The sequence below is a fragment of the Haliotis asinina genome, chromosome 3 (assembly GCF_037392515.1).
Source record: "Haliotis asinina isolate JCU_RB_2024 chromosome 3, JCU_Hal_asi_v2, whole genome shotgun sequence".
Lineage (NCBI taxonomy): Eukaryota > Metazoa > Mollusca > Gastropoda > Lepetellida > Haliotidae > Haliotis > Haliotis asinina.
The window spans coordinates 28,191,650-28,335,828 of NC_090282.1; the positions used below are offsets into that span (position 1 = coordinate 28,191,650).

Here is a 144,179-nt window from a genome sequence, read left to right on the forward strand (position 1 = left end):
AGATAATGAAAATGTTTATTGTGGAGTGCAAGCTTGTACGGTACATAGTGCAAGATGGAACAGTACTGTCACTTCCACACATCTGTAGCATACTGTATGTATCTGTATCAAAATTCACACGCTTTTGATTGATATACGTCTGACGCTTGATTAAAGGATCATCCAAATTTGCCCATTAATACTGATCAACTGAAAGCAAGATACTAATAAACTAAATCTGCCCCAAAATACTGACGTTCAGATCAACAAAACATAACTTACTTAGGTTTGATTACACAGTGCCATTTAGAAAGCTGTCAAATGTAACGGGATTCGAACCCACACCCTCAGAGTCAGGCACCTAATCGCGAGCACACAAAGTCAGCCGCCACTACAAACCCGAAGGCAATTTTAAAAATGAACTGTTTCCATGTAATTCTATACAGTCTACTTGTTATTATGATTATTGTAAGTATGCAATCGACGGGTTTCCAACTGAAATTGGATCTCACTGTGTCCATCTTGACATATTTCTCTCCCACGTTTAATGGTTAAGGTTAGCTAAGCCCGAGACCAGGAAGTATTTTTGTAAAGCGTATACCTGCCTACCATTTAATGGCTTCTGAATATCCACTGTCATATCATTCCTGCGCCACTGACTTAAACGATCATACAGTCTTTTTTATTACAGTTGATATTTGAAGTTTTTGCTTACTGAATATGTTTTTGCTTTACATTTCTATCAACTTAGAACACACCGTGTCAAGTTCTTTTAATCACACAAAATCACACAAAATAACTAGTCTCATCGTTTGAAGGCAGTAACCTATAATAACAAAGACATGAAGTAGATCTATAAAAGATGATGTTTCTTCACGTGGACAGGGTACTTTACATGAACACGAAAGGAGATAACAGTTCCTTGACTATAGACACAACGAGGACACATTTTTATTTTATCTTACCTCACACATTAATGTCACTTTCTGATTGGCTAAGCGCTATTCTATTATTTTCTATGTACCCCGCTTACAGGCGATGTATTATTTTCAATATACTCCGCTGGGAATTCCGAACTCTTCTGGTGCTTCATGGTAGTACTTCATTGTCTCGAATAACATTGAATCACGCATGAAGCACGGAAATTACCGATGTTTTGCGATTGAAAATCGATGGAACGGAGATACTCTGAATCTGATTACCTTGTGTCGTCCGTAAAATGGCGATTCGCCTCGCATTCAACTGAAGTGCTTCAAACAGTTCGAAATTAAAACTCAGGTGTTAGGCAGTATACATTCGTTGTTCACTGGTCCCTCGGTGGCCATGGGCTCATGTACCCTCGAGGTTTGTTTATGTTCCTCGAGGGCTTGACCAGTGAACAACTTATAGACGTGTATGTGATATCTTATGTCAAATCCAATTTCAAAAGGGAAGATTCAGGATCCTCACTGAGAGACAATGGGTTCAGCAACGAGTACTCCTATGGTAATACCAGCTGACTGAGAGGAAGTGTGGTAATTGCTCTGACACCAAACATCCCGACCATGCATATATTCAGTGTACCGATGGTTACCCACGTGAACCTCACAGACAACAGAACCACAGGTTAAGCCATATGGTATATATAGTTTAAGATGGGAAAAGGAAATACACAGCCTATTAACCTCGTCACACACTTGAGAAATATGTTATTGTTTTCTGGAAACACATTAAGGGTCTAATCTGTAAAACATGCATTGGCTACCAGTTTTGTTCATTCACATAAAAGTAACACTGTGTGCAGAAGGGTTGTGTCTGTTTCTCTGTCTGGGGATTTGAACAGACTTGTTCACACATAATGTATGTAAAAATGGGTTGATGATGATGTGTATGACGGGATAGATGTATGTGTATATGAGGGTGTGCGTGCGTGGGTGGTGGTGGTTGGATGGGGATTCAGTCGGGGTAACATGGAAACTGCTATAGATGTTAGGAATACATATACTAACAATGCGAGCCTAATCATTTGTTAACAATAACAATAATAATTCACACAAAAAGCTAATGTAGAACTAGATTCAGGAATATGTACATGAGCACATCCTGTGTCCATATTTACACCTATGTCGTCACTGAGCAATTATATGTGAAGTCATGCACGTAAATGGTTTGTCATAGACACTGACAGTAAAACAGAATTATACTCATCACTGGTTTCCAGTGAATAAATATGGGTATCCTGCATTGCCAGGTTGGGGCAACGTTGTCAGTATAAACAAACTTCTTCGCTTCACATTGAAAGAACACTTTGGCATGAGGTATGAGTGAGGCGTCCTCACAACGGAATGCCTCCCAAGCTTATACCTTTCACAGTCTATATTATGTATCCTTGAGGCGAGTCCCTCTTACCGTACATTCTGAATTGTGAATAACGCGAGTCTATTATGTTAAATGAATTGCAAAAACTGGTGCACATGCATTTTTTTAAAGATTCACCGTTTGGGATCTGGATAAGAGTGTCAATTACAATTTATCATACTCATTGTCATTACACACGTCTGTCACGGAACAACTCCAAAGTGTCATCACCAACATCACAACACCACATCTTTTATGACATTGAACAAAATAATTTTATTCAAACAATATTGAATAACCATACACATCCCTATAACCACGAACATATTTCTCATCACACTCTCCGTACACTCTCTGCAAGCTTCCTACAATGAACGCAACTCGCGCACACATTCCCCAGACTCTTATATACGCACTCCAATGCCGCATACTAACTACTTTGTTTAATCCCACTTGTTAACTATCAACACCACGCATTTCATATGCCCAACTAACCAACTATCTTTCACACTGAACCAAGTATCTTGTATACTAAAGTGAACAATTATCACATATACAAACATAAACTGCTTCTTGCACAGTAAAGTATACAATTATTCTTCCCCTGTCAAATACATGTTCGTAGTGTTCACGTAATGACAACAGATGAAATAGTTGACAAGGTTTGCACAACCTTCTTCGCAGAATTTATCTGTGTCACTAGATGAATTAGCTAACCGATTACAATGCTCAGTTTCCGGTGGTTTTGACATTGTCCAGTCATGTCGTACACATGACAGTCACACCCGAGTAATTAAGATGCGTCGTCATCTAGGCTCTGGCTCCTTTCCAGTTCTGATACACTCCATACCGTGTACATCTGGGTACACAACTTGGGCGGCGCGTCGCCATGCCGTCCTGAAGCCCTCTTCCGAAGTCACCGTCACACGCCCACCATCGGCTATATCAGCTCGCTACTGACACTCATCCCAGCGTTTCACAAACATGCCCGTCATTAGGCGTTTTGCTGTAACATTGGGAGTGAACAATAAATATACTGCACTACCTTTCACCACCTTAAAATAAATCTAGTGGTAACGCTCCCAAACGTACCAGTACATGTACATGTGTGCCTATGGTTAAATTACCTACTTGTCAATTACAACCAATTTCTCAACACACAAACAAAATAACTTATAAACACAAGGGATTATCGAACTCTGCCCTTAAAGTTGCGTTTCAACACACTTCCAAACAATTTCCATCAATACTCGTCTACGCCAGGTATATTCTACATTCGCATAAAAAATATTCACAAAATTCAGACTCATACTCACATTCACTGCAACAGAATGACAGAAATTAAACATTCCGACCACATGAGAAAATCTCGAAACCACTACTACTAATATTGCGCCCATGTGGCCATGCTATTTCACCAAAATAGAATCAACAACAATATTAATTCTAACGATAACAAAATATCAATACTCACGTCCAAACAACCAAATGCAATCAGAAAACCCACAGCAAAAGTCCCCTGCCTACGCTTTCTCAATTCGCTGAGCACCCAAATCAGCGTGATGTAAACTTATGTACGACCAGCGCTCGTGCTGCACACCTTTCCCGCTCACAAGCCCATGCTCATACACACCCGTTCGCTCACTCGCGTCTAAACTCCGGGTTCTGTTAATGTCTTGTGGAGTGTTGGTCACAAGAAATGGCAAGCTACAACAATAAAGACTAAAACAACAATCTTTTAAAACAGTACACTATGTACAATTATTGTTAGTATAAGAACATGCATGATGGACATTATTACCCCGGATAACATTTATTTAACAGTAATCTGGGAATAGAGCAACACTGGGACAACTTTCCACACACACACACACACACACACACACACACACAGAGAGAGAGAGAGAGAGAGAGAGAGAGGGGGAGAGATATGTAGCTGTTTAGATGTTAGGTAAGATGCTATTGGTTCCCTGAGAATAGCATATGGCAATATACACACATAAATCGACAGGTGGATGATTCTTCCAGACATCAGATGAGGCGTTGACTGTTAACAAATACTACAATCCGTCGCTTGAACTAGGTAAGTGCGTGTAAACAGGTAGTACTATATAGTTCAATATTGTCATGGCAGTAGCTCAGCGGTCTCCATGCCATTTAATAGGAAATGTGCATAGAGCGAAGATGGCATTGTCAAATAATCAGAGTAAAGAGGCGGGGGCTATGAAACAAAGACCATTTCATACATATTTTATCACGCTAAAATTGATATGAACTAACTAGAATAGTCAGTCTAAAGATATACAAAATTGTCATGATTATGTATCACTTAGATCAGGGATGTTTCTGTCGTAATTGTTGCTATTGACTATAAGAGCTACTCCTGTATATTATACACACATAACTGTATTCTTGAAGTGCGTACCTGGCATATGCGGTATATTCTGTGGTAAACAGACTATTGATCTCTTCTGATGGAAAGCTATCCCGATGATGCGCCATTCCCAGAATACTGTTAAATAAATGTCGCTAGAGCAACCGAAGATGCTGTCCTCAAATATTGTCAGCAAAAACGGATTTTCAAGATTTCATTAATCCACAATTTTAAAAATTCATTCCAAATTTAAATTGAGCTATCAACTTCAGGGAGCACACAGTGACATGTCTCATCGTTTTGCAACCACCGCAACCAAAGTCTTCGCCAGTGAAGCACTATACCCGCGACACAATGTAACTTGGCAGGAATGAACCTCCCCAGACACCCGGTATCACATGCAGCAAAATAAACATAATAATGTAGTATTAAACAGACATAGTTGTGTTCATGCTTGAATTATAAGTCTTACTGGTATGGGGTTTTCTGTACTTGCAATAGACATTTCATACAAAGCCGAAAAATATCATACGTTTTGATTTGTTCATTTAGACGGATTTTTAGGTTCAAAAGCAATTTGACTTTCTTCTGTGAGCTCTGTCTTGCACGAAAGGTGTTTGGTATTAAAGAATATGTTTGGATATGGTTTATATTCCCTGAAGATGAATTGTGTGTGGGGTGAAAATATGGAGAAAATGTTCTATTTCTTGTCATTAATTGGAAACATTATCCATACAAAATGACGGCCTGAATTATCGCGAAATAACGGAAAATATATCATCCATTGTGATGGGTAGTCAAGTTTGAAAGATAGGATGTAATATGTTTCAGAACAGAGACTAATAAGTGATATGAGTCCATTTCTGGACACATGGCTAACTTTAGTATAGTTTGGTTTGTTGTTTAATGCCACAATCAGAAATAAACTGACGGGCAAAAAAAACTATACCAACACAAACTTTGTCTCTGGGAAAATATAACACGAAGAAATGTCAAAAGTAATGTAATTCATTGTGCAACCACTCATTTGTCAATGGATATTCATAAAATTTACAACATAATTGGTTGACATTAGAAATGTACAGATGTTTAAATGAAGGAGGTATGATTTGTAAATTTGCAGTTTGTTAAGAGGCTTATTGGAGTTGAAATGATCATATCAGATCAGAGGAGTCATTATCAGACACAATTCAATGTCAGTGAACGAATTCGTCTGTCTAGGCGATCCATCAAGTGTTCTATCGGTAAGAGGTCTGGGGATCGAACTGGCCATGGCAGAGCATTGACATTATTATGCTGGAGAAAGTCCTGTATAATCCTGGTAGTGTGGAGCCTGGCGTTATCTTGCTGAAACATCACACGCCGATGTTGCTGTAGGAATGGCAGCACTACGGGACGCAAAACGTGATCAATGTAACGCTGGGCTGTTTAGTATGCATCGAAAACTACCAGCTGTGTCGTCAAATCTCTGCATATGCCGCCATGACACTGTCTCCACCAAAAGGAATCGTCTCTTGAATTTGAATGCAGCAGGGTGCTGTTCTCTCAACTCTAAGACGGTAGACTCGAACCCGACCATAGCACGGTATAACGAAAACTGTTTTCGTCGGTAAACAGAATGTTTTTGTCAATTCCGATTCTGCCAATACTGCACAGTGCCGGCCCACCTCAGTCTGTCACGTCGATGACGTGGGGTCAAGGTCATCCCACGGAATGATCGACAAGCACCAATACCATAATGTCTCAATCGTCTGGTAACAGTTCTTCGACTGACCACATGATTCCACGATGTTGCTGCTGATGACGTCACAGTTATAAAGTGATTACGGAGATGCTATAAACGCAGGTACCGGTCGCCATTGTCGGTCGTAACTCATGGTCTGCCACTCCTTGGCCTGTCAGCAGTGCTACCTGTTTTCCTCAGTCTTGTCTGCAGCCTTGCTATTGTTGTCCGAGTGCAACCAAAGATTCGTGCCACATGAGCATGCCTGGCCTCCAGTTGGAGCATACCAATCGCCCTCTCGCGTTGTTCTGCAGGTAATCTCGGCATCGTGTATTTGCTAGGATAAAAAAATTAAAAGCATTGTTTTTGAGAGGATCCCTGACTGAAAAAAGTACTATGATGTACTGTACTGTAAAGAATTTCGAGTCTGGAATCATCTCAGATTTTGATATATTTAAAAAATACTCGAGGACACGAGGGAATGTGGTTGCAACGTCTGCAAGGAACTGTTTGGTAGAGGGATATTTAGTTTAGGGAATCTCTTAACATCAGTACAGAATTGTTCGTTTACATGTTGAATATTATATCTCAAGTTCAAACATGGATCATTTAGTTAATACATGTATAGTGAGATGATATTGTAGCACCACGAATTATAATAACAATAGAACTGTTATAAACTGTATCAACTGAAATGGTGACTGGTGAACGTGTGACTTGCATTTGCACGTGTTTGTGACGGTTGGTATTGGTCACACATTGTATAACAGGTTTGGATGGGACATATAAAACAATGATTAGACTAAGTGCTCTTCGTGGTTTGACGTAGAATGTTAGAATCTACATAAATTTAATTATCCCATAAATATACATGAACTTGCTCCAATAAAGGAATATGTCATTTATAGAAACAAATGGTCGGTTACACCAATCGATACCAAATGAATATATGTGTCATATTAACATATAAAATACATGCAGTGTCATATCGGTAGCAGATAAATGCATTATTTTTTCAAATTGTTAAATGAATTCTTTAATTCGCTTCGCTACCCTATCAAAGATCGGCTGTCATTAACCATACGTGCTAGTCTTGTCTTACATGTAGTACTAGCGTTTGGGTAGCATGGGCTTACTTTTATGTCACTGATATTGACCACAATTTCGAGCACCCACAAAGGGGCAGAATAGCACAGACACGTCCAACTGTTATTGACTGTACTGATGAAAAGCACATACTTCCACAGCCTTTGACCGAGGCTACGATGACGAATAGATTTTGAATAGGCACCAGACACTGATATCTTCGACAACGAGCCAGAAGTTCGATTGTGGCCAGATATTGACCCTTGACCTGGCCAAATCGTGACAAATCTTTATATCAAGGAAGTTGTTGCACAGATGCAGTGTTTCAGTACCGAGATTTACTATCGTTAGAAGAATTCAAGAACTATGTTTTACTAAAGGAATGTAAGTCAGGGTCCAAGCTCTACACAACGCATAACGTTGCCGGATAGAAGTGACAAAACTTAAAAGCTTGTATTTCAGTGATATACGTTATGTGTTATGAGACTCCTTTGATATACTGACCTAAGTCTGCAACTGAAGGCGACTCAAACTCTTCCACTAACATTTGAAATCGCTGTCAACAACAGGCTCGATAGTACAATTCTGGTTTAGTGTTTGAGGTTTTGGTTAACGCCTCACATAGCAACATTGCGGCTGTTTGTGAAAATGACACAGCTTGTTTTAATGAATCATTATAAAAATGTGATGATACGTCAGGAGTTTCCGAAAAGGTGAGCGAATCCAGCCCCTGCGGTTGCATCCATAATAAACAAAATCTCTGCAAGAACAGGGAAGTATGCCATGGAGCTTGGCTGATATTTATACAAAATTGTGTGTGCATGTATTGTGATTTGTGAGATCAGATTGTAAGGCCAATACATTCCCCAAAAGAAAAGGAAATCCAACCACGCGGGAGCGTGGCAGCCAGTCTAACCAACAGTAAATGAATGTGCGACATGAATGGTTGGACATGAAAAAGATGGGTTTTCATATCTCCACCATCACAACTGTACATCAAGTGAAAAGTGGAAACCTGCCACTACTGACAGGCGATCAACGCGACTGCAGGGGTCAACACGTGAACTACCCAGATCCGGTCATCAAGTGTCACAACTACAGCGCAGATTAGGTTGAAAGGGGTCCGTCATTAATGTGATAAACTAAACACGGCAACCTCTATAGCTACAGCAATACCTGGATTACATAGGCTTTCAACCCAGACGGTATGGAACCGTCAGTGCGTCGCAGCTATTCGCCCCAGACGACCAGATGGAGACGTCATACTGTCTGATCAACATCGGCGGCAACGACGTCACTGGTGTCAAGGACACAGTGTATAACCACAACAGCAATGGAGACGTGTTTGGTTTAGTGAAGAATCACGTGTTTTGCCTCGGAACGTACCTCCAACAGTTGATCTGATTTGATTCATGGGACGGTAGACAGTTCTGCGCTCTCATGGGGGCCGTACAATATAACGAGGACAGAAAACCGTCCTCCTGACAATCGCAAATTAATTTGCATAGACAGATATACAATTGGAGGAACACACTTGATTCTCGTGGGGGATGCCTACTTCTTATCTCAATGTTTTATCCCCAGATTTTACAGAGATGTTACCAATAAGGAATGACAGCGTGGCGCATATTTCGCTTTAAATGACACAGGCTTCTATTTCCGAGAAACCGTCCTGAACCTCGAAGAGGTATACCTTTGTTCACTACGTTTATTAACAAATGCCCCATGGATCAAGAAATGATTTTTTTCCTCAGGTTAATCTTGAAGGATATTGGTGGACAACGGCGTACACCAAACTACTGTTTTGAAAAAGGTTGTTTAGAAATGTTTTAATGCATTAATGCTTGGCGCATATCTGCGAGTTAGACACTCACATTAAGGTTAGCTTATCAGTCAGTACCAGATAAGAAAAGATTAGTGTCCAGGAAATAAGTGACCTCAATGTATTAATGGGCTTGACTGGCACATTAACTATGCCAAGGTGACTTGCTTACACAGTCAGTGATTTTTCCACAGAAATGACCACTTGCTGTGACAGGATCTCAGTAGCCAGAGACTCCTAGAGAAATTAAAAGGACATGCATCAAACTAACTGTCACATCATGAACGTACACAAACCGGGACATAACAGCTTTGATGTTACTGTGATTTAGAGAAGGATACTGAATGGACATCATCCGGTATAATATCCTTCAAGTGGAAGGTACGTGTTCATGTTATCTGATCATGTTACGATATAGTATGCTCCATAACTTAAGGGCAGCCTCTGCCACGTCACTTGTAACAACACCGTTTTCAATTCTGTGCATATCAAGAACTGTAATTGCTATACGAGAGAAAACAGCGAAGTGAAACAGGTTTTATACCTGTGCGCTTGTGGTAAAGGCTGCGAGCAGGGTCATGGATTTTACAACATGATCACATCACCAATATAGAAAAACTGTTTGCTCGTCATGTTAATGGTACATAACCGGCGAAGGATTGACGCAACAACCTTGAAAAAACTTCTTTAAGTGCCATTTTAGAAGTTGGTGTGATGAGGATGAAGACTTTTATGAATAGACAACTTCTTTCTTGCAGTGGATTACGTCGCCTATTCTTTCTTGCAGAGGATTACGTCACATCTACTGCAGGAAAGAAGTTGTCTGTCCATGAAAGCTTTAATCCTCAACCTTGAAAACGTTCAGCTGAGTAGGTTGATAACACATTTTATTTTTTGAATTTAAGTAATGTCAAATTTATGGTATGGAAAGGTACAACCCTTTCTTGATGTTGATAAAATTCATGAAACGTTTTGGAAATCAAAATAGGGTCATACGACTCAGCCGAACACTGAAGATAGTTGCGAGTTAGATGTTTGGAACACGTTCTATCAAGCTTGTTTGCCATGTAATAGTATCATTGCTTATCGGTTGCTAGTATGGCGCCAACATTCAAAGTTAGCTTCTTAGCATGCATACCACTTCGAGTTTAGCAGGATTGAGGTTTGGGAGAAATTGTTAGGTTTGTGATGTCAACAACTTGCATTTTGGGTTGCAATACGTCTTGACATTATAAAATGTACAGAGTGACTCAGTTAATCACGAAATGGAGGGAAGAGAAACATTATATATAAGCTCACAATCAATATTTTGCAGTGTTACAATTCTCACTTCTTTTTGTGATTCTATGTTTGAATAAATGTTCGAAGAGAATTAACATCACATTTGAGGGATCGTGATTTCTATGTTGGTATCCGAAGAACAATATTTGGTTTGGTTAGTTGTATTCTGATATCTGTTTCTGTATAAATCCATATTCCTGTTCCTGTCAGATCGGGGAACACCCTCCAACATTCGGAAGACATTCGTTTCTGCAACAACTGCGAGTATTTTATCAGTAATTCCAATTTTTAAGCCTTATACATACAACGTGGTACAAGATTTAAAACTGAAACCATTGTGAAGTATCACACATTGTAAAGGTACATGTTAGAGCTCAGAGTAGAGCTGCTTGATAGAGTTGAGAACGTCCATGCTTTTTGGACAGACAGTTTTCTTTTATAAACTAGTATTTTGATTGTAAAGTATGAGAAGCTTGTGCTTGATGTCAGCATGTGTTTCACACAATTAAGCTGTAAGCCACAGACTTCCACAAGGATTTCTCAATTCCTCTGGAAATGTTGACACGATCTAACACCGTACTAGTATGTGACTTAAACATTCATTTTGGAAAGGAAAAGCTGTCTGATTCAACGAGAGTGAGAAGCGTATGGAAGGCTAACAGTTTTAGTCAGATCATACAAGAACGAACTCACTGATCAGGAAATACACTTCACTTCACTTGTAGAAGATCAGACCTATCTACACCTATCCAGGAATGCAAGTTCGAGACAAGCTCCAGAATATCCCGATACAAGATAAACTTCGGACCTAGTATACATCTCGTTCAAAGAAAATGTGGAGTTCAGAGCTAAATGCTCGAAACAAGGTCACAGTCGCCAATACTTTTGCTGTGCTATTCGTTTGGTGTAGTTGATTGGACAAAACAAGACATCCAGAGTCTTGACGGCCTGACCAGAAGGATCATGTCTGATAACAGAGCCCACCACCCTCGTTCCTCTCTTAACCGCTTACACATGCCAATTAATTTTGGAGATTGTGGTTTGATTAATGTTAGGGCTCTTCAGGATAGAAATTTTTATTAGTGTATCTTTGTTCATACTTATTTATCGGATGATTCTCTTGTGGTGCATGTCAAGACTCACGATGAAATCAATTTTATCGTGCCAAGGTTGTTGGACTTTGTCAGAAATTTGAAGTTGATTTTGTTGATGGGGATGTACTGCTGGACGGTAGGGCGATGGGAGCAATCCAGGTGAAGTTCTTTACCAAGTCTGCCCAGATTTGGTCCTTTGTGGAGAAGCGTTCTGAGTAGCCATTGTATCGTGTGTACATGCAGTGTGTGGAGCAGCACAGCAATCCAACCGACTCCTTTGTCTGGATGAAGTCGACTGGTCTCAAATGTGAAACAGAGGCTTCCCTTCTTGCTGCCCAGGACCTGTCACTGCCCACTCGCAATCGCAACAATGTGATTCTTAATCAAAATGTGAACATGAAATGTTGATTATGCAATGACGTTACAGAGACTGTCCAAAAGCTAGCCAGTGGATGCTTGGCACAAACAGCATATCTTAAAAGACATGATGGCATGGCTCGCTGCTTTTACTATTGTTCCTGTCATGTCTGTGGCTTTGACCCCGAGGTCCATCCATGGTACGACCCTGAATATGTCCAGGGCGTCCTGGAAAATGATGCTTTTAAACTTCTCTGGAATAGGCCAATATACAGCCTGAAACGAATTCCAGCCAACAAACCCGATCTTGTCCATTTTGATAAAGCCAATGAAATTGTTTATATCATTGAAATTTTCTGTGCCTTTTGACAGCAATGTGATTGGCAAGATTCAGGAAAAGCTTGATAAATATGCGGACCTCGCCCCTGGATATTCTACTACGTGTCATCACTGTGCTTGTCAACAGTTTTAAAAACAGGCGTCTTCAAAGTTGCCGTCAACAGACCTTGATTTAAAGAGCCCAATATGGACTGTAATGCTTTAAACAACCACAGGCCAGTGTCCAACTTGTCGTACACATCCAAAATTTTTGAACGAGCTGCGGACAATAGACTCATGGAATGTCTCCCAGCCTATCAGAAATATCAGTCAGCATATCACCCAATGCACAGCACCACGGGTATACGACCAAAGGTTCTCTGATAATGTTTCATCGCTAATCTCATTTGATCTATCAGCTGCGTTTGACACTGTGAATCCAGACAAACTCATAAGTAGACTACATGGCCAGTTCCACATTGCCAAGACACCACTATCATAGATCACATCCTATCTTCACACCTGAGCACAAGTAGTCATGATAAATGATAGTGTCAGTTTGGACTATGGGGTCACTCAAGGGTCCTTTGTTTTCTGTTTTGTACAGTCTTGGGCACATCATAGACCAACAAGGATTGTATCACCATGAGGGACAGTTTCAAAACCCAACATCTGTTGACTTACCTTACCCATAGAACCCTCTGCACTCAACATGTAAAAACATGGATGTGAAACTATGATTTAAAGCTGAATGACGAAAAGACTTAGGCCATACCCACTGGTACAAAAAAGCGTCTTCACAAGCTGGATTGCAATGAGATAACTTTAATCGACTCTAACATTAAGATTTCCGTTATTGTGAAGAGTCTTCTTGACTTCTGTGTGGAGGAGCACGTGGACTACATATGTAAAAGTAACTACTTCCAGCATACCACACTGAACTCGTCTCATATCACAAGGCCCCTAGAAACCTCAGATCAGACCACAACATCTCTTGTCGGTTCCCAGTACTAAACTGAATCCGCTTTCCGTATATCAGTCTCAGTACTTTGGACCACCCTCCTTACGGCCATAAAGAATTTATTTTCAATTATTATTGATTGTGGAATACTGTTTGTGCCCAGAGGGGTTAAGTCACAGGTAGAGCAGATGGACATCAGTGTGTTACGTGTTCTATGCTTATCTCTTAAGGTCAAATCTCTCATTTCATCTTGTTCATGACTATTATTAATTTTATCCTAAGTATCTCAGATGAGCTCTGGTCTGTTCAGTTTCTATTCAGAACAGTTTCGTCTTTGATCAAGTGTTCTACCTAATCCTTATGTCATTTGGTTTACATTTGACCTTAATCCAGATAATCTATCAGATAAGCTTAACGCGTAATCCACGTTCTGAATCATCTAAAGGGCAAGCTGTATCGCCTGCACAGAGGTTTAAGTGATCGTGTCTCTGTTATCGATGCATATTTCTTTGATGTTAAGCTTATTTCTCATCATAATGGCAAGTATTTCCGCCCATAGTATGGATAGCTAAGGGGAGAGAGGGTCGCCCTGACAACAACCTTTCCAAGCCATATAAACCTCCCTTTAATGGAAAACATCACTGTTTCAGTTTCCTCTTCAAAATGAACTTGGTCATCGTACAATCCGGAAGTAAAAAAACTGGTGTTTTGTGCAGTTTCAGCACGTATGATGCTAGAAATACATAATTGCAGCTGATCATTTCCTACACAGAATTCTGTGTTGTCATGACCGGAATAAGTCTCAAGAACACACGGCAGCCCCTGGCTACACCGGTGTTAACTGATATGTCTAAATGTCTAGGTCCTTTCATTACGCACAGTGTCGTTGTTAACCGTGAAACCTCTTCGTGTCTCCGGCGTGGCACAGGTTGCTGGGTCTTTTCAGAAACACCATGTTAGAAGCACACTGTGTGTCTTTCAGAATTACATTTGCAATTGATTTAGAACCTCACAGAGGAAATTCATCTCTTTGCATCTATGAGTACTGTTATAGTTATGAATTGTGCCTACTTTCATTTTTCAGAACGAAATCTGTGCGTCAGAATAACTCGGCATGAAGCAGGTTACACTTTAAAAGTATGCTCTTTTAAATTAAATTATATATATATTACTGAACATTACGGACCGTGGATCGTAAAAACTGTAACATGACAAAATATTTCTTGACATGTACTTTGAAAGTGCAGAAGCTTTGTACTTTTCATTAAGCTGTTCCATTTGAAAAGGAAAACAATATGAAAAAAAACAGCCGAGTAACTAATCGGGGAAGTCTCCACGTTTTGGCCACATTTCCAGGTGCCACCTGCCCATTCTTCTGTCACTGTATCAAGTTTGTTTACCTGACACTGTCACGTACACACCTGCCTCTTGAACTAAAGGCTTCAATGTTCGTGTGTATGTTACATCAAACATCCAGAGACAAAGTTTTGCTCATGTGTTATGTGAAGTGTAATTTAAAGATGGTGAGTACTGGGAGAAGAACATCAAGATGGTCTAACAGTACATGTGTAGGCACAGGGTCAAGAGCGCAAGATGGATGTGGGGTTTGATCTCCTGATCCTCACAGAAAAGTCTGAAATGTGTGAGCATCTGATCGTCATTACCACTGGAGTCTCGATAGTTTTGGGAAACTTCAGTATCTTGTCTGGAGTCACTCTCGCCAAAATGCGACATGTTACCAGATCCTGCTATTGAATCATTGATAGATTTTGGCTACTTTATTTGTGAAATGATTCTGGAAGACGTCTGGCAGCTTATCAGGAGGACGAGATGAGAGGTCTCAATCAAGAAGGCGGAACATAAGCCGATGGACTGACCAGGAATCAGACATTTATTCCTGGATTCTGCTGTTCAGGGATGCTTGCTTGGCACGCCTTATATCCATGGTGACCCTGTTCCTTGCTGCACAGAAGATCTGCCTGTGTACCTCCAGGTGAGATGATCTCCAGGCACGACATCTGCTGCGTTTAGCCTCTAGCACATCTCACGTCATAGCCCATGGTGTCAGAGGCATGTTCGTTACTCATCAGCTGTTTTTCAGGGACGCGTGTTTGTCCAGTGCACTCAGTAGTGTAGAGTTGAACAATTCTGACGTCACAAGAATGCTATTTGATAGGTCAACACTGCAGTCAATGCATTTGTGTCAATAGCCTTTAAGTTCCGACACTGCTTGACTTTCTTCGGGTGCAGGGTTCTATTTTCATCAAGACAGAAACTGATCCGATAATGGTCTGATATTTGATGGTCGGTCACACTACGATCACACACACAGCATGTATCCTTCATTGCTACAACCCAGTCAGGGGTATGTCCACTCTTGTTGATAGCGTCAGGAACTAGCTGGTCACGGTGCATGGACTCGAGGAGACCTTTCAAATTATCACACTGAGTACTTGCTTTGCTTTGGAAATCAATTATTAACATCACCAAACATGATGGATCAGGAACGTGTTGACATTTCATCATAAAATTGTTTGAGAGAAAGTATGGTACGCGTTGATGGGATGGCCCATATAAAGCAACAATGTTCATTGTTTCTGCCAGCAGTCAACAGACAATCTAAAGTTTCAAAACATGAAAACATTTAATCACCATCCAATATCTTCCCGCTGAGATGAGATGGCCACACCCCAACCCCGGGATGGGCGGGGCTTATATTTAAACACACACCCTAGCGGTGTCACTGACGCTATTTTCGAATCATACCCTAAGGGTTGAAGTCACGTCTCAGCATTAATGTCTCTGTTATTCAACAGGTCCAGTATTTCGCCGCATTTAGCATAGGCTCAGCGAAAGTTCAGTAAACGCATTGTGATTTTAGAAGGTACCTTGTAGAGTTGGATAAGGATGAGTATATGTACATGTATATGTATATGTATATGTATATGTATGTGTTTATGTGTGTGTGTATATATATATACATACGTTGACCAGAGAAGTTCATTAGTGCATTTCCAAATCATTTGTAAGAATGTACCGTAAATACTGAACGATATTTGCAAGACTCGTAGATTTATGAAGATTCTATGCATTAAGTGATTGAAATATTGCAGCTTTTCAATTCCATGTTGTATATGTGTGTTGGGGGTTTGCTGTGAGTGCACTAACACGACACTGGATTACAACGTATACGACGATACTGGAACCGCTATAGACATACGTCCTATTCCGGATATAACCAAGCCTTGCCCTACTGAATACCGTCTGCTAAACTGAGTCTTCTCCATGAACGGCTATCGGCACCGTTAAGTAGGCATTTTGAGATCGCTTCAGTAACTTACAGATGATCCGTATCATGTTCAAACACACTGCACTCTTTTACCCCGTCTTCACGCGTTTCTCGAAGTATACTGTGCGATTGGGTTTAAGGAAGAAGTCTGAAGAACGTGATAGGCATATTGATGTAAATGCCACGTTAAGGTAATGCTTGTCGCATATTTTTAAATTATTTCTCTGTGATAAATACACTTGTGAAGTATTTTAAATACAGATTATTACAACACCATTACTCATAACATATCATATAATTACAATCTAAATACTTTGTCTGCTGGTGAGTCGCACCAATGAGAAAACGATATTAGATTTTTCATGTTGTTTTCAAGACATTATACGACCTTCAACGTCACGTTGTTAGTGTATGCTCAGAACAGATGAGGCATTGCCATGCTGCATACGCCTTCATGTTTCAGAGTCACGATTCAAGGAGGTATTCCGCAGGTCTTCGTCTTTCGGCATACCCATGTGATTAATGAACACATGCCTAACCAATGTTTGCATATATCCGAAGGGCAATAGACGTCATAATTTGTTCTAAGGTTTGCATTTAAAAGCAGTCATATGATGCGTCACATTTGTTTCTAAATATATTAACATTTTTCAGGTTATTTTTCAACTTAATAGTATAAATAAGTACATTTGCGTACCATGTTTATAATTAACCGTATAACTTTGTGCTGTATTTGGCTCCATGTTTCGGAGCCACGATACAATGATGTATTCGGCAGTCCTGCGTCTTTCTTCATGCCCACGTGCTTGATGAACACGTTTAACCAATATTTGCATATACCCGAAGGGCAGAAGACTTTTACTGTGAAAAAACATAAACAAGCAGTGACATCAACATCTTTCCATTGTTTCGGCGAATAATGAATACTGGTCAAATAACAGTTATTAGGTCATCGTATTTCAAACCGAGTGCACCAATGTAAATCGCTCGACAACATGTTGTTATGTGACGCTGTTATTGCCGATTACCCTATAGTAAATGATGCTGCCCACCTTGGAATGCATCGCGGTGTTCTTGGTGACGTGCCAGATATCGCAGCAACAAAAACACCGAACGTATAAAATAGGCCATTTACTCAGTAAAGCGACGTTTAATCAGATAAATGTAAATTTAATGGCATACACATTAGAATTGTAATCATAGTCCATAGAAAATTCTGCAAGATTGGATTTGAAATGCCTTCATTCATGAACCATATCAATATCGGGAAGTGCGACAGGTGTTTGGCCTTACATTGGCACGATCCTGATAGCACTTTCCGTCGACCATAAACATCACGTAAAGTGCAAACCTGTTGTTTAACCTTTAGGAGACCATATTCTCAATGTGACACACAAAATGGCAGGTTGTAATTTAGTGAGGAAAAGTCAGTGTCAACATGCTACCATTGAACGTACAGTCCAGGTTCTGTGATACAAACCGATTCGAAAATATAACCATGGCTGCCCGTTACTATTAAAATTACAGCCTAAATATTCTATACCTTGAGTCTGATCAATTTTTGTCATAAGATCAGAAAACAAGGATGCATAAAGTGTCATAATTAGCATTATTAATTTAGTGAAAAATGTCTAAACCTCAAAGAAAATGGGATGTGAAATGATTAAGGATTTGAAATGCATGTCATACTGCGAGCGATTTTGGCATGATAGTAATTTGTAACGTTGCACCATGTCAGATGCAGCAACACGTGAGAACCAAGCATTGTAGCTCCCTTCTGTAACATACATCGTGCCCGGACGCGTCAGTCAGTAGTGTTCGGGTGTTATTCAATGGCGTTCCTTTTCTATGTTTATGAGTATATCACATGTCGTCCGTATAAGTTACATGGTCAAATTGTAGTTTAGTTTTGCCTGCCCATGGTACAGACTTTCTCATTTCTGGAAAAAAACGTGCCATTTTCTCCATAGAGTATTGTTTGGTCTGTCTTTCGTTGCTTGAACTTGTGCTTTTTGCAACTTTATAAGGGGCAGAGTTCCTTCTGGTGTTCAGTTTAAGAACAAACGCACAGTCCATCCCTGTTATTGCCTGACTCATGCGACCCTTTCCCATCAATGCTAGACCATTCGTGAAATACATAAATTATGAATAAATTACACAACCTACAAGCGCCTCAAAAACCCTGTCACACCCCTCAACTGGATAAAGACCCACATGATCGTTCTTCAGGACGATGTTCTGCACGTATTCACGGTAAGAAGATTTATTTGTCGCCATATAAATAACAGAAGTGCCAAAAATGCCAGCAAGCTTTCAAATACGTCAAGGTGAACACAGTTAACGCACATGTTCGAACTTACTTTTACTCTCAGTTAACACAGGCCTTCCATCCAGCCTAACCACTTGACCGTCACAATCCATGCTGCATTTACAGTTACATCCACAGCCTAACCCGTTACGTATTAACAGCTGGTGCAGGCCACAAAGCAACGGAATGTATTAAATGCAATTGCCGAATAGCACTGTATCTGTTCTGTGCTCAGAAGTGTAGAATATATAAACTCCACGTGTGAGTGACAGGTCTTCTCACACAGCGTAATGGAAATATGAAGTCATCGGTAACATGGCGACAAACTCGGTCAGAAACTGTCAGTATGTATCACCATGATGTCTCTGACGAGAGACTGTAGTCAGTTCACGCACTTGTTTACATGTAGAATTCAATTTCGTTTGACAGGGAGACACTGTTCATTCTTCTTTTATGTTTTGATATATGGGCATGCTCCCTGCAGTCCTCCGTGTGGGGTCAAGCTGGGCGTGATCAGGTCACCAGAGCAAACGAGAGCCTTCTGATTCGAAACTTGACATTTAATATGAATCGATTTTACACGCGCTTCAGGTGGATGAAAAGACTATCGATTATATCAAGTAACTATTAAACTTGATTACAATCAGCTTTTGATGAAGACATTTTTTTGTATCAATTCATTTATGCTGGTTTTCCTTGCGAAATTTTTGTATCATGTCATCTTGTCTGCAACCACCACATGGCCGTGACTGCAACAGGTACGTGCAAGACAAGCCAGCACTTGATAGATTGTGAACTGTCAGGCAAAAAGAAATTATTTACTTGAAAATTTGATATTACCAGAAATGCAAATGTTATCAAAGGTATAACAGAAGAAGAACAGACACTGGAACACATTAGTATTAATTTCCAAAACACAACTATGATACCTTTATAAAACTTTGTTATAACCATTTCTTATGTGTATGTGGGAAACATTAATCATTTATATCCACCTTCAAACATGGGTGTATGCTTTCATTCTCAGGTGGTTCATGAGCAAACCACACACAGGGATACATCACTTGATGCTCATATTTATGGTCATTCTACAGTTGAAGTGTAACTACTTAAATGTAGCTCAACTGCCATTCTGAAAATATGCCAGGACTTTTACCACAGAGGGTAACTACGTTTTCAAAGCTTGCTTGTGTTCTATGACGAATTTTGTATTGAACAAGTGTATTTTAAGTTAGACCAACACATTTTAGCTCCCTTTAGTTCTGTGGTCCTTATTTTTTAATCAAAGTTTTTATTGTTAAAAAGTATCATGATGAAAACATTTTTTTCAGAGCCGTAAAAGTTTCAGTTGCGTTTTATGGCAGATAGGATTATCATGATGTAGAAATGACGAATCGACTATACAAATGATGACAGCTTGATGAATGAATCGTGTTTAATGTTTGCGACATAGCATGTGTGATGAGTGCAAAAACAAGCCACAAAACATGATGGATGCCCGTGATGAAGTATGTGTTCCAAGGGTATGTTTTTACAGTAGTCTTTATTGTTCTTTAAACACGTCTCTCTTCACATTTCCCATTAAGTAGCTCCAATTTCCATCTTCCATTTCAAAAACCCCATATTTGATAAATTTAGCCTGCTTGTTCTGCATTAAGCATTTATCATGATGCAAATACTGTTATCAAACTGAACATTATTTAAACTGTTCATCGAGGTATGCAGCAAGACCTTGTTTCGTTGATTGTAACCACAAAGGGTTCGAATCAGGCCTCACGAGGCAGATTTCAAACCGTCCAGTGGCGGAGGTACGACGGTATTACAGGAACCTCTGTGACAAGGATAATGATTATGATTATGGAGTTACAGACTGAAGGCACTGAAAAGAAATATTGCTCGCTTAATGGTGAATGTGGCATGGGGAGTTGAATACAGTGGAAGCTGTCCAAAACGGTCTGTGTCCATTCCGGAAAGCTGTCGACACCGGCATAACATCTCAGTCCCATTTGTAGCGTTTACATTTATCATCAGCTCTCCAATCCGGCACGCTGTCTAAAGTGGAAAATTTCTTCAGTCCCGATGGTAAAGACAGTTTCCACTGCATGTGGCATGGCGAGTTGAGTTCCTGCTGCTCGTCTCACTAGTAGTTACACCAAAATCTCCTGGGAGTGAGCATGGCTGTACGCCGCTTTCAAAACTATTCAAGCTATATCACAGATTGTTTTGTTCCTGGTTAGGGAATCGAACGCGGCTCTTCGACAAGACGAGAGAACGCTTTCATCATTAGACTACGTCATCGCCTCGAAAGGTCCAAGAAATCCGATTCCTGATCGGTGCTTGATGTGGCTCGCGAGAGATAAACCAGTCTACCCCAGGATCTTAAAACGTATTGTTGATAATGCAATCGAAAGAATAGGTTTCGACAGAAGGACAACTTGTCAGTGAACCATTCACATAACAGTAATTGCTAGTTTGTCTGTTCCGCCCAGTGGAATCTGTTTGTGCAGGTAATAGAGACTGGTTTTTCTCTGGCGGCGATGACGTTTTTAATTGTAAGAGCTATTAGTCACTCCATTCTCATGGGTGACTGGACACATAAAAAGACGATTGTCTGAGGCGACATCAATATAACCCAACATAACTGACATTTCTGTGACAATCTCCATTGTTCGGTTTTCTCCTTGAATTGCCGTTTAACATGTTTTGGTTGACATTTTATAGTCAGTGAAACGTTGCGATGTACATAACATACGGACGAGAGTATGACATACTTCCGGTAACTGCACGCATTTTGTGCTGTGTAAGCAGCACTTTTGTCAGGTCATCCAGCATAGCATGTTCTTAAAACATCCTTGTTTCAACCATTGTCCTGGCACAATGCAGCTGGTCAGTAGGATATTTTACTTTATGGAGACAAACAGCCTTTCACGAGAGCCAAGACTTCCTTGCTGAAAACACATAAGTGTACTCAACTATTCAGGTATTGTTATATACTTTGTCACTTTCCCCACTGAAGAGAAGAAACCACGAAGCGATGTGTAAACACTTTGAAAAGAGGATGTAACTGACAGGGGTATTTAAACTATTGAGTAGCGAAGGACTAAATCACCTACAGAGCAGGAAGAGATTTGCTTTGGGTGGCGTGTCCTTCACCTCCAAGGAACACAACTTTATCAAACGTGGAAGGGCGTTGCGAGTTGCAGCTGGTGCGTAGATATAGATTCGCTAGAGTTCACAGCTCAGGATGCTTTTTGGCTTTCGTACACGAGTGCGTCTGGTTTACTTGTAGGGTGTTATAGTAAAGCAGACTATAAATGCTTAAAGGAGTGTATGAGCGGCTGTGTGGATGTTGTACGAATTTAGCATGGAATTATATCCTGCAAAATGGCGTCGACAACCTGGTGTAATTGTGGGTTTCTGTAGCCCATGGGTGTTAGAAAGCAGTGTTAATGCACCGGACGTGTGGTAGAGAGGTAGGATTTATGTTGATGTACATGCTGTTGTTGAGTCGACCTGCGACCTAGTTGTATGCTTCTCGCCAGATGCCATATCTAGGACTGGATTGAGGCGAAAGTTTGTTTATCACGAGAACATGGTGTGGATGAAATGAAGGTGTCAGGGGGTGTTGAGGCCATGGTGTCAACCTTTATGCTGTAGTTGTAGGCATGGTGTCAGTGGCTAGGATGTGGCTATGGCCACGGTGTGAATGGTTAGGATGTGGTTGTGGCCATGGTCTTCATGGTTTGGATGTGGCTGTGGTCATGCTGTCAGTGGCTAGGATGCGATTGTGGCCATGGTGTCAGTGGTTAGGATGTGGTGATGACCATGGTGTCAGTGGTTAGGATTCGGTGAGGCCATGGTGTCAGTGGTTATGATGTGGTTGTGGCTATGGTGGCACGGTTAAGATGTGGTTGTCGCCATGGTTTGGATGAAGTGATGTGGCAACGGATTAGGATGTGTTTGAGGTCATGACGTTGTTGCTGTTGGGGCGATGATATGGTTGCCATACGGTTGAGCGATGTTGTGGTTGTCATGCACTTGAGATGATAGGGTTGTTGCCATGCGGTTGAGATGATGATGTGGTTGTCATGCGGTTTAGGAGATGTTGTGATTGTCATGCTCTTGAGACGATAGAGTGGTTGCCATGCTCTTGAGACGGTAGTGTGGTTGTCGTGCGGTTTAGACGATGCTGCGATTGCCATGCAGTTTAGGAGATGTTGTGGTTGCCATGCCATTGAGGCGATGATGTGGTTGTCATGTGGTTGAGACGATAGAGTGGTTGTTATGTGGTTTAGACGATGCAGCGGTTGTGATGCGGTTTAGGCGATGGTGTGGATGCCATGCCACTGAGGCGATGATGTGGTTGCCATGCGGTTGAAACGACAAATGACAATGTTTTTGTCATGCGGTTGAGGTTATGATGGATTTTCACGCAGTTGAGGCGATGATGTGTTTGTTATGCGGTTGAAGAAATGATGTGGTTGACATGCGATTTAGACTATGCTCCGGTTGACATGTGTTGGAGTCGATGATATGGTTGCCATGGGGTTGAGACGATAGAGTGGTTGTAGTGCGGTTGAGGCGATGATGTGCATGACGTGTAACGTTGTTGAGACTACGGTGTCACGTTGATGATGTTGTGGTTTGGTTGTCATACAGTTTACAGGCATGGTTGCACAGTGGTGGAGGTATGGTTGCGAAAGACTGGCTGCGGTATATTTTGGGAACAATGATGTTCTAATGTAGCAAAATGAAAGGCTTCATTCTTGAAGCGTCATTGATAAGTTACATGATTAAACATACATCAATTCACACAGAGAATTTACACAAAGAATATTCAAGCTTCCCATTGAAATACCCTTTCTACTAAGATGGCAGTATCGAATATTTGCGATGCGGTCCGAAATCAATAATGATTTAATCTGGTGTGTGTGATCTCTCTTACGTATCATCTGGGCTATATCCCCGTCCCCTGCCGTGTCTATCCAGCACTCTGCAAACAAGTAGAAGATGCGATGTGCCAACGCCTATTGAACAGTACGAGTGATCAGGTGGCCTTCCAGCCTCATTGACTGAGCCAGTGCTGCTCAAGCTGAATCGACTTTACCATCGGTCCGTGAAGCAACCACACAGCCACAGCAGTAGAACTGTGTGAGAGCGAGCGCACGGACTAACGCGAGCGCTGCTCCTCCAGCTCGGCCGCTACACAACTTTCTTGCAACTTGTAGGAGTTGTATCAACTTTCTGATTTGAAACGTTCCTGATATTCGGAGGATTACCTGTTTACGGCTACTAAATTAACTTTGCTGCCGATCAATATTAACTGGAAGAAAACCAAATTGGGATTATTTGGAAGCTATTTTCTTGAAGCGCTCTAGTTACGCAAGTGGATTCGACTACCACAGAAGGATTATATAGTTATATCGGATGTATAAACCTGAAGTTCTTTTCTGTGCAAAGTGGTTTCAGAGAAAGGTGAACTTGGCTAACCAGAAGGTAAACTAAACTCGTAGTTTCCAACTGACTGACATAATAATAATTATATCAAATAAGAAGGTTTTCACGTTTCCATGAATTCTATTTGCGTAATAACATATTTAAACGATTGCAAGAAAGGTAGTTTATGCATCAACATATATCTGATTTCATATACAGGAATGGTCTTTCCTATTGCCTCTGTAATAATAGCATATATCTGTACAAGCGCACAGAACGGAATCATTTCCATAAGTTTAAGAATTCCAAAGTTAATTGAGCAAGTTGTAATTAAAGTTGTCATTTATATTGATGCACTTGGAGGAACTCGAGTGGGCAAGTGTTTTGACTGGTGACGTTGTGAAAACCTTTGTGAAAACAGATTTGCAGATATGTCACCAATACACAAACACACCGACACCCTGGCGTACTCTCAGTGTGTTGTGTACCGTACCGGACATAAGAAGCTTCCGCAATTTATTCACTCCTTCATGTTGTTTTTCACTGAATTATTAAGCAGTTGAACCGTAATCTAGAGGAATATTAAATGCTAGACCCACAACATTAAAAAGGCTAAATGTTCTCAGTCACGTTTAGCCTGACTGACTTGCCTGAGACGAGACACATTCCGATGCAATAGACAGTGTGGCTCTTGCGTATGCAGATTCGCCAAAGCTAAACTATGAGACACTGTAACATGGATAGTATGGCGATTATGTGTTCATATATAAATGAACGTACGTAAGGAAGTACCATAAAAATTCATTTAAGATCTATAACACGGATAACTTGGCGATATATATATTACACGATGCAGCGGTTCATATATATCGCCAAGTTATCCGTGTTATATATATATGTATGTATATGTGTCATAGCAGCACATATGGGGGCTTTCAATCGGAGGGTATGTATGTACGTGTGACGGATATCTACACTGTGGGTACTGTCGCTGCATTTAGGATCTCTCATTCAGGTAGCGCCAGGCTTAATGGTACGCGAGGGTATAAACAGATTGCGTGTTTCGTTGAAATATAGTTACATGTATCTTCAGTCATGGCCTTCATGGCCTTTGAAGTACTTTCAGGTTAAGGTGATGTGCGGTGTAATTGTAAGTTTACTTTCAGTGTTGTTGTCTTACACTGTGGCGTGTACGTATTTAAGCGCGCGTGTGTGTGTATTTGTGCCCGTGTGTGTTTGAGTGTGTGCATGAGTGTGTGTGTGCATGATTATAAGGTGGTAGCCCGTTGTAGCCCTAGTCCCCTCATACTCAGAATACTGACTTCGAGTTGAATCCTGTCCCCTTCATTAGTATAATGACAGAGTAACAGGCACCATATGTTAACGTCTTTTGATATAACCTGCTCTCCGGCCTGAAAATTTATAAGGTTGCACGCTCAATGGGAAACAGAAAAGATTGTACATTCCTATGAATGGGTGTATATTGTGAAAAAACACTCCACTATGCTGAAAGCCATGCTGAAATGGTGACATGCTTGGCGGGATGATTTGACGACAAACTGTAATCTCATCACGTTTATCAGTGGGTCAACCCAGTGTGTTAACGATGTCATAAATGTTCACTAAAGATTAATCAAAGACCATTTCGACCTTTCTCCCAACCCTGGGGGCACTTTGTTCCAGTTTCCCTCTAGCAGTACGGCCCTGTCCATAACGTTATAATGGAAACGGCCAAGCTTTGATTGGTGTGGAAGTTGGAACTACTCTGTCCCTCTTGAAGGCATCCGCGAATGGAAAGGTGACTCATTTATTTCTTTGATAGAGTTCAGATCTAATGGGTTCCTGTCACCCTTCTACTTCTAGTCGTTGAATGTTAGTTGCAAGATATGATGTTGGACACCTACTTCATGACCTCACAACCTTTGAAAATAATATTATAATGTCATGCAACATGCTTAATATCAAAGCTTTCCTATTATTGAAAAACATATGTTTGGTTTCATTGAAAGTGAATCAGTTTAATCTTTCGAACATACATGAAATGGCGGTATATAGTGCTAGAGTGATTAAATGCATGGCATGCATACTCGTTGGTCTTCAAGGCATATGCGTTTTATTATATATGTATTAGTTTTTTCCGTGTTATCCTAATCAAAGCTAATGAGTTAAATTCCTGTGTGCAGTGTTGGTGTAAGAGTAAAGCAAGCAAACCTTCTTAGTATTCCCTGTATGTGTTTCATGTCTTTCGAGATGTCTGCGATAGTGTCTGGATATTTCAGGCATCCGACCCGAGGTATTTGTTCATCAGGTCCCGAAAACAGCAAAGCATTGTGTGCGTTACTCCATCTGAATCTAGAAAATTTATAGATTTACAGTGTACAGCAAGTTAAGACCACAGAGGATATGCTTGACAGAAAATGTGTTCATTCGTATAAAACATGCTTGTTCAGTAGGTCTTCCAGATGGTAGTAATTGGCACCTTCATGCCCATAAAAGATAACCAGCTAGTTGGGTCCTGTCAAATGGACTGTACATTATCATGGCTGTCGCAATCATGAACCAATCTGTAAACACAGACGTCCGCTATCTGACATAATGATAGAAACGCAATTTCATTTGTATAAATTAGTTACCATGTGGTCCAAAGTGAAGGTAATGAAAACAGACTACACTTGTGCAATGTTTAATGTATAATACCGACGCATAATGGAATTAGTACAAACTACTGCACAACATTCAACAAATACACGACTTGGTTACTCTTTAATCTCTTTATATTTACCTCTCCCCATTTCATGTCTGGTATGTCATTACGGGAAATAAATAGGCTACAACAGGTTCTCAACTTTTGCCAGCTCGGTGACATCTGTAAGGATAGGTATATGATATATACACAAATCCATTGTACCTTAATTCTAGGTTTCATGCATTGTCTGAAATATACAGGTAAAACACGTTGTCTTGATTTATCATAAGGGAAAGCCAGAAAATGTAATATATGATGATAATCAGTTTGATGACAATCATCAAAGGGATTTAACGGGGCATCCATACAATATTAAGCGTGTTTGCTGTCAGTCACAATCAATCAAATCACCCTTAAACGGAGCTGCTTTTGGATAATGCTGGGCGTTTAAAACGTTGGGTTACTTTTGTCTTTTTTAACATATTCAGACAATGTAGCCTAGTTTGATACAAACGAAGATGTAACAATATGCCAGGGTCAAAATACCTCAGTCTGTTAATTCAGCAGCAGGATGAGATGTTAGGATGGCTTAAATGTCTTAATGGCTTAAATGTCTTGCGCCTCAAGGGCAGCTTCGGTTGTACATGGAGTACACACTTTGTGTATGGAAGTTGATAAATATAAGTACACAGGTCATTAACTATATTAGTATTTGGCACGCTGTCTAAGCCCAATAGACTACCCTCGTGACCTGTGTTCGACCTTACTCATTTGAAATAACCTGTTGTGAAATATTTATATGTGATAAATTTAGACCCAACCCTCAGATCTGTTCTCGTGTACCCCAAGGGCTAAGCGGAACAGAGAACAGAATTAATTGTGACGCTATACTAAGTGAAAATGTTGCCAACGTGACGTCACCAAATGCGTACAGACGCGTCAACCGTCTTGTATAAGATTGAACTGGTAACTAGATGCTTTAAGTTTGTCCTTTTGACCTACGAATGCCTGGAACGATTCCACGAATGGAACTCGTTTATCTCTGTGATAGAGTTCAGATCTAATGGTTTCCTGTCACCTTTCTACATGTAGGCGTTGTGGGTTTCTTTTGCGATATGATCCTGGACACCTACGTTTACGTTGTTATAGTTAGAAAACCTTTATTTATTTTCTATCTGCTGATATCAAGGCACTCTGGACATTGGGAAATAGCACGTGTGTTTTTACACCGAATCATCTGAACTGTTCGATGATATCGAATGCTGTGGCTCATATAAGATATAGAAAGTGTTGAAATGATTAAATCGATTGTTATGCATACCTGTGAGCATAATACTGAGTCTGTTAGAGTTCCAAGGAATTTAAAAACGTGACGACTGCCAAATCGCTTATCTGGATTATTTAAGGAGTTCTCCCAAGTGTTTCTTTCTTATTCTTTATAGGACATTTACATAGCGTATATTTCCATGCAACTAGTGCTTGCTCAGTGTGTATTTGTTTCCCTCGATTATTGGATGTAAATCTCAGCGTCACATGTCTTATCAATCCCAGCTCCCTTGGGAGTATACAGTTCTTGCTGCACCGCGTTTACCGTGGCTCTCTCATCCTAACGAGGTACCAAGTTCACAGCTGGGTAGTCTGGGACACATAGTGACAGAACTTTGTGCACAGTTTACTGCACATTGTTGTACCCGCAACTAGGTGTATGCACGTATGCATGTGGCCTTGATCTGGTCATATACCAACGGATTCTTTTAAGTGCACAGGGTTGTGTACTGTACACTAGGAGTTGTGACAACACGGAAAGAGGCTGTACACAAAGTTGACTCCAAGTTTTTTACACCCGGTCACAGGTAGGTTCGATCGTGTCAACGCAACCTAAGTGGATCACTAGCCTGGCGCTGTAGCAGCTAGCTCACCGCGCCCCCTGTCGAATCGTCGCACATGTACATGTTGGGGTTTAGTCAAGAATGTCTAAAATATTTTAGACTATTTTAGACTGTAAAATTATGCATTTCATATCGAGAGATAAAATAACAAACAAAGAAACGAACAAAAAAAACCCAAAACAAACATAAAAAAACAAAGCAAAACAAAAAACAAACCAAAACAAAACAAAAAACAGCTGTTTAAAAAAATCCATCGGGAGTTGGAAATTATTCAACGATTTTCCATCCAGATATTTGATTAGTTTATTCAGTCATTTAAAACATGATATCTCCTCTCTTTGACGAACCTCATCAGGGACTCACTGGCAAGATGTCATTGCCAAGTTAAAGCTCTCTTGAAGAAAACCTTCGTATAGAAAGCCGAAATACTTTTGCAGTGTTTCAGTTTCATCCAGTTACTAGGACAGGGTCTGGCTGAACCAAGACACGAAATGCCATTCAATTTTTCAGTTTAGGTTCATTCAAATGAACCATACATTGACTACTGAGAACTATAGATGCTACATGAGTGTGCTGTCAACTAGCCTGGCTTTGTCGAGCCACTTGCTTCTGTCTCAGTGCTCTGTAATTACATGGTACAATCTTATTTCCAAGGACATAACGGTTTCTAGGCAACTCTGACTTTACTCACTTTGTTAACAAGCATTTGAAACTGATAGTCCATTCTGTGTTAGGAAATGAGGTCAGATTTGGGCTAGGGCATTGAGCTTTTCTCGAGATACGAAGCAAAACACCTTAGATTCAATTTATCTGTCTTTGTATTCTTTACAGAAAAAATGCACGCACGATGTCTCGCACACATAGATCGTTCACTGATTTTAGTCTCTAGTCTCTACGACATACGATATGTTACATGATATATTCATATGTTTACATCGAAGATGAATTGCTTCACAAACCGGCTGCAAACCTAGCAGATAAATTGCTTGGGGATCTTGCATCAAATTGCTAAAAAAGAAGTGCAACTAACGTGCATGTGAACAGCTGAGTTTTGGTGTTAGGTTTTGTTAGGAATTTACCAATTTTTACCGAATTTTATCATTAACTGAACTCATGACAATAATCATTTCGACGTTTCAAATATGTTTTGCAATGCATCAGTTCATGTGCGAACAGAGCTTTGAACAAAGTTTTGAATATTTTGCAAGCTCTAGTTTAAAACAGTTAGCTGAAGTAAGTGGCTACATTTAGACTGATTCTCGATTCCATTGGAAGGAACTCATATATAGTTAGTTACCTTGAACCAGTTAGCTGGAACGTCAATTACAGGCATTTCTCGCGTTAATTACCTCCTAAAATGGGTTTATTTAGATTAGAATGTGAAATCTTACTGAATCATTGTTGCATCTTGTCAGATGAATAATAAAAAAATCTATACCAAACGTTCATTGAGGTCGAAGCAAGTACGTTATTTGGGTCGGTTTTGCCATACTCTTCAGTTCAAGTTCAACAGATAAATATCCTGCATGGGTAATGAATAAACGGTGTAATTGTTATTCTTATGTTGACGGAGGTTCTTCAGGTTCTTCAAACATAACGGTTGCCATAGTGATTAGAGAGATAGTTATCATCGTGCTCAATGTGATAATGTGTGGGCGTTTTTTTATTGCCAGGTATCCATGGCATTGCTCGGTATTTTGGCAAATATAATCTTTATTTTAGCTGACTGATATTGATAGACACTGTTATCTGTTATCATGCTTCTGAAAATAGAGCTTCGTTTATTTTATACAACTAATTTTTTATATTGCGTTAGGGCTGTTATCACCTGGTGTATTAACGAAAGAAATATGAAAACAAAAGGATAATCATCAGCTTGTTTTGAGTTGCATGTAGTAACATTACTTCCAGCAAATATGGCGTTCATGTTAAATGGGTTCACGGATCGCCACTGACGATTTGGACATGGTTCTCACAATGTGACATATTCTGTCTAGTAGACAGTGTAACAGTAATGATTATTGCCACTGTGTGATATGCTGTTACTGTAGAACTGTAACAGTAAGGATGGTTACTACAGAGGGATATACTCTGAATGGTAGAAGTGTATAGGTCAGGATGCTTGTCACAGTGTAATATGTTTTTACTATTACAGAAAGGTTGGTTGCCACACTGTGATGAGCTGTTATTTTTACAGAAAGGATGGTTGTCACAGTGTGATATGCTCTGTTTCAATAAGGATGCTTCTCTATCTCTGACAGACGTGTAACAACAGGAATGGCTCTCTGTGGCATACTCTGGTCGACGTGTAAGAACTCTAGTAGACGTGTAAGAACTCTAGCAGACGTGTAAGAACTCTAGTAGACGCGTAACAACTCTGATAGACGTGTAACAACTCTAGTAGACGCGTAACAACTCTGATAGACGTGTAACAACTCTAGTAGACGTGTAACAACTCTAGAACAACAGTTCATACAATATATTATGTTCTTCCTGTAAAATGTATACTCTGGGGACGGCTCTGTCACTGCAACCTGTTCACCATAAGCTGTAAAACTGGAATCACGTATTCAGTTTTCACGCTGTGACACCTTCAACCTAGTCAGAGAACAGTTCTTACATTTTGGCAGTATCTCTTAAACGGACAATGACAGAAACACTTCCTAAACATCCATCATACTGTAACACAACGCAAATGCAGCAGTCTTACAAAACGATGTTCAAGAAAACTAAAGGTCAATTAAACTTGCCACAACATGACATTCCACTTTAACGATATACAATTCAATATAATTGTTTAGTTAATGATTTACCATCTCTTTGATGTGCTGCTGATCAATGAAAATAGCAATTAAATTCTATAATTGATTGATTGACATCTAAAATGTTGAAATGCTTTGTTAGTTCAGTACTTGTAAATATATTTTATGAATACAATACTTAAGATTAACAGTTAAGCACACTCTTTTAAGGATACACATTTATAATTCCCCCTGTGAGTTAACGACCTTGGTCTATAACTGGATTGTTTGATATCTTGGGTGGTTATGACCATAACCTTTACAGCGTACAATTTTGTAATTTAGTGTCAGGTGTTATTGTGTTTGAATAGAAAGCTGAACAACGTAAATGGCCGGGCAAGTATCTAGCGTGACAATACAAGTGAAGTATTCCCTGAAACAAATATTGACGTAATTTATGATAAGCGGTATGTGCAAGCGCTGCTGATCATGGCCACTCATATTTGGAAATGAAACAATGTCGTCAAACTTTGGAACAGGTGGTATTTCTATAACAAGCACAGAAATGATTTATGTTGGTGATAAATCATTTCCACATTTCTAACTATACCGCACATTGCTACGGAATATGTAGGCTAGTTATAGGACGGCTAATGCGCCTTTCAAAGCTATACAGTATAAGAGTGCAACATATTTTACGTGAGCCACATTGGAAAGTACACAGGACGATAATATTTATGGATTTTTCGGGCAACGATTTTGTGGAAGCCTTTCTACCTGATGATTCAATAATCATTACTGCCACCTTATATATTTATGTTGTCACCCCGAGGCCTTCTGAAAGACTGACCACAGAAATCGAAAGGTTATTAATCATGAAATAACTTGTTCAGAGTATTGAGGATACTGCTAGGTCCAAACATATCTACAAGATTGGCAGGGTAAGTCTGATACATCAGTTGAAACACATATTGATCCAACTAGGAATATGGTGTCCATATTTGCCAATGTGCACAGACAGTGAGATTCTCTCCCTCCCCTCCCACCCCCCCCCCCCTCTCTCTCTCTCTCTTTTCTCTGTTTCAGTGTCTGAATCATTACGATCTGACGCAAATGAAACGACCATGTCCTGTTGAATTAATTCAAGATACCCATCCACGTACTCATCAAGATGTTACTACAAGTCTCACAGTCAATGACTGCTGTTTTCACAGAAAAACGTTAATGTATATCTAGAGGTTACAGGGTGAAAATCTCTAAAGCTTGTTATATACATGCCTGGTTCAAATATTCGCCAGGGTTGCGCATTCACAATTAACATATGACATGGCGAGATATGCGGAGCAGGACTACGCCTGTGCTGTATCTGGTAAATGCCATTAATCTCGAGGTCAAAGGAGAGGGAAAGAACAACCTTAGGAAGACAGCATTAGATTATAAATGGGAGTTACTATGCAAAGTGCGTGGCCGGTTAAAAAGTAGTCGGCTTATGTTAGTCGTCAGCGCATAACAGTGTGTATATTATTACATATTCTGGATTATTCTGATCTTACTTTCATACATGTTAGTGTGCTTTTTGCATGAATCATATCTATGCTACGTTCGGGACATTCAAAACGATCCTATTTCATGTGTACATTCAAAGGAATATGTAGTTCAAAAGGATTGCAGTTGGTATACATATATATATTACTTGTATATGCATACATATTACATTGTTTTCTGTGTAAAACGTATGGATGTGACGTAAAAATTCAAATTTATTTTAGTAGCCTCTGATACGGTTGTAGGTATCTCTTGAACAACCATACGTGTTGCTTCTTCAGCGTGCTTATGACGGGTGTTTGGTCAGGATGTTAAGGTTTCACTTCGTGGTCACAGCACATTAAGAAGCCCAATACGGTGTCCCTCACGGTCACATACCCTTCGCATTTCCTTGAATCTTGGTTGCCCATACTCTAGATAATGAATGACTACATTGTAAATGTTTGACTCGAGATATTTTCCATATAATTATGCGAACATCTTCGTCATCGTCTTTCAAGTTGTCTTCATCATGATTATGGCATTCTTTTATCGTAATACTAATATGCTATATGGATGTAATGAAACATCAAACAACGATATAAACTTCAGCTGAGGAAATTAAACCCTTTACGTGCAATGCAAACAAATTCATGCTGTGTATGATTACTGGCTCCCAGCGACCTTGTAAAACGTTCGGAAATGTTCAGCTTGTTCTCGAAGTCCGTTTTATCTGAAACAACATAATTCTTTTAAATGAAACATTTCTACTGTACAGTTCGTATATGTTCATTGTTCTTTGTAATCATGAAATATCTTCATCAAACATGTAATTAATAAATTAACATATAATCGATACCAAGAGTTTTGATCAAGTTGAGAGCTCTGATGCTGCATATTATTCATCCATTTTACAATACATATATTCCATGGTGAAACGTATGACTGATATAATTAACATGTTTTCCTATGTACACAGCTACAGTGGGATACTTTATGAACAACTGTGCCCTTATTGCCCCTATTGATATGCTTTGCTGCATAGCCATATGGTCCAATCCTGCTTTCAAATAGTCATTTAACCGTTGACAGATGTCTGTCAAGCGGATCCTTTGTATTAATACATAATGCTTACGAGTAATACGATCGGAGTCATTTTAATGGTAATTTGTGCCATTATTCTGCGATGACAGCTTGTTTTGACAGGCTTGTTGTGATGGTAGTTATGATAGCATATAATGGCGTATATGAGATTGAATATTGTATGGAGAAATATCATTAGCCGATATCTCAATAGAATGTCAACCTTTAGAACACTGCACAAAAACCACATCTTAGCTGGAAATACCGGATGTTGGAGGAGAAGCTAAAATAGTAATCCTTATCGTCACAGGACCATATTGTCTGAGTGAGTGAGTTTAGTCGTAGGCCGCACTCAGCAATAGTCCAGCTATATGGCGACGGTCTGTAAATAACCGAGTCTGGACCGGACAGTCCAGATCGGTCTGCGCAATTGGGAACCTATGACATGTGTCAACCAAATCAGTAACGCCCTGTTCCGTTAGTCGCCTCTTAAGACAAGCGTAGTCGCCTTTTATGGCAAGCATGGGTTGCTGAAGATGTGTCGGAGTCTGGGCAGAAGTGGTAATTATAGCAGAGAGTTTATCACTAGAAAAACTTAATATTCATATATAGTGGGCTCTATGAAGTGGGCTCTAACGTCTCGTTCAGTATTATCATACTTTCATAACAACATACAGAGAAGAAACGTATCACCCTTTGACGTCTGGAACACATGCTTGTCGTAAGAGGCGACTAACAGGATCAGGTGCTCAGACTAGTTGACTTGGATGACACATTACACCTTTCACAGTTGCATAAATCGATGCTCGTGGTGTTGATCACTTGATTGTTTGGTCCAGATTGATAGCGATAGTACTTACATAACCGACGAAATATGTTAAACAACAAATGGTGTATCATTCCTTGGATCGAATCACAAACCATGACCTCTCCAGCGACATTCTCGATCCACAAGTCCACGGAGGTCATCGGAAGGTATTAGAGCTAGAATTGCTTGAATATACGGGATGTACTACCGTGCTATCTCAAAAGTTCTGACCTTGCAGAAATATTTGAATCATTTGATCTACGTGTTCTGTATATTTGGATTTTGCTTTAGATTGATAGTTCCGTGGTTTTCATGCTGTTTCTGACTGCGTTATTCCTTCTCCATGTTCATTACGTTTAAATCTCTGCATTTATTGTAGTCAGTATATTGTCTGCATGTTGTGAAAATATATTAAGTTGGTCTTTGACGTCTAATATTGTTGTGCAACCCCAGAGCATAAGAAAAGCTAGATTTATGGATGTCAGCTTCTTTATTGTGGGTAACACAACGTTCCGGAGCGTAGGAGAGTCGGCGACATCCTGTTTTGCTCACGGAAAAGTAATCCAGTGTTTCAAGTGTTTGTAATTTGACGTCACACATAGCAATATCCAAAGGTATCCATGTTTGAACCTAGAAATACTGTGACTGACATCATACACTTAGGTTGAAGTACGTGACATACGAAGACATGTATCGGCAAGGTAACGAGAATGACCACCCAGTCCAGTATTTTTTTTCCCTCAAATGTCACAATGTTGCTGAGACAAATTGTAACCCGGATCTTCACTGATAAGAAAAAGATTCAGATGTGGCTTCTGTTTTCCCTCATGAAATAGACAAAGACTTGTCCACGGTTAAATGAGGGATCTTGATATCTTGTCATAATAAAATTAGTTTTATATCTTTAATTATAATACACAAATGAGTTGCCTTTATATGAACAACTGTGGAAAGGTTGGAAGACATCTAGGATTTGTCTGCACTGCTGGCATCTATATGAAGTGACTGCAGTATGGCAATATTTTTGTGTGAGCTGTAGGTGTAAATGTATGTCGCCGATTGCGCACGTTGTGGGAGTAGTGCAAACAAAATCAACTAAGACTCCAAACAAAAAAGCGATTAGTGATTTGTATTGTGTATTAGATTTCATCAATGCACGTTTCAAATTAACTGTTACTCTATATCAGCGGAATATACCACTGTATCAGTGTGTGCATTACTTTGTGGCAGACCAATTTTCCTCTGTGAACATGATGCTACCGGTTTTCCACAAATCAACATCCGATTCAGGCAGTTCCAATTAGAAAACGCAGACCGTTGGAGCCCGGAAGCCATTTTTATTGTGAATACATTATACAATGGAAATATACCGCAACTAGCACAGTTTACACTCCTGTTTTAGAGATTAAGTTCTATTGATGTTTTGCGCCAATATATGTGGGAAGTTCGTTAGTAAGGAACATTGCCTACACACGACCTATTTTGTATTGCTAATGATTCCTAATGGAATAACCGAGTTCAGTTATGGTCAAGCAGTTCACGTAATTGCAATACAACACCATAACATCCGTTTCTGATTTATGCATCTATTTTACGTTGTACAAATCTCATAATGACTGTGTGATGGAAATGTTTGATTTCAAGGAGAAAAACTTTCATAGCTGAAATTAGTTCAAGGATCCGGAGACGAACGTATTGCCCTGGACCAACTAAAGGCTCGGAAGCAGCGGGGTGGCTTTCCCATTTCTCATTTAGAGATGTTCATCACGAACTGTCTCTGGAAAAGTCTAACTGGAATAGTGATCAAGTAATTTGTATACCAAAACACTGGAATAAAGACCAGACATCGTATATGGCAACAACCTGGGTTTCGTATTGTGTGTACTATGTGATCGTTCAACACCGTGTAGACAAAACAGCAAAAACGTGTTGAATTAGTATCGTTTCTCTAAATGGATGAAGTAAAATTTGGGAGCAGTGAACTCAGTAGGTTTTGGATGATTTTCATCTTATATTTTTCTGTGTTGAAAATATATATTCAAAAGAAGACAGGACACCTTGTGTATTCTTGGCGCCAATCGTTTGTATATATTTGAATCTTCACGAAGTCTTCATGAAAACAATTATACGGCGAGGGTATAAATGTGTATTATATCTTCCCCCTGAGAAAAAAACCCCGTAAAAATGTTACATGGAAATTTGAATGTGAGAGAGAAACGTAAAATATAACACAGATTCTACATAATGCCTTTTCGTCACTTAAGATCCGAGCAATACGCTCAAGTTCTGAGACGTACAACAAACAATGATGATCCTCCAACACGGAAAAGAACAACAATGTTAATTTTGATTAAAAGGCGTATTCTGTGATGCATTTCTTTGTAATGCGTCAAAGTCCGTGTAATACATGAGTAAGAATTCGTCAGCTCTAGTCTCTAAGTTCCTTACGATCAAAACGCCTCCAAGCACCATACCGTGACCGAGTAGATGTGTACAAAAATGACCTCCGAAGTCAAAAACATCTTTACAGGACATGCCCGTAACAACAACAACTACAGCGCATTACTGGATATTATACCTGACAATTATTGTCAGCATCAACATTTCAGTATTGCAAAGCAAAAGTACTGTGCATTTCTGAAGTAATCTTTCTTCTAGCACTGTTTTATAGATATATATCTTGGTACGTCTTCTGGCTGCTAACGTATGCGTTTGAATTACTTTTACATGCAATTGCTTTTTTCACATTCCACCTACTGCTGAACTTAAGGGTACATTAAACTTTGCGACCAAAGGCTCTTTGCCATAACGTCTGTACGTAATTGGCAGTTCCGTGTGATTAATGATTTGGGAAAGAGATTATAAGAATTGTGACCTGTACAAGCGAACTGTGGCCTTCCGAGATAATGGTAAAACCCTCGTTATAGTTCTGGCCCTCTTAACTTTGAATACCTTATTAAATATTGACCACTAAAGTACCATTATCGGTGATTATTCCTACTTTCATGATACTGTGGAGGTATTTTACAAACACATTAATGCAATTTTGATTTTATTATTATTGTATGGTGCCTATATTTCTTTGGATTCAATTTATGTTTAATGCGATCTGGAACCAAATTAGGGGATTGTTAAACTGGGTACTTTGCTACATTTAACAAGCTAAGAGAACAATATGATCGTGAAATTTTGTAATGAATCAGTTCAGCAGTATTTGGGAAATGTGTTTTTTAGCTCAAAAGCAAAGTGTTTATACTTGTCCTTTGTAAGAGGGAGTCATGAGATTTGTACCTGTCCTTTGTAAGAGAGTGTCGTGAGATTCGTACTTGTCTTTTCTAAGAGTGTCATGAAATGTTTGTTTGAAATGCGCGATCATATACACCTCGCTGGTTTCACCAAAGTGGACCATGTTGAGGATCTGGATAACAACAGTTGAAAGCGATGTTAAATCATGTCACTACCCCAAACCCTCCTCGTGCAGAACAACATATTCCATACTTCATCCTGGTATGTTTGTAGACGTTCAAGTCGATGGATTGCAATGGCTCAGTACAGTAGTGCACTAGAAATAAGTGTTTGCTACTCTGATTTGAAACGACATCCGAACAAAACAGCGGTGCAAATTTTATGAATTATTCGTTGACAATCAGTGATGACACCAGATTTAAAAGGGTGCGCGATCATCCATGCGGTAAAGATGAAGGGAAATGATACATAATCCAGCTAAATACAAGCGATAAAATCATTTCCATAGTTGTACGAAATCTCTGAAACGAATTTATGAGTACGTATGTATCATAATCATGTGTTTGTGAATCAGTGTTTGGTAATATCTTAATGTGTGTGTGCATCTACTAGATGGGCATGGGAAAGGCAATAATTAATCATGCGTTGTCATTGGTTTGGTTGTCTGTAGTCCTGCCTACGATAATGAAGGTCTGCGTGTTTTGAAATATTCATATCTAAATAATGCATCTATTTTCATGTATTTATGTCCTGAGGAAATATCGTTAGTTACAAATTATTCTACGCATTATGTACTGTTCGAGATGGAAGACACTTAGGATATTTCCTTCAAAATTACTTCATCTTGGACAAACTATAACATCACCATATCATTAACACATCATCGGTCACAAATGGCCATTTCGATTGTCTTGTTGCTGTCGTTAGCATTGTCAGCTCCTTGCTATTAAACCTGGACCTTCGCCAACAGTACTCCTTGACCACTGTACTCCATTAGCCTCTCCCCTCTTATTCTCATGGGCTTTTCCTGTTGGCTGTGTGCAGCAATCCTACCGATAGAGAGAGTTATTGCTTATATCGAGCACACAGTGTGAATGCCTGAGTTTGGCTACATAGTGTGAGTGTGTGTGTGTGTGTGTGTGTGTGTGAGAGAGAGAGAGAGAGAGAGAGAGTGTGTGTGTGTGTGTGTGTGTGCGCGTGCCCCTAAATTTTATAAACATAAATGTGTCATGCATTTACTAATGTTTACACTGTAAGCCTTACCCTGACACGAACTGAAACATTTGTCTCCTGATATATTTCACCCAATCACAATACATGTAACACTAATTCAACAAGGCATCGCGGAATGCACTTACTCCATTATACACTTAAGTATACGCATGGCTGTCGTATCGTATGGGAAGACTATAACTTGCACGTTTGCCTAATCCAGCGTTGTTGACAGATAACTAACCATGTTTACGCTTTCCAGCATGGAAGTTCATGTACATCTGTAAACGATATGTCTGACAATACCATAAAACCTCGTGACATTCCCAAATATCTACGTTCAGCATGTGAGTGACAAGTATCGCAGAACACTCGTTCTCCGCGTTCAACGTACTAAAGGTGTATTTGTAGACCTGACCTGATTCTGTTGACCACGTTTCGAGAACGTGGTTAACGACAAGGCAGCTCTGATAATTACTCTGTTATACCTTCCACACATTGTCCTTATTATTGATTACTGTTTTGACATAGCCAATGTCATGGAAATAATCAAGACAGCTTTATTTATGTTTCTAGCGTCACAACACGTCATTCTGGATTTTTGCGTGTGATCTATGTACAGGTTCTGGAAGTTATGAGTGACAGTGATTTCACCTTGTTCCTACAATATATCAGTAATTTATCATGGGTAACAGCATTTTATGTCGAGGATAAGGAAAACTGGATTTTAAAAAGTCATACATCGTGGCATGGTTGTTTTGTGTGTTGACAAAAGATCATGTTTGGTTCGATTCTGGAACCCAGCGACCGGCGTAACACAGCCCTGGCGTAACACAGACCGGCGTAACACAGCAACTAGGCCAAAAGGAGGCCGCCTCCTTTCACCAAGATCTAAGTTGATCGTAAGTCACTAAGGTAACCTTACTCCAATGGTAAAGAATGGGAGTTAAGGTTAACCACAGTAAGCTTGTTCCGTGAAAGCAGCTCCAGGTCATCCTGTCCCTTGATCCACAAGGAGAGTCACTCATTATGATAATTAATGGCGGGTGAATCGATGTGTGTTGAAACAGCCAGTACCCTACTTCCCGGCTATGTTCTCGAGACACGTAAATTCATTTTACTTGTCCACAGAGAACAGCCTAGAATTCAACATGTTCTAGTACGTGTGATCTTTCCGTTAATAGTTAGTCAGATTACCCCGCAACAAGGTAGCAAGGCGTTACACAATTTAAAGGAACTACTTGACGTGTTAATTATTTAATTTACACTCTCTTTCATTCATGTGTGGACTGCCAACTCAAAGGTATCAAAACCCTCTCTGGAGATTGCTTCAAGCCTCGCTCCTTGTTAAACAGACCACCGTTAATGGTTATGATCATTCGAAGCATGTGTCTACCGACCTCTGTAACTGCTAACACATGTCAGCTTTCATGCGTTCATGAAGAGGATGTAGACTAACAACTATTCTCTGAAATGAACATATGTTACTATTGTAAAAACGTTCATAGTGAACAAAAATGATATAATGAAATGGAGCCGATTGAGCTGTATACAGTCTATTTCAAAAACATATATATATATATACACACTCACACACACATATATATATACGTACACATACATATACTAGTATATATATACACACATATGTATATATGCACACACACACACACACACACACACACACACACACACACACAGTTAATTATGATTAGTTGCGCCTCAACAGAAAACTCGTATTTGTGGATACACAAAGAACAATATACAGTTTGAAGGAAAACCGATCCCCAGCGGAAACCATAGCACTATGGAGTAACTACCAAATATATTCTTACAATATAATCATACAGCGACTTAGTCACTGCATCTGGTGATTCATCAATGAAATTATTTCAAATGATCATATTTGTGTTGAGAGATTTGAAGAATAATCATTTGTGCTCGAACTGTTACCGTAACATATCACTTTCTCTCTAAACCGTACACTTCGGGTTGGAATTGGCTTTCAGGAACTTATGCTAGTTGTAACATGCGACCAACGGGATCAGGTGGTCAGGCTTGCGTAGATCAATTCTTATGATGTTGGTCACTGGATTATTAAAGACGATGGAATAATGCTGAGCGTTGCGCTACAGAATAAGCACATTGAATACATCCCTATTCGTTTATTTACCGATCACTCATAGAGGATTGGTTTTGGTACTGAATAAATAATTAATAACAACGACTGGCTCAAGTTACACCGTCGGCATATTTTTCAAAGTTATCTTTGCCAGGGACATGTCTTATATTTCAATGAATATTTGCATATACCAAGTGAAAAACACACCGAGCCCAATCTGATACGTTTACCGTTAACACACTTTCAGGCGACTGCTATATAGATCCTGAATCAAATCATATCAAAGAAAACAAATACAAATATAAATTTCTGGCAGGTCTAGATTTCCACAATTCCAGGAAAATCTGAAAAGGCTCTGTGCTCCTTTACATGATATTTCATGATTATTTTTTAAGAGAGTTTGTTTCTGTGAAATGTGTTCGTTTCCAGATGTGGTGGTTTTGTTGTTGGAAACGCTGACACCTTTAGCAGTTGTTTTTGGTTTTTGCGTCCGTGGTCATGTTTCTTTTATTGGTAGAGTATTAGTGTCACGAACGCGAGGCATGCTGGAGCCAAATCCGCTCCTTGGAGACCAATTATACCGGGATGTTTTGGTCGGCGGAAAGCAATACGATACACTATGGGACAACAACTATTAATTACAATCATGTTGTAGAGATCAAAGTGAAGGTAGTATGAAATAAGCTTGAGGTACCTGAGACACGTCAAGCTTGTCGTAACACTGAAAGGTTTTTTGTGTTATCGCTGTTCCCATGTTCCACAGAACTATCCGCTAGCACCGCCTCGATTCTACATGAGTATTGTCTTGTCAGGACAAGTTATTCTCCCGTTCTTACACAAAGAGCCAGCTGGATATTGCGACTGCAGGTTACCACAGAATCCGACCTCTTTTCTCCCAAGTCGGCAAGCATACTGCTCGAGCCATCCAGAGGGCCACTTCATGGATGGATTGCGTCTCACTACGGGCACTCGTGTCTCTCTGAGGATTTAAAATTTAACAAAAAATCAGATGACCTCCGACTCGAAATGCTTCGCAGTACAATAAATCATGCTGTCTGGATTATAATTATTGATCTTTAATCTTCTTCAAGACGTGAGGACTGTGGATCTCACGTCACCAAATGCCCATGAAACTCATCCTCGAATAGTATCCGCCAACATCTCTTGTCCAGGTCGCTTGTCCTTGTGTGGCCATATTCAGAATATAATGAATAATCACATCTTCACTGTGGCTCCTGATGCGGACAAGGTAACTAGATCTAATCTGATCGGTTATGGCTTTATTCTAACGATAAATATCTAACCTGTTTATTTCTTTTTGAACCAATAGGACAACACAATTACTGGATACAGTTAGCTTATGAATATCCATTTAGAGTTCCTAATTTAGCCGCTGTGATGCCCTTCGTATTCCACAGTGATATTTGATATCAGAATTGATTTAGGAGGCATAGAAAATTATAGTAGTTTTCATGTCTGAACGGTTTTCTCATTAATATAGATTATCCATGAAGACTAGAGTCAGGGTGGGCAGTTTACACCTCAAGGGTCCCTGTGTGTTGCTTCTTCTGAGATATAGTCGACAACACTGAAACATGTTCTTCAGGTTGATTGTTATCTCTATGCGGGGCAATCAAAAAGGGTGTTTGCAATGTATACGTGTGTATTGAAGCCTGTGACTGACGCCTTGGTATTGACATAAGCGCGTAGACATCTGTAACAATTAGTCATGTGTCAAGAACAGCCAAGGTAGGTACGTTTGCCCACGTGTATTTCTTGAGGTTTCGACATCAGTTGGTTTTATCATTTCCCAGGGTGATTTGGGCACACCTGGTCTCTTGTCTTTTATTCACATATCCAAAGCCTATTTTGAGCTCGTGTATGGTTACTAATGTAAGAGTGTGTCTGTGGGTAGGTTCTCTGACCGTACGGAAACATACATTAAGAATAATCTTTAACTATAATAAAGAGTAGAAATACAGGTACAATATTGTGTGTCTAACAATCTGCATTAAAATATAAACAATGATTTAAAAGTGGTCATATATGTGCAATTCATTTTGTGCTCAAATGTCAGTATCATGCACTGTTCTTTTTTCTTTTGTGTACATTTCTAGGTACCGGACTATGATAAAGCTCTAGGTATTCTTGCAAAAGAAGACATTCCGCTTGGCGTTATTTGAATTAAAATAATTCACCCGGACTCTCATTCCTTGCCCTACTCTGCCTTGGAAAGGAAGCAATGTCTAAAAATCTAAATATATTATTTTCGATATGCGGCGTCCGGACAGGTTGCAGAGAAGCTAAACAATAGACAAGACGTACCTGATGCACAAAGGCTACTATGACACTTAAAAGAATCTGTTGTTTGTTTGTGACTGAGTAATGGTTTTACTCCGTTTGTAGCAATATGCTATTGGGGACACCAGCAATGGGTTTCACACATTGTATCCATGTGAGGAATCGGTGTCTTTCCCACCGCGCCCGTTATTTGTACCTTTGATTACTTTATTCCACTTCGACTTATCGCTGTCGATAGTATTTGAAAGACGTGAGAAAACAAAGGCAAGTAGCATACCCCTCAGAGTGCTGACCTTGGTATCTCAGAGCTGCTGTGCAATGTGTGGATCGCTTTGTGCAAACAATTATATAGTAACGTAGACAAATCCCTGCAAATTAAAAGCCGTACATGTATCACTTTCTGGCACAATACACGTAGATTCCTACTCCGACAACCCCGGCCTTCGTTACATTTTCAAAACCACAAAAGCATTTCGCTTCCTTTCTGCGATAGACAGCAGCTACAAAGTTGTAGATTGTTTCATGATATGGCATCCTCTTCTGCGCGCCACCCACCCCGCCCCAAATACACCTTTGTTCACGCCTTCGAGGTTTTCGTAAGACTTCCTTTCTTCTTGTTGTTCCCACCTCTAATTAATCCTTTACTCATTAGAAAAGACGACATTTAACGTCGAGTTGAGTTGTTCATTAAAAATAATACCAATGTATACCAAATAAATAAATAAATAAATAAATAAATAAATAAATAAATAAATAAAAAGAAAGTTTCACAATTTGATTAATACGTATTCATCATCAGTGATTCGGTTTATCAGATTCATTCTGAGCACCTCTTTAACATCTCCTGATATCACAAGAGATATAAACCAGCTGAAATACCGTGTACAGAGACGGAACAGCTGCTTTATTTCAACAATATTGGGTTAACCTCAACACGCTGGGCGTTGCTCCCTCAGCAAATAGTTAAAACCGCATCAGTTTCAAAAACATACACCTGTCCTGTGTTTACAGGTAGACCTGAATGAAAGCCGAAAAAGTCTCCAATTACAGAGTTATAGTTGAAAAGACACAGAAGGAAGCCCGTGGAAACGTGATGTTTTTGCAGTTTGGCCAGATGTTTTTTTCCCTGCATATGTTAATCTTAACTTTCTCTTGCTATCGGGCAATTTGTGAGTTATTTTCAGGCTTTGAAAAACACAGGAAGGTGATAAATAACAAATGCACATCTATGTGCCTGGAGCTAAAATCAGAGCTGTAACCGTGCGCTACACCTTTCATTTTGTCCGTGTCTTTTTCTTTACTAATGAAACAATTCAGAGATCAACTTGGTTCCAAGTTGAAAACTATGGCATGGTCTTCGGCAGACACAGTGATCCATATGGTCCTTTACACGAAACGTACACCATGTGCACATCGAAGGCGTTAATTGTGTTGGTGCCATGTATTAGATGCTTCACCATGTGCATACAGTCATTAGGTTCCATCGTAAAGTCTTCATTGTACCATTTGTCCACAGTTACCAGTTCTGAATCACGCAATGTGGAAACTGTACATGACGTTATGGGGCTGCTCCATTAGTTTATATTCCGGTGATGAAAGCATTGAGTAGTCACCTTGTGCACATGCCAAGAACATGATTTATGTCAATGTAACGCTACCCCTAGTATATTTCTACACTGTGTCACTGAGTGACTGAGTTACGATTTAAAGTCACATCGGCAATATTTCAGCCATATCGTCACTGAAACAAATTTTATATTCATGAAAAATACACATAATTTATAAATCCCTGTGAATGCAAGTATGTTAGTGACACCACTGAACACACGCTGAACAAGACACCGCTTGTCTTACTGTGGAGTACTGTGGATATATGGTAAAAGTTTCCCAAAGATTTGTAATGAAGATGTTATCAAGGATCATGCTTTTTATCTCCCACCAGACAATACAAAAGTTGAAACCACAGACTCTCAAATCTCTCTCAAATAAAAAACCCATAAAAATCGGAAAACTAACAAAAGTGTACATGTGCGTCATCGGTACGCATTTTGTTACTAAATCTAAGCAAGTTTGCAATTAATTTTTTCAGGCACTCGAAAATAGCATCAACTGTATCAACGTCCTTTATTTAATTTAAACGTTTTGTCTTTGAACTGGAAACCTGTATGGGACCCGTAGCTATGATGTCGATGTAGATGATTACGTCAGTCTGCATAACTGTATTGATTTCCGTTATAGGGAAACAATCAACGTTTCCTTAAGTTTTTATCCGCCTATCTTGCGATGGTAACCACTTTCTTCGGCTGATGTGATAAAAACCTTTTACTATTAACGTTCGTCGATTTTATGCAAACGTGCCAGGAAATCTCAAACAGTCAAGGATCATTTTTATACATTTAGTAATTTTTTGCAAGTAGCATGTCGATGCATTGTCAACAGGACTCCTGTGTAGAATTTACATCAGGTTTTCATGCAGATTTACAAGGCATGGTATTAGCAGCCTGTCGTTTATCATTTTTAGTCTGGCTTAATTGATCGGTTATTGATTTCTGTTTTCCTTACCGTATTTTGATCTTTTGGGTGGGAAGTAAAACTGATAAATCACAAGAAGTAGGTGCCTTGTTAAGGCTGTCTTGATCGTTGAGGTCGGTAGTGATTGTCGAAGATAGTCCCACTCCCCTGAAGCAAAATGCCATCGGTGAAGTCTATGGTGTTCGAGTGCCAAAGCGTTTGAAGTTTGAGGGCTACTTTATCGCCGTATATCAAGACGATAAATAGCATTACGTGAGCAAGAAACACCATCGATCAACTATTAGTACAAACCCCGTCCGCCGTTTTATTTCTGTGTTTCCCCATGGATGAAACATACAACGAACTCTTGTTGGATAATTTACACATTGTTGGAAGTTTTTTCAGCGTCCTGACTAATGAGTGTTATGTTTCACTCAAATGGGTCTTATTTCCAAATGGGTTCTCATGGAGATTCGTACATTTGCCACGCTGAGAACGACGGACTGGGTCACTAAACGCAACCTTTCAAAGACATATTTCTGTGCTCCTTCAATGGTTCATTGAAGTGTTTGTTAAGAATATCGATCACATGGTATGTTTACTTCAACGGTCATTAGTGTCTGAATAGATTTCAAACAGGGATTCTTCGTCAGTTCTGGTCCCTTCAATCAAACGTGGTACTTTATTCACCGTTTGTTTTACTCTGACACTTGGGGAACAGCTGTTTCAAAGATTAACCTACATTGCCTTTAATCATGCTTTGGACTGAATACGCTCTGATTCAAAGGATTCTTGGTTACATATAACCTAGATTTCTGTGATGAGAATATTACCACTGGCCCTTGATGATATTGCAAGACTGAGCGCACTTCCTCTGCGTAATGTAAATATAGCTCCGTCACATTGGTATACGTTATTCATGATAAGTAGAGCTGATAAATCTGTTGAGAAACATTTTGTAACTACCAGTTGCTAGGACCATCTTATAACGTGTGTCCTATCACAGAGGCAGTGGGGGTGTATGATCGATCCCAAAGATTTTACGTGTTCCTACCTTGAATCTCGGTACTATGGTGGCAAACAAGGACTGTTTGGTTCTGAACAAATTCAGAGCTTACCAACGAGCAGGCGCAAGATGTTGCGATTTAAGACTGGGTCCTAACTGCATTACCACGTTTAGTCATGTTTCTGACTGTTATCTGTGCAAACTGGAGTATCAGGGAATTTGGTCAATTAACATTCGGTGTATTTTACTCAAGTACCAACAACCATACATTCACATCTATGGTCGCGGCTGGTGACGAGACTAAAAACCCAGTTCATCTCACTTTACCTTGCAGCAACTATGTAAGAATTCCCCTAGCCCTAACTGTATCCCGCGATAATTTCTTCTTTCCTAATACATGCTGATTGCTTTCATTATAGTAAAACTTTATTTCTTCTTCAGGTGTCCTGAGATCAAGGGGGAGATAACCCCAATGTAAGTATGAGCGAGGACCCCGCTTCCGCAGACAACGATGAGGCGATGGACGGCGTGAACGCGTCATATTTATATCTGCTCCAGCACGAAGTCAACATGGCCGCCATGACGACCCGAGTACTACGAGACAACGGAAGTACAGATCCCGGAAGTGACAACATTACCCAACTCATCATGACAACGGTGGGAACGCCACCAACATTTGACGATGTTAGCATGACAAAGACAATTGTTTTTGGGGCCATGTTTGTCATGTCCCTCGTCGGAAATGTGGCCACGTTGATTCAGATGTACCGAATGAGACGACGAAAATCAACAATTAACACATTAATCGTGAACCTTGCGATTGCGGATTTATTTGTGACGTTCTTCTGTATAGCTGGGGAGGCTGTTTGGGCAGCAACCGTGCAATGGTACGCTGGCAATGTGATGTGCAAATTTGTTAAATACATGCAGGTGTTTGGACTCTACCTCTCCACCTACATAACTGTTGCCATAGGTCTTGATAGGTGTGTGGCCATCCTGGATCCCATGAGAAGGAACGGGGCTACCGTCAGAGTAAGGGTAATGATTCTTCTGGCATGGATGTTCAGTGCCTTGTTCAGCGTGCCTCAGGTAAGAGTATATTGAACGACGGAATGTTATTACACCCACGGATATTTTCACTGTTATATTTTTTTGCAAGAGCAGACGTGCACAAATGTTCCAGCATATGCATCAAACTCTAAATATTCCTCTGCTTTGTGTGCGTGTTTGTGTGGTTTCTTGTTTTGTGACTGTATGTATATACGAGAGCATGTTTGTTGACCATGTGAATGTCTTCACTACTCCAATACATACCCCCATTCGAATTTCGGTCAAAACAACCCAGCTTGTCTCCGTTTACCCAACTTGAGCTGTATCCATTTTCATTCATAATTCATTACAAATGTGTTTTAAAGAACATGTTCTTAATATTTCAAACATGAAAATATGCAGTGAATATGTGCAATTACCGACCGTTTGCACGGATGTCTGTCGATCTCTCGCTACATCAACACAGTAACCAAATAAGTATATATAACAATATAGAGCGTTGAAGAAGGAAGGACATTATATAAAGTGACAATAAAATCGAGACTTATTTACATCCATTCTGTCTCTGCATACCATACAAACAGACACCTGGTCACTCAGTCATGACATCTCGAGTGAAACTACAATCAACATTATATTGTGTTCAGTTACTCAACAATACCTTTATATGGCTCTTGAATATAATGTTGCAGTTGACTGAAACCAACTTGTACTTTCATCGTTTAAACCATTAATACATACGGGTATATTGTCTTATGACGACATGTTGTTTTGTATTAGAAAGTAAAGTTTATAAAACAATAAAAACATTGACCCAGATGTAGTCATGTCACGTCCAGTTTTCTGCGTCATGTATACAAAAAAAAATAAACCAGTTTTGCATTGTCTGCAGAAAGTACGTCAGTGCCGCTTTTATCAACGTAAACATGTTATCTAATAACAACGACGGCACTAAAAGCTAGCAGTAAACAGGGTAACAATGTTTCCTGTTATATTATCAGTGCAACGACAAGGCACGGCAAGGGATGCTTCATTTTATCAACACATCTGGTCTTAAAAGTGTTGCCTAATCACTACATTTCGTTCATGTAAACCGTTCTCAACAGTATATAATAGCTGTCTGAAGGCAGTTTGGGACTAGGTCACCTTGAGGAATATTTTGCACGCGCATGTGACAACTTACTCGGATAAACAGGAACATCAAACCCTAGTGCGCCGAAGGCACGGTTCCCTGAGACTCAATCACATTTTCTAACCGCGAAATTACCCGTCTCTGTTGTAGGTTTTCGCTGCCAATAACACGCCAGAAACATCTTGTTTGTGCTTTTTCCCCGCTGCGCTGGTGGCATTCGTCTCTCTGGAAGCCAACACGTATGCTTAAACTTGATGAGGACATTTGTAGTTTCGACACTTCTGGCATTGCAACTATTTTACATTACAGATACGGTTGGTAAATGTTTAAATGAATGTTACTCGTCCTTTGGCAGAAAGAGACTATTTGTGGCAGGCATTTCTAGTTTCTACAAACAAGACTTTAGTTCATGCCTGAAGTTCACACAAACCAGCAATGCTCGGATCTTGGTACGAGATAATGACGAAATCTTCCTTAGCTTCAGTTTGCGTACATATCTAAAATCTATGTGTTTTTCTAAACATCCCAAATTATTCCCCAGAGTCCATATTCTACAGATTGGAAAATTATTGCATCTCACTTGTCAGTCAAAGGTATCAGATCCCAAGAACTACGCCCGAGAACATCAGATTTGACGGGTTAATTTGTTAATTTTTGGGTTAATACATAGTGTCGCGTGTTTATGGTGTAATGGCCAAAGGTATCATTTTCACTCCTTTTGTATTGTCTCATCCATTGGTATCTCGTACTCTTGTGTCATTTTTGTATCAGAATTATCATTCCAAATTCGTTCCCATTCCTCCACTGAATTGTTTATGGTTTATAAAGTTTCTGTCAAAGAGAGGTAAATGTCGGAATAGTTTACATATACATCTAACGGAATTTTGTATGTGTCCCTTTCGCAAAGGGAAACCATTTACAGCGAACATGTGATCGTCCTCAAAATCCAGGGCGCCACGATTTTATTTTTGCTGTCATCTGAATTTACAGTAATTGCTAATGCTTGCTTCCTTTTAAATTCCCAAATGGTTTAACAACAGCCCCAAAATTGGATAGGAGGCTGGAAGAATAGCATGATAAGTGTAGTTATATCCAACAATGTAATTCATTAGAGACAAAATGAATTCCATATTATACATTGGATTCCCCACCGCCGAGAACCTGGCACTGCATTACAGGACGCCAGACTTGATGAATAGGGTATTTCGGGGTCTACTTTCATGACCCAAATGCGGATGCAGGAGCTTTATTGCATGATGCAGGGCATAAGTGTAGTTAAAACCTATTCAGTGCTTTTGGCTCCTGAACCATATATGATGAATGTGTCTGGACAAATGGTATTCCAGGGCCATATGTATTCTAACAGTGTTGAGACGACTTGCTCATTTCCTCTGTGACATATGCTTGAATCTATTCCCAAATTGTGAACGTAACTTTAAATATATCACGCAACTGTAATTGACTGGTAGCACAACAGTTTACCAGAACGTTGATAAACTGCGATGTTCAACTGTGAACACCCACAGGGAGGATCCGGGTGTTCAGTAACCAATACCTGTCGTAAGAGGCGACTGACGGGATCGACTGGTGAGGCACACCGACTTGGTTGATGCATGTAATCGTATCCCGGTGGGGTGGGGGTGGGGTGGGGGTGGGGTGGGGGAGGAGGAGGAAACCGCTGCCTTAATGCATTGGCTTAATGTACATAAAGATTACCATGACCGTTGAAATTAGATCTATATCTGTCACACGTGATAAGGAAGTACCCAAGGATATGCGGAATGCCTTGTCTCATTGATACAGAAGGTTTAATAGTACTTCTTTGCTACAAATAATCCCAGATAGTGGCATGTGTCTCATTAAATATAGATGGCGCGAATTTCTTTCTGAAACAAATAATAGCCACTACACATATTCATCTTTGACTTTATCATGTTAATCAGCACATCGTCAATATGAAGCAAAAATCTCAAGAAAAATGTAAATGATATGACTCTTTTTCATCAGTTAGTATATACTGACGTGAAAACGTCTAATTTTAATTTTAATATGAGGATGTTCTTAAGAAGTCCTGTCAAGGTGAGATGACTTCGTGAATTAAAGAAATCACTTCTTGTTAGAAATCTCATTAAATGCGCATTTTCACGACTGCCATTAAAGTAAGCAATGTTTTTACAGGTTCTTCGATTACATTTTGAAACACCACAAAACGGTATCAAACCGATGCAAGGAAAAGTTTCATTTTCGCCGTATGGTTAATTAAAATCTAATTTTGTTCAAGATAAAGTATTAAGGTCTCTAGCTGCAGTCTTTTTGGATGCAACTCGAAGCCCTGATGAGGAAACGACCACATCAAGAATGACAGATATTTATGGTATTTATGTTTTTCAAAGATGTTTCTAGACTTAAATTTGCACGATGATCTGTTTGCATCAGCCCACATTGAGCCATGGTATATGCCATTTGCAATAGTTAATTTAAAGTGCCAGTGTAGTTGATTTGACGTCGCATTCTATGAAGACATTCCATTCCGCCTTTTTCAGACACGTGTAGTAGTTTTAGTAACCATCGGTGACCTTGACCTTGAGGTATCTTTGAGTAGCTATTGCTAGTCGGTGTCTGCTTACTCTTTCTTCCTCAAAAAAGAACAAAGATAACGCATTTGTATCACAGTACGCAGCAGATAACATTCAGTGTCAGTACTTGTTTTTGGAAAACGTGGATGTTATTTATATTATGCATAACAACACTTGGTATCACCGTTTTCTTCATGGCAAGAACAACTGGAATATCCTAAATCAAAGCTTTGTTCGATAGAGATCCTACACCGTGAAGATCTGATGCATGCCCGATGAGATTTGAGACAATCAAACCATGAAGACAAAATGCCATTTAGAACGTCTTCAAATGCGAAACATGTAACAGTTACATTTGGAATCACTCTCTCTCAGGGCAGATTCTAGTACTTTGGGTTGAGTCCTGTCTGGGATTCGAACCCACACTCTCCAACCAGCCAGCTAATCGCCAGCACGCATAGTCAGCCGTTTAACCCACTCAGCCACTTCCACAAAAATGGAAGTCAGGCAGTTGATATTCTAGACCACCGACTTCAATCCGGTCATAAGAATATTACTTTTAATGGTGTTTGTTAATCTACAGTGATTAGGATTCGATGAGACTGTGTCCCAAACTTAGAGTGGGCGAAAGAGTGAATTTTGTTTTACGCCACACTCAGCAACATCCCAGCTATATGGCGGCGGTCTGTACATAATCGAGTCTGGATCAGACAATCCAGTGATCAACAACATGATCGATCTGAGCATTTGGGAACCGATGACGTGTCAACCAAGTCAGCGAGTCTGTCCACCCGATCCCGTTAGTCGCCTCGTACGACAAGCATAGTCGCCTCCATGGCAAGCATGTGTTGCTGAGGGCCTATTCTACCCCTGACTTTCACGGGTCCTCAACGTTAGAACTACATGATGTACAGTCATCTATTCCTATATGGTATCCAGTTGACGTTGTAACCATAAATAGACTCGTAAATGTAACATTGATGTTGATACATTCACTGGTTATACGATGTAAACTTTTCACATCAGTGCAATGGTAGTTTTATTGGATTTGAAATGGCTGTTTCGTTGCGTGTTTGCAGACTGAAGTATAGGCCCTGTCAATCTATTCCGCATTGTTCGCGACATCAAGTCGGCCCGAGATCCTCCTCAGCCCAAGGGGGTAACTTGTCATAATGTGGCGCTCATGTAGGCTACACTCGCAGAAGCGCGAACGATAAATCTAAAGCTACAAAAAACAATCACATACTTTGTCAAGAGCACGTCAAATGGTAGCCCGCCGTACGACCAGGAGACATAGTTGTATCTTTGGTTTTGTCACATCAGTCACTTCTAAATGTCATTTCGAAGGAAAGACATCTCAGTATATTGACGTTGGTACATTCTCACAGATTTTCACGTATCATGTCAAACGCTGGATGAGTTATGGAGCTACTTGACAGACTTGTGGGTGGGTGCGTTTAGCAACATTCCAGCAATATCATTGCTGAGGACACAAGAAATTGGATTGTACCCATGTTGGGAATCGAACCCTGGTCTTCCGCGCAATGAGCGAACGCCTTAACCATCGGGCTACCCCACTTGTATGCAGTTATGCTTATTATGTCTGTGCTTTTCCAGCTGAGTAATTGACAATATCGATAGTTCGCTAATATACACACTGTTGTTATGACCATGATGATGGCCAATATATATACTGCTGACTTTCAGACAAGTATATCGATGACGGTAGTGACCTCTAGACGGACGAACCACAGGGCGGATGACTAGGATGGCCATTGTCGATCTCATTGTACCGACAATTATGTTTGTTTCCTTTCTCGTTTACGGCCAGTTATATCACGCCTGTGTGCAAACATTCGAGTCTACACCAGCCAGACCACCCGATCCTGCTAGTCGCTTCTTACACGCATGGGTTGCCGAAGACCAACTGTGACCTGGATCTTCAGGGCTTCTATGATGGTCACTAAGCGGCCACTTTCATTGTTTATGTTATTCCATTTATCACATGTTCTTATATGAAACTAAGGACTGGAAAGTGAACGGGTGTTTGAGCTGAATTCAATTAATGCATTAACATTTACCATCTCTTCAATACATGTATCGCAAGTTAGGCAGCATCAATTCCGCATCATGTAAAACATACAAAAAGTGTAATACGATCTATTTTTCGGTTTAAATCATATTTTTAGCATATGGTTAAGATCTTTATCGATTCCTTCATTAACGGGATCAAAAACTTTGCTCAGTCCGTAATCTTGTACCAAACGCAATCTTTATGCGCCTCTGTGGCCATTAGGTGAAAATAAACTATCTACAAGTTCCGTTGCAGGCGTGGTAAATTTGACTTAAGTCATAGTATGGCACATTGATGCTCTTACATCAAAGCAAATGGGTATCTTGAATCAGCATCTCCCGAAGATCACTGCTTATCATCTGCAGTGTGTGGTCGATAAACCTTCTCATTAAGGAAGCTCTAAGTTTTAATCCATTAAACTGCCTTCCGATTAATGTTGCTGATGCTATATGTTATGAATACACATGGCCGCGGCTTATGCTTCTCATTGTCAGAAACTAATCCATATGTGTTGATGAGGCTTAAATAGATCAGAGTAATGGTGTGGTTTAATACTCAGCTTTAATATTACATGAGCCATTGCATGATTCGTATAGAACACCTTCCATGCTATCCATGACAACAGTTGAGTCTGTCAGTAGTCTGTCTCTTGTGGCAAGAAAAAAAAAACAGTTGTGTGATTGCCGATAGGATAACGCGCGTTTGTGTGTTGTGTCTTCTGAGTGGAAGTTGACCCATCTTTGTTTGTCCATCTAATGCTGAGCGCCAGGCAGGGTAACAATAAGTAGGAACCTTCCATATTTCTACCACTAATATCCGAGGCAACCCTCAATATATACTATCGGAGCGTAGAACTACTCCTAACAGTGCAAACATTGCGACCCATAACGACAGTAATGTGCGTGTGAGTATGTTTTACGCCGCTTTTAGCAATGTTCCAGTAATATCCCAGCGGGAGTTACTGGATATGTTCTACAAAAATAAAAATACCTTTAGCAAGAGCAAAGTCATTTGTACGATTCCGACTTTCCACGAGCATGTTTTTGTGAAAGAATTCCCCAAACGATGATAGCACGTTTCTTCGAAAGTCATATATGATATTCTACATGCAAACCCCAGTCAATTGTTTAACGGAAAAACATCCGGTAAATATTTTAGAAGTGAAAATGTGCAATAGCTTTGGACATCCAGGATTCCTGATCAATAGGCATTATTCTGTTCAATGTGGCATCTCCAAAAAGGAGTATTTCCCAAGGCGTATTTCCCAACTTCATTCATCACTGCAATAAACAGGTTGGTTGCACATTCTCAAAGCATCGGATCTTAACGCGAAATTACATCGTAATAAATTGTATACATTGTACTTATGACACAGTATCCTTAATTGCTACTTTACAAGGTTGGTGTATTTTAGACGTGTTGCTCTCAATGTTCGAGTAGGAACATGACTTGCATAATGATCCGTTTTTCAGATCTTTTTAATCATAAACAGTTTTAGACTACATTTGTTCTCGTGAGTCTGTCATTTATTTTACATGCTGGCTTTATTTGGGATGACAGCATGAAGGGACGGAAACGTGTACTACCTTCCTGAAGCCCTGTTGTAATGAGATTGTAATTATGACCTATGAGGTCAATTTCATACCAAGACACATTTTAGAAAACCGTGCACACAAATGACAGAGACTCATTCAATGTAAACGTTTCGACTGTTATGGCAAAACGTAGTGATGGATTAGTCTGTTTAAGTCACATGTCACCTTCGTAATGAAGGTAGAAATTACAATTACTTGCATATCGAATAACTGTCAGCTTTACTGAATGAAAGTAGTTTGTTTCACTAGAGCAGAGAAAGATCAACTTTGAAAGTAATTGAATCTAGCAGGTGTGAAATTGTCGTTTAGAATAATATTTTGGTGGAGTGTGCAGACACGATGTAATCAGGGAATTTTAGGCATGAGCCGAGACCGGGAACATTTATTATACATTGTGGTTGGGCTCCCTTGAGTGTGAGATCTAGTTAAAGTCGACATGGTCAGTTGTTGAAAGGAGGTGCGAAGACGAACAGAGAGCTGTCAAGAAGAGCAAAGATGAATAGAATGTGCTGGAAGAGCAGGAGGCTACTGCTGTGGTTGTCTTAACAAAGCTTACGATCATTACTCTTTTCACATTAATATATATACAGCGTAAACCTGGATTGAAATAAGCAACGATATTATTTATAACGAGTCGACATAGGGTCCCATTTAATACAGTAGTGACAGTAAGTTTCCTAACTTGTAACTGAGATAGATATATACTTAGGTGACAACGTATTTATCATAGTATGGTGTAATGTTTCGGTATAAGTTCTTACAAGCAAGAGCGAAGTACAATAGCAGACATGTGTGTACGTCAGCAGGGATTAAGTAAAAACCTCAAGTAGTTATGCATCAAAAGAATAAAACAACCAACAGTTCTCACTGGTATGTCCTAAATACAAGCATAACTGAGTGCTTGGTGGTGCTGCTGTTGTGCACTGATACTAAACCTAGATTGGCTGTGAACTCATCTGCCTGGCGGGCAGATCCGCACGAATGTAGAGATGTGGCGTCTATAGCTAGTAAAAGCACTGCGGATTTAAGGCATTTGACAACATATATATTTATACAAGTGTTAGATACATGCTAGGACGTCTTTTGAATTTACACTCATAAAAGACTTTTACACGTGTTTGATAGAATGTGGGACTGCGACCGTGATAGAGAATGAATGCAGGTTTGTGTAGGGAAACGTAGAAAAGAGTACGTTTTGGAGCGTTAGGGATAGACAGAATGATCTTGGACAGTGTAAGAGAAAGAATGCAGGCTGGGGAGGGGCAGCATCTACGATAAAAAGTTGAAATATGGAAGTGTTAGAGACGCAATGTAACGTGATCAGGAGCGCTGGCTATATGGAATAAGAGTTGGAACAGATATTTAGCGGACTGAGACACCACGGCTCCTGTGGGATGGGTATTCGATTTTCCTGGTCTAGTTCACAGGTCAGCGGTAGAAAGAATACAGGCTTGGGTTGAAGAAAGTAGAAGTTCGGCCGTGTATGCAAATTTGTGTTGGGAAGTGAAACCGAGTGAAATTTGTTCATTATGACCAGTGGCGGTTGTGCCAACGACAGAATGTTGATTTGGATTGGGTGTTGAGATGGGTTCCTATAACAGCGGGAAATTGGAGCAATTTGGCTATATGGATGACAGGATGAATAAACAAGGAGCAGGATTATGTATGCTCCGAAGAAACTGCATTTTGAAGACTCACAATAGAGCATTCCAATACGGTGAAATGTATGTCATAACTCCAACGTCGTAATTGTGAAGGGATTTTACGCCTTCCGTAAAACAGAAAATGGCCACTGCGTTATAACATTGTGTAAGCAAATCTGTGCTGACTACAGAAGATATACCACTTTACGTTGAACCCAAATAGTATCAGACATCCAAATCCCAATTTATTGGCCAACCAAGGCAAGGTATTTCAAGCATGAGGTAGTTTTTGACAGATAAATTTGCAGTAGTTTTCAAATGTATCGGCAGCCGTGAAATAAGGCCACTTTCTGGCCAAGTGTTCAGACACATTATAACCATTGACAAACAGCACACGACACGAACCACAGTAACTGGACTCCGGAGATCTCGGTAGTAACTCTGTCCACTTTATTCAAGCAAGGTTATTGCTCTGTCTGATGGAAATCAATATAATATCTCAATGTGTTTGATTCTAAAAATCCGATAGTGTTGATCAACGGAAACTCCATTTATCATCGTAAACGAATCGATGCGCAACCAAGAGGGGAATTGCCGTGGATAGAGTGAGTGAAAGAGTGTTGTTTCACGCTGCACTCAACAATATTCCAGCTATATGGCGGTGGTTTGGAAATGATCAAGTCTGGAGCTGTCATTATGCGCCTTTGTGTACTGGTCTACTAATAAAACGGAAATGTTAGACCCTGCATGTCACCCAGGGCGCTGGTTAGTTAGTTTTGAAGGGGTGGGGTGGGGGTGGGGGTAGCGTTCTTCAGAGCGATATCACACTTGAAACCGACTGAAACCGACCACATAGCATGACGTTGTTGACTTTTGTCTGTAGGTTGTGTTTCTATACTGGAATGTTCGTGTTCATTACAAGCACCCCCTCGAATGTTTCTGACTTAATGGCAAAGTGATGGACGTGTGATTTTCACACATCTTGAAACTAACAGGGATATGTAAAGATCTACATCTTAAAATACAGGGACGGTTGGTCTGCCTTTGACCTGACTGTGACATGACTTTGACCTGACTGCGACATGCATTTGACCTGTCTGTGACTTGCCTTTGACCTGTCTGTAACTTGGTTTTGACCTGTCTGTGACTCGTTTGACAGGTGCCACCAGACGTTCGGGATAGATTCACTTTTTCTACCAAAACCCATGTTGTTCACGATTGGATCAATTCATAAACTGATGACCTAGGTTAATCGGAATAGTACAATAGCTTCTGTATTTAGTAGAAATTTCGTATGATTAATATGAAAACGCTGTCAACGGTATTATTGGTGTGAATATTTACTGTTAGTATCCATATAATCGTTCGAGATATAGCAATCCCTGGACAGCGGCAATTCAAGGGACATAAAGTGTGTACTGAGATCTACCCTTTTCCTGTACATCTGCTTGTAAATCAAAACGGAATTCAAGCATACAAAAACCTAAACTTATAACCCTTTGCGGTTTTAACGCATTCCGGGACGGTGGCTCAGCCGAGTGGTTAAAGCGCTCGCTCGTTACGCCGAAGCTCCATATTGGATTCCCCACATGGGTACAATATGAAGCCCATGCCTGGTGTCCTCCGCCGTGAAATCGCTGGAATATTACTAAAATGCCATAAAACCATAATCACTCACGCAATCACTATAACACATTCTGATTTGTCAAAGTTTTGTTAAAATGCAAGGGTCGCCCTCGTGATGTGGTGAAGAGAACTTCTGGCAGGTACTGAGTCATGGAGAGGTGGGGTAGTCTGGTGGTTAAAGCGTTAGCTCGTAACGCTGAAAACCCACGTTCGATTCCCCACATGGGTACAATGTGTGAAGCCCATTTCTGGTGTCTGTGTAAAGTATTCATCTTGAGTGACCCACTGATATTTCAGTGAGCTCGCATAAAACGTTGAATCTCACCTTGAACCTTTTTTAGCTTCAGTTGGCATATTCCTGTAAAATGGCAATGGAATTGTGCATTACAGTATCTTTGTCTGATGAGTTGCCATCAAACTAAATATTCATTGTCTGTTTGAACTTTGAAAGAAGATGGAGGACTGTCCTGTTACATTACCAAAGTCTGGAGATGCATGATTTCGCAAAAACATTACTTTGAATTAATCGAAATAAAACCGAAAAATTCCATAAATCCTCTTTGAAGCTAAGTCTGTGATAACTAAACGGCGTAATTTGACGAGAAATCTTATATGTCTGATTTTTCACAGATTGGTACTTTAATCTAATACTTATGTGCTTTTCATTTGATGTTACTGATATATGGAACTGGTATGTATTTGGAAAGATAGAATGACATATCAACTCACTGAAATAAAAACAACACTAAAATTTTAATAAAGAAACGGATTTTACCCAAATTACCCGATGCCCATCGTAATAGTTTGACTGGGGTTTTTATAAAGAAATAGCGACAGTAGTTGTCACCAGAAAGACCAGGCGGGAGTTAAAAGTTTTCCGTTGCAAGGAGGCGTCCCTATGTAATTACACAGTTTTTGTAAGTCGATATGTCGCATTCAGCAATATTCCAGCTATATGGCGGCGGTCTGTAAATAATCGTGTCTGGACCAGACAATCCAGTGATCAACAGCATGAACATCGATCTGCGTAACTGGGAACCGATGACATGTGTCAACCAAGTCTGCAAGCCTGACCACCCGATCCCGTGAGTCGCCTCTTACGACAAGCATAGTCACCTTTTATGGCAAGCATGGGTTGCTGAGGGCCTATTCTGTCCCGGGGCTTTCACGGGTCACGCTATCAAATAAAACTACAAGACAGGGCTGCTGAAGTTTAGGTCACCTGATAACGTTAATGTTATCCAGCAACATCTGAATAAACCTTTGAAGTGTCCTTATGTTTGATCAAGATTTGCGAGAGAAACCCTTCTAATCAATCTTTTTCTCGTTGGTGCTTCCATCAACAAAATCATGTTTCCAAGTTCTTTGGAAGCCAAATGCAGGAATTAAAGGTGTCACATAAAAGCTTTTGAAACTTGTTTCCTTCTCTTAAGATATTTTAAATTCTAATAACTAGTATGCGTAAATCTAAACTGACGAGCAAAAGAAAGTAGACAGGCGTAATAGTTGCTGCAATCCTAAATTTGCGTTCTAACTATCAAAATTGTTGTAGAACACTGATTACAGAGAACCCAGCCATCATGTTTCATTTGCCAAAGTGCAACCAAAACATTTGTAGGTGTTTTGCACGATTGTTTGCAAAATTGTGATCATTGCCCTATGCACGAACAGGCGGTATCAAATCTGTTTGCCATGAAGACTGAACAATCACTTGACACAAATGTCACTAGAAAATGCTAAGATTGAAGTAGGTGCAACAAGAATGGGCCACAATATTATCAGTAGATATGAATGGACAAAACTGTACTGAGAATTCGGGTATTATCAGTGTGCAAAGATTGAATCAAATCACCCACAAAACATCATCCAAACAACCACAAAACAACCCAAACTACAAATCACATATTTGCATTATTGGTTGAGAAAACGGCATACAGGCGACGACGGCGATGACAGGTTGTGGCATACGCTCATTTGAACATTAGCCAGGTGAATGCATGTCACCAGTGTACGTTGATCTAGAATATCATCTATTTAGACCTCCAACATCTGTCACTAATTTCTGTGGTACTAACAACTCACTTCCTTTCATGTTCCAGGCCATCATATTCAACGTGAAAAGAGGACCATTTGTTGAAGACTTTTACCAGTGTGTAACTTTCGGATCGTATGCTGGGGAGTGGCAGAGCCAGCTGTACACCGTCGCCTCCCTACTGCTTATGTTTGTCATTCCACTTGTTACCATAGGAACGGCTTATGGATTAATTTTCTGCACAATATCCAGAAAGTCAAAAGAATTCACAGGTGCGTATGATGTGGCTTTATTGGAATACCTGACGAAATAGAATAATATTATTTAAAGGATTAAATTAGTTTTCTACTATTACCGAAAATAATAATTGATTTCTATAAATTACTTCTCCCGGGATTGGGGTTTTAGCGGATTTCGGAGAGTTTCATCATGTATAATCTGACCATCAATGTGTTCTTACATATTCGGAATTGCATCGCAGATGCATCGGACCCATAAAGCTCTTTTTACAATACGCAGTGTTGTTTCAATTCCGCGGATGAAACAAGTGAAACGAAAGTCCCGTAGATCGAGTACACAATGAGAACGACTGAGTTTGAGCTTGGCGCCAATAGTCAGCAATTTTCCAGTTATATGAAGGCGGAGTATATATATATATATATATATATTCTCTCTCTGTATGTGTATGTATTTGTGACTGGCACTATCAGCAACGGTCAGCGTAGTCGCGGTGCATTAACACGAAATCTTAATCACCAAACCTGAAACGACAAGCATAGTTTGGCGTACATCTGAGAACATCCCAAGAACAGAACTGTTGTAATCGGTTCTACTAGTCAACGTCTTGAACCTTTAAGCTAAACTTTTAAGCCCTTAAAGCAAAGGTTTAGTTGTCGAGAATCGTTATTTTTGTCTTTAGAAGTGCTACTGTACCAGCAGAGACATTTTAATTGGTGTACCGGAGAGGTTTCAATGATACCTTAGGTCGCTTTTGACTACGACAGATTGACCTGATGTTGCACAATACCAATTAGTCATTCCACAATTGTGTGGATGAGAAATAGGATAGGTCTCTAGGGCCTCTTCTATTACTACTTTCTGAAACGTAGGACACAATTTCCTAGCAAGATATTAGATTTGCGTTCCATTCAGTGAATTTATGAAATAAATATGTTTTAAAATTTGAAAGCAGAGACTGTTTCTTTGTGCTGTTAACTGAAGCAATTTGCCAGGCGTCATTCAGAAACGTTACTCAAATTGCTGAATCCGACATATATTTAAGGTAGTCCAAATAGCAAAGGCAAAGGTTCAAAGATACAAACATTTAATGTTTGGATTCGGGGTCGTGGTGTTTCCACAATTGAGGAATATTGTTAAAAATGGTCTGACATCCCAATACCTCTAAGTGACTAACATATACCTTCTTGTAGAAATACATTTAAGAATAATAAACATTTGCTCACGTTTATGTACCTATCAGTCTGATATATACCTGACATCACTTATAAAGGGTCAAATGATATATACCACATGTAAACAAAGGGTTCTCAGAAACAATAGAGCTAAGAGTGTCATCATAATGTATGTGTTTACGAAAGTGTAATATCGTGACAGTACTGGGAATCATCAGTTGTTTTGACCAAGCACCCAAGATGAAAATGATAAACATGAAGCACTCGTTCATTCAATATCGGATGTACTCTCTTCTCGCGTCCAAGACACAGATGCTTCTCTTGATCCTTATCAGGTTCATAAATAGAGCTTGCGGAATCGCATTCCATTCCTCTACTAGAGCTCTGCAGAGATCCACCGGTGCTGGATGACGTGTGCACTCACATCGACCGAGTTCATCGCTCGCACGCTCAACTGGGTTGAGGTCTGACAAGCATCTCCATCCTCTCTAGTCCCCGTTGCCTAAAGAAATTCCATGACAATCCTGGCCCTTTGAGGCAAAGCGTTGTATTTTTGCAGTATTGAAGTTCGACCACAAAAGTCATAGCTGGTAGCAATGGTTCTGCTGTAGCAGCCAGAATCCCGTCCCGATAGCGCTGCCCAGTAACATTACTGTCGACCACATGCAGTGGAGCACGTCCAGTAGGACTTATCCATCCGCGAACCATGACCGCCCATCGCCAAATCGGTTATGCATGGCCACAGTTGTATGTACAATTTGCAATCGACTGCGGCGATAAATCCTTCATGGAAGGACAAACTGATTCTGCTTTCACTTGTGAAGAACACTGGACACCATTGACGTTGATACATACTCCATCTCAAACGCGCCTAACTGTGACGTGGTGTCAGTGTTGGACGAACTGCGGGCCTCTTGCAGCGGAGTCCAGCTGTTCTTAAACGTCGCCGAACCGTGTTCCTGGATATCCTTACATTGTTAACATTGAAGTGTTCTGTCTGAAGATGTGCTACGTTGAGGGATCTGATACGTTACGCAGTGTTAATTATATTTGTATGCGCTTATCAGATGAGACTGCTAAGACTTTTGGGCGACTTGGTTGACATGCATATTCCACGGACCTTTTGGCTGGAAAGCATGTGTACATCGATACTATGTGCTTTTCCATACTGTTAATACGTTTGTGTAGCCACTTGTATATATTTCAAACATAAACCCTTCATTAATGATGCCGAGGATACATTTTTTAAATGCTAACATGTCTCTTGTTCTACGTTCGCCGCATGCGCAAATACATAACAAGAAGCAGATATTCTCGAGTTACCAGGATTGAAAGTGAATAGTTCTCCTTCATCTAGATCGCGCGTGATTTCAAGACACTGTACAAGCAGATTTCCAAGTCAACAAAAAAACTTGAACATCTCATTTTGTCTTCTTGATTACATTCTTCGTGTTTAAATCTAAAAGATGCCTTCAGAAATAAGTTTTGATGACAGGCAAATTTCTAATCTTGAAATTACATAAAGAGTTTTATTTCTAACGGATGTCGTTTAGCTATTTGGACAGGCTGTTTTATCCCACTCCAGATCGCATGAATGAGCTTTCTAAACGAATACTAAGAACAGCTATGTTTTACAGAGATACTCTTGGTTCACATTATATAACGACAGGGTTGTAGTTGATGTGGTATTTCGTCCCGCAGTCAATTGAACAGATGATGTCCTAGTCTTGTTCTGACAATTGGGGAGTCAAATGATTAAAACTGAGTCGGTATTGTAGCGGAACTGTTACACGATTCCGACAGAAAACACAAAAGTGATATGATAACAAATTCATTTGAAAAACATAAGCGTGGAAACATGATCAGAGGTTCGAACCCTAGACCATAGGTTCCTACCACGTTTAATGGATGCATACATGTAAGATCGAAATCTGTCTTCCTTTGGGACACCTTTTGTGTTTAAAGGTTTGTTCAACCTGAAAAGCCATGTTCAGTCGGTTATATTGCTACGATGTATAAATTTCTTCATTCTTTTTACCCATCGTTATTTCTGCACCGTTTCATATCACTGTTTATAGAGGTATTTATATAGCTAGGTAATTAAAACCTAGCACCTGGTCCGTGCATCAACTGCGCAGTGTTTAAAGTAACAGAGTAGACTGAGTTTCCATCCGTAACATCAATACCCGTAATTGCCCATAAAACCATGCAATACTTATATTACACCAGCGTGCACGATAAAGTTGATCATATTGGATCCGCAATGTACAACGCCATTTTAGCTCTCAGCTGCACCTACGATATGTCCCATGGGTGACTCATCGTACTATGCATGGCAATCATTTCCAAATGTCATGCAAACCTTGTACGTTTGCCTCCTGACAAAGCCATTGCATCCTTTTCTGACGAACCGTAAGATGGAAAGTAGGTAGCCAATTACCTCTTATCATTTGACAACAATAGTTTGCAAAATGCTCGTGACTGGCCTGAATCACTCTTTATTCTGGGTAATCAAATCAGGTAGGAGGAAATATGTCTTCAGAAATAAACTCCCTCTTTCTGAGCAATCGATCATCACTCGGTATCGGAATTTTCTGCTCGCTTTGTTCCTTATCATATTGTGACATTAAGAAGGGCAGGAGATATATTCAACCACAAAGTAGCAGTTTATTATTTCCTTTGATTCTTACCTTATTTAGAAAACAAAGGTTACTACATTGTGCTCAATGAAACGATGTCTGTGGTTCGTATTTAATCTGATTTTTCTATTAGTTTTCCGAGAAGAAACATATGAAGACACAAGCTGTTTGTAGCTATCAATTTTCGTTATTCACAGTATGTTCGTCTCTTCCTGTCCAAAATGTCAAAGACTCGAACCCTAACATAATTGCTTGTTTAATGAGGTAATGAGTATGGTGGTTTATAATAATGATACTGACCTTTTGGTAATGAGATGGTAGGTGTTGAAGTCATTATCAAGAAAAGACTCTTTCTTCTGGCTGATAATGCCCTCAACTTTAAGTTCTCAAATCCGTTTGTCTATGCACCATTAGGTTCATCCGGAGGTAGCATTACAGGAGAAGACACGTGGAGCCTGTGTCCAGACTATTCTCTCGTCAAACCCAGCACTTGCAATAAATATTTTCGTCAATTGTAATAGTTTGGAAATGCTTGATGGAACTAAGCGAAAAAGCGTTGAAGTTGAATGCATTTTTGTTGTATCCATTATGGGATATTTTTTCATATGTCCCATTAAACATATTTCCTATCATTTGTCGACAAATAAGGATTAACTTCAGGTTTGCACGGTTTGATTGGATGGGATTTTCGCCTCCAGCGAAACGTCAGAGAAATTAAGCCATCCGCTTCAGTGATGGTTACCGTAATTGAATTCTTGAAGCATGGCAAGGTTTATCAATTTTACTAATCCCAAGATCAGAAACACATCTGTATAATGGTATCTTTATTAATTATATTTTCGCCTTTTTCTTTGATGTTATTAATATAAAAAATATAACAGAATCCATTCTGGAACATATTTCCTTCTACCTCTGGTTCGATGTTACACGTTTATGTATGGATGAGAAGATATTGAATTTCCCTCTGTGGTGCCGTTCCTATATCTTAATTGACAATCGCTGGGCTATTGTTGGAGACGAGGAAAATTTTCAGCAGAAGAGAGCATTCATGACTGGACCAATTAATCTTCACAAGGTTCTTACAGCTGACAAAGACGCACGCCACTTGGCATCAGTGCCAACAACCCATGACCACATCCCTGACCAGCAGGGTTAGCATTGGACTTTAGCAAACCATGCTCATCCCATGAGGCGACAAACGGTATTGAGGGTTAAGGTTCGCTGACTTGTTATATCCTTTTATTCCAGTTAGGTAGACATCGCGATGCTCACTATGTCGACCACTGTACTATCTAGTCGACTACCTAGATTCGTTTGTTTACAAACCGCCGTCATAAGCAAATTGATGATCACATTAATATTTTAGCTTAGTGTTCAACGATAAACTAATGATCGATCTATCACGTTGTTACAGAAAGTTATATGTCTTAAAGCAACATACGACTCTATCCAGCCATGTTTTCCTTGAATTCGATGCCAACAAGAACGTAACGAAATGTCAACTCCGAAACAAATTTGAAAGTAACTATCATCTGAAACTTGCAAGCTGGCCACTGCAAAGGAGATGATTATACAAGAGCCGTAACAACCTTCAATATGTAACTACCAGCGGACACAGAGTGATACGTGATAACGTAAAATTGTCAGGCTGTCAAGAGGAAAGAGACATGTTCAGGAGTCCATGTGAAGAAACTAAAGATGAAGCTGGTTAAATACTGCTTATACAATCCTGACTCCACTGTAGGCGGATTACACGAAGATATCTGGTATCTTAAGCTTTCCTTGAGACCCATTGAGTACCAGTATTTGCAGTAGAACAGATATGCAATCACCAATATTTATCGTAGATGAGTATCAATAATAGACTGGGTGATTCCTCTGGGCGACCTGGCTGATTGTGTAAAATCAAACCCCGACGGTATGCAGTCTGGTCCTTAAACTCATGGAAAACAAATTCTGTGCAAGGTGTCTGTGCTATCACGTTGAGCAGAACATAATACTAAGACTAAGACGCCCCCAAATACATGCAGCAAATCGTGTAATCGCGAACTAATGTTCATAGATGTTAGATGTTAGATGACCCAAGCCAGGCAAGGAGAACTCAACCCCTCATTCCAGAATAAAAGTTCTAGTTCATACGTCATTAATATGTGTCATTTGTCTAACTTTCATCGCTCTGTATCGGTATCGTTGCACATAGTTTAAATGAGCTTTTTTGCTATTCCGTTGTACCAGTTTCTGCGGTATTGATGTAATATCGGGACAAGTGGAGCATCACTTCCTGGCTCTCATGATGAACTCAACCCCAGGCGTCAGCTTTGTGATTTCAGTAATCGCATTACAGATAAAGTTTTGAAAATGAACTTAAGAAGATTAGCAGGTTTCTTTATTTCTAATTGAGCCAGTGTTTTGTCAAGGGCCGTGCAATTTGTTGAGAGACGGAATTATGGATAAACATTTAGCAAAAAAATATTTGAGTGCTTGTAAGCTCTTCTGTATTGAAAAAGAAATATCTAATCATACCGAAACGCCACATTCGAGTTTCAGATACTGATCGTATATATATAATATATGAGGAAAGTTCACCCAAAGTAACAATCACAAAGCATGAAACCACACTGTTTACAGTATAGGATATTTATGATATAGTCTTATAGCACTATTTCATAGCTCTATAAAAAATGTGCTCTTGGAACATTCGGAATGCTACAGTAGACTTTGCCTTTCTAGTATATTTCTCATGACGGATATAGCAGTTTCACTCATATTTACGTCAGCCGTGAATACCTGCAATGTTGCTGATGCGAAAATAAAACGCAATGTTAAACTGCTCGCTAGAGTCACGGCAAATGTGAAGGTATATGTCGAACACTACACATATACCTTCAGATTTCACTAAAGGGGCAATGTGTGTATGTGTAAGAATACACATACACACATTGCTTCTTTACTGAAAAACAGGGTTAAAAGGCAATATATCTACTTTCAGAATGCTTCAGAAAATTGGGGAGCATCAGATGATGTCCTGAAAAAACAGATGTATCGCGCAATGTATAAAGGTCACGTCCTGTGGCTCTGATGTACCCATATGCATCATACATGAAGGTGATGTCCCGTGTCTCTGATGTAAACATATGTATCATGCATGAAGGTCACGTCTTCTGCCTCTGATGTACCAAAGTGAATCATGCATGAAGGTCACGTCCAATACCTCTGATGTACCCCATTATCCATTAGACATGAAGGTCACGTCCTGTGCCGCAGGTGAACCCATGTGCATCATGCATGAAGGTGATGCCCCGTGCCTCTGATGTACCCATATGCGTTATGCATAAAGGTCACGTCCTATGCCACTGACGTATTCCATTATGCATCATGCATGAAGGCCACGTCCTGTGCCTCTGATTTACTCCATTATGCATCAAGCATGAATGTCACGCCCTGTATCTCTGATATAGCTATATGCATCAGGCATGCAGGTCGCGTCTTTTGACTCAGATGTACTCCAATATGCATCATGCATGAAGGTCACGCCCTGTGCTTCTGATGTACCCATGTGCATAATACATGAAGGTCACGTCCTGTGCCCCAGATGCACCCATATGCATCATGCATGAAGGTGACGTCCCGTTCCTCTGATGTACTCCATTATGCACCATGCATGAAGGTCACGCTCCGATGTACCCATGTGCATCAGGCATCAAGGTCACGTCTTTTGCCACTGATGTACTGAGTTATGTATGAAAGTCAGCCTGTAGTCCTTTCTATCCAGCCATGCACAGTGATCCAGAATACCCATTGATCTCGTCCGAAAAGCTCATAGTCACCTTTTGTCCTAATCCTTATGTATATGCTTGGACGCACCCCTGTACCCCGTTGGTGCGAATAAGAGGTCATAGCATTACACGTAGTGTAGGTTTTCCTCGCACATCATCATGACTGAGAGCGGTAGTGTCCTCATTAAGGAAGCGGTATCAACCAGACTTTATTAAAAACGGGAATGCATCTTTCTAGACAGTATCAACAGAGGACCACGTCATCTGAGGCAGTGAAGTGTGTTCGAATCCCTGATCAGCAGTATGTTTCTAAGTGTTGCACCACGTCCGGTTCATTGGTTTCAAAGAAGTGGCAAACGTTATATATCTGCGTCACTGAATGTTGTAGCCTTAGAAACCAAAAAAATATAACAGGAACGCTCTTCAAACCGGAGTGCTCAGGCACTCATTTTCTTAATGGACCCACTCAGTAACTAATGACAGTTAACTTTGCATAGGAAGTCTCTATACATTCATCGTCACACAAATGATACTCAGACGTCTGGCCACAGGTCCATTTCTTGTACAAATCCAGCAAAGCCTATATGAGGAATAATATTGACGACAAAATCAATCTGGATTTGTGCATTCCCGTGAACAGAATAAGGCAGCTCCAGGCAAATATGCCTTTCGCAGTTAGGTGATTGATAATTTTTTTTATCATATATTCTATCAATAGCAATCCGACTCCTCAAGGTGCGAGATGTATTAGACTGAAACACCCTGAGGCATCTCGCTGGGCAGGAAAGATCGTCAGTGTGGTGTACGATCTCAATTTGTTCATTTCAATAAAATATCGTTCCCATCTTGGTTATTGGTGCCAGAGTGTTTGTGTGGTGTCTGCTTTCACAATCCATGATGTAGTGTCAATAGAACTTTGATTCAGAATTGAGAATTTTCTGAAATATGTGTTTATATCAACAGTATTGATGACATCGACTGGAAATATCACAATCTGATCTTTGCACTATTCACTGCATATCATCAAATCTTGATATTCAGTTGCTTTATTGAAACAGTGCAAGATAACGCCAGTCCGTTGAAATGCCACAGACGTCTAACATATAGTATGTGTATTAGCGTAAAAAGTACCAAACAATTACCAAATACTCCAGCAAGTGTACATGCATTTATGTTTGAATAGTCGTTGTCTGTATCGGAAATAATTCGTACATGTATTGGTAAAAGGACTTGAAATCTGTTCAAACAGAAGCGCAAGAGCGTCTTATATTTGCCAATACTTTCCTGTGGACGTTCACGAAGACTTAGTACACATGCTAAATATACAGACATATGTTCATACCGAACACGCATAAAAGCAGCTGATGCATCAACGAGAATGTACTTTTGTGTGTGTCAGTCACTCCATTTATGTGTGAGTCGAATTGGTTCATCTAGATACTGTTATATAGACTGTTATATAGACCTTGTATTAATGCCCTATTTGTTATAACCATAGTTTACGGTAGTGTAAATTCAAAACAAACCGTTACTCACTTCACCTCAGTCAAGCCACTTAAACGACCTGTACAATGGCTTGTTTGATTACAGTTGAACAGGCTACAGTAGTATATTATCAGTTAGCAATATTCCAGCAATATCACGGCTGGAGACACCAGAAGTGGTGTTAGCACTGGGGTAAGCACATATAGCACCCATCTGGAGAATCGAACCCGGGTCTTCAGCGTGACGAGCGAACGTTTTAACCTCTAACCTACCGAAACAAACAGTGAAGTGGATGATATCTCTCATAAGAAACTGTAGACGTCACGACGATGCCCCATGAATTGAGAATGTTGCATTGGGCCTTCGTAGTCGTGATACTTTCACCATTCCCTGTGGCTTAATCGGAAATGCCCCTGAATTTGGATACCGTTTTGCGTTTTGATCACCATATTTGATCGATCATTTCTTGAAAATAACATTTTGCTAAATAATATTTTTACTGGGGTTTTCAAGACTGTTGTTACTTTTATGTTATTCTATATGTAAGGAGAATGGTGGTTTATGCCTGGTACCAAATTCAAACAATTGCTGCCCGTTCAGCCTCTCGTACGGGATAAACAAATTAGGCACATGCTATATTGTTGTTTAAATATCAGTTTAAATACCTTAACTGTTACAAATTACGCCTTAAACACGCTCATGCGTAAAAAACGTTATCTGTTTGTGTCTTGTGTTTATCATCAAGGGTAGTCTATAACATTACTGGAAAAGATTTGTTTCTATGATTAATATGATACCGTCCTGCCTCTTAATAAGATTTTCTTTGAGGAATTTTAGTATGTTTATCTTCCCGATTTCATATGAAAAACGGAGATCTAAGCGGACCAAAGAGACTGACAAAGAGGCTGTGTATTATTCATTCTAGGAATAACATGATCTGATGAATTTACCTCATAATCATTTCTTGTTCAGTTTTAGATGGGATATCGTGCCTCGCCAAGAGGCGTCGTTGTGCAGATCAGTGGCAGACATACCAAGGCATCATGTGTATGTCGGGCTGCACCGGCAGCAAAGGTATATATACTGTAGAAGTAGAACAAGGCATGTAACCCGCACCAGTTGTCGTTCTTGATACCTTCAGTTGTTCTTGATACCTTCAGTTGTCGTTCTTGATCACCAGATCCGACAGTCAGACGACGTGACTGTTGTGAGGATTTTCAGTTGTGTGTTTTTATTTAAGTTTTGGTGTCATAATGCAGTTTCATTTATTTTCACGATCACTGATTCCGTTTGGAAAATTCTTTTTTTTTTGCTGTTCTGTGTTTGTGGTTGTCATAGACTAGTTAGCAAGGGTTGTGGCTTTTGTCATGGTGCTTACGCTTTTTCACATCCAAAAGTTTATTCTGTCATCGCCCTGCACACCACACCTTTCTCCTGTGATTCCTACAGGACATTATTTGATTCGACTGCCATCGCGGCCTGGTGTGGTACGTATACATGTGTAAAAGGCGTTTTCAGTTCTCTACATCCGTTTTTGTTCTTCATTGTTAATTTCAAGGGGATACCATTGGTGTGTTGTATGTATCCATTCTATATATTCAGCCCAAACATGTCATCCCTCTACAAGTTTAGCAAACCACCGAGGCGTATAGGTCTGTTATGACTGAAACACAGTGGTGGAAATAATACGAACGATCAGCCCCAAGAGTAGTCCTAGTCCTAAGGTCTAGTCCTGAGCGAAACACTTTCATGATGGGCCTAGATATATTAAGGACGATCAGCCCCAAAGAGTAACGCCTTGTCAATGGGCGTATTCGGGACAGTGTAGGTCTGAGCGTAACATCTTTCTGATGGATTTATTAGGAAGGTCAAATCCTGGGCGTAACACTTTCCCGATGGACATAGTAAGGACTATCTAGTCCTGATCTTAACATCCTACTGATGGACATACTAGGGCTAGTGCTGACTGTATCATTTTCCCAATGGAAATATTAGGGACGGTCTAGCCCCGAGCATACCACTTTCCTGAAGGACATTTTAAGGGCGAATTTGTCCTGAACGTAACATCTTTCAGATGGATATATTAGGGACGATCAAATCCTGGGCATAGCACTTTTCCGATGAAGATATTGAGGACGGTATAGTTCTAAGCGTAACACTTTCCAAGTGAAAATGTTAAAGAACGGCCTACTTCAGAACATAACAGTTTTCCGAAGGACATATTACTGGCGGTCTATTCCTGAGCGTAATACTCTCCTAATGGACATATTAGGGACAGTCTAGTCCTGGGCGTAATGCCTACCTGATGGACATATTAGGGACGATTTAGTCCTGTGCGTGACATCTTACTGATGGACATATTAGGGACGATTTAGTCCTGTGCGTGACATCTTACTGATGGACATATTAGGGACGATTTAGTCCTGTGTGTGACATCTTACTGATGGACATATTAGGGACGATTTAGTCCTGTGCGTGACATCTTACTGATGGACATATTAGGGACGATTTAGTCCTGTGCGTGACATCTTACTGATGGACATATTAGGGACAGTCTAATCCTGGGCGTAATGCCTACCTGATGGACATATTAGGGACGATTTAGTCCTGTGCGTGACATCTTACTGATGGACATATTAGGGACGATTTAGTCCTGTGCGTGACATCTTACTGATGGACATATTAGGGACGATTTAGTCCTGTGCGTGACATCTTACTGATGGACATATTAGGGACGATTTAGTCCTGTGCGTGACATCTTACTGATGGACATATTAGGGACGATTTAGTCCTGTGCGTGACATCTTACTGATGGACATATTAGGGGCAGTCTAATGTCAATGGGGTCTAGACCCGATGGGCATATGAAGAACAATTAGCTCCTAAGCGCAATACTTTCCTAGTGGACGTATTAAGGATGGTCTAGTCCTAAGCGTAACATTTCCCCGATGGATATTGTAAGGTCGGTCAGGCCCATGTCTCAAAAAAACCTTCCATGAAATGATATACTTTGTCTTGTAGCATCGTCCTGAGACAAAACTGTTAATACACGTGATATATCTTTTGGAAGGAACCTAAACGCCAGTGAAAGATGGTAAAATTCTGCTGTCTTCGACGTCAGTGCAAGTTTTATATACGGACCAAGTCTTAGAAAGTATCAGGATATTGTCATGATTATAACAACACTCTCGAGAAATGTACCTTTATCAGCGAAATGTATTCGTATCAAAGCGCCTCTCATTTTGTATTATCTTCTTCTATGGGTTTCTGTGTCGATCTGCACAAACTCAATCTTTGATTGACTGGTGAAAAGGCGTTCATGAAATCAATACAGAACGGGGGTCGTGATGAAATGTCACTTTTTTGCTGCTCCTGGAGAAAATTCTGTCAACCACGAGAATGTTATACATGCATAAATAATCCTTAGCTGCTTAAAAGGGCGAGGATGTAGCTGCTGGCTACTCAAATTATTTCAAGAGTTTGGTTACATATGCTCCAAACTCCTCGGAAATACAGAGCCGTGCCTATTAAGACGTCGGTACTGATTTAGTCGTAACGGATCAATGCTCTTCAAACGCTTTCGTTGCAAAAGTAATATTCCATTCACATTAAAAGAGAAAAGTTGTCAAAGTTCTCACGTGGTCATAGAACAGATATTTAAAGCTGTTTAAGGAAGTTCAAAAGGACTTTGTTGTCAATATTATCATAGGGAAATGGGGGACTTTCATATCTGTATGAATGAATTCCGCAGAACCAATGATTCCTTGGAAAAAGCACGTATTGTCTTATATAAAGTAAAGTGACGAGTATTCAACTCTTGCGCGTTAGTAAACGTCAGCAATCAATGAATGGGTGAATCAACCGTTGCGCCGTTTCAACAATGATATTCATAGAGGATACTAAACGACCTTCTGCGTAATACCATTTTTATTAAACGTGTTAATGATTTGGTATCAGACGAGCGAAAGCGAATTTGATACTAAATCTTTAACGAGTTTAATGAAGATGGTATTTCACGGAAGCGAGTTTAGTATTCTGTTTATTACTCGCCAACATAAATTGACAGAAACTGCGGCGAAATTGCCTACAGTGTGAGGACTCTCAGCTTTCAAGTCAAGCACGGTCTAGTAAAATCGCGACATCAACATTAGCATTGTGACGTCACAACTTTGAACCATTTTGACGTCATACGTCAAGCGGTATTACACTAGTATAATATTGAAGTGAAAATATTACACTGCAGTATCTCCAACGGGCGAGTGATAAAACACACGATTGCGCTGCATCACCCACTGATGGGATGAGGGATGTGTTCGGTCTCCTGAGTCATTGCTCATCGGTGACAGTGCTGCAATATCTTCTTCACATTACCATTAATAATATCGACCCATGAACGTATTCTTATGTGACACCATTGTGCAAATATGCGTTATTGTTATATATCAATAGCATTTACGGCTTAACGTGTAGCTGTAGCTGTAAGCTACCAATATTCTGAAAAAATACACCGTGATTGTTTGTTGCAGAATCCCACAACAGTAACTAATCCTGAACAGGTATTTAAATACCTATGGTATCAATTAGCAAGAAATCAATGTTGCAAGAATATTTGTAGCTCAAACATTGTTTACGGAGAGAGCTCTCATCGGCCAGAGGTGGAACACCATAATGTACAGTGACAGGCAAGCAATCTGTTGTGTAAACCACAAAGATGGCTCATCACCTCATGTCAATATGCAACACATAGTTGCCCATGCGTAATCAGTGAAAGAGACGCCCGCAAACACTGCCTGGTATTGGTGTTTCTGTTTCAACAGTAAAGCCTGGCTATTTGTGAAATACATAAATACACTATGTGTAATAAAACATACCATCAAAGTAATGCTCAGAGCTCATGAAACCATTCGCAACCTAGATCAAGGTAGTTGACCTTAGGATACGGACGTCTTTTCAGTTGATAGCCTCGTCTAGAGCATTGGTTTTCGCTTGAATTGGCCAACAGCTCTTGTGACCTACTGAACTGACAACTGATAGACTGGTGTAGTCTACCTCTGGCTCAGAAAGACACATCCCCATGAATGGTATTGGTTCTGCATTCACAGGGACATCGCTCTCTGGTTTAAATTAAATCAGTCACCAACACATCAAAGGACCCTCTGGCGTAACATACAATGATCAAAGTGGTATTTGTTCGAGAATGCTAAAGATGTCTCTTTAAAGAAGGCAATTCATTTAGTCAAGTAAGCCGTTACAAACAATTAAAGTCTTTAGGACAAAGTTTTTCTCTTTAAATTGTTTTCCTGCATGAAAGGTTATTGCAGTATATTTATAGTTCACGCTTTAGTTTTTTGTTCCAAGTATTTTTGGTTTTGGTCTTTAATGCAACAACTCAGTTCAAATCAAATATGCACTGGAAGAACAGCACAGGAACTCCTACTTGAGATTAAGCAACAACGTTAAATATCGCTTAGATCTTAATGTGATGTGAAGGTAGCGACATTTCCAAGCGTGGAGACAGTTTTACATTGTGTACATGAAGTAGCTGACGTAAACAGAACATACTTTCTCTTCTTACATGTTTTAAGACCGATATTTTCCATAGAAATATTCCCATCAGGAAACACTCACAGGATTCAAAACATTCACGTATAAAAAATTTATTATGGCCGTGATTTCGGACTTATATTTTTTATTTTCGAACTTACATGCGTCTTAGAAGGACAGTCTACCTGCTTGGCCTTCTTCAACAATACCATCATCAATGAGGGACACCACGTACAGTACAGTCAGTGTGAAACAGTTACTAACCCACCAGTGATGTTATTTTTGCAGAGTCTATCACATCAACGTTGTCGAACGAGTTTTCACGAGGGCCCGTGAGGAGTAATCTACTGCGCAAGGCAAAGCGGAAGTCCCTCCGGATGTCCATAGTGATAGTGTTAGCTTTCGTCGTCTGCTGGTCTCCTTATTACGTTCTCTTCATCTGTTCAACCTTCTTCTGGGAAGAATTTAACCCAAGGACAAACCTGTGGTTATTTTTCATCGGGATGACCAACTCTCTGCTCAATCCTATGATCTATGGAGCCTTCCAGCTATGCAAGGTGAACACAGCAAGGTTAGTTTGTAGAGAAGGCATTTGGAAGTTGAAAGGGCGAGTACTAACAAATATTAATCTACCATATTTGATACTAATTCTAATATACTTATCCCAGCTATCTTACAATACTTATGCGTCATATTTTCGGTGTTCTACCTTTCTATTTGAAACCTAGGAGAAATTAGTTAGACAAAACTAAAACTTCATATCTTTTCCAATCTTGTTCTAGTTTGTTAAAGAAAATCCTATGCGATAGGAATTTTTATTAAAAGACATTTTAGCGCAGAAAATCTTCTCTGTGTCCTCACTTGGGAATTAACGTTTACAAGATAAATTGTCTGGGGTCTCACCCAAATAACACGTCGTGCTTTTTCATACAATATATAAAAAATAGGTCACGCGATGCCGGTGATTTCCTATTACCCTCAACGATTTTCTCTTATATTTTATTTCCTAATGACATTTTAGAAACGATTATCATTACTTAAATTCTTTTATCCCTAACGTAATTCTATGCTTCAAGGCATTACGCGGCGATCCGAATAGGTTGTCGATTATTTCGATTCGATCTCCTACAATAAATGTATTATCAACAACAAAAGGGCGCATGAATCTAGCCCCCAAACCATTTACATGACTTTGATATTGGAAAACTATACTTTTCTTAACGTTTCAGGCTGAACGACTAAACGTGTTATTTCCCGACAGGACCAAATTCTCGGCTTAGTAAGGCTGAGTGATTTAGGACGGGTGCTAAAATTTTCAATGCTTCTGAACAATTTAAATCTGCCATTGCTCTGGCATAACATCGAGGAAGTAGAATATTGAATGTACGTGAATGTTTATGAGGTAGAATAAAATGTAAAGATTGCTACGTTACGTTGACAACTGGGACGACACAAATCCTTATGGAGACCACATCACAAAAAGTAATAATCTTTTAGGCAGTCCTGATTTCCTGACCGCTTGAGATATCACTTGAGTGAAATTCCTTCACATTGTCTAACCGATCTTTGTGACAATGTCCGTTAACCTCACATCATAATCAAACTAAATCAGTCTGAAGCTGGTGAGTTTTGTGTATAAGCATGCTGGTGATTACTGCTGGTAAACTGAACGTTGGAAGAATTGTTTTGAGTTTTCAAGATCAACAGAATCTCGCCCTCATGTCTTCTAAGGACAGTGGCCCAGCCTAATTGGTTGAAGCGTCCTATCGTCATGCAGAATACCTGGGTTGGATTTTCCAGACGTGTAGAATGTGTGAAGCCCATTTCTGGTATCGTCCGCCGTGATATTGCTGGAATATTGCTAAAAGCGGCGTCTGATATCAAAGCTACCAACGATCGGATCAGGCCCCTATTTCTCGAAACAAACTTAAGTCTGAGCTTTTACTTAGTTCAAATCTTTGCTCAAATTGAGAAAACACAGGAACATGCATTTTCCAGAATGGACGGAAATAGGCATCAAACTCAAACTTAGTAGACAATCTGAATTTGGTGAACAGATTTCTTTAGTTGCTTGGACTTTTTTGTTTGAAAAAATGCAGTTGAATTACAAATTCAGCTGCTTTAAATTGTTAAACAAACTTTGAGATTTGAGTGAAAACTTAAGTTTGTTTCGAGAAATCGGGGCCAGATCATATATACAACAGCTATGACAAACAATACCAAATAGGCAGTTTCCTGCGTGAACGTCGCGATGTCTCACAACGTCAGTATGGAATATGCTTATGGCTAAATTCGAACGTTTCGAATATTAGTCGTGAAACATGCTGTGAAAAGTTACGTTTCGAATATAAATCGTGAAAGATGCATAAACACACAAACAATGAAGGATAAAGTGTAAATAGATGACACTAGGTATTCACGAAAATAGTGTTGAACATACCGGTATGTCAAGCTCCATTTTTTCATTTAAAAAGTAAACGCTAGTGACCAAGGTGTGCAAACAATGTGTGAAAGATATAACACCGTGTATGGAGTTGTCGGGCAATGTCTTCTATTCCATAAATATTTTGATATAGACATTTAGAATTATAGCATGACGTGTCACCATAACCATGTCACCTACGGTCCTTTATTCAGAAAGTTCAAAGTCTTCATTAAAGTGACCCGTGAAGATCCGGGGTAGAATAGGCCTTCAGCAACCCATGCTTGCCATAAGAGGTGACTCTGCTTGTCGTAAGAGGCGACGAACGGGATCGGGTGGTCAGGTTCGCTGACTAGGTTGACGTCATTCCCATTTGCGCAGATCGATGTTGATGCCGTTGAAACCTAAATTCACTTACCCTTCATTAAAGTGTTCGCAAACTATGTCATTTACAACTTGCACATCTGCCAGATGTACAACCGACAAAACGTAACGGAAAGTCATGACTTGAGTTTACCTGACGTGCACATGTACAACACCAGGTGTTGCATCTGAACCCAACAGCCAATCTCAACAAACTTTCATATCGGCTCGTTGTGCATATGCACTCAAAGTCGAACATAGGTGTGCACCTGTATGGGAACAAGCACAAATGCACTTCAGTTTTGCACGCATTTATAGATTCCTCTGGAGCCATATTTCAAAGAAGAGACAATAGGGCGAAATGTGTGTACGAAAGGGGATCAGGGCCGTCATTGTACTAAGTTGTCCAAATGATCGGTATATCAAAAAAATGTTAAATGGGAAGGACTGCAAATGAGATTGAAAAACGGAACCTGGAAAACTTGTTCTCATTACATCAATTGCAAATTGCAATGGACTATCACTCACAGACACCCACAGGTTTGGATGGACTAAGCAACGAACCAGTGCTTCGCCTCCATAGCAGAAAACGCTGTTAACGGACGGTCTTCCAGGGCAACAATTCTTGACCATGATCAGCATGGGTACGGTTGTGCCATGGTATCGGCAGAATTACCTAGGCACTGATTTGACTACCGTGAATATATTTGGCAAGCCAACGACACGCACAAGAAATTGTAAGCCAAGTCGTTGTTTCATTCGACAGATGTATCAGCTGGAATTTTGGCAATCAGATCATCGTTTATCAGCTCAAAGGCATACGGATATTGGACGTCCTCCCTAAATTCCCTGCCGTGTTCCCAATGGAAAATCTGTTGAAGTTTTCTGGCCGAGAGGGTACGGCAGAAGCAATGCACACACGATCATGACCAGCTTCAGGCAAAATACTAAATGATGCAAAGGGCAACCGTACAATATCAAGGGCAACATAACAGTATATCACCCAGACACCAGATATTGATCTACACTCCTGAAATTTATACTACAGACATTAAATGTGATTACAACTTTAATGCTATTCCATTCCTTCCGTCGTGTTTTATCGGTTGTATACACCGTGTTTTTTTATCAAATATAAAAGTTTGACAGGCTGTAACCTTTTGATCTTAAGTAGGTGCGAAACGGAGTTGAAATTCCCGTCCACAGTTAGACTGACTAATCCCCATTTAATCCATATAACGCCGGTTAATACCCCGTGAAGGTTTCGAAAACAGGTTCCGCTGATGTGATGATTTGAGTATCTTGGTAACCGTTACGTGTAAACCGCTTATGGATTCCCCAGACACTAACTGTATAAGACATTTTTAAGAAGAGTTAGTATGTTCCAATAAATACCTCCCCGAAATGTCGAGAAATAATTCGATCATCACAGAACATTCTCTTTCTGGTCCAGTGCATGACTGAAAATGTGAAACTGGCATGTGTGCATTTAGAATGCCTGCGAAGAAATTGTATGTTTAAGATCACGCTAATAATAACAGTATATGGCATGTTTCTCTGAACCCACAATAGGAGCTGAAACATTTCGTCTAACAATCTCTCTTGAAACAAGCGGTACTATACACGCCGAGTATTTGTGCCCTTCAAAAGACGTTGACCCCAGGTTTACCAATTATGACACTCTTCATTATTAATGGTTCTATTGGTCTGTCGTTGGCATTCAGCAAAATATTGATGCACTAGTACAGAAAGCGATTACACGACCTTCCCGAACTTCGATTAGAAAGGTAGAATGGAAGATACATTAGCTGTAATATGATGGTGCAGAAACTATCCATCTTTCAAGCATAATTTACTTTTATCTTCGTACTAAGAGGTCTACTAACAATGTCTATGCCACCGAGCTTCCAAATGACCTGATAGTGGTTCCATTCATCTTGTTTATTTCCATTGATTTTCTCATATTTGCATTCACCCCACTGTGTAATACGTGCGACACTCACTGTCCTATATGGCATTCCCACGGCTTACTCTAGAGGTGCTTCAATCGAATCGGAATCTGTCACACCCTATGTGCTTCAGATAATGTTTCATTCTGTGTCATTCAAGAGTGAAGACCCCGCTGTTTTTGTGTCAGATCTCATTCCTCATGCTGTTGTGTTATTCATGTACATATTTTCGTATCATGGCCGCAACGCACCTTCATTTCAAATTTCAATTGTGTGGTGAATGTAAACATTTATGTATGAATATTTTCTGATTTGATTATTTTGTATACAGCATGCACGCTGTGGTCAAGGACTTATATGATTTCGCAAAATATATGTACAGCATGCAAGTAGGTTACCAGGTGAAAATATCCCGGATTTCAACTCCTCTCATGGGGTAAATGTTTAACACAGTTTTCTTTCTGTGTTTGTACACTTTTTTGGGAACCTTTTTCATTTTCATATTGGATAGTTTCATATCATTCTTTATTTCATATATTGGATTTGTATAATGGCACATTCACACTGTACGATTTAACACGAAATGTTTGCTCGTGAATGATATTTTAAAGTAAGGCTGCGTCTGAAGACAGATACATACCTGGAATTATATCTCAAACTATGTTAAATATTCCATTTATGCGTATGATTTTGAAGCAAATCCTGCTTACCATGTCACCAGTTATGGTATAACATTATTTTATGTTATTGTTAATTCATGAATCATATCTATTATATAATTACTAGTACATATATAGAACCATCGTAAACATCATGACTTCAGTTACTTGCAACTCGAATGGGATGAAACTCGTTTTCTCTCTGCCTAACAGTGACCCTGTAGTGTGAATCTGTCTCAAGAAACATGAACTGTAAATTATCATTTTTGAAAACCGAAATGTGTCTCCATCGGAACTTTTCATAGTCTTGCGTTATGACATGTTTTTGTACAGGGCGGTTGATGTAGGCTTTGGTTGGCTATATATGTGGCGACACGTAATAACTCATATCTTGTAGAAGTAAACGCTATTTCAACAGTGATACTGGTATGGAAGCGGAATGTGCCCAAGGAGACCCCGGGAAGTAATGATTTCCCATGAGCTGTGGCCACTAAGAGGAAGAAGAAGTGGCGATAACGCCTGAACATTCTCCTTACTCGTCAGCAAATCTAATCTCAACCAAAGAATAATCTCGGAATGCATTTAACAAATGGCAAAGAAGGGATCAGCAAACGCGCTTCATTAGATATTAGTATTAATTTCAACGTATCTTCCCAATAAAGGCTTATTCGTGGCTTCGTTGAACTCAATAAAGACTGTCAGTCGTGTTCGTTAACTTCTATAATGCGATAAGTTGTGCTTTCTGAGGATGACAGCATCAATAATTCTTCTTCGTTGCGATGCATGTACATTTGCTTAAACAGACAACCATACATATGAGACGCGGACGGAGAGGCAACATGTCTCTCCACAAACACATTATGATGGAGAAGGTGTTAATTACATGCCTGATCTGTCTCGTGGGAATCGTAATTACAGATCTGCATCGATAATTAAATTTCTTGCTCAGGTTAATTATCTGAAGACATTTCCGATGGAACAATGTAATTATTCGTAGAGGTGCACCACACAAAAGCTTGTTCGATTCATTGATCATCTCCCAAGCGCCTCACGCAAGAGTGTTCTGTTGTTGTTAGTTAGATTATAGCAAGTACCTGAACCACAAACATTGATGACCGAGAGAATACACCATATGATTAAACATAGTAACTGTTGCTAACGTCAATCTTTGTTAAATCAGATGGTGCAAGAACTGGTGTACAATTAATTCACCATCAACAATGGGTTTCAACCGACATTCAATTATTCATCACGTGTAATTATTTGAACTATTTTAAAAGAGTCTTGACATTTGTAGGTGAACCAATGGCATTTCATAATGTTTCAGAAACATCGGGAACATGAAAGTACAATGTATGGTTCACGAGTTCTGTATAAAGAAAGGATTTTGGAAGTAACATTTTTTAGAAGTCCTCATTACATTTTAACACATATGAATAAGAATACTGCTTTCAACAACTGCTTGCAAAGAAATTTTCTTTGTTTCTAGTCGTTGATCAAACATCCACACGTATATGAATGCGATCATTTGGGATAGAGAGGAGGAGCTTCTTTCACATTCCTTGTTACCGAAAGTGTTGAAAGAGCAGTTTTGTTGGAATATTACTGGATGGACTCAAACATTACATCGATAGTTCCTGGTCCAAATAATATAAGAAATGACATTAATTGTTACTATCCTTCATCCATTCATATGGGAAACAGAACAAGGCTTTGTCTTATAACACGGTCTTGATCACATGCATAGATTCAAATCTGAACATACATGTACTTTGAGTTAACTTAAGGAGGAGAAGAAGTTCTAAAATGGGAGGGGGTGGGGTGGGGGGAGGTGGGTGATATTGAAATATACATCCAGCTGGGACTACGTTTGTTTGCTGTTTGTAAATAGTGGAGTCTGACAATCCAGTGATTTACAACATCTATCTACTACACAATGACATGCACCACCCAAGAAAGTTAACTTTATCATCCGATCAGGTCACCTCTCTTTATGTACGGGTTGCTGAATATTATTAGTTAGCGCCTAGTTGCTCAATCGCTGTAATCGGAATCTGATTATTACGATAGCAGGAAGACAATTAATTGTCACATGGCTCGTCTCAGCGGGTACCCAGCTTCTGCGGGGTGAACAGAGGCAATTTGAGCAAACTCACTTGGCTAAGGTGAGACCCCATGTACGTCGTTTTGGGACAGGACTGAAATAATAGAAATGCGCAGGAGTCAAGCCGCAAAAAGTATGGTCACCCATCGAAGGACTTCTTCGAGGTCGATGTTGCTTAACATTAACTGATTCGTGACCACGGCCTCTTTTGACAAAGGACTGAGGTGTGATTACACAAATACAAAATATGACATATGTTATATAGGATAAGGTGATCGTAAACCACCGAGTTTAAATCTCGTGCAATGTTAAGGATTACTTCGTGAAAGGAGCCCCTGAGCTCTTCGCACAGGACTAAGCACCCCACGCAATACCGTTTCTAACACAGACTATTCCCTAGGGGCTAGAAACATACAACTGAAACCTTGTGAACACCATCAACAATAGTTCCTTCAGACTGTGGAATGTACACAAGAGTCAAATATGTGCGCCGAGCAAACCCAAACACATTTGGCGAATTCATCCACGCTAAATGATAAGCCTAATCATTCTGTTCGCTGGATATGCCAGGTCTCTTCTTGTCTAAGTAAGTCATTTATTTACGTGATAGTGATGCTATATTTAACGTTTTCACCAATTACGTGAGCCATCGTATGAATGCATTTTCCCCCTTCGGTTTTGGCTAAAGACATTATCAATCGTTCAGTAATGTGATAAGATTAGTTATGCAGTTTATCTCGTGGAAGAAATAAGAGCATGGTAACGTACAGGTATTCGTCTTCAAAATTTCGTTTCTTTTAGTTAAATCTATTTAAATTCAGTCGACTCTCCGATATGAAAGCGCAAAGTACAAACTACATTAGCAGGTAATCGGGAAACCGTGGCAGTTTCCTTTAAAATCAAATTTGATTGATTTCAGTATATGATATATGCTTGTTTTTAAATAACTGTAAATAATATTTGACCAGACCTGTATTCAAAACGATTGTATGTAACAAGACTGGAAACAGCACAGTACTGGTATAAACATGATGGTCGTTCAACATTATGTTAGGTCATTAGGTACAGAGACAATCCAGAAACCACTTGCTTTTAAAACAGATCACAACTTATTAATGAAGCATTCTTTCACGTGGTGCCTCTGTTTATAGATAAGGGAAGGCGGTTCTGGAAACTTCTGCACCTTGCTGGTACACTGCTAAATGTGAACAAATACAAACTGAGCAAAGCCTTTCATATGGATCGTTTACTCCTCGCGTGCCTCTACCGAGATGAAGCTAGGTTAATATATTTACACAGACCGACAGAATTACTCTGTAAATACAGAAATATATTTTTTGTTATGGAAATGTATTATTTATAGTTATATTTTGACGGTTAAACACTCGTCACCATTATGTATTACCTGCGAAATTCGGTGATTGTCTCTTAACTAGCACCATATAAATCTCCAGAGGCAGTCTTTCATAAAAAACACTGGATTGTTTGTCATTTTTAAGAAACAACATGGAAATGCGATCAAGACTTTAGTACAAACAATGGTTTAAAATTTAAAATTAGATGTATAACATACTTATTAATATCATTATTATCGGTGCTAATAACAGACTGACCAAAGACCCAGGTCCAAAAGCGTACTGTTAAAACTGTACGTACACGCAGGTGTCATGTATATAGACAAGTAACATCTTGGGCTGGACTTGTAGTGGGATGTACGCATGTAACAGTCACTAACAACCCAACGGCAATCGACCATGCACGTTGGTACGTTCATACTTTATCTACTTGACCTCACGTTAACCTTAGATTGTACTACGTACTCTTTCATTAGATGAGATCTGAATTCCAGTCATGAACTGGTATTGCAAATAGCTCTTCCCCAAGCTAATTCGCCGCAGATAACACCAGAATTATTTCCATGATATTTAGATGAAAAGGGCATTTGTGTCACTACAAAAGGCTAATGTGGTGGTGTCTTCATTACCAACATTGTTATTATCCATATTTCTTGGACCCTTGTCAGATGGGAAATTAAATGCCATTAGTTAGATGGTTTGCTTTCTTAAGAACAGAGGTAATCTGAAAATGGGATGGACATAAAATTACAATATTACGCATGTAGGTTACATTCAGGAGGTAATCATTTCCTTATTATCTTATTGAATTATCTATAAAGCCTCCATATTCACTTCTAAAAGGATCAGTAATTTTAGATTTACTTTACTTGTGTCTGCATGTGTTTGTGATAGGTGGCGGTTGGACATGACACGCCAACGTTTTACCGGACACCTGTTGATTTGCTTATATATAATAGTCGGAATCGTACAAGGAACAATGAAATGTATCACTATCACTGGGTCTTGTTCACTTCCAGGAGCCATCGCAAATGTACCGATTCCTGCTGAGTTTAGTGTAAGAGGCATTCTTTCGCTTCAAAGCCAGGTGATACAACAATAGAGTTGACATTAGAATAAAGTCACTGTAGCAGGAGTAAACATAATATATGGTTTTCATTTAAACTTGCTGAAATTTTGTTTGACAATTGTTTCAACTGTCAATACTTATAGATCTGACCTAGTGGCGTTCGCAGGTGTGCCCATACATTCAATCTTCCTCATTCAGTGTATGTTTATACGAGAAGTTCCAGGTCATTCAAATTTTGGAACTACACTAAAAATGGGTATGTACATATAAATATCATTCACCTATATATTTGTTATGATATTTATCCATATATCCGTATGCTTTCAAAACCGTACACTTAAACTTTCAAAACAGTCTGAAAAAAGCAAAGGCGAGTTACTAACACGTTTGGCAAAAGTGGAAAAGGCGAATTGCATCAGTGATCAGTTTAATCACTAATGTGCCAAGTTTCTACATGTGTTCTTCATGTCTACCACATCGCTTCATTGAAGCCTTAAATTTTGTCGACATCAATCTCTTTTTGAGTAAGTGTCTGACGTTGCCATTTTAAATCTCTGTAGAAACCCATCACTCCACTGTAACTCAAAAGCTGTAATATGTAAACTTTAGGAAGCTCAACATGAAAGAAAGCTCAACGTAAAAAGGAAAGTTAATAATTGGAATTTCGAAGCAGTTTCTCTTGTCTTACAGTCGTGTAGCCACTTTCAATCATGATGTATCAATATCTAAAACAGATGAAGGGGTTCTCTTGTCTATTATATTTCTAGTTCACATGAGTAAAACGACAAAGAAGAACTGGTTCTTTGACCATTATTATTATCCTATCAGATCAACGATCAGAAACTGAAGTGAAGGTCTGCATCAATCCAAATAGAAATGTTTAATTTAATGACAAGCAAGAAAGGCTTCATCAACGTTGGATGCGTACGTTGCGCTCATAGGGATGGCGAAATCTTTTGCCCTGTCCCCACTTTCCTCATAAATGTTACCTACATAGACGTGTACTTCACACAGTATCTTGTCCGTAAACGACGGATATCATGTTATATGGACAGACGGACAGAAAGACTCGTTTATTCAGTAAAAGGCCACAGGCCCATCATGAAGTCATTTGCACATGGTACTGATAGTGTAATGTACATAGTGTTTACAAATAACATTTCTAGTGCGCTAAAGTACATAATACAGATAAATACTAACATCTTTTATAGTACAGTTATTGCCAGTTTTCATAACGCTAGTAAAATGGCTTTTGGATCAAACTCAGTCAAATATTTCTGAACATATTTCAATCTTAAATATGGAATGTCTTATGTTAAGAGAACCGATTTTTTACGGGATCGTTCCAATAGTTTTTAAACAGTTCACCAACGAATCATAGTATATTTAGGATAATCTCCATTCTACCTTGACATATGCACTATGAATAAAACTCATTACCCTTTGTTTTGACACTACTGCGGATAGAGCCTTCCAAATGGTTTCGCCCACACTCGGGGTGAAACAGGAAAAGGAAACAATTTACATCGTGTCAGATGTTTTAATTATTTCCACAACGAATTTTCTTCAAATACATTGCAAGTTTCAAGATTTGTTCCGACATTCTATTTTTTATGTAATGGACAATTTAACTAGAATGAGTTATGTAATTAGAACTTCAAAAATAGATTCGCCTGGTTTGACCTTCGTTCTGACGTCATTAGCGCGTGCCATTTTCGAAAGGTGGCTCTCCTAGATGCGTGTCAGTGCTTTGCTTAGTTCGAAAGTAGTTGCTGATGACAACCTGACTGTTGTGAGTTTTGAATACACCAGACATCGAAGACAAAAAACAAAACAAAACAAAAACAACAAAAAGACAGTGACTGTGTTACGCAACGTACCAGTTTCAGACGACATGTTTGTTTACCGTTGTAAAGAATAATCATTTCAAAATATTCCCCCGCGCAGTGAACCGGCTTGAATGTTGAACATTTTTAATTTCCAATTTTTGTATCAGCCAATCAAGAACGAGCATACTTAAAAGTCATGGTAGAATCAGAACCATACCTCATCTATAGAAAACACCCTGGAAAGGCAACTATGTCTTACAGTCTGGTGCCTGTGAACATTTAGGTCTAGACGTTTTAGTTTGTGCCATTCGTTTAGGAATATGGGTGGATCTCCATATCATGTCAAAGTGAAATATACATTACAGCCCCCGTGCCAGTTGTAGTATTTAGATCAGCTGAATCACACAAGCAGGATCTGTGAACTGGCTTAGCCTAAGCCTAGCATCCTGGAAAAGAACGGTTCATATCTTTAGCAATATTTCCCGTTCCATTTTTAAGCCTTTTTCAGTGGTGGCAAAAATAAATTAGAGTTGTGTGGAGGATTACAAATATCCCAGCGTACCCAAAGATGCAACATTTAGTCGAATGAGGTTTTCTACACTCAGAACGACCTGAACTTCTGTCACCAATGCAAGCAAAATTTAGGGCAAGTATTTCATGACGCTCCAATGCTCAACATGGGTTAGTAATTACCAACACCAATTTACGGAAGTCTACAATAACACGTCTGGCACTCACACGAAAGCTCGGAGCTTTGTCTTTAATCTCTACAACTTCAGCCACTTTAGACTACCAGTACCATGCAATCAAAGGAATCTGGGGATTACTCTGGGATGACATTGTTTTATCCCAATCCATCGTAAACTCGACATTCGTCAAAGTGGTACTAGTTGGATTGGCGTGAAGAGTGGTATACAGAGTCTTCTTCTGAGGTCGAGGTAGTTTCCTTGTTGCTTCTTCTATATCCATGTTACATGATAATGCGTGTGCGAAGATGAAAATAAACTTCTGGCTCTGAATTGAAGTATATTATAGAAAGACAGATATGGTTGCAGGTTCAACTCAGCATTTCCTGAAAAACGGCGTGTCCTTTAATTATTTCTGTTGAACTGTAACGGATGCAACAGAGGAGACAGATTACTTGGACGAGTATTTTCTGCCAAACGTGTGTGTGTGTGTGTGTGTGTGTGTGTGTGTGTGTGTGTGTGTGTGTGTGTGTGTGTGTGTGTGTGTGTGTGTGTGTGTGTGTGTGTGTGTGTTCCAATCTTAAGAGGGGTAGGGGGCGCTAATTAGATACGGAAGTGACTGGTCGGGTTTTCGCAGTATTTCAGTCATGTCATGGTGTGTCACCCTGCGATGGACATTCGTTGGCAGACAGGTAGCGAGCGCTCAGTACAGCCACAAGCACCGGTTCTTGGTGAGAAATATAATCATGACGAGCCTTGTATTTGAATTCCAGATCATACGTTTCTGCTCAGCCAATTGCGAGGTCCCAGACGAATTGGAACCAGTCTGAGGTTAGAAACATGACAGCCTCTGGAATGCTTAATTTGTGGAAGACAGCTTAGAGTACTTACTGAAAATCATCTAACGTTTTGCCTACCGAGATGCATGTATTGTTATTACATTTGTGATTTACTTTTTGGCAGTTTCACAACCTAAATTATTCTATGAAATTGTGATGCTTTAAGGCGAAATGGTTATTAACGAAAACTAATCGTGATTAACTTTTGAGATTTTCACAATTCAACAAGGTTTAAATTTTATACCAAGGATATCAGTACTTTGAATATCTGTGCATGTCAGCTGATCATTAATGACATGTGAGATGGAAACCTAACTATTGGTCAATGCGAAGTCTAGCCTTCATACTTCTTTATCTTACCATATGTCTCATATAGGCCCATGTCTTTGACGATTATGGAACCTAATTAAATGTCGACCACGAGGCATTTTAGGGTTTGATCATGTTCATAATGGCCAAGCGTTGGTTGACATCGTTCTAAGAACTTTGGGTTATATTCCAGTACTGCTTGTTTAGCCGACAGTGTCTGAGCAGTGGATAATTATGTAATCAAGAGGACACAGTATTAATCAGGATATCACATCTTCTCTGAAAATGTTTCATATGCTTGGCAGTTTTCATGTTCAGCGTTATGTGCCAGGTGTGTTTTTTTTCCATTCCACTTGTTCTAGCTGTCATTCAGAATTTCGGATTTGCAGCTTCTCCCGAGCTGCCTCTGCGGGCCAAAATAGTTGACATAAATAACCGGCTGATAAGGATCACAAATCACAATACCGTACTGGCCAGTTGTAAGATCATGATATGGTTGAATGATTTCTATTAAAAGTGGATGTTTACAAGGTAATGTTTTAATCGCCTGAAGGCAAAAAGAGAGTCTAAATAGCTCATAATATCAATCACTGGATTTTGTGGTAACATTTTTTCCGTTTATAAGTTGGTTTAAATGTTAGTGTTCATAATATGGCTTCTCAAAAAGGAATAATTCAGAATTCTCTTGTAAATGTTGTCGCTATACATGTATAGGTTATTAACTGTGCATAGAGTATACGTCGATGTATTTAAAGTTGCCAATAATGATGGAAGTTGAGCTGCGTTGTAAATTCAACGTACCCCGACCTTACATTGTTGAAATATTGCTGAAGCCAAACTTGATCACTCTTCACATGGTCCGCTGTGAAGGTGAGCCAGCGAAGCTCACAGAGAATACAAAATCAAAGACCAGATCAATTATGTTAATGAAACACCTACCATCTACATCTTGAGAATAGCAATGGTAGATGTTGTTGAAGTGGACAAAGCACGTAGTCTATTTTATTTGTTGTTTGTGATGTTGTGTTCAGAATGTATTCTCCGCAATTAAAACAATCGATAACATCATCTGTAAATCGGCAGCAATTGTCCTTGTACGAATCCTTCGTGAGAATTTGTGGTCTCTCATACTTGCACTCAGTGTGTGACCATCTCCTGTTACCACTGTACCCCTTCAATGATTAAGACTGACATGGAAAAGACAATCTGACAGTATTTAATTACTTATGGGTTCCCTACTATTTCTACACAAAATCAATAAATCAATAATACTGTCAATTGTGGAAGTGCGTGGGTTCAGTAGTAGTGTTGTGTAAGTACACGTGTGTCGCTCTGTGTTTGAAATCCGTATTGCAAATAATTGTACCCTTGGTTAATCCTCTGTTTAAGCGTGGACTCAGTTCAGGAAAGAAATCGAATTCAAGAATTGATTAACGTGAGAATATTGAACTGACCAATACACCTCCACGCCCATGCAAATCTATTCCTCAGAACGTTTTGGAAACCTTTGTAGATAATTAAAGACTGTTGGATTGACGTCTTCCTTTACTTAGGAGTGATGTTAAAGGTTCCATCGTTTGTGTTTGCATGTATAGATAACATCTACTCATGTGGACACGGTTGTGAAGGAGATGGGTAATGTATAAACCATGGTTAATTGATTCGACAGCACCTGTATGAAAGCCAAATACGTCGACAGGATGGGTCGAACACAAGAAGAGGATACTTTGAATTTCCTGTGTGGACAAAGGTCATTGGCGATCACGAGACTAATCGCTTTTAAAGTGAGTCCGTTTCTCTCCATACAACGTGCAGCCTCCCTACACCATTGAAGATAACCAATTCCCGTTCTGATGAGGCACTCATACCAACATGTTGTAATATACTTCCAGTGGTTCGAGCATCTTGACCAGGAGACGCCAGATGTGCTTGGTCGTTACTCCTAAGACTTCTGTTACGGATTTCCGGACCTGTGAAGGAATATGTCAATCAAACAAATGAATTGGTCCTATCAGCTGAGTATAATAAGAGATTCATGATAAAAGTGTATAGTATGTGGACGACCGTATGATTACACACCTGGCTTAATGAGGCCTCTGAAACCGGGGGAACCTATGCACGATGTGAATCCACAATGCAAATTAGTTGCCAAGCAATATGAATACAGTGTTTGGCGCCACTAGATTGGAATTTCCTTCTCATTAATTTCTTATAAACGAAACTTTGATGCATCTTTCTGCTTTACAACTTGAACAATATTTAGCAATCGTTGACATGTGATCTTCTGATACATTGGAGTGTGCGTAAATATATTGATTTCTTAATCATTGACAGTTATTATGTTTCTTTGCATCGAACTATGAAACAAAAAACAGTTGCATGAAAATTGTAATCATAATATTTCAATGCGAGCATTTATGAATACAAATTACAAATTGTAAAGGAGAGAAAATTTAAGTTGCGTTACTGCGTTAATACCAAATCCATATGATCGTAAACATGTGTAATTACATTCTGTATGTTCAGAATGAACTAGGTCAGTGATGATTGGAATGTAGTGGCAACAGCAGTTGCCTGATGAGTTCGTGAATGTGATTTACTATATCAGTCCAGTACAAAAACCAAAAAGCAACACTAGTGTAACACTGTAGTGGTAACAGTTACGTATATATATATACACTGTATTCATATTGTGTGTGTGTGTGTATATATATATATACACACACACACACACACACACACACACACACACACACACACACACACACACACACACATATATATATATATATATATATATATATATATATGTAGGTGTGGATATCAGGATACACTAATTAGAACATGTCTCCGTTTTGCCTGTGTAATGTAAAAATTAGAAAACCAACCCAACATGATCACATTTACATGTACACTTTGGGTACCCAAACTCGACCATGCTTTGAACTTATTTCACAATAGGATAATTAGCAATAGGAAAATCCACAGGACATGCAGGCGTTTACACATGATGTTTGCCAGTATTGTGTGAAGATAAGAGAAAGGTGTCACGTTAAAGCCGCTCTTGGAACAGTCACAGGTTTAATGTTTAATGTACATATACTTGTGCACGTCTTCAGTACTGTACAAGGGTATATTAAAAAAATTAATTATCGCCATGAATTTTCTGAGCAATGTTGCAAATTGTAAGGTAACATCAGTGATTCTTATCTAGATAATGGACCCAAAACTGTTTACTCCACTTATCTTGTGCTGGTTGGTCCTAAACACGAGTAACCCCAAGCTTGCAGTAGATTGCGTAATGCTGTGTTATCAAATTTTTGAACTTGAAGGGTTGCACTGCCCGACAGAATCAAGAGGAGATGAAATCTGTTTATGGTGAGGATAACCCATGTTATGATACTGAGGTGGAAGAGGAATATCCAAACTGGTCATATGTCCCTGACATGTGAAGTGGACTCCGTTTTCACGATACCAGTTGGTCATTAATGAGGTGGAATGTTTCCATAAAAATAGGGGGTCTATTCAAACGGTCTGCACAAGTTCAAGAAATGATGGGAGAAGTGAGTCGCACTGGAATGTGATTATGGAGAGAAGTCTTAAGGACAAGAAATCTAAATAATGTTTCTACGCTGAATACGTTTTGGTGATAATTAGAACGTTCGTGTCCATGGTTCGGAAAATACGCTAACCAGGTCAAACTACGTGGTTGCTTGATATGTTATTTTATACGAGCAAAGATTTTTCGGTTTGAAGTACAAAATATGCATTTCATTCACCTGAAAATTTCTACCTGACGGCTCCAAAAATCTGTGCGATGTTAATACGATGTTAAAGACAAACCTCCTATGTGAGCCAAGTACAATGCTTCTAAAATACGATTAGTCATGCAAAGAAGAATTTCATTCACTTCACCCTTCACAAGTCATTAGAAGTACCTTCAACACGGTATTTACTGGAAACAGTAGGTGGCTGTGTATTACGCAGCAAGTAACGACATTTCCCCTTTAAAGTATCTTAGAAAACAATTATGGTTACAGTAAAACCAGTTTTGAGGAAATTGAGATGAACAACGTGAGTGGGTTTACATGGTTTTCTTACGTAGTCTGTTCTTTTGACGTTGGTTTGTTGGCACCACAGTCTCTCCACATCGACTTCTCCGGAGAACCTCCTTTTACAGCGTTGTTTGCACAGAGATCAAAGCAACTTTTATGGTGCGTTCCGTCTGACGTTCTACCAACTCTGAAATTACCTTCGCCAAAGGTTTTGTATTACGTTTGTTTGTTGACACGCAGAAAACAAACAGCAAAGATCATTCCATAAATATAACCTACGTATGTAATTTCTGCGTTGTTTATGTTACGTCGCAGGTTTGTGTTCCTGTTAATCGAATGCTCTACGCTTGAATTCTTATACAGACGAAATCAGGTTGTAAGGGTAAACACTAGCGGGAAGCTTAACGTCTCTCGTGCAATCACAGGTGAAAAGTGATTGTGTCGATTGCTGAAAAAACACGTACCTGACTACTTCGTCTTTCTAATATCAACTTGTCGTGTTTCACTTTCATTACTGGGTAAATCGGCTTAAAAAACCCTATTGTGATCAATCCTGAGCACAACTGCCTTCGTCTTATTGTAAAGGTGAATCATAATGTTAAGAAAAGCCGCTTTTTGAATTACTTGATGTTTTACATGGCCTCCTCTACCGCCAGCCATCGAGGATCTAAAAATATCACGAAAAAACAGTGATCTACTATTTCACGGATGTTTTGCATATGGTAGAAGTTTCAGGGAAAAAATGCCTGTAGTATATTGCTGCCTTCAGCTATATTCCAGCTATATGGCGGCGTTGATTACGCTTATCAGAGGGGTACACAAAGTACGCAGTCTAGATTACCAGTTGTCCGGCTTTCATTTTTGTGGAAGTGGCGGTGGCTGAGCTGGCCGGGCGGCTGACTTTGTGTGTTGGTGATTAGGTGCCTGACTCTGAGGGTGCGGGTTCGAATCCCGGATCGGAGTCAACCTAAAAAGTACTAGAATTTGTACTTTACTAAGAAGGTGAAATCCCAGATATAACATATGTTGTATATGGCGGCGGTCTGTAAATAATTGAGTCTGGACCAGACAATCCAGTGATCAACGGCATGAACATTGATATCAGCAATTGGGATACGATGACATGTGTCAACACAGTCAGCGAGATGGACCACCCGATGTCGTTAGTGGCTTCTTGCGATAAGCATGCTGACGACTAATTCTAACCCACATCTTCAGATGTCAACCTATCTGTTGATCCCTTTTTGGTGAGATTGTTTAGTGAAACATCGCATCTAAGAATGAAATACTTTGGAGCCAACAAACCAGTGATAACCCAGCTATTTATTATGTATACGATTTAGCGTGAGAGTAAACGTTCACAAACTTATCCATGTACAGAGAGGTTGTCTTGAAGGTGACTGCTCAATCCTGTGGTAAAAGCGTACCATAAATCACCCGCATTTGTGGCTATTCAGTGTAGTCGGATCCACACTCGGGGACATTTTTTATGTTTCCAAACCTAAATGAGGTTTGAAGTACTTAGTTTAGCAGCATTATCACAGTTATGAACAACAGCCATTAAAATGCTTGGTAAAAGGTTTTTACGATTTTTGTTATCATTAAGAAGTTTGTTTCGAGAGCTATAAGTCCTTCATTTCCTCGTTTTCACACCTCGTTTTCTTGAATCGACCATTCCAGTATCAGAGAAGCAAGGGCTGGTACAATAACCAACGTAACACCACGAATATTCTGTCATTAGGATATTTTTCAAAGAAATTTCTAACAATTTTATTTCCTTAGTGGATTGCAGTTTAAGTGTTTGTTTAAACTTATTTCCTTTCCTTTTTGTACTCACATTATTTTTGGCCCGTGAAGGTCCGGGGTAGATTAGACCTTCAGCAACACATGCTCGCCATAAAAGGCGACTATATTTGCCGTAAGAGGCGACTAACGGGATCGGGTGGTCAGGCTCGCTGACTTGGTTGACACATGTCATCGGTTCCCAAATACGCAGATCGATGCTCATGCTGTTGATCACTGGATTGTGTTGTCCAGACTCGATTATTTATAGACCGCCGCCATATAGCTGGAATATTGTTGAGTGTGGTATAAAACTAAGCTCACGAACTCACTCACATTATTTCTGGAACCCATCCACCTTTACTACTCACAGTAAACCATCTGTTATTCAAACCGAATAAGGCACCAGGTTTGTTGGTGGTCTCCATAAAGGGGCGAATCTAAACGTAGTACAAATAATATAACAAAAAAAACTGTTTTCTTGTTCCAGCCATATGGGCATTGTATGTAGAGCACAGTAAACCACTTAGTGGCCCTATGAAAGGTACATTTGTACTTTCGTGAGTGTATATTGGATATATACATGACAAATCGTCTGAACCGTTCTTAGCTGAACATTCCTAATGTATGTCTGACGGGGCAACGAAGCAACATTAAGGATACGATGTTAAGAGCAACCGATGTAGTGAAATTGAAGGATACAAAAGAAAGTATGAATGTCTTCGAAGAGTAATTGGTGCTGTATGGTGAGTCGACTTGTTTTAATATTCCTTTGCGTTATTTGAGATATATACTTAAATACATGCTTCGTGTACATTTGTGTAAATTGGGGGTGGATTTTTCATGACCCAACCAGAATTGTTTAGCTGCGTTAAACAGCTAGACAAAAACAAAATGAAAATGTAACAAAACCTCGTTCTTTCCAATCAAACTGTTTCATTTTCTAATACTAACAACAATATGGCACACCAGGTTGGGGTAACAGTTTTCAAAGGCGAGACCTGCGACATTGCAACAATGAAATTTTCATTCGAGTTACTCAAAGATAGCGGTGTCATACTTATCAAACAGGCTCCTAAAAGCTATCCCGCACTTTGCAAAATCTGTCAGTGGATTTATTCTTGTGTAGACTTCCTTTCCTCTTGGAGACAGCCCCCGTCAAAGGCATTCATCTGGGAACATGTTTAGTATCCAATTAGTCAGTACACTGTCGTGTGCTTTTCACATAGATCACATACGTCGACCGGAGTCGGTTTCCCCGAGAGTTCAATATACCTGATGAATTATTTACAGTTAGTGTCTGTCTGGAAACGTGAGCTGTAGCACAAACGCCGTTTACTTGTATCAGCCAATGTGTTTTAAACCAAGAGTGATTACACATAATGACTGGCGTAATTTATGGAAGAAACTATAATTTGAAACGGGTAAAGAGTGACGCCTTCGGCTTGTAACGATCGTAACAACGTATTTGAAGTAATTTTGTTATTCATTATACCGGCGTTGTTGTGTTATCTTAATTTTTTTCTAAAGGATATAGTGTCTTAGACACTTATTTGGAAAAATAGGTACTCTTAGTTCAGACAAACTAGGAATAGTAACACTTTGTTTCCATGTTGCAGACAGCCCTTTTGTCTGCTTACGTCAAATGTATGGTTGGAAATTACCAACCCTGGAACCCTGGAACTTATTTTCCAAGAAGGATCTTCTTTTAATGTATACAACCAACGGCATAATGAATTGTTTTGCTCCTACTTGGTAGATACAGTTTGTTCAGCGTGTAATGATGATACAGAGGTAACAAGTGACCGATTACACAATATCTGTGTGTGACAAAGATATTGCTTTCTTTATGTAATATTTTCTTAGCTAAAATCATGTTAATAAGTTAAAATAAACAACCTTAGTTGAGAGGAGAAATTGGCTGGATGAGTTTCTAAGCCTTCGTTTTTGCTCAACACTAAAACACTTGTCGCACTTTAGACAAGTGACTTTGTTTGAATGCCAGTCAGTTGTAACTGGGTACTCCGTGGGATGATATGGTTAGAACTCCAGTCACTTAAAGGTAATTTCGCCTGTGTGTTCACCAGGGATTTGAAGAGTCGAAGTATATTCACAAGGGTAATACTGTAATGCTTTAGGGTGTCTGTTTCGTACAAAGGTATGGCATATTTCTTCAAAACCTGTTTTTCCTTATGCTCATGGTTGCAATTTGTCCAGACAAGGAATCTCTGTATACACAATGAGCATCAGTTATACAACAAGCGTTCAAAACAAGAAAAGAAAACCATAAAAAAAAACTCTTATAACCGGTTATATGCTTTGAGAACTGACATTATCACACGTTTACCATATTAAAGTCACTCATTACTTTAATCAAAGACAGATTTAATCGTTTCTGTTAAACGTGTTAGTTTACATTCTTTTAGATATGTTAAGCTTTCGAAACCATTTACACACGTATTACGTAACTCTGTAAACAACATGTTTATGGTAATCCAAATTTAGACGCTTCAAGGACGAATTTAAACCCTCAGTTACATTCAAATCCAAATATCTCGCTTCAGTTTGAACATGAAGTACAATTACCTTCTTAAGAGCGAATGTACGTCATGTGCCACGTGAAACTGAAGAGGAATGTGTTCGGTAACAAAAAATAGATAGATAAACGTTAAACTGGAAAGATGAGCAACTATCGTGATTGAGCAAATAATAGTAGATTCATAATCCCATATGCTGAGGGCGGTATCTTCCTGTGGATGGAGGTTTCAAAATTGGTTTTTAATCCACTATTCTCCATTTTTAAATGTGCAGAGAAAACTCTGTGAAACAAACTAAAGGAAGTCCCCCTTTTCGATTCCCCAGACAACTCTCTTTAAACAGAGCCGATGTTTTAGCTAACTCCTTAAGCGTATTTATGAGCCTGTGTAGGGGGTTTACAATGTAAGGGATGATCGGGAGGTGATTGCCCGATCTCTAACGCTCACCATAGCCCCATTAAAAGACGAGCAGTGTTTATGTGCAGATTCTATCGCGTGATGTCGAAAGCAGATAATACTGGCCTTTGCTTTCGGATTGACTCAAACTGAATAAACAGACAGATGAGACTGCTTATCAGAGATTCCAGATTCTTTGTCATGATGATCAGCCACTTATTCATCTAGCATTCATGGAAGTGTACTTCTGAGAAATTACTGTGATGATTTTGGAAACTTCCACAACCTTGTCTAAATTTACCGTTATGTTGAAGCCAGGTGTCTTTTTTCAGTTCCCACTGGCTACGGTTGCACCTGCTGAAATCTGTACGATAAAATACTGTATCAATGGTATATGATAAATGAACATTAGGTTTTTTTCCTAGGTGCTCGGTGAAAATGCATGATGTAACATGTATATATTGTCCCGAATTGGAACATTACCATGAAACCTAGATATGAGACTTTGGAATGGTTCCAACACCAATCCTTCGGGTGATAAGGTTATGAAGTCGATGTACACAACCTAAAACTAATATCTGTCTATTCACTAGTGAACGTTTCCAGTTGTCATATCATATCAAAAGATACCATTGCACATTTCTTTTAGTTGCTGTATCATGTCATCTGTTTATAACACTTGATGAATTTCAAACACGTGTTACCATAATTCAGGGGCGTTTTTACCAGCGACTGTGTTAATTTCCATACAATTGTTATCCCGTGTTAAAACGTGTGTGGTCACGCATGTTCTTAATGGGTCTATATAGTTAAAGCTTGTCTTTTTTACGTTTCACATTTCAAGTAAGTTGATAACGAATTGTCTATTTCATTCTGAGGTGGCTGGTGCAGTTGCCACTTATAAAATACCACATTCACATAGAGACGTACACTATCGGATATCTTTCATGTAGGCAACTGACTCTGTGCTTGATGTATGATGAAACGTTGAAGCTTATGTTCAAGACATTGAGCTAAGATGAGAATCTCATGAGCAAACAAGAGCAACAGGGACAGTTTTGCATGCAAAACACAGCACTTTTAAAAAGTTTGTTGTGAATGACATGGTAAACGTGTTCCTTGAAGGTGTAGAGGTATTTCACACCAGGTATATCTGAGCATTCATGAAAAACTATTTTTGTAATAGCCTTGTAATTACGTAATTGAGAAGGCGAGTTACCTACTCTCTAAAATTCCAAAACCTTTCGCCAACAGTGAAAAATGGTTGGCAGCGTTTCAATCATCAGGGAAAGATAAAACTACGGGTCTTATATCATCTGTTTTCTCTCGTTACAGTTCCTGGAGAAGAGGCGGGTCGCCAAACTCAAGCTTGAAACTGAACGGGAATTTGGGGAAAAGCTCTATCAGAGACACACCTGTTAGCCTCAACAGCAACCCGACCTACAACACTCCTCAAGTGGGGTCTACTAGAGGGCTTATTTTCACCAGTCGATGCAGTCGCTGTGGTCGATGTAGCAACAGCAGCAACAACAACCACCGCCTCCGCTACAATGGCCACTGCAACAACGGTGTATGCAGACATAAACGCGACTGTGGGAAGAACCGAAGATTCACGACTGGTGACCTCCGGTATTGCTGTTTTTCCAACACGTATTAGTGGAGTTGGACTGCTCTCACTCAAACGGCCTATTAACATTACGCACATATATGTTGATACTATTAAAGCATCACAACTTTTATCAACATTAACAGTGACCATTTTGTTGTGAACTTGCGATATTTTGTCCTAGTATTCAACAGTTAGATGTTCCCGAATTCAAAAGGAACGTCCATACCCGTGACGTGATGACGTTGGTCAACGTAACTCATGATCATGTGCACTTAAAAAAAGGATTTCATTCGACTGCAAATTAATCTCTTGAATCCTCGGTGTACAATTCTGACATCATGTGGCCAATGAACAGTATTTGCTCAAGTGTAAAATATATTGCTGAAGAATGTTGACAATGACCTTTCTAATTCGAGGACTGTGTTTCCAGTGCCATAGACAAGATACTGTGTCTGTATCAATCCGAAGCAACGTGATGATATGATTCTCCACGTTCCTCCCTTCAGACTATATCATGAAACATGGTTGGCACCGGGATTTAATTGTAACAACCTGAAAGATGTAGTGATTTTGCATGCCTGATATGAACTCCAAAACGCCCATGTCATATCAGCAGCCATTGGTTAACCCAAAAGGTGTTTCTATTCTATTTTGACACAGACCAACCACAATTGTGTTACTGATTAGTTCAACTGTTTAAGCCCATGGAGAGTTTAGAATTCTGGCTTCCAGCGAACAGATCGCCGTCCTGCCAAACACAGGTGTGCTTTCCGCATGACAGTAACAAGAAATATTGATTAATTAATATGTGTGCGGTTACTGGAGTCTCCAAGTACGACCTTCTAGTTGGATTGCGCGATTTGTTTTGGGTTTTTTTTGTCATTAAAGCATTGCATAAATCATAAGTTTCTTGACCAGAAAAAGACCTTGGTGGAAGTGGTTTGAACAATGATAACAGGGTTATCAGTCAAAGAGGAGTCTGACATTACTTACGTGGCCTAGGCTAAACTGGACTAAGTCTGATTTTGTAACCGCTTCTAGGGGCGAAATTACACCAGAATCAGGTAGCACAGAGGTCCTAAGTGCGGGTATCTGGACTATGTACATACGTGAGTAAGATGCCTGGAAATAGCTGAGCAGATATCCGAAGCATTGGATTTCTTGTGATTATCCACATATACACGTATACTGGACAAAAATAGTTAGAGATATATGTAAATGCTGAAATTCTGAATAATGATCTATTTGTTCATTGGCACACTAATAAAATATCAATCCTAAAATACAGATATCTCTAACTTATTTTGTCCAGTATATAATTGATGTCCAGAAGAAAATACATTATCATTTTATATGTTCTTTCACAGCAGCATCATTACATTCCTAGGTGTACATTTATCATGTCTCCCTGTGTCTTCAAGCTAGTTTCTTTAATGATTTTAGGTACCTTTTTCAGAAATACTTTGTCCATTCACTGTTGACGTTTTGTAGATGATCCTCCGGGTGAGGTTGTTTGTACACATAACACCAACTATTGATTATTATAACGTTGCCTCAAAGTCTTCACATATTCTAATTTGTTTCTAATTCTACGTTTCTTTAAACCGTCAAGCAATTGGCCTCAGAGACAAGTAAGTAAGTTTGCTATATTTGCAAGTAAAAGCAAGCTATATTCTACTGAGCATTAACGTTTTCTCTTCACGTTTACAGATGCCTTATGTCACTAGATTTCATTAATTCATATCTTACTGTCATTTTCTGAGTTAGCATATCTGTTAAAAATGTTTCAACATCATTTTATGTGATACTAATAGAAATTCTTGCGTTTCATAAAGACCTCAAAGCTAACAATGCACATACGTGAATTTCCCCTATAAGTAGCATGAATAACGAGATGTCAGTGATGAATACATCCCTCGTGCTGTTAACGGGACACATACGACAACTCCGTCTGACATGGACCAGCGGTATATGTAGTTTGAATACACGATAGATGATGATAGGGGCACGAGTCATCCCAAATAAGCGGCTTCCGCAATTGACGACATGGCTTATTCCTATTGTATATTGCTTATGTATAATACAGCAATCTAGTTAAATTGTGATATGTATGCACGTTATGGACCGAGGCAATATGGACGTAGACTTTTTAACGACATACCGCCTTTAATAACCCGCAGGTTGTGTTCTACGCCACAAGAAACATGTTTCAGCTATAACATTCCGGACAAAATAGCCAAAATGTGTGGCAGCGGCAGTCAAATGAATAGATTGTAGGTTTCAGTTTTGATGTTTAACTGAAGTACACTTTAATAGTATTATATATTAAATTTGTCTTTTTACTTAGTAGTAAGTTTTCACTTTGGTCAGGGATATACATTGTTAAAAATGGTAGGATGCATTATAACAAGAATATGTTTTAAATATTATCAATGACATAGATAAATAGACATAATATAATTTCACTACGATCTGTCAATTTTATATATAATAACAACCATCGGTGTACAATCGTTTATCTGGCACATTTTAAAGATGATTTCAGACACCTCAAGTAAACTTATCAAAGTCGGTCCCGCAATATTTGGCGGTTTGGTTTGATTTGTCACTACATGGCTCAAATATTACCGATATGACGTAAAACTTTACTACACTCTCAAAGCTTGATGCCAAACATGCAGGAGGTGTCATGCAAATACAAGAGTCACACATGTATCAACTACTTTCAACATAAAATACTCTTCAGCTCAGAAGCACACACAAGTTGTACATATATATGATTGTCTATTTCATTGTTACACTGGTTCGTCCCTTTGCTAAGGATATGCGTAATGAGTGGACTGTAAACTTCATACATACAAAGGGAAGCCTTGTATTTCTGAATGTTGATGTTACTAAAAACGGATTATGTTTCGATTTGTCCGCGAAAAGCTATTGTTGCAGCTAGCTTGTATGCTTAAAACATGTTAAAATGTCATTAAGGGGCACATTGCTCGGGAATGTTTAGAGCGAATAATATTGAACATGATATGCAACTGCAACTTCTTGCAACAACTATGAACTCTATTTCATAAGAAGAATCAACCCATACTGGATAATGACGAAAATGAAACCAACAGTAAACGTAATTGGAATGCAGTTAATACAAATAACAGAGAGGTATTTTGGACAGTGGTTTGGCCTAGTAATGATTTGACTGGTTGTGGTCAAACCCAAGTGTATACGTTTATGCTTTTTTATGGATATAATATATTTTTTCATCGTTTAAAAGCGTATTGCTCCTATCATCATATACAATATCCAAGATACAACAATTTTATATTAAATCCTATCACATAAAACACTTAATTTGGAGGCCATCAAACTAACACAGAAACTGATTACCTAAAACGGAGCTTAAAATATAATTACTATTTCTGCGACGCTGCAGGTGTAATCACAGATGTGAGGCTCTTCATTTTCACACTTTCAAACAAACTGGCGGTATGTCTTGAAGCTCTGTGTCTCTTCGGATACAATGGTTTACCTTGTAAATGAAAGTTAACAACTGTTGTCTGTGTACCTTGTAAGTGTTGTTGATTTTGTCCTAGCTCTACGCGTCTTTCCATATATGACACAGCTGAGTACTCAAAGTGGTGACATTGCCTGCAAACAGGTGGATTGCTTGAGTACGTTATTTGTTCATTATGAATAAAATATCGATTGTTCAAGGGTTTTTCCTCTGTTTTTTTCTGCGGTTTGTTTGGATGTCCGTTGTTTCCAACACGATTCAAGACCTACTCAATGGACACAAAAAGGTAGCGCTTATTTAATAGCTGCATGAATTTATCGACACGCCACACACATGTCTTTGTTCTGGGTCCTATATTTGATGAATATGGATTCTTCCAGTGTAGAGGACATTTTCCATCATCGGTAAAAAGTAAGACAGAGGTTAAATTGATCGTTGAAAATCCAATGACGACACCACATACTCGTGAGAAGGGTAACCGTGTCTTTGGCAAGTGATATAACGCTGGTAATACAATTTGCATAATTTGGAAATGACTGATTGTCAAGGTTACGTTGACCCGATCTTCAACATGTCAAGTAAACATTGCACGTCATGCAATTCCTTCGCGAGTACCATCTGCCTGGGAGCAATGAAACAGCCAAGTCGGCAAAACACACTCTTGGTCTAAAACCAGGTTAGAACTTGCCTTTAACAACCCAATATTGGAAATTACATTGCCTTTCGATCGTGTGTGATAAGGAGAGGATTGCATTTTGGGGCGAGTTCCAAAAGCGTTTCAATTCAGTATCGAGACTGTCATTGATTCTCTCTTCCGAAGGTCTCTACTATGCCGATTACTTCTTTCATTAAAAGAAGTTGGTAAAATACGACTATCGGAATAGGATCCACGTGTCGTTAACGCCGGAGGTGCATATGTTAGAAAGTACTTTCTTATGTTACTGGGTTTACATTTCCACATGAGGTCTGCTGGGTGTTCTTCCTTGTTTGTTTAGATATTGGTCAATCTGACAAACAGAAATGACATAATAATCGAATGAAGATACATGAAGTGCACACGTGTGACGAATAAGTGAGGTAGTGGTGGTTTTCTACATCGGTGATGATGGAGCGACCCCTAATTAAAGTCGGCGAAGGTACCCAGCAGGTTTGAGCTGTAATCACTACAGATGGTTACCATGCCTGCAGTGCCGTTGAACGTTCTCTAGCCAATGAAGGCTGTCTGTGGATGTGCCCTGTGGAATAACGGGGCGTAAAGGGTTCTAATCGTTTACGATAAGATGAGGACCACATGAAGGGCCCATAAAATACCGACACCAAACCTCCTATCATTTCATTTCAAAATGACGATACCAGCTGTTGACAAAAGGTAAGAGTGTCTTGCTAATTCGAATTCGATGACTGTTGTAACAGATACATGCAAAGGCAAGGCAAGTTTTCTGAGCGGACACAGGAACATATCGTATATTTAAAGGTCACATGCAACCAAAACACAAACATTATTAAAACACGGTTATCACTTATTCGTGATATATAAAATGCATCGCTGATTAAGAAAAAACAAATAAACAGAATCATAAGAGTAAAATCTTAAATCAAAAGTGCAATATTCTATACTTGGGTTTACCTCCCTCGACACCAAGCAGCCGCGATACCGAACCCAGTCAGAGCCGGTGTGTGCACTCAAGTGTAACGAAGCCTTTTCATTGGCCACTGGTTCATTTGCCGATACGACTAGTCTGCTTTCTATGGGGTTTCTGGGGTTTAAGCCCGATAGTTGTTAATTCCAAATTGGATGTGGTCAATGATTGAAGTTGTGCATTGTATATTGTCATTATTAGCAGACAGACAGGCACACATATAGGTGTGAACAAACCAGACATTGAGTTTTCACAGTCATCATGGTTTTTGTTTGGTTGGGTTTTTTTTATGTAACGAGTAGATTATGTGCTTGTTTGTATGCACAACCAAGATTGGTCTAGTGCTCACAACCTCATACTCCGGGAGGGCGTGCCGTTTCAAGCTGCGCATGCGTAATGAGCGCAGCGCAGCATAGCTTAGGAAACCAGTTTTCCCCCCAACACTGAGCAAAAATTAATGATTCGTTTAAGCTCCGATTTCTAGTGCTATTTTCAAGGCGTTTTTTTCAACTGTATGGCTTTTTTGATGATTTGTTTTGGTAAGTGGATGCCGAAAGGTATCAGAACCTGAAAAGTTGTGCTTTACGTTGCATGTGACCTCCAAAATACGAAATTTCATCAGATATTTTGGAAGTATTTCGTGTAAGTCTACCATGAATCACTTTGCAGAAAAAAGCCCGGTTTGACGTAACACGGATTCCTTGACTACGATGCAGTTCATCTGGCACATGTATGAATGACTACTCAACAAATGTCGGGAAGTTTAAAAACGTGACTTTGGGATCAGGGTCTATTTATTGCTCTCTCTAGTCTAGGGAATGTCCTTGGCGTGTTTCTGTTTATATATTTTCTGTGATGTTGTTGAGAATGTGCATTTGCCATAGAGATAAGCCAGTCTCAAGTACCCGACGGAGATGAACTTGATAAGACACAGACGTGATAGACATGTGGCAGACTCGGCGTTCCTGGCTATCTTCTAGCAAACGCTGAAACGATTTACAAGTACACCCCAAAGTAAATTAAAAAAGATATTGCAGCTTTAAACAGATCTGGATTGTAATGAAGCTCCAAAGGAAGGTTAACGTCAAGCTAGCAAATCGCCAACACGAAACCAAAGATTGGTTGCTATTGTAAATAACTGCTAACCAAGTTTAAAACCTGTGTGAATTTAGTATCGGCTTCTTAAAGTAATATTTGCGAATGTTATCAGTAGTTCATATGCCTTTGGTTTGGATGTTGTCAAGCTGCGTGAAAATAGTTATGTTTCACCACAAACGTTCTAAACATTATAATGCATTACCATTGAGTTTATTGAGAAAATGGCCTTGGTTAGAATTGGTCTTCAGCAACCAGTGCTTTGTCGACAAACGGAATCTGGTCGTCAGGCCCACTGACTTGGCTGCCACCTGTTATCATATTCCATTTTGGTTGATCGATGCCCATTCTGTAGATCACTGCACTGTCTGGTCCAGATGCGATTATCTTCAGACCGCCGTCACATGGCTAGCATTTTGCTGAGTACGGCGTTACACAACAAGTACCAACCCTTCCTCAATATTTAGAAACATTTATAACATGTACGCTTAAAGCTGCTGTATCCCTCTGATCTGCTGAAGTTAGACAATAAAGCATGTAGCTGTAAAGCGAGTACATGTACCAAGAGGCTGAGCGGGTGTGGCGTTGTTGACAACGTCACAACAGACTTCTCTTATATTACAGTACTTAATCAAGGAAAGCGAATATGATTTGACAGCACGTTACGCCATTCGGTACGATGTAACAAGATCATCACGGTCCAGTGCAGTCAGCTAGGCTTACCAGCACATATGTAATGGATTGCAAGTGTTCTACATGATCGACCAGCACTGATTAGCACAGTTAATCGATGAAACTTTAATAACAAAACTGAAAGCAATCAATATTACTCGAGGTTTAACTAATAAAGTAATATGGGAACTATTAATATTGTTGCTTGTGCGCTGTTTCATCAACACAGGTTTACTATAAATACTTTGACAAAAGTCCAAAAGAGAACCTTGATTAGCATCGAGGGTTTTTAGCTATCTTGAATATTACTGATAAGATTGTAACCACTAAGGCGGTTTAGGATGAAAAACATTCTGAAAATAACAAGTTACAAATATCTTTCAAAAACATACCGTTAACGGAAAAGGTCGAGCAGCTATATTGCATCTGGAACATGCACCGTATTTTTTTTTCTTTTTCTGTATGTAAAAATACTATCGGCCTCTATCGAGCTTGTTCATAAACCATTCACGGATAAAGACACACGTGTGTGTGTATTATGTAGCCAGGAACAGACAAACGATCACCTGTTCTCAGTGTTAATAACTGAGAGCAAAAATTGGGGGAAAGATTCAAAGCTAGTGGCAGAAAACGATGATGTCATTTGCAGGTTGATTGGGCGGTTCTTTTACAGGTTACTGAGGTTCATATTTTCATCGAGATCGACAATACAATACAATCAAGGCTAAAAAACACAAGTCATATAATGAGAAGAAATTCACCGACCACTTATACACACACAAATAATGGACATATGTTCTCCATGTTTTCATTAAAATATATTTTTTACATTTTGGCAGATTCAGTTCAGAAATTTGAAACCTGAAAGTCATTTACAAAGTGGTCAGAAAAAGCGTTTTTTACTTTTCAGAATTGTTTGCTAAAACTAATAACGAACGAGATTCTACTCGTTTTCAGTTTCATTTGCCTTTTTCATTTCCTAATTAGAAACAGATCTAATGTCGTCATACACTCGCAATTCCTACACACTATAAAAACACACAGCGCCTAATACAAAATACCTATTAAGGAAACGAGTCATCGATTTTGTCACAATCAAAGGGACAAATAAAATTACCTGTATCAACATTTAGACTTTAATTTCAGTGACTAGTCGCAGACATTAAAGTATTGGAGGTTCTGCTAATCAAGCATAGGCTTAAATGGACGAAAAGCGCTTTGCTGCTGTGAAAGTAATTCGTTCACGACCAGGTCAGAGGTGATATCATGGGATTTTGTTGTACAAAATTACATTTACCTAAATACATGAGACTGCAGATAACTTTAAACACTAAACATCACTTCAAAGCATTGCAGCACAAACACTAATTCAATGTTTATATGAAACCACGAGGACACATGAACCATTCAACAGTCTGTGAGAAGATGCATCTGGCACAAATCCCTCTTCTTTAAGATTGTTCTGTGCTTTTCACATACTTGGCACTTTCATTTTATTAGATACAAAATAAGGCGAGATATTGATAAGTCCAAATACACAAAGAGTACAAGTGGCTAGGGGAAGGCGAATATTTACAGGGCATACATGCAGAATTGTGTCTTGAATTTTAATAAGATAGTTCTTCACCAGAGAAAAGAGTTTGGGGCCGACTTGAAAAGGTTATCTGAACTATGAAGTCATGGATGGTTCCAAGACGCAAAGCTAAAAAAATCAGTTTATTCATACATTCACAGATGGTTTGATAAGATAGTTATCATCTGAATATAAACGGATATTTACCTGTTCATTGCAGGATATGAACCCATAAAAACAAGAATTGGAAAGCGCATTTGCAACAAACAATCAATCTCCTGCTGTGGTAAAATGTTGTACCACATGCCGTTTGTTACTTCAACTTGATAAACAATTACATGCTTTGGTTTCGGAAGTGCAGCTGACTAATGTTATCTTCAAGTCAGGGCATATGCCATCATTTTGGTTTTTCAGCTTTAATTATCTTCTCTTGTCAGGTGAAGAAACTGTTTTATCTTTTAATTAAAGGCGCGATCCAGTTTAAGATAAATCGGAGAATATAATTTGCATGTTTAACCTTGTCTGTTAGATGAAGAGGGTGGCACTTTAAAGAAACACTTCACTCGAAATCACAATGTGTTAACACTGAAAGCTAAAGACATGTTTTCTTTATACGTGTTCTGTGTTTTACTCAATCATCCCTTGTTAATGCTACTTATGCTGATGTGTAAACTATAACTAGAACGGTATACAGCAAATTAATCTGTTGAATGAACATATATGAATTATAATTAAAGTTAGTATATACATATACACACGTACATGTACTTCTACTTACTTCCCAGTTCAGTGACAAAAATGGTGCTTGATACAGTTCCTATTTTGACTTACACCATACGTTCCCGAAATATTTCAGGTGAACAAATGCCAGGATTTAGCATATGTATATGATGGGTGCCACCGATGGGGCAGGATGCATTCGCCTTTTCGTGATACCTGGTACCAAAGTGATTGATATACACACATTATCTGTCACCGTACCGCACAGAAAGGCACAGGCACATGTATCACCTATCTGGACATGATTCAAGACCCGAATAGTGTTCTTTTTTCACACCCAGAACATTTTATTTTATTTTTTTATGCAGAGACACTTTTTGTTTGCATTTGTTTACTGTTGCTTTTTACATTTTTTCCAATTTATTCCACCCGTGATCCCAAAACACCCAGTTGGTGGCCGATGCGGGAAAGGATTTTGGCTGGGGTTGTTCCTACAAGACAATAGCAGTTTGGGGCAGCAAAGAAAAAATTGTTCGAAAACTTGTGTTTTGAACTCTAACTGGAACTCTAATTAATGCAGCTACATAGGTACTCATCAGGGTAAATGAACTGCACTGAAGAAATGATTCTCATGAGATATCGCTTTCGAAAAGTAATCAATCTAAATTTTGTTATACTCTATGGGATATTGTGAAAAATCATTGGCCATCGTGATTATTTCAGTTTACGAGAAGGTGTACTCTTTACTAAAGTAAAAAGACCATGTCAAGATGATCAGGTTCTGTTGACATAATACTGACATAAAATAGATCTGGCATGATTACAACTGATCATTACCTGAGCTACATGTCATATTTCAAAGAATTAACTACGACAGGCTCCCGGTGATATTGTACTAAAATGTTAAAACCCAGCTCGTCCTCTGTGGAAATGGTATTTCTGTGGATCTGATTAATGACTGCATGTCAAAATCTTGTGATCAAAATTTCACTTAAGAAAATAAACTTATATTTATTTCAAATCTTCTGCCGTGGAGGTTATGCATAAATCGTGGTTTAAGTTATCGTGGATAATACCGACTGGTTCTGAATATCACGGACAGGTTTACTCAGTGATACAAATAAGTAAGAGATGACACAGTTATGTATATCATCCTCATTCTATATCCTAAATAACAAAGATATCTAACATTAATCCATTTCAGGATTTTCGAGCATAATCCCCAATCAGTTCTAGACGCACTTGGCGCCTGCGTCTCAACTATCCGTGGATAGGTGTTTGCGTGGCATATTGAGCCTAAGGTGATTTTGGGAAAATATATCGTCCTTTTATGAGTGTTTGTGTCTATAATTTCATACTAACTAACCTTGATCAGTGCACTAGACTGCCTCAGACTACCTCCTGCCCAAATTTTGCAGGAATGTTCAAACAAGCTCTCCATAAAATAGGAATAATCAATGTTAACGGCAAATATGATTTGGCGAAGGTGAGCGACATTGTGCTCAATCCTGTTATTTTATGGCACTAGTAAATTCCGCTTGCACTTCAGTAGTCTCCTGTTGATCAGTTATGGAAAAGTGGTTCATATTGAACGAGCTTTGGTTATAATCATAACATCCAGTGTAAAGCACAAATCCATCCTTCATCACCTTGTACGTATTATGTATGTTTTAATGTCATTTTTCCATGTATATATAACAGGTTTGGTGACAATACGTACGCAAATGACATGGATTATGACGTAACAATGACTATAAACATTGACAAGAGTAAACCTTAGTACACGTTATAAATACTAACAGACAAAAATCGGCTGGGTATTATCTATATCTGATAAAAGTTCAGTTAGTCAGTGCGGACATAATAAACGTTGTTGGAGGGAACTAATTTGTCTGGCACTTGTGTAAGTTTAAGGAGTCCCATGATTAACCTTTGACCTAGAGGAACTTTGGCCTGTTTTAAATAATTAATTTCTTTCACGAAAAACAGTGTCAAACGAGTTGAACTAGAATTGGAATGACTGTACTGTGAAGAATTGAGGACGTATAACGATGGTTAAATATCCGCCAATTTAACGTTACATCGCCGATAGCTATCCCCTAAAAGACAAAAGTGACAAAATTTAATAGTCCAAGTCATATAAGAAAATGTAACATCAGAAACAAGACGGATTTCTGCTTCGTCCTACTTCGTGGCGTTGGAATAGCAGCATTCATTGGAACTACTATCACTGCAAACGCCATCTTAGCCTGGTAATATTGCATAAGGTATGGGTGCTATCGACCCATGTTAACGTACTGGAAGAAGTAATTCCAGTTCGTACCTTGTTCAAATCACCAGCAAAATAATAAACAGGCTTTAGTATGCACTGGCTTTCTTGCTATAATGACACCTTCCTTTTTTCTGTAATATTTATCGGCCTCTTACCTGACACCATGCCAGGCTGTCAGATATGTTAACACTATTAATGTTTTAAAATAGAATTATTTCATATCGACCTATACGCCAATTGCAACAGCTCCAGTCTTTGGTTGCGTACATGTTCCAACATGTAACGTACACTCGAACGAGCTCTTTGTATCGGGACTTCAAAGTCATACGAGTAGCGCTCAAAAGTTGTTCAATCAAGGCTATAAAATTCAAGGTCTCAATAAGGTTTTCAAAATGGTTTATGGTAAACAAGTGAACAAGGACATTTCAAAATCCGATACAATTTCATATACTGATTTGTACCATACCTTCCCGAATGTTACGTTTACAGTGGACTAGCCTTTGCCAACGGTGCGGTTCAATACGTTCCATCTTTTCGAGAGAACATGGTTTCACCACCAGTTGTTAATGAGTCATAAACACATTCCCTGTCGACGTATCTCATTGTGTCGATCACAGTGTTGTTTGATCCAGATTGTCTGCACACCGCACCGTACAGTTGGAATACTGCTGAATGCGGCGCCGAACAGACATACTCATTATAAAGTTAGAATCTCCGCGTTCTTTACAAGAAATGTGTTACGGATGTGGAAAGAGTGTTTAATTTACGTATTATTGAAAAGGGAGGAAACGATTGTTCAAACATTATAATGAGATACTTTAGCACTTATCGACCAGTATTTTCTGCTGTGGAAGCAGCACATTGTGAAATTGCAAATAGAAAGCCTGTACCACAATAATTTAACATAAACTTGCGTGCAGACAACTGGCTTCGGCGATTTAGAGGAGCAATTGTTATCATATAAAACCTAGCACCCACAGACAGAGGAGATGTTTCTCTGACGGAGACGAAGACTAAGCCAGTTGCATTGTTTAACACAAAGTGTTCGTCGTGAAATATTTATAAAATGTCAACATTATAACCAAGGTCAGCTTAAGGGAAGGAAAGCATTTCCCTACCGCAACATGCAATTTACGATTGCGGCCAAACAAAATCATTTTTCCCATATGAGCTTCAAACGTAATTTCCACAGTCATGGTAGTATGTTTTTTTCTAAACATCATTAAATGGTTACCCTCCCAGTAAAATCAAATGATGTTAAAATGTCGATGTTTCGGAAAATACCTGTTTTATTGTGTGGCACGATTACTGTTTGGCTTTTCATCAAGCATTAATCACGTCTTACGTCTGTGGGTTGGCGATTATGTTTCAATATATTGAAAGGAGTTTGACATATTTGTCCGATTTTTCTTCTCTCTTAAATTGTTCGATGTAAATCAGGAGGTTTCGTGTAACGAGACATGTTTCTGACTGAAGCTGTGACAAGTAGGAATACTGCTATCGTGGTGACGACGTTTTCACAAACTACCTATTGAAAATTTGTAAGATACTTCTATCACATCCAACATATTATTCTTATTCGGTTCAGTTGCCAGTGACAGGCACAACGGATAATTTGTCTGGCATGGTGAGATAAAAGTAACAAGGCGATATTGTAAGGCAAGAATGCTATTATCAGTGATTAAGCGTTCTTTATAATAAAAAAACAGCGCCTCGAGAGTGCTGGTTATCAAAGGGTAAGTTTCTACAATCATTTCATAATTACTCAATGACATTCAACAAGGACTGACTTTGTTAGAAACAAGAAACTGGACAAAGTCTTGTCTTCGATGTGACATCCGGCGGCAGAGCTTCAAATGTGAAGGAACTGGAAGCGTCCCTTCAAGGAAATCCACCCTGTTTTGCCATACGAGACACCTTGACCTTTTGTGGATAATCAGTGATTATTGTTTCATGTCCTAAACCTTTAAGGATAGCATGTATGTGAATCTATTGTTCTTGACAAAATTACATTGCCAACATTCGTATAACCCTTTGAGATTAAGCAGTCTACTAGGTATTACTTCAGCCAGTCTCGACAGCACAAATACACATCTCTCATAATCAGGGAAACGCAAGAATTTGACAAAAGAAGAATAAACATTTTCTCAGTTTCAAAAGGAAGAAAAAAGTAATCCTCCTGATCGTTGGGCAGATGTAAAACTGAAGAACTCCATTTCAAAAGAGGAACTGTTACCAGACGGTCTCATCAATAAGCCACTTAGTTAGAAGTCTAATTAAGTCTAAAAGTCTAAAGTTTAAAGTCCAAAACAAATGGAATTAGACAGACAGCTTGCAATTTCAATTCACTTTTATACGTACAATTTTTGACACATTTCCATAAGCCTACTGAGGGCAGTCATTAATTCGGTCATGGTAGTGCGAAATCCTCAAAAACGACTTCCCTACTTCCCACATTTTAGTTACCGGTGGCAGTAAGTATGATCGTTGCTTGAACAGACTTCTCTAAGCAATCCCTAACCTCCCATAGTAAAAACAGATCGATGATGTCGTGCAGATGTAAGGACGATAATGCTGTCTGCGACTCGGTCATACGATGTGACAGGCTGCGAGTTTATAATGCCACACTGTACATCTCAACACCTGAAACGGTCGTTAAAACCGGACAGAAACACTTATTCTAAATACGTTACTTTCACTTTTGATTATGTAGTCTAGTTCTCTGAAACACTTAATCAATCCTTGGTAATGCACTGAACTTGTGCACATCCGCTAATGAGACTGCACCAATCTCTGTGTTTCATGACTCTTCTCTGTTCAACAACCATGGGCTGATACTAAAGTTGAAATCACGAAATGTGCTGCAATGCTTGTGCTATGTGTGAGTGAACATCGAAACTCTGTGGTTGGTGATGTCTGCACCAAGGCCGATACTAACGCTGACATTTTACAACGTGCTGTAATGTTTGTGTTATGAGCGAGTAAATATTGAAACTCCTTGAGCCATAGTGTATGTATGTGCCATAGCCTATACTAATGCTGAAAGTATGAAACGTGCTGCAGCAATTGTACTATGTGCCAGCAAATACTGAAAAGCTGTTAACCAATGGTATATGTTTACTAATGTTGAACCCATGAAACGTGTTATTTGCGACCGTATTATTTGCGAGCAAATATTGAAATTGTGCGGGCAATGATGTATGCGTTCTATACGATCAATGTACTATAGGCCGATGACCTACATGTACCCTTTGCAAAAAACAAAAAAAAACAACCCTACTACATAACTATTTATTGACACTTTCCCTGCAGTATCAGATGGAGACAAGTACAGAGATTAAGATACACTACTGATGCATGAGTTAGCAAAGACAATAAAAGGTATCAAGTAGACATTATGGGTATGTCCTGCATGCATACAAATGCCTGCGTGTCATTTTTAAAACGATGCTTCCTCACGCTCGGTTTTGAAAAAAACTCTAACGTATGGCTCCACGACGCATAAAAACACCAGTCTACTCATACATCAACAAATGCTATTATAAGATAGTTATGGTCTAAATATAAATGAATGCATTTTTTTCTTGTGACCTCTTTATCCCAGAATGCGAACCGATAACAACACCAGTCGCCATGTGCATTTGCACCGTTCTTATGTTACAATTATGTTGTAAAACGGTATGTTCCAGGTGGTCTGTAACTTAAAATTACTCCGACCGCGGTAGAAGCTGATACACTATCTCTTCAGAGGAGCTCCTGTTGGCAGTTCCATAAGAACTCCAACCACTGTGAAATGAAGTTAACTCTTGTCCCAAACCTAAAGAAACACTTCTATCTATTCAGAGCTTTTCCAGTTACCGTGTGAAGCATACCCGGATATCAAAGGTTAGATTTATGTTAGGCATAAAAGTGGAGACAGTGCTCTGGATATACACGTACTTTGACACAATATATGCAACGTGCCATTCTAGGCACAACCATTGTTATGGAACAAGCTGCTTTGAGATGCTACCAAATTTGGATGTATGGCATACAATGAATGAACATTCGCATCTCTCAAGGAGTAAATACTTATTTGAAACATTTGTGAACACTATTTCATATGAACATTATCTGAAGATGATGGATCTCACAGTGAGTTTGTGGCCAATGAATGCATTCTGAATTCTATTATTGTGATACTTTTCAGGTTCAGAGGATAGGTCGTTTAATGCATCCAATGGTGGAGAGTTAATGAAAGTCAAAAATAGCATCTTGATGAAATGTTTCAGCCGGACCCTCCACCGTCTTACTAAAGCAAAAGAACTTTTGACGTGGGCCCCAGCGAAAGGTCCTGCATACCAGTCATTGTTTCCAGTCATCAGATATGAACACGCCGTTAGTCACTGAAGATAGCAAGAACATAATGAAATACACAAGTGGTGAAAGCACGACGGCAATGATAAATAACGGCCAAAATGAAAGTTACTGTAAACCTCACTAAACCTCTAAGAATGTGGAAGTGTGGGAACAGAGTGGAACATTGATCAAATGTGGTTACGTCAGCCAGAACAGCGCTGATGACAAATCGTCGTTTTGATGACGAGGAGATAAGACAATCTGTATCCTACAGAGGATGCCAGGGGTTCGTTTGAGATACCTGTACAAATAGTTCAAGTGAGAACTCACTATAAATGTTTCCATTAGAGGCAAATGTTCGCTTATCCAATGTGTACGCTTTTACCTTTGAAATGCATCCCATATCAGCGTAATGAATTAAGGAGTGAACTGGATGGAGGACCCCAGATAACATCCAGCTTCACAACCAACAGCAGTGTCACAACTGACTTTGTTCACTGAACATTTTCGTGACATTGAACTGGTGTCCCCTCTCCTGTCACCCTCTACACGAAGCAGTTAGGTCAGCTTCTTGCAGAGGTGAAAATGAACAATCACCAGTACGTTGACGACACCCAGATGTATGACTCCATATGTGATGCTAAGAATTTATGACGCTGAATATGCTTCAGCTAACGGAAGCTGATGTTAATGGGCCATTCTGAAGACAAACTGAAGATTAACCAGAAAGCGTCGATATTCCCCTGCTGTGTCCTATTTGATGAGGAATTTTCAATGCAACAGTATGTAAACAACCTATGTAAAAGTTGTTACTTTCAACTGAGAAACTTGGGAAAATTCCGTCATCTCGTAACAGAAAATTCAGCTGCAACGCTTACTTAATGCCTCTGACATGCATAGACAACAATACTCTGCCTGTGAACATACCGGAAACACTCCTCAGTAAACGTCGACAAAAGCAAATCCTAACGGCGAGGATAGTCAGCAGATCTCCCTCAAGAATCCACATAATACCGGTGCTTAAGGCGTTGCATTGGCTCCCAAAAGCAGAGAGAGTGGACTTTAAAATCCTCATCCTGGAATCTCAGTGTGTTCACAATCTGGCCCATTACACTTGTGTGACCTTGTATGTATGCATATTCCATCACGTTCTCTCACGTCGGCGAATCAACAGAGACTCATAGTTTCATCATCGAAGAAATAGTCCTTTGGTTAGAAGTCCTTTAGCTGCCACTAAATGAAACTCACTGCCTGATTCTCAAAGACACCCAGTCGTTGGACCATATTAAGTATCCCTTAAAGACTCATCATTTCCGTCTGCACTTTTAAAGCGATCTTGCACTGGCATCAACTCTCATTGAGTCCCGTACTCACAGCACGGCTGCATTCATGCTGACCTTTGGGAATGTCAGTTAATATTACTTGATTGATATTTGGAGGTTTGCACACGCCTGCATAGGTTTGAACCTGAAGTATTCACAGCGGCACTTCCAAAGCATCTGTCTAGAGCATCTTGCTGACGTTTGTTTCTTCCATTTTTACAAAACAGATCTACTTGCTCAAGTTTCTTCAGGCAAATCCACCAAAACAACATACATTCGTCTAACCACACAGGACACACATGCGCCCATACATACACGTGTGCAAACGAATGCATATACACGTACCCATATATACCGCCATACATACCAACAAGCATGCATACACACGTACACACGCATGCCTGCGTACATCCATGCGTGGATCCATGCATACCTACATACCTACACACACACACACACACGCACGCACGCACACACAAATACATACATGCATACGTCGAATAAAGAACAGTTGTAAGTCAAACGGTGTCATGTTTTCAATTTCTAAGTCACTTTGGAAGACGACTATGAGCTGCCTACTGAAGATGTGTAAGATGATGGCAAACTGCACTAAGAGTCAGTGAGGGAGTTAACATTTAACGTCACATCGACAATATTTCAGCAACATCGTGACGAGAACATGTTTGATATTGAAACGAAATGTGTATACACAATAAATACCTGTCATCAAATCACAGTGAAACAGCTAGAATATAACAGTTACAATATAAAACTAGTGTGGAAAGTTAAAACAAATATCACTATTTGGACGATACAATAAAAAATACGATATGGAATGGAACACGCACAGTAATGTTTAAGATGAAACATCAGTAATACTTTATTACACGGAATAGTGTTGATTCGGGATAGTCTTGACGTCATACACCAATTATATCTACATACACAAATAATTACTTTCTCAAAATGAGCAGGATCTGTTGACAAAACTGGCATAAAATGGATCTGATCTGATTAATACGTGTGATCAACTCAGCCATAAGTGATATAATTTCATAGATTTATCAAGAAAACGGCTCGCGGTAATACAATAAGATTATTTCCAAAAGCTATGAAAAACCCTACTCGTTCTCTGAAGGAAGACAGCTTTGGTGGAACTGATCTATGGCACAATATCCGACTCATATGATAAAACGGCATCTTCAGAAAATTTATTTACTTCTGTTTCACGAACGTAGCAGCAAATCTCAAAAACTTGGTTCAAAACCCGGATGCATTTGGCTTATTTAAGTATAACGACCGTTATCAAGACCGAGTTACCGTTGTTAATGACGACACTATCTGAGAAAAACGCACAGTTCTACTCACTGACGCTAAGATGCCACAGATCACTAAATCGGTTATTGCTTTCAGTTTTTATGTCCTAGAGTGCCAGTATAAATAACATTAACCAATTGTCAGATTGGGAGATCGTGTATTATTCCCTATCAATTTCGTTTGCACTTGATGTTTTTTATTAAAACGGACTTTCTCAGTGCTCCGAGGATATCTGATTGCGTGACATGTTGTACCTGTAGGTAATTTTATATTAATTATTCAGTTCTGTATTATGTTTGTTAAGTTAACCAACCTTGGATAGTGCTCCGGATTACAACAGACGATTTAACTTGTTTCACGGATTACACGATTACTGCAGGAATGTTTGAACAACGCCATGGACGTGCTGAACAGGAATAATCGATATTTACTGCCAATGTAACATGTCATATGCAAGTCAGTGCCTTTGTGTTCAGATTTTTTACATTAGTAAATTCTGTTACGACATCAGTCGACCAACACACGGTCGTTCATAAAAATTGTTCTATTACACTTTAAATAAATTATAATGTCATAATACCTCTACAAATGTCGGGCATAAAGCATCCGTTACTACAATATACATGTACCTATATAAACAAGACTCCTGGCTCATATGAGCTAGCAAGGATCAGAACGATTCATCAAAATTAAAATGTGAGACAAAACAATATTTTTAGCTGAACACAAAGTACGGCCTGGCAAATCCCTACACTTCATAAAGTCTCTTCCATACAATTTCAGAAAATAGAAGAGCATTTCTCTTAGCATTTACCAATCATTCTCAAAACTGTCGACGCTGTAAATTTACAATCTTAACGGCACTAACGTTCGGGGATTCGATAAGGAGAAACGTTCTCGTGTAGTAATTCAGTGCACGCGTAGAAAGAGATTCCGACTTAAAATAACATTTATAGATAGAGGCTGTAGAAAGCAATGAAATGGACCCTTGAACAATTGACACTAGGCAACCGAGAACACAAAACTATTTTGTATTATCCATGACCGAAAGAGGTACTCGTTATGTCGGAATAAAGTTCATTCATCATGCGCTTCATGAGGCCACAAAGGCGAGATAATCATTAGTAATTATATGTATTGACCAATCCTAGTTTGATATGAATCAATATGGAAATGTGCCACTGACTGGACTACAAACAGGTCGCTTTTTGAAGTCAGGTCACATAGATCACCCGGTACAGGGTTAACAACGACGAATGCGTTGTTAGATTACCAATAAAGTGTTAACATTAATGATTAATCTTTTCATGTATAGAATTTGATACGCGTCCAAGAACGTGTGGCATCTTTGGTCATTCACGAGACCAAGGTTCAAGAATATTCTATTCCGGATGATGTAGAGAGAAGTAACTGTGTGCTAAGTTACGTATGTACTCAACTATCCTTGAACGTCAACCTGCATCCACTCTTTCATTTCAAGAGTACTTTGGAACAAGCCTAATGTATATGTGTAGTGACCTACAATTTAATAAATCATCATTGTCCAAAATAGACATCGAACATGGCTCGTATCCACTAGTAGGTCTGCTTCAACCCACACGCCATTACCACAATATAGGTTTAAGTTCCTGCTGACGCTGGTACATTCGTGTCTTATGAGACTCTAAAACCACTTCTATGCGATGTTATTCCTGTGCATTTTAGTAGGATCTGGTTCTAAATTAACTCCCGTAAACTTGTATAATGGCAATTGTAGTTAGTATATGTAGTTAGTATACGGTTAGTGGTTAACATGACAGATGGGCGTAGCCTGTAATTTCATACAAACCTTTTTGCTGATACATTATGCCAAGTTTTATAATACACCCTTACGCTGATTGTAAGATGCTCCTCAAACAAAGTCTATACGTTTTGGATCCGTGACCGGTGTATTGCCATGTGAACATACAAAATATCTATCTTGAAAGTACTTAAACATCGAAAGGCAATAGTTCGAGTGAATTTGTTTGTAACATATAGTGTATACTAAGTTTTTGTATTGAAATATTATATGAAACGCCCGTTGTTTCCGAGTTCTGCTCTTGAAAAGGAACCTGGCGACAGACATAAATAACAATTCTGTGTCGCCCTCCAATTCGTGTCATGGGATAACACAGAAATGATAGCAATCAACTATGTGAATCACAGTGAGCAGTCAGGAATTTGTCCGCATGTTATCTAGCACTATGTGAGTCGCAGTGAAACTGTTTTAGTAAGCTGTCTGCATATTATCTAGCACTATGTGAATCACAGTGAACTGTCAGGAAGTTGTCTGCACATCAGTTAACCCCATGTGATTCCGGGTGAAACTGTGTCAGGAAGTCGTCTGCATATTACCTAATACCATGTGAGTCGGAGTGAAACTGTGTCAAACTGCCAAATAATCTATGTAACTGTTTTAGATAAGATTATCTTGCGATATCCTGTTGAATAGCAACAATATAATGAAAGGAGGAACGATATATATGATGAGATACTTTATCAAACATTTGTTTAGTCTGTATTATATACTATAAATCAAAAGTATGGGAAACACTCTAAATTCGTGACAGTCATGTATAAACTTAAACATTGTGTGTCTATGTATACTCTAAGATAAATGCAACTTTCTGTGTGCTTTTTGCCACTATAAACGACATGTTAGATCTGGCAGTGAAGCAACCAATTCAATATTCGTTGAATTAAATAAAACATTGTCAAAAAAAGGCGAAAAGTAAGAGTGCTCATTTACTACACTGGTACATTTGATTCAAATGCCCAACCACAACGGACTAGTGTAAGTGGAAGACAGACTTCCTATGTAACTTGTAGCAAATGGACGCTATATCACAATGTATCGGTCATCTGCTCTCATTGGATTTTTTCCGGGTCGTCCTGAGCGAGGTCTGTCCTGTATTCTACGAGTGGCGTTGAACCTGTCCGTCAGTCTGTGAATGACAGAGGGAAACACCTGAAGACAGCGAGGACTACCTTCTTATGGAGTCATCATGTAACCGTGCAATGGCCCTGCTTCTGTCGTGGGCGCATAACGTTCTGCGCTGTGTCATTTTGAAGAAGTTGTGAGACTTCAATACTGTCTGTGTCCCTAGTAAGGCGATCTACCTTCAGTTGTTGGTGATGTACAGCCCGTATTTTATATTGCTGTGTCCAAATAGTGCTACTAGTTTTAACTTTCAAAGGAATTAACTTTCAACGCAAGTTTTAATTGTAACTGTGATATCAAACATGTTCTCGTCACGATATGGTTGAAATACTGCCAATGTGACGTTAAATATTCACTAACTCACTCAGTACTGTCTGTAGCTTTATTAAAAGAAAACGTTGACAGAAGCTTCTAGGAACGCCTGCATTACACATGCTAGTCTGTTATGTTCGGGCCTTTGAATGAAACATGGTGTGGTGTGTTTGAGCGCCCTTGTTTTTCGCTGTCACCTGTTGGGATACGTTGACATGGTGAAATAACGTTACAGTTTCTTGTTTCTAAACTAAAAGGAAATCCAGTATCTTTTATCTAAATGTGTTCTCTTGAGCAGAATTCACGATTTCTTGAGGGATATTATAAACATTGGGAGACAGTTCTTTCATAATGAAACTTGTTTATTACAGTGAATGCGACGTTTCAGCGATGATACTAGCACCGATATCATACGCGTCATTTACATTTACGCCTCTATGACCAATATGGACTTAATTCTTATAGGATCAGCTCCACGTTTTGTCTCATGATCTAAAAAAAGTTAAATACGAACAGGGAATCAGTCAACTGACATATCATCAAAACACATTAACACGCACAAGTACCCAATACAAGTGACAGTCATTGGAAGGGGTAAAATGGAAATGTTTGGAAAACCATTGATAATGTTTGGTCACTGACTGGGGAATTGATCAAATATGGGAAACCAAAAGACATCACGGCTCGCACTGCATCGAGTATACAGTACGGTACACCAACTGCGACAGCAATAATGTTTTAAATCATGACAATCCTTAGTTTTGATGACAAGGTGAGTCAACATTCCAAAGATAACGTGATCCCTAACCGCCATTCATTTGGGATGACTCTACACTTGTGCAAACACCACTTTCTAGGGGAGAACCATGCTTTAACTGCAACTAAAAGAAGAAGATGTTCATTTATCCTAAATCTGCCTGCAAAGACAGACCAATCAGGTATCAACTGATATGAAATGTTGACTCATCCTCTACTATCCTTTGAAAAGCTTCCTGTAGCTAGGTAACGAAGTAAGGACTGTACATATGGGTTCAGATAACATCCATTGTTCACAATCAGCAGAAAAAATATAGCTCACTACATGCCTACAGAGTATGCTCTTCAACTTGAGTGGTCTTCAAATGGGGGCGTTCCTTGGGAACGGTCCGTGAGAACAAGTGTTCCCTGCCACTAAATGTTACCGCCATGGCATCCATTCCCGTTCCAGGTTCAAGTTTCGGTTTCCAAAAGAAGGCTGCCATTGTCACCAGTAAAGTAGGAAATGAAACTTGACCCTGACAAGCACAAAGCATCGAACTGATTCTTTGGATACATCAGACAAAAGGAAGCCTGATATTGTTATCTAATGCAAAAAAGCCAAATGTAGTGCTGACAGCATGAATGAAATGAGTGCAGTGAACAGGAAGACCAAGAAGAAAGAATATAGAGATGATAGTTGATATGCTGGACGTTTTGGGATTGCTGCCCTTGAGTAGATTCGCTAGGTCTGAAATACACCAACTATCAGACCAGATCTGAACGCCCAGATTTCTTCAGGAAAGAATGGCAATGTTCACGCTCAAACGCACAAACGCACGCACACACATATTTGTTAACATATCTTATAATCATTGCACAAGAGCATACAATTATTAAGGTTAATCATCTGCAACAAATTAAATGTCATACATTTATCACTTTGTATGTTTCCCTGTCTTTGCCATTGTAAATAAAAGTCCACGATGATAGTAGCAGGTAACCCTTTGAGCACTACCTGTTCACCTTGGTACGGAAGTGCATTTTCTGTAAATTGTATTATTGATTAAGTATTTTACAGATTAGGATAGAATGCAGCAGAGAAGGTTCAGGTGATCCTGGGACAGACAGGCTGATAAAGCTCATCATCAGCTAAATAATACTTATTATTTGGATCACAGTGTTAAAAGTTTTAAATGATTGTTATTATGGATCACATTTCGCATCATAAATGTTCAGTACTTTTCGTACTTTGGCAGGCTTTAAAGTAGCACTTTAGAGTTACATCCTCTTGAAAAAGTGTTTTGATTAGGTGAGCGTACTTCCGGGAGACTACCAGAAGCTTCTACTTTAATGGCGATGGTCGTATTGTACTCGAACATTCAGGAATTGGTGACTTTGAATATATAGGCTAGTCGTGTTGACAACAGGGGACACACAGAGATTAACTGGAGTATATAAATCTGCCTGCCTCCGTCAACGCTTGACCTACATAATCGCTGCCTGACCGCTCGCTGTGTAACATTCAGTAAAAGTGCTTCTCACTCTCAAATCAACACTTCGGTGAGTTGACCCATTACTTTAGATTTGATTCAGTTGCATTGCACATGAAACCTCTATTGTAATCTTTTGTATCTTGCCTTTGTGTTTGCTGGATACAAATTATTGAAAAGTTTAGACTTGTCAGCGTTATATTTTATTGGTTCTGAGGGGATTTCTTATACCTTTTGTCACGGCAATTTTAACCGTAACAACATCCACTACACTTGGAACTATGCATAAAATGTCAGTCTCTCTCCTCACTTACCATTTAGTCTTAGAAATAAAGGTGTTTTATTTCAAAACAAATGTCCACAACATAACATGTAGAACTTCAACATAGCAAACTTTAATTTAAAGGACTAACCAAATCTATAAGGTTCTAATGTGTTGTAAATTTACAATCATGTAAATGCCGACGTTAATTTCCTTTTAAATACCACTGCAGCTGAACCGGCAAAGTTATCCTTGCATAATTACGTTAATCTTTAGTACTTATGTTTTACTTCTCTTGAGTGTGAGGTATATATTACCCTGAACAGTTGTCAACCCTGGGGCTTTCCCTTCATATCGGACAATATTTTAAAATCTCCAACGGTTTTCAGTTTCTTATGTACTGTACAAGACATGTACATTTAACTCCAAACTTATCACAGAACATACGACCCGTGAAGGTCCCGGGGTAGAATAGGCCTTCAGCAACCCATGCTTGTCGTAAGAGGCGACTAACGGAATCGGGTGGTCAGGCTCGCTGACTTGGTTGACACATTTCATCGGTTCCCAATTGCGCAGATCGATGCTCATGTTGTTGATCACTGGATTGTCTGGTCCAGACTTGATTATTTACAGACCGCCGCCATATAGCAAGAGTATTGCTGAGTGCGGCGTAAAACTAAACTCACTCACTCACAGGACATACCATGCTGAGAGCTAATCTTCTAAATATACAGTGATGCCTTCCCATACCGCGGCCTTAACCTGGAGATTACACACCTGCTAACTCACTGGCAATTAACCTCTTTGAATGAAAGAAGTTGTTATCCAGAAAGGTTGTTCTATATTGAACTGGCACTTTTTAAATGGAAATTTTAATGGAATTTGTGTGGTTGTCAAATGCTACCGATAGAGCAACACATGTTCTCCCCGTAATAGAATTTAGGTCACCCTTTCATATTTATCACTATTTTACTCCAACCAAGGGAATTTGTTTCAGAACGTATTCGAGACTGATATTTCTCCAGTGCTGCCGTAAAGACATTTCTTAGTTTTTTAATGTATTAATTTATCACATTTTAATTTCTCACAATGCCGATTACGAGACACATTTCATATGATACTATACTGTTTGGGTATGACATAATGAAAAATAAGACACAAAGGCAGACACTTGGAGTAATACAGACTTATACAATACAGTCCATCCAAGTATAAATATAAGGTTCATATTCATTCTCCTTATTCGGAAATATTAATCATCGTCGGCTACAGTTTCTAAATCTGTTCGAAGTTTCGTATACAGTGGTGCAGTATGATGGCAAACTGCAATGCAATGTAAGACACGGAACGTCCACAATAATTATTCACATGAAATATCTTTTCGACACATTACCTTCAGTAATATTTTATTATACTATTTGGAATACTATTGAGGTCATTGGCGATCCTATATATTTCACTTTACGATCGCGCGTACCCTTCAATGAAATACCAAAATAGTGTGCATGTCACGATAAGCATGACAAAATTGGCGTAAAATAGATCTGATTTGATTAAAACTGATGACCAACATAGCCATATATCATATTTCAAAGAGTTATCTACGAAACGGCTCACAGTGATATTATAAGAATATTTTCTAAAGCTATGTAAAATCCCCCTCGTCCTCAGAATGAAGAGTGCTATTTTGGAACTGATCTATGATTGAATATCACACTGTCGTGTTCAAAACGTCGTTTCAAGTAATAAACTTATATTTATTTCACTAACCTGGCTGCAAATATTGGTTCAAACCTAGGAAACATTCTGCTTACCTAAGCATAACGACCGTTTTAAGACCGTGTTGTGGTTGTTAATATCGACTCTGTCTGAGAATCACTCACAGTTTTACTCAGTGGCACAAAGAAGTCAAAGATCACTAAGTTAATGCCTCAAGTTTCTTTATTCAGACTGCCAGGATATTTAACAGTTTCAGCATGGGGGATCGTGTAAAACTGGAAGCTAAAAGCTGAAACTAATAATCGAGAAACTATACCTTTCACGCTTGTGTATCTGTTAGTTCTTTCGTAGTAACTAATATTGGTAAGTGTGCTCGAATACAACAGAAGATAAAACTCCTCTTCAGGGAATAAACGAATACTGAAGATTGTTTGAACAAGTACTCCATGCTCCATGCTGACCAGGAATAATGAAATATTGCAGACAATGAACATTGTAAATATAACTTGCAGCGTACTGACGTTGTACTCAGTGTACCTAACTCTTGATATCAGTTCATGGTTTTGATAACAATGATCTAGGTACATATGCACATACAACCAATAGGGTATACGTCGTCACAATGCCGATTAAATTTGAAAGGAAAGAAACACGTAACCGAGAACACATAGTCACCGAGACGGCATGACAGTGATATTAACCATTAGCTCTTATGTACTGACCAATCCCTCTTTACTATGGTTCATTGTGGCACTGTGACACTGGCTAGACTACAAATAGGTTGATTTAAGAGAGACTATAAAGAGTTCGCTTTATGATGTCAGGCCCTCATGGATCACCCGACACTGGGTTAACATCCACGGAAGGGTCGTTAGAACACCAGTATTCCTGCTTTTCTTCTTGTGGTGGTTAACATAACATTATTAATAATGTCGCCTGTAATCTGACACAAACGTCCTTTGATACATATGCAAAACTCATGATAAAATATTATTGGGAGTTATGCTACCAATCGCTGCCATGGAAACGCACGAAATATCCATAAGAAATTGAATTTGAAAGACACCAAACGGTAGTAATACACAGTAACCTCAGTGATACAGGTGTAAAGTGATAAGTGATAAAGTGATAAAAATACACTGGTTCTTTTGGTGGGAGTTTGGCCCTTTCCTTTACTGGCACCATGTGAACTAGACGCCAGTACAAAAGGAACGGATAATTTTGAACGCTATCAGTAAAACATTAGTCCCAGCACACTTTGTATGCACTCGTGGAAGTCCACTTGAAAGAAATTCATTGCAGTTTGTGCAGTCATAAAAATAAAACTTGGTGGAACAGTCAAATGCTTGTTCAAGATTGTTGCAGCGGTGGGGTAGCCTAGTGGTTAAAGTGTTCGATCGTCACGACGAAGGCCCGGGTTCGATTTCCCATTTGGGTACAATGTGTGAACCACATTTCTGGTGTCCCCAATAAGAATATTGCTGGAATAGTGCTAAATGTGGTGGAAAATCCAGTTCACTTACTCAATATAGTTGCATAAACAGTGGCGTTAGATGCATTTTATTATAGAACATCAGAGAGATGCCAAAACACACAGGCAAGTTTTGATATGACCACCATTGATGCCTCTCAACGGTAGATTAAAAAGGACCTTCAACTTCAGACGCAGGTGACAACGCCAGTTGAAGACAACCACATCCAAGAAGCTGCTTAAAACTTTTACGAAATGATGGTCGTAACCGTGTTTGTTGACGTAACGAAGAACCACCAGAACCTAACTGCATCAACGTAGTGCCATCCTTACCGGTTGGGGCGGAAGGTTTGGTCATCAGAGAACAAGGCCAGTAATCATCGGTGGAAATTAGCTGGCCAGAGGTATAGTAATGGAGCCCTTTTTTGCCTTTTCAGACTATCACTATCACGTTGACAGCAAAAGAGGTATTATTTCACATCATCTTTTACTTGCTCAAGATAATCTAAACAACGCTGAAGTCAACTGTCTTGGCCAGCAAGTTCTCCAGGCATGAATTCAATAGAGCACCTCTGGGATTATCTTCATCGACAGCTAAGACAACGTGAACCACGCCCATAAGACCATAACTGGAACAGACTTTGCTGGGTGAGTGACACAGAATTCCTATGATTTGATTTTACGTGCGTGTGTGTACATGGCTATTTTTCATTACACGTGCCTGCAGCTCGTCCTTTTAGAAAGCACTATGTGACAAAGTTTTTTTCACATTGATGTTCATCATATATACTGAGGGGGAAAAACAAGGGATCGCATTGAAGCAAAAATCCCTTACTTTCTTTCCGTGCTTCTTTACAAGCTGTGTAATAAAAATAAAGGAACGCTTGTTCTTTCATGTGATTCCTTATTTTTCCCTCAGTAAATATGCATTCGGCGTTTCGTTTCGGCTTAAAAACCTGCTGAACAAAGTGATCAGTCTTAGTCAAACATTCACACTATTCACCATTCCGTTAAGCTGTGCTTATTAATTCTGTGGATAAGGTATATTTTGCTCATAAATGCATAATATCGTTCCACTAATAATTGAACTGTCTACGCCATGTTAAGCTCTGTGTGCAAACAACGATTTGTCTGATGTTGTTACACAAAGTGTCAATGATATTGAGGATAATTTAGTATCATATAAAACTCATTCAGACAGAGGAGATGTTTTGTTGAAATATGACAAAGAATGACTACTGATCGGTTTATACAAGGAGTTCGTCATGAGCTATCAATACATGGCAAATATAGCTAAGAGCAATGTTACATGAGGGATATTAAGTGTTTCACCAAGGGCAACGAGCATTTTTATTCTTTGGGCTGAAGGAAAGCACTTGGTGCAAACTTCAAAGATATTTGCTCCGTTTCTTTTGAAAACATAGCTAAATGAGTCTATCCACTGCAGTAAAATCAGTGAACATGAGCAGCAAAAAGTTGGTCATAGTTTGGGAGATGCTACCTCATGAAGTAAATATCGATTACATGTTTTATGTTGAGGAACGACTGATATTTGCTTCTCATTAGGCGTTATTTATTCTATAGGGTTTTTTATCCCACTTGAATGATTAGTCAAAGGAATTTTACAATTTTGACTCAGGGAGCAAATTTCTGTTTCCTATTTATGACATGTAAATCAGTGAGCAAGGAGACCTTGTGATCTGCAACCTTCTTTTAAGTTGAAATGGGGCAGATCGCGAGCCGGAATTCATGTTGACGGTGTTTTTCTGATTTACCTTCTGAAATTACGAAAGTAATTTTTCGAATAAGTTTATTTTCCAAATTCAACAAGTAGATGTGTTTCTTATCAAAATCCGCATGTCGGGGACACTGGTCATCATAGGGTAGCCTGTTTTGTTACAAATACATTGTGGACTTGAGTATCGAACATTTCACATCGGCAGATACAGATTTCAAATATTTACGTAGCTATAACTCTTCTTTAATGAATTTACAGAGAATGTCCCATACTTTCGGTGTGGATGCACAAACAGCACATCTTAAACATTTTCAACATCTCTTCCAACCTGACTGTGCCAGGATCACCGGAACCCTCTCTACTACATACTATTTATAAAAATAATCTGTGAAACATAATATGTTTTCAATGGAAGGCTCTGTGTCCTCAGATCTATCCACCTATCGGGATTTGACCCATAAAGTATCATTTAGGACTGTCTTGGGTGAGGATTATATTGCTTTGTAAGTTGTCGTCCAATAGACAAGTCATGGTTTTCTTGATTCTTACTTTCTGATTGTACATCTTGTATTAAATTATTAAGCAGTTTTGAAATTAATAATGCGTAGCTAAAAGACATATTTTCAAACTGGTTAAGATGAGGATCCAGTTGTAGAAATCAGGTGCATCAATTATAAGCAACTAATCATTGTTCATAACTCGTGGTTAAACAATCAACAGGGGTTGGTAGATAAATGTTGGACATTATCTGCGCCAGGACCAACAAACACATGAGAAAGCAATTCTATTAGTACATCACGAAACAGAGAAACATATAGTACGTAAGTAACATAAGAAAGATCTTTTTTGAATTTAAAATGAAAACTTGAGGCACGTCTGTGACTGCGACAAGGTCAAATCAATCAATGAGTGAAATGTAATAACACTGACATAGCTTACGTCAAACAAAATGAGGACGGGACGTTAGGAAACATTTACTGCAGCCTTTCACTTTCTCAAATGATACTTATACAATTAATTAATTTAACAACTGAAAGTTGCAACCTCTAGCTGTGAGAGTGGGTTAAAAATTTTACGCCACACCGGCAATATTTCAGCTATACAGTGACGAGAACAGAGCACATATTGTACATACTTGTCACGAAAGTCTGTAAAATATTAGCAATGTATCACATAATTCAATTCTAAAACTAAACTATTTCCAATTCTAAACGGCAACTCAATATGACATGTATTGACATTAGAACACGGACTATCATCTACCAAACACTGACCACCTTACTGTGGTAAATGTAGACTTTCAGTACTTCAGCTTCCTGCTTAAATCCCAAACAGGATTTAAACCATTACAGTTACTAGTAGATACAATGCTAGCTATAAATTAAAACAATACAATTGAAGCAATAAAATCTAAGTTATCTGCAATGTAATATAATACTATAAGGCAATCATCGGGGGACAATCCTTTTATGATACTTCAACCCCAGTAAATATTAATGCAATAATAGTTTTTGATTACATCAATCTCAGTGGAGACACATGTATTCAAACCCCTATCTGTGCCTGGATGTGCTGGTCATAGGGTTTCCTCCCAAGAGTCGGTACACTTATGATCCATGATCCATGATCCATTCAGTGCGCTCAGTTTCACGAGTGTGACAAACGGGTTTTTTCCCCGTTCAATCCATACTCGCGATATTTTGTACACGTATAGTAAGCAGTGTTTGGATATGTTTATTTGTGATCATTTACAAAATATTAGGCATCGAGTTTGTTTATCAGTTTGACTTTTAACATTTTTCGCAACGTCCTCATTAATAACTAGAGCAGAATATGACTGTTCAAGAACAATCACTGGAGGGCATTCTCTTCAAGAACATAATCAATTATATACGCCATGCGCATATCTGACAGATCGACAAGTAAGACATTGAATTAGGTCAACGATGCAATCACCATTCCTCCCACTATAAACGGCGGATATAATAACTAACAGAAATATAATAGAAACTGATACTTGAAGCCGTATTAGCTTTGCTTGCCTGGAGGCATGACTGCACGGCCAGATCATATAATCATAATGATTACTCGAGTCATTACAGAAGGTTTGTTTAAACGATACTGCTGACAAACCATCGTGGCATATGAAACAGCATCACACATTCCCTAATTATCATTTTCTCTGATTTTGATTCAAATGTTTCCATGTGTGTGTATACATTGGCATCATCAAGCTATACTACTGATTAACTTTGCAGTTGTAAAACGGTAACTCGCACCGTATTGGCCACTGTCTGTGCTGCAACACACCAACATGATGTCAACATCCATTTTCTTCAGAAAACATAAACGTGTCAGCAGGCACCGAGATATTTACAACACAATCATTTAATTTGTTAGTCCATGAACTTTATTCCCTAGAGTAATAGAGGGTGCATTCATTATAATTTTTTACCTCCTTGAAAATATGCACATGAGCTCTCACATGTTGAGTTTCCAGATGATCTATCAAAACTGTTCTCATCATATTCCAGGAAACGTTATATGTTTCTTGGAGACTTCAACGTCCACTTTGATGAAAAGCTAAACCAGATGTGCGGAAAATAGTAAGCTTGCGTATTTCCCACTCTTTAAAGCAACATAAACAATGTAACTGTGGACAACACCCTGGTTTCTGATCACTATGTTGTGCCGGTGGCTCTTAACCTGCAGAGGCCGAAGAACGAAATAATGACGAAAACATGCCGTAACCTTAAAGGAATTGACAATACAAAATTCAGTCAAGATTTGGCAACATCGGGTCTTGTCAAAAACCCTGTATCAGACTGTGATGGACAGACTGCATTATATAACAACACGCTTCGCCAATTGCTGGACTGTCATGCGCCTCAGAAGGAGCGTACTTTTATACAGGATGTCCGTGGTACAAGGAACGTGTTCATGAAGCTAAACGTGAAGGACGTAATGCAGAACGTAGGTGGCGAAAATCTCAACCTGAGATACATCGTCAAATGTATAAATCTCAAAGAAATACTTTTTGCAAGACTGTTCGAGAGCAGAAACGTTTGCACTGTAAACATGAAATTATAGAGCGTGTGGGAAAACCAAGAGAGCTCCACAAATTCATGAAATCCATTATGGGCAAGACGAAAGAAGTTGTTCTTCCACAGAGTGATGATCTTACACAGCTAGCTAATGATTTCAATTCATACTTTGAAAATAAAATAGTGGATATCAAAACATTTCTCAGGGAGTAGTGAGTGAATTAATATTTAACGTCACATCGGCAATATCTCAGCCATATCGTGACGAGAAATTTAACATTTATTTTATGCATGTTGTAAAATCTGGAAACGAAGGACAGTAAAACAACTAGAATATCACAATTTTACTTCAAACTAGTGTGGAAAGTTAAAACTAATATCACTATGTAGACAATACAATATATAAACAGGCTATAGATCGCCAACAACAGAAGGTAGATCACCATACTAGGAACCATGGGGACTTACAGTAACTTTGCTGCCTGCATGGACCCCATTTGGATTTGCACCATCCCTTCAGCTGGTGGCGATTGTAGGAAACGTTAGTCAAAATTAAAACATCAGGAATGCTACGTTTAAAAAGCCTGGTAAGTTCACATAGACTTGAATGTTTTTGGACTTACGTACCCTCTCAGGAGGACAATAATTTTGCAATGCTTCAACCCCTTTGGGGGTACCGCCACTAACAATTCAAGTTACTAATCTAAACTACCGATCATTAAAATACATCTATCGACAACACATGAAATAAATTTCTTTTTTAAAAAAAAACAATAACTAAATGAGCACTAACAGTGGTAAAAGATCCTTAACGGTTTTGACAGTGAAGTATTTATCCCTTGTGATGGAGAATTCAACACAGTCAAGCAAGATATGCTTGACCATGGCTCTCCCATCACAAGGGATACAAAACGGAGGATCCTCACCTTTTAGCAGGTATGCTGAGTATATCATGTATGGCCAATACGACATCGTCGTAAAATAACCTCTTCAAATCTGGACTGACAACCCAAGTAGGTGTAACCGTTTAAAGGTTTTATTTCATGTAATTCATGTCACACTTCTTCTGTATCAGATCACGGATATAAGTTCTAACGCTAGGTTTATCATCAGAGGATGGAATAGGAGGTGGTTCACAGATTTTTTGAGTGGTGCCTTGGCAGCAAAATCGGCCATCGTTTTCCCAGAAATACCAACGATGTCGCATTGGCCAGTAGCACGATCATTATACAATTCAATAATTTCTATTGAAAGTGATTGTTTACATGATAAATTTTTAATCGCCCGAAGACAAGAAAGAGAATCTGAATAAATTATATATTGTTTACATTTAGGGTGTCCTTAAATATATTTAAGAGCATTTAATACGACGTTTGCTTCAGCTGTGAAAATCGAGCTGTTATCTGGCAATCTAGAAGATATTGTTCTGGATCCAATGACAGTGGCACAAGCTCCTGCGCCACCATTCTTGGACCCATCTGTAAATAAAGATTTGTAATTACTATATTTACTCTTTAATTGATTATGTTCCTGTTTATATTGCAACTCGTTAGTTTGTGATTTTTTAAGTGTAGTTAATGTTAGGTCAACTTGTGACCTAATTAATTGCCAGAGAGGAGAAGAAAGAAGTCGGAAAGGAGCTATATTTTCCAGCTCAGTGCCAGAAGCAGCAATAAATGGCTTTATTCTGAGCCCAAGAGGCAGAACAAGAGACGCTTTTTTGTTATACAAATCCTCATAGAGAGAATTGAAAACACAGTTATATGCGGGACTAGATTCGTTAGCGTATAATTTTGTGATATATTGCAAAGCTAATTTTATTCGGCGTTGTGTAAGAGATGGTTCATCTGCCTCGACGTAGAGACTGTCAACAGGAGAGGTTCTAAAGGACCCAAGACAAATGTCTTAGGCCTTGGTGGTGAACAGAATCTAACAGCTTTAGGTTGCTGTTACAGGTTCCACCACAGACGATGGAGCCATAATCAAGTTTGGAACGGACCAGTGATCGATACAGATGGAGGAAGGTAGCTTGATCACCTCCCCATTTAGAATTTGAGACAACCTTAAAGAAATCGAGTGCCTTCAGGCATTTAGATTTAAGGGATTTAATATGGGGCAAAAAGGTCAAATGTGAATCGAAAATAAATCCCAAGAACTTAGACTCCTGGACAACTTTGACTGGGGTGCCATTTAGAAATAGTGCTGGGTCTTTATAGGGTTTGTATTTACGGCAGAAGTGTATACAATTGGTTTCTGAGTTAGAAAATTTGCCGTTTTCAAGACACCATTTATCTATTTTGTAAAACACAATTGTAGTTGCCGTTCAAATGTATGCATGTGTTTCCCACGACAAGAAATATTGAAATCATCCACAAATAACGATCCATCTTCTCAGGGAGTATCAACAGCCAGAAATGTTGTCGTATGAAACATTGTTTGATGGCACTCCTCTTACAGACTTTGCACTTTGTACTCCACAGGATGTTCTGACGCTAATCAACTTATCCAACAAAACCACTTGTTTGTAGGATCCAATTCCAAGCAATCTTGTGGTTAATAATCTCGATGATTTACTTTCGGTTTTAAAAGACATTATTCATAAAAGTCTTTCATCGTTCCCTACATGTTTGAAAGATGCTATTGTTACTCCACTCTTAAAGAATTCCAAACTTGATACCAACATACTCAATACACAATACAGTCGCTAGAATTATAGATCTTTGAGTTCTAAATAACCCCTGTGATTAAATCATTGCACTGGCTTCCTGTTCAGTACCGAGTAGACTTCAAAGTTCTCTGCCTAGTCTTCAAGTTTATCAACAGCCTTGTCCCACCATATCTCTCATCTCTTCCAACCCAATATGAGCCTCCCAGGCCTCCATGTTCACAGGATCATTAGTTCCTGAAAGTACCTAAAGCGCGGCTCTCTTCTTTTGGAAAGAGGAGTTTTCAGCATGTCGCGTCTCTTTTATGGAACTCTCTACCAATCCAAATCAAACCTCAAACCTGGACTCTTTTAAGAAAGCCCTAAAGACGTTCCTTTTCACTAAAGCCAACAACTGACTTTTTCACTTTTTCTGCAAATAGTTTTAATGCGCCATGAGCATGCATGAGTGGATGGACACTGGCGCTTTACAAATATCCACTATTATTATTATTACTATTGTTAGATGGTCCCAAAAATGCTCAATAGGGTTGAGATCAGCGCTTCTCGCAGGCCAAGGTAATCAGTCAACTACGATGTTCTGTAAGTATGCGATAACAGCTCTGGAAAGGTGGGGCCTAGCATAATCGTCCATAAATACTGGCCGACTGGCGAGGGGGTGGTTATCAAAATGCGGAACAACAGCAGCTTCCAGTTCTTCCTGTTGGTATCATTGACCGTTGAGTGTCCCTAGAATGGTAATAAGATTCAGCTTACAGTCACGGGAGATACACATCCACACCATTACAGAGCTACCGCGAAAGGGATGATCCGCTGTTGATAAGCCTCATTAGTCCTTCTCCAAACTCGCCAACGGCCATCAGGAACACGAAGAAGAAAACGGCTTTCATCGGACAATGGGTCCTGCGCCATGTCCTCAGATTGTGGTTTTGCCGTTGATTACACCACGCCAAACGTTGAGCCTTGTGTGTATCAGTGAGTGAGGGGCGTCTGATTGGACGACGTGACGGAGTCCAGTGGACCTGAGCCTCCTTCGGATGGCGCTGGATGAGAGACGAACACCCACTCTCCGTTGTTCTCTGGCATCTTTGGCATTGGTCATGGGCCTGCGTCTCACTAGGCGAACTAGGGCACGGTCATCACCTAGAGTGGTCTTTCTCGGCCTTCCTGATCGTGGACAAACCTTGACGTAACCAGTCGCCGCATGTTCCCTTACAAGGCGGCTGATGACAGCGTGATTGATATTCAATTTGGACGCAATGCTGCGACAGGACAAACCAGCTTCATACATACCAATAATCTGCCATCTGGTATGTTCAGAAAGCCTATGCCTCGGCATGTCCAAAAAAGTTCAATTTCAGCACTGTTCTCATATTGATGCGTCGATAGGAAAGCAATGAGAATACTTCATTTCACCCTTTTATAACCCTCAGTCGCTTGTATAATGACAGAGCTTTAGCATGAATAGCAAGCACGTGAATTTCATGTTAACTGCATGTGTATTTACATGTAACTGGTTGACTTCTCTGTTTTGATCCCTTTTTGTAACAATCGACAATTATATTTGGTGGAGCTTAATCAATGCTCATGTGTACATATTTCCCAGTTGGCTTTCTAACTTCGAAGTCACTTGTCTGAACTTCAAACAAAAGCACTTTACTTTTTTGAGAGAACAGTCATACTTGCAAATCGATGGTATCTGAGAAACAAGGCTGTTCAGAACTCGTGACAGCGTGGCGACTCCCATATCGTCGACTGCTGGCTGCCTTTGCAGGAACAAAAGGATCAGTCGTTGTTCGGCGTGGGTGGATGGCTCTGGAAATCTCGGTGATATATAGTGTGTGAACATATACCATGAGCTGGAGTTGCGTCCCGGGCATGTGAGATGAATTTAATACGGTTGGATCTGAGAGTACATGTATGCCCCCGGTGCATGATTAACAATTGAATGATAATAACTCGCCACAATGATAGCTAACATGGTACACTATGCAAACTTGTTTTCTGAATTCCATTCAACAGACGGCCACGGCTTCAGGATGAACGTTCCCTAACCTTTCACACTGTGTTAAAGCGGCCATGAAATGCGGCCAGTATAGATGAAAGCTCTCACTGAAGGGCTACGCAAAATTAGGGAACCAGGACACCCTTTTAAGTGACTTCCTGAGTATTGCAAGCGGCATTCAAGCTGTATGGCGTCGGTCTGTAAATACTCGAGTCAGGACCAGACAACCCAGTGATCAACAGCATGAGCATCGAACTGCACAACTGAGAACCGATGACACGTGTCAACCAAGTCCGCGAGTCTGACCACCTGATCCCGTTAGTCGCCTCTTACGACAAACCTGGGTTGCCGAAACGCCTATTCTGCCCCGGACCTTCACGGGTCGACACTCTTTTGATCTGTCGAACGAACATCTTAATACCTTCCACATCAAACGACCCCAACGTTTAAATCAGATTTTCATATAACAACGATCGATGGAATGCAACAGGACAATACTGTCATATGTTGTTATACATGATCATTCTTGTGAAGCGGATAAGCTCTGTATATCTTATTTCGTCCATACAACCACTCCATAATCGTGGCATAGGTATTTGTGGCTCTAACAGCAATTTGTATTTGAATGGTAACCATGCATGTTCTTTCAGGAGATTACACCAAGCCTGAAGCTTTCCTAGAATGTGGTCATGATGTATCATACCTCGAACGTTCCTATGTGTAAGTCTCATCATCTAAAAGCTGACGAAATATTTCTCCCACTTGTAACTCAATTATGTGCGTCTGGGGAAGAATGTTGTACTTGTCAAGTTGAAAGGTCCAGCCTGTATCTCGAGGGAAGGACTCAGCAATGAGACTATGATCTCTTAAATTTGATTTCCTTTCTTCAAGGAGCTCGATGTCACTCATGAAACGGAGATGATTAAGGTGCGTTGCAAGTTTGGGCTGCAGTTATCATCTGACAAACATCAGATGATGTATATTTCTTTAATTTGTTTCGTATGTTATTTCAGTGAACGCAAACGATTCAGTTGTTGTCATGACGAGCGTGTCACAATCTCTGGCAATAATGGCAAACATGCCGAAAGTTTCGCTTGTGAATAATTGTTGCTTTATATATAATTTGATTGATTACACGATTTGTTGTGATGGTGAATTTCCATGATTAGTATTCGATTATCTTTTGTTCAGAGGCACAAAAATCAACGCCATGGGGGGGGGGGGGGGGGGAGGGGGGTTGGGGTTGTACCTTCGATAACAAATAGCTGTTAAGCTAGCCATGATATTTTCTCTCCAATTTTGAATAAACTGGTCTTTAATGATTCGTACAAATGCATAAATCATCTACTGACATCGCTATAAATGAAACCCCGGAATTAGAGCTACTCATTTCGACATTTCATTGCCTTAAATCGCTCTTTCTGACGACACTGCACATTTCCCTCCTGCAAACGAAATTTCAACAAATCAGTGGGGCGCGCCTCCGTGACGTAATGTGGCGTATACCTATGTCGGTTGCTGCAGGACGTAGTCTATCTTGTTTGTAGGTTTGTCTAAACCTGCAGTCGGGGCGACTGACTTGAAAAATGAAAGCTCTTTGTTTCCACAATCTACTGTCATTTAATCTTGTTACCTGCTTTGCTTATTTTCCGAGATACAACTTATTTTCATAGAGGATTCTCTAAAAATGGCTTGTTGTCATAATGGTTATAAATCACAATTCTCTTGCAATTCGGTTCTGTTCCAAACATGCCGGTAAAGTCTCATTCCCCAAACCCTTAAACATTTTGTCTCAGAAAAGTTCCATCTGCATTCGAATTTCTACTCTTCTCGAGTCAAGCACATAAGACGTAGACTCGAAGCTTCTGTACGAGGGATCCTAAATGGAATTAATTTGGAAATCTTACTACTAGTTTAACTAGAGTTAAGCCTTTCTTTCCGAATATGGAAAACTGTTTAGTCACTTTCTTTCAGTGTTTCATTTTTTCATACTGAATAAAGACATTCTAATTCGTATTAAGGACATATTAAGGAAAATATTTAAAGTCGATATAGGAGGTAACCAGGCAGCTCAGGAACAATCAAAGTAGTGACAAATGAAATATGTCGGTAAATGTCTCTGTTCTTGTCAACATATTCCAAAGAATACTTTCTACATATGTAGGTTAGCAGGGATTATATTTTATAAAATATCATTTAAAAGCTAATAGACTGCACGTACGTGTGGCACCGTTTGGAAAATAAAGAGAGATTAACTCGATATCCAATGTACAAAGTATATGGCATATGATTCACATGTCCTGGTATGTATTCATCAATATCTTGTTATGATTCAGTGAGTACGTTTAGCTGTACGCTGCCCTCAGCAATGTTCCAGGTGAATGACGCCGCCTGTTTGGACCAGACAGTCTTGTGCTCACCTGCAGGAGCACCGTTCTACGCAACGTGGATACGATGACTTGTGTCAACCAAGTCAGCGAGCCTGACTACCCGATCCCATTAGTCGCCTCTTAATATCAGCATAGGTTACTCAAGACCAATTCTAACATCACTGGTTACAGTGATTTACACGTTGATGGTTGCACGTTTCATTAATGTATATAGATTCTGAATTCTCAACTGAAACGGAATTACAAACACTTTTCAATTCATCCAGTGAAACCAAATGTTGTCTTGGTAATGTTTTTCACGGATTGGTATTGTAAGGCATGTTGGTCCATGTTAATTTTCTGTCTGTCTCTGAGAAAGAAATTAGGAATGTACAACCATCATTACCTGCAGAGTTAACGGTGCAGTTTTGAACAGGGAACGAAACAGACGTTAATAAAGGTAAACACGAACGACCAACTGCCCCTCACTAAGGTGGTCAATGTTTCAATGACGTACCCGGCTGGAAAACCTGTATGGTCCGTAATCTATATTTCAGTTTGGTGGGGAGCGGCATAGGATTTGGGTTTGGGTTTCTGGCTTTTTTTCAAAGCTTATCTGTTCCCCAGGGGCAGGTCATAACACTTTTGTTTCATATTCACATATTCTCAAAATGTAGTGATGATGCTGACACAGTGGGTTAAGACGTTGTCAGAAGGATCCAATCACCGAGTGCATTTGATGAGACTTAGAGTAAGCTTCGATGCTTTGACTCTCCATGGATTACATTGTCTATTGTCTGGACCTTGTTCAGATGTGATACTGAAGAAACCAGGTAAAGAATCAGGCAACTGGCGAGAAGATGAAAGAAGACTTTCACGAAGTCGAATCCAACAACTCAAATACATATAGTCCTGGGTAGAGTAATGGACTCACGGTGGCCATGACACACAATGAAACCAACGCCAAACTGGTAGAAACGATTTCATCAAACGAACGTTTTTGCCTATATATAATACCTGACATTTGTTCTTTCATTATATTATGCCACAACTGATTCAGAATTAATTTGGAGTTGGCAGATAAAAGATGTTTGTGTGCGTTTCTATTTTGGGAGAGTCAATATACAGAATGTGAATCAAAGCCTGCGGCTATTTAATTGTACCTTTCAAAGGTCATATGCAATACCAGCACTGGCAATATGTGAAACCCACAAAACACGGCGTAATTATGGAAAGAAGTTTTAAATTTTAGTTGTAATATGAGGGATGTTTTATGTTCGTGGTAACATGCGGTAAATACAGATTTATAAGCCTGACTTCACTCTGACATTCAGACATATTCGAAAATAACAGATGATTACAGAAAGAAAGAGGTATTGGGCGATGGTTGCATAAGATAGGAACAGGTTAAACGTGATAACGAACAAGAACATGACGATGTATTGCATAGGTGCTAGTGGGGTGGGTAGTCACCATATGAACCTTTGAGATGACTTGATAAATGCCGGCGTCACATTGTACAAATCAGTCTCTGTAAGGTGTTGTTCGGGAAGGTTTATGTAGCGGGTGAAGTTACGGTCAAGCATATCCTGCTTGACTGTGTTGAATTCTTCATCACAAGGGATAAGTATATTACTGTAAAAACTATCAAGGATCTTTTTAACACAGTCAGTGCTCATTTAATTATTAGCTTTTAAAAGGAACTTTAATTGTTGAATTTTTATTAATATGTTCTGTAGATAGATGTATTTTAATGATTGGTAGTTTAGATTAGTAACTAGAATTGTTAGTGGCTGTACCCTCAAAGGGGGTTCAAATATTGTACAATTATTGTCCTCCTGAGAGGGTACGTAAGTCCCAAAACTTTCAAGTCAATGTAAAATTGTCAGGCTTTTTAAACGTAGTATTTCTGGAGTTTTTTAAAATTTGGCTAGCATTCCGTACACTCGCCGGCGGCTGAAGGTATGGTGTAAATCCAGGTTGGGTCCATGCAGGTAGCAAAGGTAATATAAGTCCTCATGGTAAGTAGTATGGTGATCTACCTTCAGTTGATGGCGATCTATAGCCTGTTTTATACTGTGCTGTCCATATAGGAATATTGGTTTTAACGTTCTACGCAAGTTTTAATGATAATTGTGATATTCTAGTTGTTTTACTCACTGACTAATGTAGCGGGTGACATTTGACGTTGGCGTATACCTCTCTCTATCATGGGAGGGTTCAGGACTCATTGCTGGCTCTGGGATTCGGGGGGTGTTTTCATGATGGATGTATTCTTTAAGATACGTACATGGTGGGCGCAATTGTTATTGCTTTGACAACAAACCGTCGATCAGCGAGCAGTCAGTGTTGTCAAGTGTTCTCACCTCCTGTCATTACAGACACAAAATGTGCCATGTGCACTTACGCTGTTCTCACCCCCAGATACGTCAGTTAATATGCAGAGCTACAGCTGCGTCCCATAAGTTTGTGGAAGTCAGAATATGAAATGAAAAGTTGCCTTTTATGATCATTTTTAGAATCTGTAATCCAAGTAGCTGTTGTTTTGTGATATTAGGTTAGCACTAATATTCAAATTACTAATATCCGGACTAAAAAGTATTCAAATATATACTTTATTGCCACAAAATTATCGTTTAACAGTCCGTCAGTTATTTTCGGGGGACCACAGCTGTCAAGGAGACGTGAGTTATGTTCAATACCTATGCTAATGATTAACTGTTGAAATTCAAAGTGTTACAACATACTATTGCACTTTTGTGAAAGTAATTTGCCATTTCGGGGGATATAGGCCTTTTGAGAAGGAAGCATAATATATAGTCAAAATTGTCTTTAGACACATTCTTTGCACGTTCACTGATATTTGTGTAAATTGTAGCATCTCTTTCCAATTCCTCTACCTCCTTTTAACTATAAAATCATGTTTTCTGATAGAAAATCGGTGGTAAAAAGCGACGAAATGGGCCGTTATGGAAAGGACGAAGATTATTACGCTTAGGGGTATGGGACTTCAGTGGACAAAAATTAAAGACATAATGGCCAAGGAGAATAATGTGAACGTGTCGGTGAGTGGAATGTGTTTGCTGAACAAGAAATACAGGCACACAGGTGTCGTGAAGGTCCTGTCGAGATCTGGCAGGCCAAAATGCACGACACATCGAGAAGACCGGTGCATCAGGAGACAATGTCTCAAAGAAAGATATTCAACCCTGAATATAATTTGGGGTAGGCTGAAGCAGACACTGGGCAGGTATGTCAGTAGGATGACGATCTCTCGCAGGCTTCATAGATTTGGGATAGGTTGCTATGTACCGGCAAGAAAACCTCTGCTAAACAAGGTGCAGCGAAAACGTCGACTCTTGTGGGCACGGAAGGTGAGACGTTTTGGAGTGCCACAATGGAAGAAGATACTGTTTTCGGATGAAACGATCTTCAGATGTTTCAGCAACCGAAGGAGAATGAAGATCCGATGTTTGAAAAACGAAAGATTCAGTCCATATTGTTTGCAAACGACCATGAAACATCCGCCTCAAGTTCACGTGTGGGGATTGATATCTGCAAATGGTCCAGGTGTGCTGAAAAAGGTGACTGGAACGTTGAACAGTGTTCGATATCAGCAAACTATAATCAATGACATAGATATTCATGGTCGTTGTCTCACATTTCCTGAGAAAGAATTCATTTTTCAACAGGACAATGCCCCTGCTCATGCTTCGAAATAAACTACTGATTTCCTAGCTGCCAAAGGCAAAATCTACCTTTTACAAGCTGTACCGTAATATGCCAAAAAGAGTAAGGGCTGTAGTCACTGCAAAAGGTGGGGCAACATGTTACTGATTATATTTCATAAATATATCATTATTACCAACCTCTCGTTCATATTTCTCTTTAAACGTGTGTTTACTCCGTTATATCTGACGATTCCACAAACTTATGGGACGCAGCTGTAGAATGTGTCGTTTCGTCAAACGTTATGCAGCACACTAAGCAGGGCGTGCAGACGAATACTTATCACCTGTAGACTGAGCTCATGTGTCCAGCGATTTCATTGACTCTGGCAGCTAAAAAGACGCTTTTCTTGTCACTAATCCTGTTTTGTTGACGCCTGTGAGGTGCTAGTCATAAATATATTCTGTCCTCAGGTGCTTGTTGCTACATTTGTAAATCACAGACTTCAACATATTGGCGACTTCATGCACGCCAGTAGCCCTCAGGTGTTCATCAAAATGAGGATGACGCCTTTCCATCCTGGTCAATAATATATAATACACAAGAGTAGAAGCCTACTTGTCGCACTGGATTAAGGAAATATACAATACTACGGCTCAGAGCCACCTGACGGTCTTTCCCTGGAGCTCTATTGACCTTTTGCTTGCACGGTTCGAGAGCTATGTTTCAGTTCTCTTCAAAGCATTCCTGCATTCAAAGCTGATCTGTTTTCTGAAGGCACGGTATAACTCTTATATTTCATTATTCAATCAGTCACTGATCGAATTTGATGAGGGTTTGACTCTCAATGGATTACATCGTTTTACTTTGTTCAGCAAGGTCGTGACGCTGGTAATGTAAATTAGAGGAGAGACAAGGTCCAGATTCAGATTTGCGTACTTCCATGCTTGTGCAATGACTATTCATTATTGGGTTCACAGAACGTTTTGTGCCCTTCACTTTATACAACATGTATCATCTACGTTGGAGCTTTGCAGCAGGAGGAACTTATTGTCTGGATGTGTTGTGCATAATATTGATGTTTGTTGTGCAGCATTCATAACGACGCAGTCAGAGTTTATGGCGATGACCTGTAAATAGTCAAGTCTTGATTAGACTATACAGTGATTGCTTCTGTCAGCAATGATCGACGACGGCTGAGTACGATGACACACAATCCACCAACATCCACGTC

At 39.4% G+C, this 144,179-nt stretch overlaps 1 protein-coding gene across 2 annotated transcripts; it reads left to right on the top strand.

Annotated features, from left to right (window-relative positions):
* The first annotated feature begins 9,493 nt into the window (after nt 1-9,493).
* Nucleotides 9,494-100,943, top strand: LOC137276712 (gonadotropin-releasing hormone receptor-like). Of its 2 annotated transcripts, XM_067808341.1 has the most exons (6): nt 9,498-9,702; nt 47,936-48,583; nt 61,290-61,494; nt 71,507-71,608; nt 76,367-76,649; nt 99,768-100,224. In XM_067808341.1, the coding sequence occupies exons 2-6, from the start codon at nt 47,975-47,977 to the stop codon at nt 100,087-100,089; spliced, it is 1,521 nt and encodes a 506-aa protein (XP_067664442.1). In that variant the 5' UTR covers nt 9,498-9,702; nt 47,936-47,974; the 3' UTR covers nt 100,090-100,224. The 2 variants fall into 2 exon arrangements, with proteins under 2 accessions (XP_067664441.1, XP_067664442.1); XM_067808340.1 differs by lacking the exon at nt 71,507-71,608 and having other exon boundaries at nt 9,494-9,702; nt 76,367-76,635; nt 99,768-100,943.
* The last annotated feature ends 43,236 nt before the right edge of the window (nt 100,944-144,179 follow it).

Excerpts from the sequence above, each read along its gene's own strand:
- LOC137276712 (XM_067808341.1), top strand. The coding sequence starts at position 47,975 with ATGAGCGAGGACCCCGCTTCCGCAGACAACGATGAGGCGATGGACGGC. Across the intron at positions 61,495-71,506 it reads AAAGTCAAAAGAATTCACAG|TTTTAGATGGGATATCGTGC; the intron begins GTGCGTATGATG and ends TTTCTTGTTCAG. Across the intron at positions 71,609-76,366 it reads GGGCTGCACCGGCAGCAAAG|AGTCTATCACATCAACGTTG; the intron begins GTATATATACTG and ends TTATTTTTGCAG.